The sequence below is a fragment of the Camelus ferus genome, chromosome 8, assembly GCF_009834535.1.
Source record: "Camelus ferus isolate YT-003-E chromosome 8, BCGSAC_Cfer_1.0, whole genome shotgun sequence".
NCBI classification, from domain to species: domain Eukaryota; kingdom Metazoa; phylum Chordata; class Mammalia; order Artiodactyla; family Camelidae; genus Camelus; species Camelus ferus.
Window position 1 is genome coordinate 54,119,271 of NC_045703.1, and position 144,179 is coordinate 54,263,449.

General features: G+C 35.1%; 3 protein-coding genes across 3 annotated transcripts in view; 2 read left to right on the forward strand and 1 right to left on the reverse strand.

Moving 5' to 3' along the window:
- Window positions 1–5,881, reverse strand: part of NMBR (neuromedin B receptor) — a 12,605-nt gene extending 6,724 nt beyond the window's left edge. Inside the window, exon 1 of the mRNA XM_006188502.2 lies at window positions 5,287–5,881. Within this exon, the coding sequence (XP_006188564.2) occupies window positions 5,287–5,744 (458 nt within the window). The 5' untranslated portion in view covers window positions 5,745–5,881. The remainder of the gene's footprint in view (window positions 1–5,286) is intronic.
- A 19,988-nt stretch (window positions 5,882–25,869) lies between these two features.
- Window positions 25,870–28,627, forward strand: GJE1 (gap junction protein epsilon 1). Its single transcript, XM_032485429.1, has 3 exons — window positions 25,870–26,199; window positions 26,865–27,047; window positions 27,619–28,627. Exons 1-3 carry the CDS (start codon window positions 26,161–26,163, stop codon window positions 28,012–28,014), a joined length of 618 nt encoding a protein of 205 aa, XP_032341320.1. The 5' UTR covers window positions 25,870–26,160; the 3' UTR covers window positions 28,015–28,627.
- A 5,901-nt stretch (window positions 28,628–34,528) lies between these two features.
- On the forward strand, window positions 34,529–101,334 carry VTA1 (vesicle trafficking 1). The gene is made up of 8 exons (XM_006188504.3): window positions 34,529–34,697; window positions 50,019–50,113; window positions 52,652–52,779; window positions 53,459–53,534; window positions 70,415–70,523; window positions 80,894–81,067; window positions 87,256–87,336; window positions 94,882–101,334. The coding sequence occupies exons 1-8, from the start codon at window positions 34,586–34,588 to the stop codon at window positions 95,025–95,027; spliced, it is 921 nt and encodes a 306-aa protein (XP_006188566.1). The 5' UTR covers window positions 34,529–34,585; the 3' UTR covers window positions 95,028–101,334.
- The last annotated feature ends 42,845 nt before the right edge of the window (window positions 101,335–144,179 follow it).

The window sequence follows — 144,179 nt, forward strand, 5'->3', positions numbered from 1 at the left end:
GAAATGTAATAAATAAACAAATAAAAACTAAGATCTTTTAAGTAAGAATTGGTTAAGAATGAGAAAATAAAAATGCAGTGAAGGTTATTAAAGACCTTAGAAATCCGTCAAACCCTCCTGAGCCATCAGCAATTGGAAGGACCAAGGTAAAATGTTACTTTGGGTTTTGAAACACACACATAAGGACCTGCACTGCTTGTGACAACTAACAATAAGGAAACTGTTGAACTTCACTGTCTGACCTCATGTCTCAGCCAGAACAGGTGGCCCCTCTTTAAATGCATCACTGCAGGCAGAAGACTGAAAGGTCTATCTTAGAGGGTTCTTGTATCCACTGTGATAGACAAATAGAATCAGCATAAATGATAAAATGAGAGGCTTGTCTGAGGTGTGGTAACAAGAACTAGTGAGACAGGCAGAGCAGTGGAGCAGTGCACTGAGCATCTGGTTGCCCCACCAATTACTAGTGTCCTTTCTCCTCCTTGGGTCTCTCTCTGCTCTATATTCTGAAAAGGAGGCAATAGGACCCTACCTTAGGTCCCTCACCTCTGGTTAAAGATACTAGTCTTATTTTGCAAATGAGGAAAATATTGCCTTATGGGTATGAGTTTTGTTCTTTCTTACCACTTTTTCTCAACTAGAATACCTGGATGTAACAGATGCAGGACTAGCACCCAGATGCCATAACCCGCAGTGTGGTGCATCCCTTCCTTACTTACAGTGTGTCCTAAAGGTTTCAGATCAAGGTGGATGAATATCTTCAAACACTATAAAGTACTCTATAAATTATGGCAACGGTAGTAATATTGTGAGAATTATACAGCACCTCTCTAATTCAATTTGTGAGATTCCTTCTAAGGAGAAGGGAAAGGGAAATAATCTAGAAGTATTAGAGATTAATGAAGAAAAGATATCTGATTCAGTGAAGATTTACTCTGTTAATTTTTAAATTAAAAACTAGCACATTAAGATTACGATTCATCTTGTTTCTATGGTTATGTAAAAATACCAGCTGAGCACTCGTTATGCAAAACAAAAATTTTCCCTTTTTGAATTGGCAGCGAGAAGGCGCTCATAAAAATGGATGACTCAGATTTCACCAAGGTATGGGTCACCTTATATTTTTCATCTTTTATTTTCCATATACTTGGTTGTCCCCCCTTTTTTATTCCTGTTGTATGTTATTTGTATCTTTATCTTTAAGCTGCCTTAAATTCCTTTGGAACAAATTAAAAAATAGATAAGTCATCACTCTGGTATTATGGATTATCGGTAGGGTGAGTGGGGACGATTCTCTGGGGTATGAATGACCAGCGTGAACTCTCCAAAATAGCTTAGAAAGCACACTCTGAGCACCAGTTTTAGCATTCCCTGAGAGACAAGGGCTTCTCAGTGTACTGCCCAGGGATGCGGACTAAAGAAAGCACCTCTAATCAGGGCCAGCTGGTTAATAAGACCTCAGCTTTAGTCAGGAGTTTTGGTGGCAAACCAACAAACAGATAAAGGCACTTCTTCTCACCACCAGACAAAGACTGATGAAAAAGCTTCAGAAGGTCTATGAAGTGTTAGACCTAAGGCCCCCATTGGATCTGTTTCAATACTCTAACAAATAATTACACCGATGAAAATATGTTTGCCTAAGTATAATAGCCAAATAATTTAATGATTCAAAGTTCAGCCTAAGAGAACTAGCTCAGTTATGGAATTAAATCAGATTTTCCTAACTAGCAAACAAAAGCTTGAAATTATTAATATATCAGCCCATCAGTCAGATCTGGTACAATTTTTTTTTTGCATTCAATCCAATATTGGCTGTTTAGTAAAACAACATAACCTAGTACATTAAATTAATATTAATTTCATTTTCATTATTTTATAGATTTTTAAAATTTAATTTATAAATGCATTTTAGTTAGCAGTTATATAAAAGACCAATGATGTGAAATTTTTTCCTATAAAGGAAAAAGAAGAACTCATTCTTAAAAGTACCTTGCATTTGAATGGTTTTTAGATGCCAAAAATGTCTTCAAGAATCAAAGAAATAATATTCTAAGTTTGGAAATGTAGCTACTATAATAGATAATGAAGGGGATATTAAAATGGCAACTATAAGTAAGTACAGTTTCTGGGGCTCCACCCACCCAATATCACATGTCACAACAGTAGGGGTGGGAATGTGGTGTGTCTGTGTGCACGTGTACGCGCGCGCGTGTGGGTTGTTCGATTCATGATACAACAGAGAATATGCAAATACTTTTAAGCAGCTATTTGATGTAAGCAAGAAAAAGAAGTACATTTTCAAAATAAAAACAAAATAAAAATTCATCAAGATGAAAGTAAAAATAAACTGAGAGCACGACTATCAGCATTTCAGATCACGCCTGTCTCTCCTCCTCCCATTCTCGTTCTCGTGTGCCACTGAGGCACAGCTACAGGGGACACACATGACTTTTCCTAAAGATGTATCAGCTGAAACTCCTCAAAAGAGTTTGGAATGTCAAGACTTAATAATCGCAAGTACCAAAACATGTCACCCATACCACCCTTTGGCCATATCAAGCAAGGTGATTAGGGCCTCAAGGTAGATTCATAAATATTGTATTTATTTCAGTGATGCTGTCATCAATAATATATAACATTTAAGCCTCCAGTTCACACTGGGATATGCTTTCCAAAATCTATCTTCCTGTTTCTTGTTCTACATGACTGTGATTCTATTTCTAAACTCCCTACCTTTGTTTTCTTAGGTAAGGACATTTAAGCCATCTCATGAAGATGGGATATTTGGTTTAACAAACTGAATTTATTGTTTAAAGGCTCTAATAGCAGGAATTTTTGTGTTTTTTTTTTTTTTTTACTTTCCCTATTGCTTCAACTACTTCTTAATTTTGAATTCAAGATGTTTCTTTTATTTTGCAGTTAAATTTTACAAATTTCTCTCATCATATTGAATCTAATGAATCAGCTTTTGCAACCATTTTTCTTGTTTTACTCTTGGGTGCTTTGTTTTAAACTTAACTTCTCAGACTGCCATTAAGTAATGAAAACTATTAGTAACTTCTTATCCTTGGGAAAGTGATAATGGGGCTTAAAGGTGAAAAGTCCAGGCTTTGAACTGGGTTCAGATATTGGCTCCATCACTGTGAGATCATGAAAATGTTGCTTAATTTCAACCCTTAGTTTTCTTCACTTTTAAATGGTAATAATAATAATGTTTATTTCATAGGGTAATGAGGATAACAAACTCACACCAAAAAAGTGAGCATAGGACTAAGTGCAATTAGTCTTATACTAGTTTCCAAATCCACAAGAAATCAAAATATTTAGTGAGAGAACATGTGGGGAGATCAGATACTAAGCAACACTTGATTACTATGTTCTGGAAGGAAAATAGAAGTCTAGACAATATACAACAAAACATTCCCAAACCATTTAAGTGAATATTGGAATATATTGTGTAATTTTATCATTAGTAATTTCAGTCTCTTAATTTCAATTTCCCAAACGCACACTGATAAACATGAGTAGACTCTGCACCAACTAGAAAAAGCAGTCCGGCTTTCTTTATCATTGTTTTTAAGGTAGCCATGCCGTGTTTACAAAGTACGTGCTACACATAAACTGGAAAAGTCAGTAAATATAAAGAACAGCATTTTCTCTGACCTTGGTTAGAGCCAATTTATCTACGTGCTCCCATGACAATAGACTGAGAAAAGTGCTATGAAATAAACTTTAACCCTAGGTCTTGCTACTAAGATCACCTTTAGAAATGAGTGCATAATGATAGTAATTTTAACTACTACAGTGATAGCTATTCATTAAGTTTTATTCTAATCATTAAATAGAAGTTTTTTAACTCTCTAATTAAAATGAGTCCCATAAAGAAGGGCAACTAAATTAAAAAGTCACATTTTAATTATGGAATTTTGAAAAGCCTTTTTAAAAGATAATAGGAATGCTGTCATATAACCCAAATGAGGTGCATAATTTACCCAATGTCACTCATCTTTACAGGAATGTCGTTTTAGAAAGAATATTATGCAAACTAAAAAGTCAATAGTATTTGACTTAAAAAGACAATGGCTCTCAGCTCTCCACAGAATATTGTCTTTCCTTCAATGAAGATTAACTCTTCAAAGCCAAAGTGATGTAAGGGTATTATTGCAAATACCAGGAAATTGAGGATTCATTGCTCATTAATAACTTAATATGCAAATTAAAACAGGAGGACAGTGAATACCACCTTAATCATCCAATTTAAATTGTTTACCTAAGTAGCCTAAGTCAACACCCCACCCCTAAGGGAATTAGACCAAGGCTCCTTGCAATGATGCTTAATTATACATTTTGCCCCAACCCCATCCAGACATCCCTCTTGCTTAAATTTGCCCAAAGTCATAATTATAAAAAGCCTGGGATGGTGGCACTTGACCTAGAGTCAGCAAGACTGGATTCTCCTCCCAGTTCTGCCAAGGGAACTTATGTTCCCTGGGCCTCTATATCCTCACCCTGAAAACTGACACAGTCGAACTAGTTGATCTACAAAGTAGAACAGTGGACACTTTCCACCCTTAACATATGTGGAAAGCAGATGTGACATTAAAGATGTATTTGTGCGGCACTGTTTTAAGATACTAAAATTTGGTACCTATCTCTTTGCGGGGGGGGGGGGCTATCACTTGACTTGAGGTATTAAAACAAGAAGAATGCGTAAAGCCATGTCTGAAGAACACCTACAATTCCCATTGTTTTTGCTTCAAATAAAACAGCAGAGTTAAGTTAGTAAGTATAAGTGATGTTCCTCCCTATTTCAAAAAAAAAAAAAAATCAAAATCAAACACGTCCCTAATATTAAGACAGATAGCCTTTACCTTTCAGGTTATTGAACTATTGAGTAAGGAAAGTGCACCTCTAAGTTTTTAAGGACACACAAAAAGCTTCTACAAGATAGTTGCACGGCTGCACATTTGTTCTATGACTTCTCTATGAAATGGATGATAAAGATTCCCAAAGTGTGTGGAGGGTGGAGGGCAGTGGGGACGCTAGGCTATGCACTTTTAAAACTACTTTTAAACTAGTGCAATTTTAATTATTTTTTAAATAAATTTTTCTTATACTTTTTTAAGCTTCACATCTCAGTCCATTTTCACTCATTTTACTCTAACTCCCAGAAACAGTCTCTCTTCCTCTTCCTCCCAGCCCTTCCTTCCTCCCTCCCCTCCCCAGGAACACTCCCCACCCCTCTCCGCTGCTTTTCTACGCCCCCGCCGCCACCTGTGCCCTTACCTGTCGGCGCTAAGGGCAGTGAGAGTGAACACGGATACCCCCACGGAGGTGAGCTGGATTAGCGGGATGAGTTTGCAGCCCACCTTCCCGAACATCCATTCATCGAAGAAGTAGCGCGAGGCATCTACCGGGACGCAGGTGAGCAGCAGCAACACGTCCCCAGCGGCCAGGTTGGAGATGAAGATGTTCGGGACGCTCCTCATGGCGCTGTTGGTGATGAAGATCTTCACCAGCATGATGTTGCCCAGCAAGCCCACTGTGATGATGAGCAGGTAGAGCGATGGGATCACACAGCGGATCACCAGCTCTGCCGTGGTTCCGTGCGGGGCCGGCAGGAAATCCCCCTCGGATACCCCAGGAACGAAATCGCTCTGATTCACTCCAGTGATCTGGGAGAGGTTGGAAAGAGACTCAGGGGGCATGGTATCCTTTCCAGGAGAGTCCGCTGGAATTTTCATACGATCAGAGTCCGCTGAGAATTTTCATACGATCAGTCCAGCAACGTATCTTGGGTTTAATGGCATTCCCTCTCGCCAGGACAAGTTTACCGCCCGCGGGGAACCCGTCACACTACCTTGTCCCGAGGAGGAAGGCGCCAGTGAGAACTGTCCACACGCTCCAGCGTTTCACTTTTAGAAGGGGCACATTGGCTCCTGCTGGCTCCGAATTTAAAAAAAAAAAAAAAAAAAAAAAAAGCAAAGCAGTTGAGCAGTTGTGTCTTTGTTTCAGTCATCAATGGTTTGTTCCCGTTTATAGCTAGGAGAATAGCCCTTTTGTGTGCAAAGAAGTACCTGCCAGACCCTTCTTGGGGAGGGGAGGAAGGCCTCCTGTCGCTGTCCAGCGAAACACAGCTGAAACGCTAGAACTAGCGTGGTGAGGTTGGCACTTTGCTGGTCCCACAGCTTTGCTCTTGTTTCTGCAGTTCCTGTTGCACTGTGTGGGACTGGAGGGGCTCTGAGACCTCTCTCTCACACTGCTTCTCTCTATAAATCCATCCTTACCCGCCTCCAAGCGGGAGGAGCCCCAGACAAGAAGTTTGTGAACCTCTGAAGATCTGGGGACTGAGCTGGCAAATCCCTGATGCCATAACATTGAATTTAGGAAAGAAAAAGAGTGACAAAAGAGGAATAGAATTCCCTCCTTACTTTTCTTCCTTGATCCACTTTTCTCTCTCCAAATATAGAAACTCTTTCCTATAGCTGGCATATTATTTTAACTGATATTTTATTGAAATATAGCACACATAGAGTACACAATTTTTAAATATACAGCTCAATTTAATCACTATTCAGAACTGACAGTCTAACCACTATCCCGTAATATAACCACTATTCATTCTACCTTTTATCATGTAAGGTTAGTTTGCCTGCTTTTGTGCATCATATAAGTGGAGTTATACATTATTTAATCATGTGTCCAGCTTCTTTCATTCAACAGTCTATCTGTGAGACCCACCCATATTTTTGTGGGTAGTATTTTTCATCACTGTATAGCATTCCAGTGTAAATACACCACAGTTTGAGTATCCTTCCCAATGTTGATTGACATTTGGATTCTTTATAGCTTTAGCTAATTTGAATAGTATTTCTGTAAATATTCTTGCATCTGTCTTCTGGTGCACATTTGAATCCCAGATGTGGGTTTGCTAGGTCGCAATGATTGAGTATGTTCAACTTCAGCAGAATTTACCAACTTTTCAAAATGAATTCCAAGTTTTCTCTTTTGGAAACTTACTTGAAAATATCTCTTAAGGCTGAACATACGCATATCTATGACTAAGCATTGCCACCCATGATTATATACCCAATATCTATCTGATACACTATTTTTAGTAGAATGTCCCTAAGAAAAAATAATTCTCCAAATTAACCCCATTTGAGTCTAATATAAACTTCTTAGAACTGGCACAGTTCTCAAGTTAGCTGAATAAAAATTTTTTCATGAGGGAAAAACACTTGGCTAGTTCTTGGTTATAAAGGGATAAAATTGAATGATAACAAGGCTAGCAGTCAAGAACTACCTGAAATGATCTAGCCATAAGCTGATGAAATATGCCAAGCCATTTATAAAATTTAAGCAATTTTTTCCAGATATTGCTGACCAAGAACAGCACTTAATTATCATAGTTTAATTAGACAAGGTAAACATTTGCATTGTAATCAATTTTATGTTTTTCTAACTCAATTTCAAGTCTTAATCACACTCTTCTTGGATTTCATTACTTAAAATAATCTGTTACTGAGGTTGGTTAAATAGAATGTTCATATAATATGATTGAATATATGTTAATGAACATTTTATTCATATTTATATATCATATATCAAGGCAATTAATATTAAATATAAGTTGAGAATGCCTTTAGGAATTTTATCTTCAAAGTTATTTAAGTTTTCACTTTTAACATCCAACCTCATTATGCAAAATAAATTAACAACAAAGCAATCTCTTAAATTATGAAATCTCTCAACCTTTCAAACTACAACTATCCATTTTAATCTATTTTGTATGAAAACATATTGTAGTCTAAACTGCTGTATGAATAGCTGTATTTTCTTCTGACTATGTCTAGATGATACTAAGGATTTAGATGATAAAAATATTTAGTCTAAAACTGGATTAATAAATATACAGTTGCCTAACATTGTAGAAATAAGGCATCTGAATTATTGATTTTTTTTTTCATTTCAAGTGAATCCATATGTATTTACTCAAAAGCTTGGGTTCATGAGAATGGAGACTATAATGAATGTTCTAGTAATAATGGCCCTACTGATGCTTTATTAAAATATGTTATAAAATTATTATAATTACATATATATTATTTAAATACATCACCAAGTTATATATAGGTACATGGGTATTGTTGCATTTGTGTAGAATCAATATACATCAGAGATAAACATCTACTAAAGGGACAAACTTTTTTATTGTAGTCAATGTACCATTTGCTACATTAGGTTTCTTAGAGTCATGTCTAATTTAATGTTTATAAATATTCTATGAAGTTGGTATTTGAGTCAGTTTTACATACGAGAATATCAAAACTCATAGAGGCAAGATAACTTACTTGATTTCATAAAGACATCAGTAAAATTGCATTTTGAAGCTTATTATATTTGACTTCGAAGTCTATTGTATCTCATTGTTCTCAGAGAATAAAACTGCCTTAAAAATGTAAATTATGGAAGGATATGTTTTTAATACTGAGATATTCAATGTTTATAAAATATACATTATGCATTTCACTGCCCAAAGCTGAACAAAATCTCTCCAGAACATATATATAAACATTTCTTGTTGTTTCAAATTTATGCAAATAAGCTGGAAACCACAATCAAAAATAAGGACAAAATCAGTCAATTGAAACTAAGCCAATAATGGTACAGATGATGTAATAAGTAGATAGGGACATTAGAAATGTTAGTAAAAACTTATTCCATGAGTTTGAGGAGGAAGAGGAAAACATTAGCATTAAAGAGAGACATGAAGAATATAAAATTATGTATATTGAATTTCTACAGAGGAAAAAACAATGTGTTGGAAAATAAACTTCATAAGATTAACAGCAGATCAAATACTGCAGAAGAAAAGATTAGAGAAATTGATAATACTGTAATAGAAACTGCCTAAAATGAAATACAAAGGGAAAAATAGTGAAAAAAAATTAACAGAGTATCAGTGCACTGTGGGAAACTTTCAGTGGCCTAATATAGCTGTAATTAGGTCCCTGAAGGACAGGAAAAAAAGAAAAAAAATTTTAAATATATGAAGAAGTAATAGCCCCCAATTTTCCAAATCTGATGAAAGCAAATCCCAGGCAAATTTGAATGAAGAAAATTCTACCAAGATTAAAAACTACTTTTCCCACTAAGGTCAGAAATAAGGAAAGGATGTCCTCCTTCACCATTTTTATTCAACATTGTACTCTAATTCCTACAGCTGCAATAAGATGAAGAAAGAAAGTGAAACATATACTGATTAGGAAGGAATAAATAAAATGGTTATTGTTAGAGAATGACATGATTGTCCATGTAGAAATTTTTTAAAACTCAACAATAAAAAATTACTTCCTATATTAGTAATAAGTGATTATAGCAAGGTTACAGGATACAAAGCTAACATGGAAAGTTGCTTTCTTACATACCAGCGATAAACAAGTGGAATTTGAAATGCTATAGAAGAATAACTCAGGATAAGGAAAAATGATGAAAGGATTTGATTTTAAATAAATTCCTTTGTAAAATGGAAGAGGAGAAAAAAACATGTCCCAATTCATTCTGTGAGGCCAGAATTACTCCAATACCAAAATCAGACATGGACATTATGAGGGGAAACAAACCTACAAACCAGTATATTTCAAGAACATAGATATGAAAATTCTTGACAGAATTTTAGCAAATAAACTCCAGAAATATTTCTTTAAGAAAAAGATACTGTATCATGACAAAGTAGAGTTTGTCCCAGGAATGAAACATTTGGTTTATCACTCAAAAATCAGTGGGATTCACTATACTAATGCACTAAAAAAAGAAAAACCATATTAACATCTCAATAGATGCAGAAAAAGCATTGGCTCAAATCCAACATCAATTTTATACTAAAAGATTTTAGCACGTGAAAAATAGAAGGGAACTTTGTCAGTATAATTTTTTAAAGTAGTCACAAGAAACCTGAGCACTATACTTAACAATGAAAGACTGAATGCTATTTTTCCTAAGCTCAGGAACCAGGCAAGGTGTCTGTTCTTATCACCTCTACTCATTGTTGTTCTAGAAGTTCTAGACAGTGCATCAAGGCAAGAAAATCAATGAAAAGACATATTTTTTTACTTCATATGATTGGAAATGGATTAAAGTTCGGTGCTAGAGAGACTGGTAGTTTAGTTGTCAAAGTAAACCTACTCGCCAAACTTGACCTATATTGGGAGGGAATGTTTGGGGAAATAAATGAATAAAAAATGAATTATAGAAGATGAAATAATATTTGGAAATAAAGGAGCTAACAAATTATTCAAAAGAGAAAAGTAAATACAAATTTGGTGATTTGCAAGATACTCTGAGCAAGTTAAAAATTTTGTCTCTTATCTTTGATTCATATACTCACAAGGGTAAATCACTTTGTTGGCCCAAGCCTTTGCCATTAGTGAAACAAAATGCTATGGAGTGTGAGGCACTATATCTGTGCAACATTGTTACTAGAATGACATATTTCATATTTATTTGATAAAGCACAGAAATATTCATGCTGGGTAAATGAAGGATCACTAATGTGGTTATCTCTTGGTCTCATTTTACCGATTATATGTGCTATCAGAGGACCTTTTTGAGACATCTTGGTAATATCTACCCAAGATCAATTCTTATGGATCCTATTCAATAATGGGGCTGAAAAACATTGTATAATTATAAATTTTGATGATGAACTGTTAAGAAAAAATACCAGGTTATCATAATAGAATGTTGTCTGCCACTTATCCAACATGTCAAACTGTTATATGTCAAAAGTTTCTTTTTTTTTCTTTTTTCAAGAATATAACATAGAGATTGTTGAAACAGATGAATTGATAGGAAACACAAGTGGGCTCACTGAAGACCACATCACCTGTAATCACAGTGGCCTGTAGGGGACCCCCAGACACACACAAATAAAAGTGTATAGAAAGGATCATGTGAGTTTATCTTGGGAAACACAGAAACCTTCTACGTGTGTTTTCTAATTTCACTCAAGCAGTTAGTATACAATGGATACAACATATACAGCAGATAAAATAAAATGGGACTAACATGTCAAAGAGACCACTAGAGGAAATGAGACTAAGAATAGATAAATTAGCATAAACATAATTTACCTTAATGCGAAGAGGCATTCAGAGGATAAAACCTTCTTGCAAGAATGTGGTACTCCATGGTATCCTATTCTAGGGAGAAGGAAATGATAGCAAGCTTCCTAGTCTGGTCAAGGAGCTTTAACTAAATTTCTATCAAATGGGAGAAATGTTAAGAAAATGTGAATGAACAAAACGGTAGGAAGGAGCCTGCACTCTGAATCAAACAGTGCTTTTAGATGTATTATTACAAATAGAAGCAGAATTAGCCCAGGATGGGATCAGTTCAGGTTGACCGAAGTTCCTCTCCCTGTGTGTTCAACCAGGAACACAGGATTCCCTCTCCCGCCAGCAGAGGAACAAATCATTAAGCACCATGAAGAATCACAAGAACATGGTATCACACACACAGAAAAAACAATTCTCCAGAAACCGAATTTAAAGTCATGGAACACTGTGATCTAACTGATAAAGAATTTGAGACGCTATCATGAAGAAACTCAATGAGCTACAAAACAAAACAAAACAAAACAAAACAAAAAAAACCTCAGGAAAGTAGTTCAATGAGCTCAGGAATAAAATTCATGAACAGAAGGAATACTTTACCAAAGACTGAAACTCTCAAAACAAATCAAACAAAAAATCTATAGTTAAAAACTTCAATAAGTGAGATGAAGAATGTATTAGAGACATTTGCAGTAAACTTTGTGGCCCTAGAGATTATCATACTAAGTGAAGTAAGTCAGAAAGAGAAAGACAAATATCGTATGGTATTACTTATATATAGAATCTAAAATATGGTACAAATGCACTTATTTACAAAACAGAAACAAGAGATTCTGAGAAAAACGACTGAAGCTGAAAGTATCACACTCTCTAATTTCAAACTACATTACAAAGCTATAGTAATCAAAATAGCATAGAATTGACAGAAAAACAGACACATTGATCAGTGGACAAAATTGAAAGCCCAGAAATAAACCCACACATACATGGACAATTGATTGTGACAAAGGGGCAAAGAACATACAATGGAGAAAAGATTGTCTCTTTAGTAGTGTTGGGAAAATTGGATACTACATGAAAAAGAATGAAAATAGACCACTATCTCACTCTATACACAAAAATCAATTCAAAATGTATTAAAGATTTGAATGTAAAACGTGAAACCATAAACTCCTAGAAGAAAACATAGGCAGTACATTCTCTGATATCACTCTTAGCACTATCTCTCTGGAGATGTCTCCTCAGGCAAAGGAAACAAAAGCAAAAATAAACAAATGGGACTAAATCAAACTAAAAAGAAGCTTCTGCGCAGCAAAATAAACCACTAACAAAACAAAAAGACAACCTACCAAATAGGAGAAGACATTTGCAAATCATATATCTGATAAGGAGTTAACCAAAATATATAAACAACTCATATAACTCAACAAAATCCAACCTGATTTTAAAATGAGAAGAGGACTTCAATAGATATTTTTTCAAAGAAAATATGCAGATAGACAATAAGTACATAAAAAGATGTCCAATATCAATAATTACTGGAAAAATGCAAATCAATACCACAATGACGTATCTCCTCATGCCCACTGGAATGGCTATTATCAAAAAGGCAAAAGGAGAAGATGTGCAGAAAAGGGAACACTCATATATTGTTGGTGGGAATGTACATTTGTACAGCCCCTATGGAAAATAGTATGAAGATTCCTCAAAAAATTAGTAATAGAACTGCCATATGATCTAGCTATTCCACTTCTGAGTATTTATCTGAAGGACATGAAAATACTAATTCAAAAAGATATAGGCACCTTTCTGTTCATCAAGAGCATTATTTATAATAGCCAAATTATGGAAACAGCCTAAGTGTCCATGGATGAATAAATGGATAAAGAAAATGTTATATATACACAATGGAATACTACTTAGTCATTAAAAAGATAAAGTCTTGCCATTTATGATAACACAGATGGACTTTGAGAGTATCATGCTAAGTGAAATAAGTCAGACAGAGAAAGATAAATACAGTATGATTTCACTCATATGTGGTATATTTTAAAATAATAAAATAAATGAACAAAATAAACCAAACAAAAACAAGCTCACAGATACAGAGAACAGAATATTAGTTACCAGAGGAGAAGGGGTTCAGGGGGAGGGCAAAATGGGTAAAGGGGTCACTGTATGGTGATAGATGGAAACTAAGCTTTTAGTGGTGACCATGCTGTAGTGTATACAAAAATCAAAATACAATGTTATATACATGAAACTTATATAATGCTACAAATCAATGTTACCTCAATTTTTAAAAAGTTTGTTCTTTGATGGGGTCAACAAAATTGAAAAAACTTTAGCTAGACAGACCAAGAAAAAAACTCAAATTACCAAAATACCAAAATCAGGTATGAAATAGGGGCATGACTTTGGTGCTTTACAGAACACTATCAAGAAAGTGGAGACATAATCCACCAAATGGAATTTATAAATCATATATCTGAAAAGGGACTTGTATCTTGAAAATATAAAGGACTCTTACAACTCAATAGTAAAAAGATAAATAACCCAATTTAGAAATGTACAAAGGCTCTGAATAGTATTTCTCTAAAGAAGACATATAATTGGCCAATCAACACATGAGAGTTGCTCAACAACACTAATCATCAGGGAAATGCAAATCAAAAACCACAATGAAATACCATGTCGAACTCACTAGGATGACTATAATCAAAAAGAAAGACAAAAACAAGTATTGGCAAGGATGTGGAGAAATTCAAACCCTTTTAGAAGTGAAAAAATGGTTCATTCACTGTGAAAAACAGCCCGGCTGTTCCTCAAAAGATTATATAAAATATCATACTACCCAGCAATTTCACCCCTAGGTGTATAACCAAGAGAATTGAAAATATTATGTTACACAAAACTATACACAAATAATCATAGTTTTATTCATAATAGCCAAAAAAGTAAGAACAACTCAAATGTCTATCAGCAGATGAATAGACAAAATGTGTTGTATCCATATAATACCCCTATATCGCATGAAGGAGTCCATTCCTGATGCCTGCCACAATGAGGACGAAGTCTGAAAACACCATGCTGTGTAAAGAAGCTAATCACAAAAGACCACAGATTGCATGATTCCATTTATATAAAATGGAATGCATGAAATTTATATGAAATGTTCAGAATGGGCACATCTATAGAGATGGAGACTACTTCAGTGGTTGTCTAGGACTGGGGAGTTGGGAGGAAATGGGAAGAAATGGGGAGGATTGCTAATGGATATGGGGTTTGTTTTGGGAGTGATGGAATACTTTCAAGTTGATTGTGGCAATGGTTACACAACTGTGAATATACAAGAAAACATTTAATTGTTCACTTTATTTTTTTAAATTTTTTATAGGTTTTGTTTTTTGCTTTTGTTTGTTTTTGTTTTCTTTCTTTCTTTCTTTCTTTCTTTCTTTCTTTCTCTCTTTCTTTCTCCCTCTCTTTCTCTTCCTTTCTTTTTTAATGAGGCCTTTTCTTGAATTATCTCTTTCAACTGGTAGTTGCTTGTATAAAGTTGCTTGTTACATATTAACTTTGCACCCAGCCACCTTACTGAATTCTCTAATCTATGTATTTTTCTGTTTGTTTGTTTTGTCTTCTTTGCGGGGAGGGGTAAGTAGGAGTGAGTGATTGATTGATTTTTAACGGAGGTACTGGGAATCGAATCCAGGACCTCATGCATGCTAAACACGCACTCTACCACTGAGCTATAACTTTCCCCGTAATTGTTCACTTTAAATGGATGAATGGTGTTATGTGAATGATACATCCATAAAGATTTTAAGAAAACAAAGAAAGGAGGAAAAGAAGGAGTAGGAGGCTCATGAGCTTATCCTATTTACTGCTTAATCCATTTATAGGAAATCTATGAACCCCCTGAATTATGGAAGCTTCTAAATGGGGAGTATAATTCATACCTGTCTCCTTGACAGCTTTGGGTTGACAGACAGATCAAAATAAATCATACTCAATTGTTGACCTTGGGAGCACTGGAAATATTTTACATTTCTCTCAGATAATTCCCACTGAGAAGTTGATTGGCTGTTTCAGAAGACCCTTCCCATTGGGACATCATTTCAACTCAATCTTGTAAAATGATAAAAGATCTGTGGCTACATCCATAAAATACTCGTACACTGAACTCATTGATGCATGTCCTTTGGTTTACACTTCTGTATACAACAAAATCTGGTACCTGAGAAGATGGCATTTCTGTTGGGAAGGGGGCAATGAATACAACCTTTGTAATTTCTGATTTGTTGATAAAACCAAAACAATTAAACAATTTTCTTAATGAGAAAAAGTTGCTTTGGTAATATAATAATGTGACTTCTATAAGTTTTCCAGGTGTTAATGTTACTTGTAAAATAATTAGACTGCCACTGACAGAGCAGTGTCTTAACCTCAGTCATTTAGAAGGAACTTCTTTGCAATAGTTTTACCTACCTGCTGGTTTCAAGTAGGATTCTCAAAAATGTAAATAAAAGAAAAAAAAAGAAACCCCAGAACATTCTATGCAAATTAGAGTATAGAATTGGGATGAAATTGGATATTAATGAAAGAAAATTGAAGATTGAAAAACTTAGGGTACCAGAAAGGTCAATGACCATTTAATCTGTGTAGAAACATGACCTCAAAGAATATGCATTAGTATATTCTTAGTAAACTCTACTGAATCCCCATTTAAGATAAAGCTCCTTCTCTCTTGGTTGGATATCTCTCAACTAACTTGCTCAGGAACCACCACGGTACCACCTTACACACAAGTCATGGTATTTGTGTACCTTAATTGTTAAACTGACAAAGTAAGCAAATACTTTAATTCTACCTAATTAAGTAATATTTTCTTATTTTTAAAAAGTCCATTTAATTACCATAATACATTAGATTTTTATTCTAAATGTTTAGTAGAGCCACAAAACAAAACCAAAAAAATTCCAAATTGGAACACTTGGCCTGAATGTGAAACTGGTACATAATCTGCTAGGTGTTTCTCAAAAATAAGCAGGATTATAACTTCTTGGGAGTTAGTAGCTACCAAGAGTTTCATCTGAATTTCATATTTTGTGCTTAAAGGAATCACAATGATGTGATTCAACATTTTCCGCTCTTGTAGCATACAGCTGGAAAGTGATTCACCTAGGCAAAGAATTTGGCTTAGTTTTCAGTGGAAGAAGATATTTTATTTGTTTCAAATATTATGAAGTAGACAAGAAAGAATAAAAATGATCTTCAAATTTAGTATAAATAAGGATTGAACAAATCTCTAAAATCATTTAACGTGGCATCAGCACTCCTCAAACAAGAGGACAACTAGCATGTCTTTACTCCCAAAATCCTTACTACTAAACTATAACTATAAACTATCCTTATTACTAAACTATGTCTTCACTGGTAATAGGCCTTATTTCAATATTTTATGTCTCATTAGTGCCACCTACTGAGTGCTAGTCACATTTCAGAAATCTCAGTTACAAGTTGACTGTTGTAAATGCAGAAGGAACAAAAGTTACAAAAGGATGACAGTAGAATGATTATACTCCCAGTGTTTCTTTGTCATCCATGCTATTTGAGTAGAGGTGCAGTAACCATGACAGTGAATGCCAGTTCAAAAAGAGAACTAGCTTTAAATTCCATTTATATAAGTATGATACTTACTTTGATTAAAAGATGCTTTACCTTGACAAAAGCAAATACTAAGCCATACCTGCCTTTTTCATCTCACAGAACTATAATAAAAATTATATAAAATAATGCATATGAAAAATCTTTGCAAACCACAAAACATTAAAAAAATTTAAAACATCCTATATAATTTAACCCATAATGGAATGCTGTTTTCAGTTTTAATTTTTTTTCAAAAAAGTTCAAAAATGCTACAATTGAATTTTTGCTCTAAGCTAGGTTGCTACTTGAGGTTTGATAGATCTAAGCATTTGGAAAAGCTGAAATGTTTCATTTCCCTGGAAAGAGATTTTCTACCTTTGATGGTTTAGAACTCTTTCCTTAGCATCTTCTCATTTCTAAAAGAAAAAGGAGGGGGGATATTTTTATAGCCCAAAGTCATGTTTTATTTTTCAGTTCTGAAAATGCATTGAATCATACCCACTGAGCATGGCATATAAAGACTCAATTGATGAAAACGGAGTGGTAATTCAAACCTCTGACTTTGCTGCAACTACTGAAAGAGTCAGGAAGCACGTGAAGACCTTGATGTGGTTAACTATCAAGGTCATTGATTTTCAAATTTTGGTACATTTTATAAAACAGAATGATGCTATTATTAAAAGTTTTCACCAACTTTAGCTCTTTCACCATCTTCCTGTAGATCTTGTTTGAAGTAATAAAATAACAGTTAAATAACAAAATAATAAGTAATGATAAAATTAAAATGAAATAATTCCATGTATCTGCAGATAGAACACTAGGACTGAGGAATCAGACAATGCTCACATTACATGTTTTCCCATCTACAATATCCACTTGTTTAATAAACAGCTTACAAAACTTGGAAGCATCTAAATATCTGTAAACATTTAAATATTTTCCATTTTTTCCCTGAACTTTAAGTTTTGCCTGAACACTTCTTATTTAAAAAGAGGCTTTGATGTTTTCGAAATATAAACATAGCCAAAATATTGAAGTCACTCAAATTCTCCAAATGCAAATATGTGAATGTTTAACAGAAATCTTCCTTTGGCTCAGTTCCTTCCCACATTCACATTTTCCTGGCTGTAAACCCTGGTGATGCCCCAGAGGGTTCTCAGCATGAAGAGCCCAATTATGAAATAAGGAAAGCTCCACTCAAAGCCAGTGTGTGCAGTTACAAAGTGCTCTGGAGAGGTTAAAAGACTGATATGAATTTGGTCCACCGAATATAACCTGCAGCGATATTGCCAGAGAAGACAAGAATTTGAATGAGCATAGGCTGGAAAAATAAATTACCTTGTCGCCTTGAAGGCAATCTCCTTGGGTCAAAGCTAGGGCCTTTTTCTTTAGTGTTGTGTGGAGAATCATCTCTGTCACTTTTTTTCCCAGATACCTGGGTGGTTTTGGGGTCAGTAATCTGCTATTTTTTCACAAATGGTCTTTCAGAAAATGGAAGTGTTCTCATTAGTTGAACGGGAATATTGGATGCTAACAAATGTCTTTCTCAAAATCTATCATAACTTTAAATCAAGGTCAGGGTATTAATAGGACTTCTACCTTCCTCATGTTAATTTTCTCCCTCTAGGTTTGTATGTCGGTATGTGTCTAGCTGTATGTGTCAAGGGCAGAAGAAAATAACTTCACAGTTCCAGAAATGCAGTCTTGTTAATATTTATTTAAGAGTTACTGACCTGATAATGATCATCAGTAAACATTTCAGTCAAGAAAAAAAAATGCACTTGTGTCTACGAATACATTTAATTTCCATAGCAGAAAGTTTAATCCAAGGAGTAACACAGACTAGCCCTTGAGAATAAGGATGGTGGCATAAAACCCAATAATAATTGTAAAGGGCCAGCACAACTTACTGATTAGGGTTTCTATGCCAAATATCCAGCTAGACAATTTATATTCATTCTCTCATGTCATATTCATACTGACACAATCAACTCCATATTATTATGCCTGTTTTAACAGGGGAGAAAACTGAATCCAGAGAGGTAAACAGATATATCCAAGGTCATCCAGCTAGGCAATGGCAGAAGAGAACTGAAGTCTAGTGAATCTCCATTCACTAGGAAGTACGTATCCTGGCATGTAGCTTCATGTGCTAGGATTAAGAGGTACTTTTTTCTAATTCACTTAGAGTCAGAGTCAGCTCACCAAACTGTGTGCCTGTGGGACTATCTGCCCAAATAGAGTGAGTTTTTCTCATTTATACAGAGATGTCAAGTGATCTAGTATTAGCCCTGTGTGTTGCCAAGTGTTCTAAAAAATCAGAGCGATAAGTTTGCTGTTAGCTCAGTTGATCAGGGATGGGATCATACACGTGACAAATTTAAATTCAGCCTGTAAAAAAAGGACAGGATTTAAGCGGGAAGATGAAGAGTATAGTGGGAGGGGAAGTAGGGCGTTTTTGGAAAATGCAAAGGATCTGCTTGTGGAAAAGAATAAGGCACGTTAGTGGTATGGGAAACAGTCTGGAGTGGCTGAAGCATAGTAGTAACATTGTTTTTCCAAAAAGATGGGAAATTAGACTGAAAAAGATTAACTTGTGGAATACTTAAAATGCTAAATTAAAGGGTGAGGTCTATGGCCATGAAGATTTGGGGAGCAATAGAGGATTTTGGAGGGAAACAGCAAAGCCATGCTTAGAATGATTATTCTAGCTTTGGGTGTAGAAGTTTGAGGGTAAATAATATGGCAACAAAAAGAAAATGGAGAAACTATTAATACCAGAACTGAACTACAACAGGGTAGAAGTGGAGAGGAGGAATAATCCATCACTAGAAATGCAATATTGTTCTTTCTTCCTATGAATGTTGGGTTTTTTTTTTTTTTAAATTCTTAGATCTAATATTTGTCCATGTGGGCAAGTTAAAACACTAAGATCTTTTGGAATTTGGCATAAGGATAACGATCATGATATATTATTCAAAGACCTTGAACTGTGATTTAATGGAAATACTAAATCGAAGAAAAAACTTCAATACTTGTTCTCTCTGCATTCTCTTAATCTCATGAAAAGATATAACTAGCCAAACGCATACACCCACACCTTTACAGAAATATATCTTCAGCCTACAATAAGAAGCTGTACATGGAATATTTGGCACTAGGGGAGTGTATAGAGTTATTAAAATTTTATTTGGACACAAATAAAGGTCTCCAAAGAGTTCTATTTTTAAAGAGTTTCATGAAGGACTCATATTCAAGCCATACTTCCACTAACAGTTGATGTTTTTGAGTTCTGACATGTCAGGAATCAGGGGAAGGGCTCTGTATTCTATCTGTGATACCATTGGATTCCAAATTGTTCTGTCTACCAACTTCAGGGTCTTGCTTTTTCACAAGATCTCCTTGTGTCACTTGACAATTGATAAGCAATTTTCAGCTAAATGTTGCTTAGATATTCTTATACTTTCTTATCCATTCAAGTTTCTATTCATATTAAGTGTTACATATTTTAACAGACCTATTGACAAAAAAATTCTTTCAGATTATATTACTGTAAATTTTACCCACTGTTAGCCAAATAACCCCATAATTATTATTTTTGCTGTTAGCATAATTGCTTTTAGCAAACTATTAACTTCTTACATCTTCCTGATCAAAAGTATTAGAAACCTGCCACCTCACCCCAAATAAGTTAAGCCCTATACAGATTTTATAGATAAGAAGTGGTATTAGAAACTTGCAGCACATGAACTCTTCTTGAACTGTTTGTATCTCAATAACATAAATGCTGGGATTGGTTTCCATTCATTGCAGTGTACAAGAACACTTGTGATGACAAGGTCACTGAAGGTCACTAGACATTCACAAAACCTTTCACTATATCTTGAAAAGTATATACCCAGAACATATAAAGCTGGAAAAATCACTTCTTCTAAAATTATCAGAGAATATGTGATGATTTTAATTCCCGTGACTCATAAAACTCAAATATAGTCAGTAGCATATTAATATAATCACCTCACATATGGTTTTATATTTTACAAGCTCCAGTACATTCCATCCTGAGATCTATATTAAAGTTTTAAAGATAAATTAGCATATCCTAATACTTAATAAGTAAAAATTCACAGAAAAATGGACATTAAATTTTACTTATAAGAGGGAGCAAAGGTGGTTTATATATTCAGTGTTCATAACAGGGGAAGGCATTAATCAGTTTTCAAAAGCTAAATTTGTCTCAAGCTCATTATTATTCAAAGCAATGAATTTTCCCTGGTAACATGTCACAAAGGGAATAAAGAACAGAAGTTCTAATGATAGCCCAGCAATTTAGTACAGGGTTTTAATTCAGTAATCTGGAGTTTATGCACATAAGACTGATTATATGCACAAAAGTTTGATTCTACAAGCATTTTATAAATTAAAGGAATGCTGTGTATTTCAATAATACAAAATATGAAGCTGCTGGAGTGTACTGCTTTGCCAAACATAAAACAATCATTAATTTTCTGAACACTTAAGCATGCCGCTAAAGCCCTTACAATTTCTCATAATGTCCAACATTGAAAAATTACAACAAATTGATGACTTATAGAGCCTACATTGATGAAAATTAGGATGAAATCAGGAATAAGCACTGACAAAGGACGATATGAAGATTAAGCTTCTGAGTTTGACTCTATAGCAAATAATTTCACAGAAACCATTGACTGTCAGATGCTTAGTTCCCTGCAGATAGTTGGTGCACAGAAAGTAATTAAATAAAACTGAGCATGCACAAAGTTTAAAGTTTAGTATTTTTCAGGAAGATGAGTATAATCCTCCAACCAATAAAGCTAAGGGTCCAGTTACAGTACCATATGCTCACTAACTCCTTTGGTTCTGAAGTAATTTGAAATAATATGAAAACTTGGGAATGTTAAACGTATGATGCTAATACACTCAGTTTGTAGTCATCACTAAGTTATCACTAAGAGTATGAATCGTGTACACATAGCAAATGCCGATACCTAAGTTTCTCATTTTGTAATGGCAATTTGTGGTAATGTCAAAGTATGACATTACATTGGGAGAATCTGTTAATTGAAGAATTATCCTAATGCACCTTTAGGTTTATCTAGAAATTACTCTTAAGAGAACTGTCCATGTTTGAAGAACTTTTGGAATATGTAGACTATTCAAAAAGGGTCAAGAAGCATAGACACTTTGGGGAAGTTGATTTGAATCTTAGAGTTAAGATATAGTTCATCTTCTGGCACGTGTGAAGATGAACACCTCAGCTACCTGGAGCTATATTTTAGGCTTATGGGCCACATGGTCTCTGTTGCAACTATTCAACTCTTACCTTGCAGCACAAAAGCAACCACACACAATAGAGAAGTGAATGAGCACAACTATTGCCACAGTAAAACCTCATCTTACAAAACGAGTGGCTGATCCACGGGCAATAAATAGTTCACTGACCGCTGTCCTAGGGATAAAAATATCAGAAATGAAACATGCCCTCAAGATTAACTTCAAATGAGATTCTGTAAAAGAAAAGATCTGTGAAATTAACATAGTGGCTATTTACAATGAAACACAGTGAGAAAAATGATTTATAGAGAGAACCGAGTATGTTTGGGAACGTATCAAGCAGTCTAATATAAATACATATATATTCTTATATGCATACATATGTGAGTGTGTGTATGTCCCAAACAAGAGTTCCAAAACAAGAGATGAAGGAAAAAAAAATTTGAAGAAATCAATAATGGCTGATTTTTTTCCCCAAGTATACTGAAAACAAATCTCCAGATCAGAGAGCTCAACAGATTCCAAGTGGCTGAGGAAACTAAGGTTTAGAGTTGTTAGGTAATTTTCCCAAGGCATTTTCATGACAAGCTATGATTCAAATCCATGTTTGCTGATTCAAGAACCCAAGTTTTCACCTGTTCAGCTTCCTCTCAAACTTAACAGAATGACTGCACCCTTCTATCATATCATCGTTTGTTATGGAGATACAACAAGAGTAAAAAAATCACAGTTGTTGAGAAACCAACTATGTATCAAGCACTGTGCTCCATGTTATCTCATATGGTCTCATTTAATGACAATATTTCTATTAGGTAAGAATCATTTTCCCCACTTTACAAATGGAAAAACTAAAACTCGAAGTTCATGTGGAATGTTTAAATAACAACCAGTAATGATAGCAAAAGACATGCTCAGTCAGGCCTTCTGGATTTACAGACTGTGTTCTCCAATAGAGCTTGGCTACACAGATGGAGTAGCTGAAAAAAAAACGTCATATGTATTATATAACTAGAAGCCATGTAGTGTTGTTTAGGAATATTTGAAACAAACTCATTGCTAAAGAAGGAAAATGAGGCCTTCAATTTAATCATTAGGTTAAGTAATTATTGGTATCATACAAATTGCTGATAATAAATCTCAGAGCTAACACAATAGCTCTAAGTATGGTTATAAGACTTAGAATCAGAAAAATGTATAAGTTGTGAAATTATTTAGAAATCATAGAATCCAGTTTATTCCTTTTGGAGAAACGGAAACGCAATCCAAAAGTTAAATAACTTGCCTAAAGTAACATCATTGGTTATTGACCTTTTCTTCTAAGCCATACCCAATTCCATTCCAGAAAATATAAATTATTCATACAGAAACACAAACCCAATTTTGGCAGGTCAGAAATTTCAATGAGATGCGAATTGGTTAAGGGTTGTGATTTATGAATTGAGGCAGCTATCCAGATTGCCTTATCTCAGCTGTCCTTCTGTGAAGCATACTGCTGTGAATACCTAAACTGACCTCTATTCCATCCCATCAACAGTGGCTATCTCATGTAGAGGAGGGTAAATTACTGTAACAGTGCAAAACTTACAGATCATTTCTTCTTGTTGGCCAGATATAAAATAAGCCAAGATAGTTTGTGACCCTACTCTGAAGGATAAAACATAAATCATGCCTCTTTTAAAGCAAATTCTCAGCGATATACACATGAACTATATACAGATATACATACATACATACATACACACACACATGCACACATGCTCTTATGTAAGCCCCATGAAGGCAGGGCCACATCATAGTCACACATTTATGACAACCTACACAGCAGTTGATACTGGAGATGCTCAGTATTTACTGAGTGAATGAAAAAAAAAATGGGTGAATAAGCACAAACACATAGAAAAGCATAGCTCTAGAGCAATATATACAATTCGATGTTAAAATATTAATTTAGAGCAGATTACTGAACAGTAACAATAAATAGCATGTATGGATTGATTTTCATATGTAAGCTGTCATGAGTAGGGCTTTTCTACCCTTTTATTTTATTCAATCCTGTCTTGGTTTCTGTACAAAACTAGAGGTTTATCCCCTTTCTTGCATAGACCACAAAGGTCTTTTTTTTTTTTTTAAAGGTCTTAAATGTTTTGAATTTCAGAAATTTTAGGACACCAAGAATATCTGTCAAAAGCTCATATGTGACTTCCAGGGTTTAGATTAGTACTGGAAGGCAGTAGTGACCAGTAAGAGTCAGCAATTTGTGTGTGTGTCTATGGTAGTAGCAGCAGGGGTAGTAGTAGTAATTCTGAGCTTGCCTCCACCCCACTATCTGAAGTTAGAAGCTTTAAGCAAGTTTGAGAAAGCAAACTGGTATGCTTGCCTCAAATTTTAGGCCATTTACTCGGGAAACTGATAGAGATGTCCTGGTCATTTTTAAAATCTTTGGGACTGCGAGAGCAGAGGTAGTTTTAAAGATTAGATGCACTCAGAGCCCATTACGGTTCTCACATGCATGTGTGGTCAGTCGGCAGATCAGCTGCCAGGGGGATTATCTAGGATGACTTCACTCACATGTCTGGTAGTTGGCAGGCTCTGCCTGGAATGATTAGGGTGACGAAGGCACATGTTTCTTGTCATTTTGGAGAACAGCCCAGGCTGCTTATTATGGTGGGGATTGCAGAGTTCCCAAAGTAGCAAGAATGGAAAAGCTCAAACATGCAAGAGCTTTTCAAGTCTCCACTTGATTCGTGGTTGCTAATGTCCCATTGGCCAAAGCGAGTCTCACAGCAAACTTGGGTTCCAACTCTAAATGGGAAGATCTGAACTCACATTCCAATGGCATGGATGTGGAGGGGTGAAGAATTTGCAGTGATTTTACAATCTACCACAGGACCAGGGGGCATTAATTGAATAAATCTAATAGTCAAGAATTTTTCCTGTTTCAAAATTAGAGAAAATCAGAATATACACCAATTTCTCTTACGTGGCAGTTCTGGGAGGTCATTACATTGCCTATTTTTATTTTTTCCTATCTAGTACAGCAGTCTCATTCAACAAGGCCACTGCCACTTGCTCATTGTTTATAATTACGTACGTTACGCAGTCACATCTCAGCTTGTTGAGGAGAGCAATGAAATTGTCTAGAGTACAACTTTCGCAGATCCAAACAAAATAAAGATGAGAAAGGCAGGTGAACTGAAAGCAGGTTTGATCCCCCAGTGGCTGTATGGCATCATAGGTGGCTGAAGACAGCAAGCAGAGTTATGAGTCAGAAGGCAGCTGCTTGTTTGTCTTGGCCCCAGCTCATCTCCAGCACGCGAAACGACCTCTAATGGATGATGTATCCACTGAAGAACAAAAGGAAGGGAAGATGGATTTGTCCACGTGATTTGCGCTAGATCCTGGTCTTATCTTGGTTAGATCTAACTGCAGATTTTTCCATGTGTGTGGTAAGCATTCAGCAAAAAAGACAGATACAGCAACACGTCAGTAATATTCAAGGATGTACTGGCTATCATAGTCAGCATAACAAGTTCTTGAACTTCCCAGAAATCAGTTTTACTCCACGGAAATAAACAAGAAAGAATCAGGAATACTTCCCAGGTACTTAGCTTTTCAGACATCCCTAAATGGAATCCAAATGTATATATATAACTTGAAATTTCAGAGAAAACTCTAAGCTGAAGGATCCACTGGTTCACATACAGGCGATTCTGAGGTAATTGAGAGGCACTGAGAGTCAGAGCCCTTGCCGGGCTGGCCTCCTGCTTTGCTGGCACTCCCGTCTGGCTGGCTGGCTATGCTGACAGTGTAAGTCAAGGGATTATTCCATTGACCACATGCCCAGGCTTTTGTTTCTTTGTTTTTGTTTTGTTTTGGGAGGGAGATAGGAAAGTTAACTGGGGCCCCAGAGATCTATGAAAAAAAAAAAAAAAAAAAAAAAAAAAAAGACCGAAAAGGAGGAGGGGAGAGAATTGTGCAATGATAAGTGCTTTCTGCTGTAGAAATCATGACAGAATATGAGTTTGATTCTGGCGGAAGCAAACTGGAAATGTGGGTCAAGAATTAACCCACAGGAATGCCAGGTAACTTCTCCTGAGACATGTCTCTAAATTACATCAAAAACTTCTATGAAGGATGTGTAAGTATTATACAAACAACAACAACAGCGATTGTATGAGTCTTATCTGTGTATTTTAACCTGATTTGCATGAGTGCTGATGAATAAGGTCTTATGTAAGGAAAACAATATAAATATGAACCGTATGCTTCAAAATATCCTAAATTTAAAACTATAACTAGAATAATTTAGGAAGTACTTGTAGCTGTTGGTGCTGTAAAGTAGCTCGCTCTCTCAATTAGATAATTGAGAAGTAGAATATAAGATGTAATGACAACTAAATAAACAGTATTTGGTTGTTAAGGTAATGTGCAGAGTTTAATATTAGATTTGTTATCTGATTTTGCCAAAAAGGCACTTAGATATTCTAAGATTCTCTTGATTTTATTGCAAAAGGATGAGAGGGGTAGGGGACATTAATTGAATTCAAGCCTTTTTACAAATTTCCAAAAGTTACACATTTGATTAGCAACAAGTTCTTGTTTGACTGTTTTACTTCATATTTTCATAGTAAAAAGGGTAAGAAATCTCATCATGCGGGATTTGAATTGGGTTTGATGATCTCTAAGTTTCTATCTTGCTTCAAAATTTCATGATCTTAAAATTTTTTAAATGTGGTAATGAAAGCATCCTTTAAAATGTCCTCCTTTAATGTTTGTTTTCTTTTTTCTCCTAAAACCTAACAGATGAAGCCTCCCACCGTGATCGGTCAATTCCACACTCTTTTCTTTGGTTCAGTCCGAATGTTCTTCCTTGGCGTGTTAGGCTTTGCAGTCTATGGGAATGAGGCTTTGCACTTCAGTTGTGATCCAGACAGGAGAGAAATAAACCTCTTCTGTTACAGTCAGTTCAGGCCAATCACTCCACAAGTAAGTTTTTCTGTGTGCACAAATATAAACCTTACTCAACAGAGGATAAAATTGTTTTCTTTTTAAATAGAGAATAATGTCATAATAAGATGAAGACTATTTTAACAGGTACTGTTTCTAGAATAATTAGGGTTTTTTTAAATTAGCTGTATATGTCAAGTAAATTAATTTGAGCTGGTTGAGAGTTTCTTCCAAGTTTAGCATTCTATTATCTATTGATGTTAGAGTTACACTCCAGGCCTTTAATTAGAAAATAGAAACTGGATAGCCACTAAAATAAAATACTCCATCATTGTTAGTAATTAGTAGGCAATGACACTAAAATATGACTACTTTTTCACAATTGCTAAAGTGTTTAAAGTTTAAAAAAAGTTTAAAGTCTTAAACTTTTTAGTAATTAAATGAGATATGTTCAGCATTACTACCTTCATTATATTATTTTTATCGTTTATACAACTTACAAAACTTAGAATTTTAAAATTAGTCCTCTCTTGAAGGTCAAGGAACTTTTTAGTGTATTTCTTCATTACGTGGTGATTGATTTGACTGAGATGTTTCTGACATACTTTAGGTGTTCTGGGCATTACAACTAGTGATTGTCCTGGTTCCTGGAGCTATTTTCCATCTTTATGCTGCATGTAAAAGCATCAATCAAGAATGCATTCTTCAAAAGCCCATCTACACTGTAATTTATATCCTCTCTGTTTTATTAAGAATTAGTCTAGAGGTGGTAGCATTTTGGCTTCAGATTCACCTATTCGGTTTCCAAGTAAAACCTCTCTACCTGTGTGATGCTGTGTCTCTCGGGAAAAAATTTACTATTATAAAATGCATGGTGCCAGAACACTTTGAAAAGACCATTTTTCTCATCGCAATGTATACATTTACTGTAATTACAATAGTATTATGTGTTGCTGAGATTTTTGAGATCATATTTAGAAGATTATGCCTTCTAATGATGCAATGACTGAAAAGTTGATTATCTACTGTCATGCCACAGTTATTTATCAACCATTTTTATTTAGTTTTATCTTATTCAGTGAGTATCTCAATTTCAAACACAAATATCTGTTCTTTCAACTGACTTCAGTATGGGTGAAATTTATGTCTAACAGAAATTATAATACTAAGTTCTAAGGCAGGGATTCTTGAATACACATTTCATTTCATTTTAATTTTGTCACACATTAGGAAATATACATGGAACTAATGTTAACTCATTTTTAAATAGCAGTTTTACAGAGTTCTTTCATATACAACATCTTAATCAATCACAGTGTTTTATGGCCAGAGAAACTTTTATTAACTCTTTTACACAAAATGGAAAAATGAGGCTTAGGGAGGTTAATACATGTGCCCAAAATCACACAATCAGACTAGAATTCAGCTTTCCTAACTATAAAGCCATTTCCTTTTTCACTGAACTATGCAGCATAAATTTTGAGGATGTAATTATTTTTTGCATTCATGTCAAATATAAATTAAGTACAAAAGTTGTAAATGAATTATTAAAAGAGTCATTCCATAGTTTGATAACCAACTTGAAGAAATGGAGCACTTGCATTTTTAATACTGTTTTATTGAAAATTTTAATATTAAATGATATGATAATATGGTAATATGGCCACCAAATAAATAAAAAATGCTATGGAAAGTATTTTACATGGTTTCCTTGTTTCTTGTTGGAGAAAAAAAAATCCTCTGTGCTCATAGTATCCTATAATCATAGTTTCTACACTTAAGATTATTGAAATAGAGAATTATATTTATATTAAGTTAGACTTCCTAAATAGCCATGAAATTATTTGAAAGACAATTAATTTATATTAATTCAGTGCATTTCTTTATATCTGCCTGTCTTACCAATAATCATCCATTTGATATCATTTAAAAACTTTATGCGTGACTGCCTTATACTGGTGCTTTATTAGGGAAATAAATATAGTCAGTTGAAAACTGAGGTTTTCAGTATTTTCTTAAGCATTATTCAGCTTATGGTTGGTATCATGAATTTCCACACTTAGGATTTTCAAGTCATGAAATGCACAGGAGAAAACCCAATTTACCTTCATTCAACAAATAGATGGTTGGTATCTATTACTCTACATGTACTGCATTAAGAATTCATATACAAAGATAACCAAGATTTAGCACCCTTAAGAGAGTCTATTCTAGTGAGTGATACAGTGATGTGACAAAAGGGTGCAGACCCTGGGAAATAGCTCACTCTGAAGGGGGGAATATTTTTTCACTGTCTTTGTTTAGAATCACTGGTCCTTAGTGTTAATAAACAGCAACAATGTTTAGTATGTTTTATTCTTATTTTTAAATTATTTAGAGATAAAACACGCTTTATTGCCTGTACCAGGGTGGACTGCTCTGACCCGTCCTCCCACAAACACATACACCTTCAATATGGGTCGTATTTTCCTGCATCTTTGGAAGGTTTGTGATTTTTTGTTGTTGTTGGATACCAGACATGTGTGTTTTATCTTGTTGGATGCTGAATATTTTTATATTCCCATAAATATTCTTAAATTTTATTCTGGGGAGCAGTTAAATTATTTGGAAATAGTTGCTTCTTTGTGCTTTCTATTCAGCTTTCTTAGATGGAACCATTTTAGCCCTCACTGAAGGGGTATTTTTGGCCCCATTACTAAGACAAAACTTTTCTGAGTGCTCTATGAGATGCCCCTTTGGTGCTTTGGAAACATTGTCTTTCCACCATTCTCAAAGTCTTGAACCCTTTCCTCAAGCTGGTTGACTCATTGTCTTAGTCTGTTTCAGCTGCTGTAACAAAATACCTAGACTGGGTAGTTTACATGCAAAAGAAATGTATTTCTCATAGTTCTGGAGGCTGGAAGTCTGAGATCAGGGTACTGATATGTTCACGTTCTGATGAGAGACCTCTTCTGAGTTACAGACTTGTCTTTGTATCCTCACATAGTGGAAGGAAAGCCAAAGAGCTTTCTAGGGTTCCTTTAATAAGGGCACTAATCCCATTCATGACGCTCCATCCCCATGACCTAATCATCACTTCCCACAGGTCCCATCTCCTACTACTATCACGTTGGAGGTTGGGATTTCCAAAACATGAATTGTTGGGGGCACAAACATTCAGTCCATTGCACTCATGGTTGCAACAGAAATTGCTGTAGCTACAGGAAGCAGGTCTTTGCTGTGCCCAAGGAAAGAAGGGAGACATTCTTCTGGTTTGCCTCTCAGGATTTTTCTAAGAGAAGATCACTAAAAAAAAAAAAAGAAGAAAAGAAAAAAAAGAAAAACAAACCAACAGACACCCCCCCCCCCTTTTAAAGATTTTTTAAAATTGAAGTATAGTTGGATACAATGTGTCGATTTCTGGTGTACCACATAATGTCCCAGTCATGTGTATGTGTGTATACACACACACACGTATTTGTTTTCATATTCTTTTTCATTAAAGGTTATTACAAGATATTGAATATAGTTTCCTGTGTCATATAGAAGAATTTTTTTATCTATTTTTATATACAGTGGTTAACATTTGCAAATCCCAAACTCCCAAATTTAATCTTTTCCTACCCCCTTTCCCCCCCGTAACCGTAGCAGATGAACACTTTTGTCTATTCTTGTTCTGATTCATCCTCTAGAACATTGTCAAAGTATGCCCTTTTTAAGAGACTTTCTACCCCGTCTGTTGGGAAAAGCAACTATTCTCAGTTCTGTATGAATCTTCTGTGTGAACCTTTCAAGTAGTTCCTTTCCTGTAAAGATGTGTAAAGATGTTACGCTAACCATGACTCAGTCAAAGACCCTTCATAGATCTCCGAGTGCTCTTGCTTTGCAGCTCTCCCTTCCAAGGTGTCTGACCTGTGAAATCTAGCCTCCTTGGTCAACCTGGACTCTCATTCCTCAACCGACAAGGAGGAAGGATGACATTTCTAAGCCACCAAAGAGCCTTGGTTACATATGCTTCTTTTAAGTAAACATTGCATATTGCTATGTGTAAAGATATAGATCTTGTGAGAGTTGGTTTGGACAGTCTTTTTAATTCCTTACTGATCTATACCATTCTACAATTTCATTTTGTTAGTAACTCTATCAGGATTGTTAGCATGCAGCTATATAAAAATATAGCATTTATAAACTATAAATATAAGGTATTTAAATATATATGACATACTTAAAAATATAAAAACTGATTTTTCTAACCAAGGTGCAAATACAGCAAAAATTAATAAGAATGTCAAAGCTAAACAAATAACTAACCAGTTGAAAATATATTTAAAGTCATTTCATAAAAAGTTCTTGGGTCAAATAAGGCAATTTAAGCTGAAGTTTTGCAAACTATTTATAAATGAACAACAGTCAGAATACTACCTATTAAAACCCATATTATATTACCAAATTTGTAGTACATGACAAATTGAATTGACAGCTGAAAATACATTTCTTATTTAAAAATAAATAATAGATGTACTTCAAATAGCAAACACAAGAACTTAAAAATAAAACTAATGAAAACAAAAATAATTTAATAAGGATAAAGGCAGAAAGCAATAAATTAGAAAATAAACAACATACAATAGATAAATCCAAAATTGTTCTTGAAAGTAACAAAGAGACCAATCTGGCAAATCATATCATGTATACTCTTATAAGATTTTATAATATATATGAAGTTATATATTATCACTTGAAGTACACTATGATAATTTAAAGATGTATACTACAAAATGTAAGACATCCAGAAAAATAGAAGAACAAAATTTTGGCTAATAAGCCAACAAAGGAAATTAAATGGGATCATAAAACATTCAGTTAATCCAAAAGATGGCCAAAAAGACAAAAAGTGAACAAAAACAGATGGGACAAAATCAAAAACAATAATGAGGTAGTAGACCTAAACCTCAAAACATCAACAGTTACAATAAATATAAAGATTTTAGCATTCCAAACTGAAACAGGGATTGTGGAACGCATTTTTTTTTTCAAAAACCCAGATCAAATTACTAACAAGAACCCCACTTTAAATATTTAAAGATTTAGTATTTAAAACATTTAAATATTTTTACAAATAGATAATAAAAAAAAAGTGGGAAAAGATACATCATTCAAACAGTAAGCATCAGAAAGCTGAATTAGGTGTATTAATATAAGAAAACTCAAGCAGATTTCAGGGCAAAGAGTAATGACAGGGATAAAAGACACATTTCATAATGATTAAAGTGTCATTTCATCAGGAAGCTTCACAGTTATAAATGCGTATGCCACCAGTTACAGAGCATCGAAATACATGAAGCAAATCCTGCTAGAAATGAAAGGAGAAACAAATCCAGTCATAATGAAAGGTTTTGACATTCCTCTCTCAGTAATCAATTGACAAGGCAGAACATCAGGAAGGAAACAGAAGACTTAAACATTACCCGTAAGCAACTTGAACTAACTGATATTTAGAGAACACTCTACCAGACTACTAGCCGCATACACACTTTTTTCAAGTGCATGTGTAGTTAGGTATTACTTCGTTGCAGCCTAGGGGAAGTGCAATAGTTCATATCTGGTGAACTTGATTTCAGTAGCAGAAAGTGCAGTTTCTGACCAAGTCATCTGGGCAGAGGGTCTGACTTGAAGATTGTGGGGAAGGCTTGAAACCTCAGCTGTGTCCTGGTGTTTCACAACAGTGGCTGTGTCATCAACATATCCCGAAGACCTTTTAAAAACACCCATACTTAAGATCCAATGTAGAACAATTAAATCTGAATGCCCAGGGGTGAGACCTAGATTTTTTTTTTTTTTTTTGAGCTTCTGGGGTGAACTTTAAGAATCACCACCACTGAGAATCGAGAAGTAATAGGAAAAGAATAAATGAGATGTCATAAGGACAGAGAGATGACATTTACAGTTATTCCACTCTATTTCTCTACCAATCTGATTGGATGGTGGGAATAGAGAAGGAGAGAGAAACCATGCCGGCTTTGCTTGTTGAGGTTGCTATAACAAAACACCACAGACTGGGCAGCTTATAAATGACAGAAATCTATTTCTCACAGTTCTGAAAGCTGGAAGTTCAGGTGCCAGTGTGGTCAGGTTCTGGTGAGAGCCCTCTTCCAGTCTGCAGACTGCTGATTTCTCACTGTATTCTCTCATGGTGGAAGAGCAAGCTGGTTCTCTGGGGTCTTTTTTTATAAGGGTATTAACCTCATTCATGGGGCTCTGCCTTCATGACCTAATCATCCGCCAAGGGCCCCACAGGCTAATATCATCACCTGGGGCATCAGGTTTCAACCTATGAATTTGGGGGAGACACAAATATTCAGTCTATAGCACATATGTTCTCAAGTGGTAATGAATGTTTTGCTGAAATTGGGGAGAATATAGAGCTGAGTTTCCTGTGGGGTAAGAAAGGCAGCCCCTTGAGTAAGGTGGTGTACTCTGCAAACAGGGATAGACAAAGGATGTGGAGTGGAGATAATACAAGAACACAGAAGGGGTTCTGCTGAGATTGGGGGTAAGGGTAAGGTGGATGGTTGATTAGGGAATAGGAGGCACAGGGACATTTCAGAGCTTGAGATCTTATTTCTTGGAGATGATGTGATTTCAGTGAAAACTAGTTTTAAGAAGAACTCTCAAACCTGGGGACTGAGATGAAATAAAGGAATAAAGATGAAGGTTATTGGAGGTAAAGTGTAAAGTCCTGAAAGATGATGGTATGGGATGGAGAGGAGAGAAAAAGAATAGATGTCACCGATGTTAGAAGAAAAAGTTGATGATGCCTACCTACAACAGTAGGAGTTGGTAGCACTGAGCAAGAAGCATTACCTGAACGCCTCCTTTGTGCATTGACAAGATAAGAACTGTCAAACACTTTGCAGATCGTTCATCACTCTCCAGAAACAAAGTATCTCCAAATCATTCATTCACTAGTGTATACATTACCCAGCTCAGAACAAAAGTTCAATTTTCTTTAAGCTTAACGTTCCTAGCATTTAAGTTGAAAAGGAGTCTGGTTATTTTATCCAATGTGTCAGCACAGAAGGGCGTGATTTAAAGTTTCTTAAAAGAAAAAAAGTTTCTAAAGTAAAGGAAAGGTTTCTATTATATATATATATATATATATTAGTATAATCTGAGGAACTGTAAGTGACAATTCCTGAAGGATGTCAAAGGCAATTCACGCCTTTACCCTTTCTCCCAATCAGCAAACATTATTTTCTTCTCGCTTTTCCCTTTCTACCCGTTCTTCAGCCGCAAAAGGGGAGTCGAGGTTGGAAACAAAGAGAAAGAAAGTCTCTCCTCCTGCCTGCCAGTAGCCAGCAGAGAGCGCTATTGCCACATGCAGCGTAATTTCGGAGCCGTTCAGCCTCCTCTGGGCTCTAAAGCCTACGAGCCGGACTCACTGAGGTTGTCCCTGCTGGGAACCCGTAGTTGTCGCTGTCTCTGAGCAACGGGAAAATGGGCGGGATTTGCCGTGCGCGTTCGTGCGCGCTCCCTCCCAGACGGAAGCGGAAGTGTCGGTGGCGCGCGAGTAGGAAGTGGTGATTCCTGGAGTGGAGATGGCCGCGCTTGCCTCGCTGCCCCCGCTACCCCCACAGTTTAAGAGCATACAGCATCATCTGAGGACAGCTCAGGAGCATGACAAGCGGGACCCTGTGGTGGCCTATTACTGTGAGTCTTTCCGGGTCGCCGCGGCCCTCCTTACCCTCCGGGGCCCACACACCGCCCGCTGGTTCTTAAGGCAGGCCCCGCCCCCCTGGCTTTAGACTTGAGCTTTGACCTCTGACCTGCCGTGGGAATCCCCTGGGGTCCCGCCTTCCTCGTGGATTTCCCCCCCACCCCACATTCTCTTCGCCCCTTTGCAGGCCCCGAAAAGGCAAAACTTCAAAAGGACCATAGGGTCCACTACCTCTCCAGTCTTGTGCTTAAATATTTTTAAACAGACTTCAAGGGCTGATGAACTCTGGAACACACTGTTCTAAGGTCTGAGGTTTTCTTTCTGTGTTTAGACAAAAGAGCCCTCTGTCTCTACTAGGGAATCCTGAAAATAACCTGGGTCGTTAAGTAATTTGAGTTGGGGCTAAAACGAACGTTAGTGTCCCAAAGGCAGTAGTGATGTGCACAAAAGGAAGACTGACTAGTTGAAAACATAGTAGTTAGTGCAGGTTAATTATGACAACAGGCAAGCCCATTCAGAAACTCATCAATGAAGAATATCTGCTACAAAACAAGCACTTGGATTTACCCATTCCCCCTTCTGCATCCACACAGCTCTCTCCCACCAGTGAGAATTTTTAGCCTTCTTTGGATAATACCTGGTGTTGAGACATTTCATAGGATGAACTCTGGGGTGAACTCTGACTTTGGTTGACTGTGGTACATGTAACCTACAGTTGATGAAAAACACAGATTAAATGTGTTTACACTTTTTCCTTTGCAGAAGAGAGTAGGTCCAGTAAACTTTATTTTATATTCTATACTTTAACTTTACTGCAGGTATAACAAGTGACCAAGCAACTATAAATCTTCTGAAAAGGATTTTTAGCCTTGAGAAGCTCAATATAATGTGTCCTCTGTTGTGGATGTTACGGTCTGCTGTCATCCTTATCCTGTATTCCAGGTGTCCCCCATTTTTGTTTCTCAAACGTGCAAGGCCCTTTCAGACCTCCACGTTCTTCACTTTCTTGCAATGTCTGCCTTTTTTTCTCCACTTGGCAAACTCCTCATGTTTCAGATTCTGGCTCAAATGTCACCTCTTCTGTGGGCAGTAAGTTGATTACTCTCAAGGTTTTACCCCATTTTGTTCAAATAGTAACAGCGTTTTTCCATTATACTTGTTTTTCAGGTTCCTCAAACAGGGGCCATTAATCATTCATTCAGCTTGTATTTATTGAGATTCTACCTGTATGAGCATTACCAGGCACTGTGGCTACAGTTCCTGCATTCATGGAACTTACTTACTATGGGGTGGGGAGATGAAATGATAATATGAATATATTATTAGAATATTAGAAGGTTATGAAGAAAAACAAAGCAGGGAAAAAATAGGCAGTATGAGAAATAGGGTGGTAGGAAGTGAGGAGGGGATTTCATTTTAAAAGTGGTCAGGGAATGCTTCTCTGGGTTCATCTCTGAGCAGGACTTGAAAGGAGTGAAAGGCAGGCTTTGCATCACCGGGGAAAGAGTATTCTCCATAGAGGGGGTAACAAGTGCAAAAGTCCTGAGGTAGGGGCTTGCTTGAAGGAGGGTCAAAGTGGCCATTGTAACTGGAGTGGATAGAACAAGGAGAAAAAGAATGTGATAAAGTCAAAGAGGTTATGTCTTATAACAATGAAATAGGATCCCTTGTTCCTGTCTAAAACTAATCCCTGTTTATGGGCTCGGTATTATGTACCTTTGTGACTAGCCAGGGACCTTTTATTTCTTGTGTCATTATCTGTCTTTTGCTATTTCTTTCTAAACTTGCCCCAGTTTCCTTTATTTAAAAAATAAGAGGAGCTCTCATTATGACATTCCCTTAAGGTTACAGTCCTGTCCGCCCAACCTCAAAGGTGGGCCTGAAATAGTAGTCTGTAGTTGTCTTTACATCCTTATCTCATGGAACCTTTCTCGCCCGCTGTAGTCTAGGTTTCATGCCCATTATTTTACCAAAACTGCTCTCAACAGGATCATGAGCAAAGATTTTTATTGCTAACTCCAGGTGGCACTTAAAAAATATTTTTGTTACAAAACATATGCATGTTAAAGAGTATACAGTTTAAAGAATAGTAAAATGAATGCAACTGTACTGACCATATTTGATGCTTGTTAGAATAGCTAATTTTTGCCAATCTGGTGAGTGTGAAATGGTGTCTCATTGGAGCGAAATTTGCAATTCACTGAATCTTAATAAGGTTGAGCATCTTTTCATATGTTAATTAACCATTTGTGATCTCCTTTTGAAATATCTATTTACTGCTTTTGACCATTTTTCTATTTCATTATTTTTTCTTAGTAATCTAGCTACTGATCCTTTGGTATATGCATTGCAAATATCTTCTCCAAGTTTATAGTTTGATTTTTCACTCTATTATGAAGGCCTTTGATGTTCAAAGTTTCTTAATTTTAAAATAGGGCCAAGTTATCAGTCTCTTCCTTACGGTTTATGTTCTGATTTTCTAGGCCTTGATTTCTGTTTGTGTACCTTACTTGGGACTTTGGCTTCCTGAATTTGTAGATGGGTGTCTTTCATCAAATCTAGAAAATTTTCTACTATCATCTGTTCATGTATTGCTTCTTTATTATCTCTATTCTCTACTGCAATTTTAATAAGACATGTGTTGCATTTTTCTCCTTTAACTTCTTGTCTGTTAATGCTTTCATAGTTTGTTTTCTTTCTATGCTTCATTTTGTTTAATTTCTTTAGGTCAGTGTTCATGTCCATCTATTCTATTGTCTAATCCATCTATTGAGTTTTTGTTTTCGTTTTTTACTTCTAGATGTTCTCTTTTTTTGTTTTTAAATCAGCCCAGCCATTTCTGATAGTCTTTTGTGAACTATATATTTTTAAACACTCATTTCTTTAAATGCTTTAAAAATATTTACATTTCTATTTGCTGTCTGATAATTCCTGTGCCTGCTGTATTTGTAGGTCTGATTCTGCTGTCTAACAGAAGATAACTCATGATGACTTTTTCCCTTATAATTTATGCTCTAGACATACTAAACCAGTGCTCTCCAAACTTCAGTATGCAGATATTCTACAGGAATCATTTTCACAATTCTCAACTTCTGTACGCTTCATTTACTTTTTTTACTCATTATGATTGCCTCTTATCAATTTATTGATAAGTTGTCAAGTTATCAATAGTTTGCTTCTTTCTTAATGCTCAGTGCAGTTCCATGATATATGTATATATCATGAGATAGATGTATAGATATCTTTAAATTTTAGTCATCTATATATCTGTCTCACAGTTTGAAATTTGAGCAATTGATGGACATAAGGGTTCTGCTATGGTCTGAATGTTTGTTTCTCCCAGCAAAATTCATATTGCAATCTTGACCCCTCAAAAGTGATGGTATTAGTAGATGGCGGTGGGGATGTGTGTGATGAAGTTATGAAGGTACAACCTTTATGAGTGAGATTAGTGCTTTTAGGAAAGAGATCACACAGAGGTCCGTGGCCTTGTTGGTACTGACTTCCAGCCTCTAAAACAGTGTGCAATACATTTCTGTTACTTATGAGCTACCCAGTTTGTGGTACTTTGTTTTACCAGATGGCATGGACTAAGACAGGTTGTTTCCAGCTTGTGACTATTAGGAATAAAGCTCATATGAACAGTCATGATGTATAGTATTTTTGTGTCAACATAAGTTTGCATTTCTCCGGGATAAATGCCCAAAAGTTCAATTGCTGGGACATATGGTAATTACACATTTGGTTTTATAAGAAACTGGCAAACTGTTTTCCGGACTAGCTATTCCATTTTACATTCCCATCAGCAACATACAAGTGTGAGTACAGTTTCTCTGCATCCTCACCAGCATTTGGTGTGGCACCACTTTTTAATTTTAGTCATGCTGATAGGTGTGGTGATACCTCATCGTGGTTTTAATCTTTGTTTCCTTGAGGGCTATGGAAATTAACATCATTTCTTGTGCTCATTAACGAGCTGTATATCACCTTCAGTGAGGTGTCTGCCCTTGTTTTTGCCACCCCAGCCCCTTTTAATTGAATTTTGAAAGTTCTTGATACTCTAGTTACTAGTCCTTTGTCAGATAATGTGTTTTGTGAATATTTTCTTCCAGTCTGTAGCTTCTCTTTTGTCTTCATAACAGGGTTTCACAGATGAAAAAATTTGGAGGTGCCCAATTTGTTAGTTTTTCCTTATTTCTATCATGCTTTTGATGTAAAGTCTATATATTTTATTGTGTATTTTGCTTCATGTCCTAGTCTACTTTATTTTCTCTATATTTTCCCCCCAAGAGTGTTCCTAAGTGAAATTGGTTCAGCCTTTTCTTTTTTAAAGTGTTATCATTGTCAGATTTTTGGTAACAAATGTTGCGCTGGTTTCCTAAATGTTGAGAAGATTGCTTTTTTTCTCATATCTGACTTGGGTTGAAAGGCAGGAGATTCATCTCTTCCTTTAGATTAAAAAAAGAGACCACTGGTAAAGTAGAACTTTACGCTTTAGGGAGGAAGTCCTTTTATGTATATGTCTATTTCTTCCATTTAAAAAATTTGACTTGAGCTAATATTGGTATGTTTTCTAGAATATCTTTCATATGTCAGATTTTCACATTTATTAGCTAGAAATTATAAGCTTGACCTTCCCTTCCTTTCCTCATATCTGTCACAATCAGCTAGTCATCAGATTTTTAAGATTTTGCTTATCTCCTTAGTTCCTCTGATATCACACCCTCACCTTACACCTAAGTTATTGACATACCTTCCTACTTTCTGCTATAAGCAGGTAGTTTTTGTTGCTACTAGAAAGTTTTACTTTAAATGCTTAGTGGAAAGAGCACAGAATAAAAGAATGATAAAGTTAACTAAATACTTAGAAATTCTATGTGACACAAACAGTACAATTAGTTTTAAAAAAAACATTGCATAGGAAGAAATATTTCCAATAGATGACAGACAAAGGGTTAATTCCCTGATGTATAAAACACTTACACAAATCCATTAAAAACAACAACAAAACTGAGATCTCCATAGATAAATGGACAAAGAATATATATGTGCAACCACTAAAAGAGAAGAATACTAATTAACAATCAGCTTAATTAGTAATAAGTGTAAATTAAAATGACATACCATTTTTTGACTAAACTCATTTGAGTACACATGAATATATGGTGAAATCTTCATTGACGTGGCTCTGTGCATTGGTTCAAAGTTTTAGAAAGCATTTTGTCAGAATGTGTGGAATGTAAAAGTATCGATAATTCAGTAATTCCCTCAGTTTTGAAAAGCTTGTACTTAGGAAATAATCACAGATGTATTAAAAGCTTTATGCAGAATTCTCTGAATGATTATACATTTATGGCAAGCTCAAAACAACCTAAATATATATCCTTATGGAAATAGTTAAGTAAATCTTGTTATTAGATAGAAAGGGGTGTGATTATTTAAAAATTAGAAAGCATCTTTTGTAACATGGGGAAAATTTTATATGAAAATGCAGGATATAAAGTTATATATATATACTGCAATATGGATTTATTTACATGTATACACATACGTGCATACACTTGGAGAAAAAGTTGTGTCCTTTAGGTTTATGGGTTTTTTTAAATTATCTTTTTTTTAATGTTTTCTATAAGTTGGCATGTTTCATACTGTAAAAAATTAAAAAACAAGAACATTATTAAAAGCAAATTAAAAAAAAAATACCTGTAGTAGCTCATCTGACTATCAGAAAAAATGTAAGTGCCTTTAGTGACCACTCATGGTTTGAACATGGAATCATCTTTTATAGTTTTAATCAAACTGAATTTCACTGTTTCTAGAACCCTACTCACTTTCTGTTGTCTTCAAACCTTCCAACAGTCTATTCTCTCTGTCTTGGCATCTCTTCCCATCCCTACCACCCCCTACTCTATTTTTAATCCTTAAAGTCCTAGCTTGAATGTCACTTTTTCTGGGAGGCTTTCTTTAAACTCTCTAGTTTTAAGGTGCTTCTACTCTGTGTCCTCAAGGGACCTTGTAAGGCTTTTATCTTAGTTGCTTTTCATTTGCTTGTTTCTTCTAGACTGTAAACTTAGGAAGGCTGGTGCGTTTACTGTACCAGGTAGTGCTAGGCCACTAATAGATGCTCAAAAAACTGTTTGTTAAATTGACTTGAATTTTAAGATAACAGGGGTCCCTAGAGGGAACTATGGCCTTATGGCTATCACTGAGTAAAGAGGCCAGTGACTAACATTCATGTAGCTCTTGGCATTGTAACACTGCTTGCCTTTAGAATATCTGATTGGAACCTCACAATCATCCTGATTCTTCTGTTAGGAGCCAGAACCAGAATGACAAATGCTAGATGAGAAATAGTTAGGTGGGAAAAATGTTGATAGTAAGTAGTAATTAGAGAATAGTTACAGAGTGAGTGAGGGAAAAGGGACAAGTTAACTTGGTGAAAAAAGAAAGGGGGAGCCAGTGCAGTAATCTGAGAGATTCCTAGTAAGTGGAGGATGGAAACGAAGGGCAGGCTGGATGCTGTTAACATATCTCTGAGCTCTCTTTCTCTCTCTTTTTCCTCAATGAAGGCAGAAAATATTTGAGTCCCTACTAAACATGGATACTATATGATAAATATTTTGATTCTGTGCGATTTGGTGTTATGGATAAAGCTAAAACTAGAAAGATTTCCTTCCTTTTAAATTTGCTCAAGTAACAGTAAACATTGTTTCAAGTTTTATTTTTTTAAAGTTTCCTCTAGGGGGTGGTATTGTACAATTAATAGACATTCAGTGAAAGTGCATGGATGTTCTTTGGGAGTCATTTATATGATCATAGGAAAATTAAAGGCAGTTGTTCGGGAAGTTGTAAATATATTTGGTGTATCTCATCTATAAGGTGTTATATCGTAATAACTTATAATGAAAAAGAATATGAAGAGGAATATATTTATGTATAACTGAATCACTGTGCTGTACACTAGAAACTAGCACAACATTGTAAGTCGACTATACTTAAATTTAAAAAAAAACAAAGATGTTATCAGGCACAAGTGTAAATTTACAAGTGTAAAATTTTAATTTAGTTTAAAGGCTAAATGATAATTGGATTTTTAAATTTATGGTGGCAAGCTACATGGATATTAAAATAAGTAATCAGTTGCCTTTTATTTGTTGTTGTTAAGTCACACAGAAATTGGATTTTTTAAGGACAGATAAGCTTAACTAAGCCAGTAAAGATAGGAAGTTTTTTTCTTTTTTAGCTGATTTCTGAATCTGTTCAGTTAATTTGAGCCCAAAGTTCCTCTTGTCTAAGTACTTGTCATTTTTTATTGTAAGCTAACTCAGGATACTTTACTGTAGCAGACAGGTTAATAATAAAAACACGCAGAAAGTTGGGCTATTGACTTACTCATTAGCATTCCATTCTTTTATGTTTGTTTTTGCAAACCTATATGCAGACATGAATTTTGTTTTACAAAAGAAGTCATTTGAATATTTACTCCTTTTTGAGTAAAGTAAATCATTTCATTTTTAGGCTCTTTCAAACTGTCCCTAAGGTTGAGGGGACAGGGTCAGTGGAGTCAAATAGCTCATTCTTAACTGTCATCGTCTTATGTTTGACACCCATGCAAGTTTAAATTATCTTTGATAAGATTCATTTTTTATGACAATTACATTTGATTATTCAAAGTGAAAGCTTCCATATTCGTGAGCAGCACAGGATTATATGTAATAGGTTTCAGTGCTTGATAAGTTCTCACTGTCATTCAATTCGTCATTTGTATTTCTGTGGCTTGTTAAGGTTTTTTTGTTTTCACATTTTTTTACACTTGGTTAATACTTCTTTTTGAAAGCACTTTGAAGTCCATTGTACCTCCACTATGGGCTTATTAGATATTCTTTGTTTTAATTTTTTTTAGTGGTTGCTCTAGCATTTACAAAAACTTATCACATTCTCCAGTCATATGATATAGCACCTCATATATGAGGTAAGAACTTCACTTTTTTTCCCCTTCTGTCCTTTGACTATAGTTGTCATACATTTTACTTACACATATGTCATAAACTCTAGAATACATTTTTTTAAACTGTCCTTTTTAAAAAGAAATTTATAAAGTGAGGAAATAAAAAATTTTACTATATTCCCACATAATTGCCTTCTTTAGCACTCTTCATTCCTCTGTGTAGATTGTTTTAAATCTGGTATCATTTTCTTTCCTGTTGAAGAGTTTGTCAATTCTTATGTAGGATTGCCATCAGTTTTTTCAGCATTTATTGTGTAAAACAAATTTTTATTTCATTCTTATTTTTGAAATATATTTTTGCTGGGTAAAGAGTTTTAATTTGTCAGTCCTTTTTGCCACACCTCGCCCACCTTTTTGGGGGGAAGAGGAGGGTATCCATGCATATGTTCGAACACTTGATATTTTCCCACACCTCCTTGAGATTCTGGTCTTTTTTTTCTTTTCAATCCTTTTTCTCCTTGCTTTGTTTTGAATAGTTTCTACTGCTGTGTTGTGAAGTTCACTAATTTTTTCTTTTATGATGTCTAAACTACTATTAATCCTATCCAGTATATTTTCCAGTTCAGATCTGTTTTTCATCTCTAAGAATCCTCTTGGGTTCCTTTGTGTAGATTCTGTTCTTTCTCCCCATTTTACTCATGGTTTCCATTAAATACTTCAGAATGGTTTCCCAGGATTTTAATGTAATTATCTGCCATTATCATTAATTTGTCATTGTTTTATTGTTTTATCTTATGTTTACATTCTCCTGCCTATTGCCATCTTTAGTAATTTTTGATAGGTTGCAGGACAGTGAATTTTAAGTTCTTGAATGTCTGGAGTTTAAATTCTTGAATGTCTGTTCTTACTTTGAAGAGATTTGATGTGGCCAACAATTAAGTTATTTGTTGTTCAATTCGATTCTTTTGTGCCTTATTTTATTTTTAGCTTTTGGGGGCAGGTCTACAGTAGCCTTTGCTTTAGGGACAGGTTAACCCTATTACTTAGAGCATATCCCTTTGGGGGGTCTCTACTGAATATCCTGGTAAGCCTCTAGAACTCACCACTGTGGTTGATTGGAACTTGAATGCATCCCAGCCCCGTATGTGCTTTGGGGACAGTCCAGCTCCCAGCTTCTGCGCCTTCTTTGGCCATGTGGAGTTTTCTCCTTCACATGCTTCTCATGCTCTTCAGAACTCTGCCCCTCAACTTATAGCTGCTGCAGTCTCCCTGAACTCTAGTCTGCTTTTGCAACTCAGCTAGAGGACTGTGCTCTGCTTATGACTCCTTCCTGCTCCTTAGTTTGGGATGTGCATCCAGGCAGAATGCTAGGCTGATGTTGATGTCACCTCATGTTTTGTTTCTTCAGATGTCTCTATCTTACCTTGTCTGTTTACATTGTCTGAAAACTTGTTTTGTGTATTTTGTCTAGTTTTTTTGATGTTTACAGTGGATGGCAGATCTCATTACTTCATGTGGTCAGAATCAGGATCTGTGGTCTCATTTTAGTAATGAGATCATCACTTAGTGTTTGCTAAGTCCCAGCACTATCTTTTAGTAAGAATTCACAAAGAGCTTTTTCTTAAAGCTGCAGAATTATGACAGAAACTCTAAAAATATTTGTTTGAGGAGGGAATGAATGAAGTAAATACCCTTTATTAATACATGTTTACTCATACTTTTTTTTTACTCTTCGACCTGGAAGTCCCTTCACAAAAGATAATACTAACCATATAGCAGATATTTATAATACAGTTTGAGAAGAGTAATGTATTCAGTTCTGTTTATTAGAATAAAATTTGCTTTTGTACATCAGTGTATATCATAATGATTCCTATTTGAGTGCTACATTTATTAACCTATTAAAGCACCACTCTTCACAGTTGCTTTAATATACCTTTTGTGTATTTATATCACACATTGCACATTTTTAGATTTCTCTTGTATAAACAAGGCTGTATTAGAATGTTAATGTTTAGATTTAATGGAACTTTGAATTACACATACCTTCAGGATTAGTAAATATTTGTCTCCTAAATGCTTCGCATTAAATTAAAGTTAGGTTGGAAAGTATTTAATCCTTTTGCAAATATGCCTCATTACTCATCTTCAAATAATATTTATTCATAAAAATAAACACGTTTTCTTAATGAAATAAATCAAGTATATTTTCTTATAGAGATTTTAGCTACATATTTATTCTGTTTTAGTAGGTAATGTTCCATGTACTGATGCTGCTACAATGAATTACTTGTCCTGAACAGAGTTCTATATGAAAGTGATCCTTTTTTCCACCCTTTGTGACTAAAAGATCTTTTAGTGTATTTATCAATTTTCATAAGTAGATTTTATTAATACTAGGAAAAGTATCTGTGGTACAACTTAAGAATTGTAAATCACATAAGATATTCAGAAATGTAAAAGCCAGGCCAGTTTTTATCATAAATCTTTCCCATTCTGAGATGATTCTTTCCATTTCTTCAATTAAAAGTGTACTTTATAATAACGTCTTTGTGATTGCGAAGATTAAATATGCATATTAACCAAGAAAAAAGACATGTCGGTGAAACCATTAAACTATATTGTCATTACACTATATTTCAAGTAACAGCCATGTTATTAAGGTTAACTTTTAAAGGGAAAAAGCTGATATTTGTTTATATTTGTGTTGTGAAGTAGGCTGATGGTGTTAGAGAATTAGGAATAATTTGATTTTGCTTCAAAGGAAATATCAATAATCTCTGAAGTGTGTTTCACTTTGATTGAATAAATAATACTGGGCTATTCAATATTAAAAATATTAAGCTCTTTGATGTTGATAATTATGATATTTATAATAATCTGTCAGTGGTCTCTGTTGCTTGTATGTGGGCATAGGGAAAGAGAATAGCTGGGTTTATATACAAGGGTGCTTTTGCCAGAGGAACATAATGAAAAGATTCAGCAATAAGAGATAGGACAATAAAATTCTAGAACAATATATCATAAAATTAAAGCTGATTGCAGAGGGAAGTTAAAGAAGAAAAGATTGTAATGAAGAAGTAGGGAGACGCCAAGGAACTGGAAGCCTGTTATAACAAGCAGAGTTTAAAGTTGGAAGAAAGGGAAATTATGTCTAGAGTGAGTGCTTAATATACTGATACTGGTGGTACAGCAGTTTGAGATGGTAATTTAATTATGGAATGACTGGCATGTAAAGGAGAGCACATACAATTATTGGAGATCAGTGTTGGTAAGAATTGAGAACATGGCACTGTGTATGCATTAGAAATAGATTTGCTTTCTTATTGCAGAAAATTCAAAATAACAGTGGCTGAGTAAAATAAAGATTTACTCCTTCATTTAAAAGACAGTCTGTTGTCGGCAGTACCCAGTGCCAGTGTGCCAATTCTGTGAAATCATCAGGGTCCCAAGCTCTCTCCTATTTCAAATCTACAAACCAGCACAAGATTACTAAGTTTTGTAGTCCAGAATATCTACTAGAATTTGTCATCCCACTTCTCTTCTAGGCAGCAGGGAGGAGAAGAGGGGAAGGGTAAGATCTTCCCCTGCTGTCATTCCCCCTTTTAAGGTGACTTCCAGAAATCTCCCTCAATACTGTTTGGTTAAATGATATTATTCTTAGTTACATGGCCATATTTCTCTTTGAGGAATACTGGGAAGTGCACTCCTCTGGCTAGTTACATTACAACTCCCTAGTCATGTAGGGGTCTTGTTAGTAAAGAAGATGGAAAGAAAGGATGCAGGTAGGCACTGAGCAGTCTGTGCCACAAGTATTAGAATTATTCATGTGAACAGTGAAATTTTCAAGATGATGAAAAGATCCTGAGATCCATGGGCACCTACAAGCATAACAAGATCAAATGGAGAGTGGCATGAGCCCTGGACCAGAGTATTTAGAAAACATTGAGACAATACTATAAGTAGCAGTGGGATGCAAAGAGAAAAGCAGTGGGGTGCAAAGATTGTCATACTTGACAGTACTCTTTTAGTTCTCTTGAAAAGACTGCAAATAAAGTGATTTCTTCAAGTGACATCCAGGCTTTAATAAGACAGAGGGAGAAGGTATCTGAGGAGAGGGAGGGGAGTTTTCTGTTTCTGAAACAGTAGTTCCAGGGAATATGGTAGAAGGAATAGGGCCATGAGGAGAGATGTGGGCTACATTGGAGCAGAAAAATACAGTTTATAAGGATTGAGGATGCAGTGAGCAGTGATTCCTAATCTTTTGCTCACCTGTCTGTGAGTTTAAAAAAAATTAAACACAAATCTTCAATATTATGTAAATTATTTATAAGTAATATTTCCTTATTGATGTGCTAATACTATGTGTGTATTATAAAAGATGTATAAAAATAGAAGCTTATAAAGAATGAAATAAACATATTAATAGAAATAGTAATACTTTCTTCCCCACAGTCCAGCCAATCTGGGATCATACGGGTCTCAAAGGCTGCAGCCTCAGTGTAGCTTAGGGTGGGGACTGTTGGGGAAATAGGAGCAGTCTGGCATGGCCTAGATTCTGCACTCTACCAGAAGCCTTCTGCTTAAAAAATAAGAACAGGAATATTTAAAATTCTTCAGAAAAAATTGGTAATACAGTAAGACATAGTAAGATTAAATTTGGAGGAAGAAAAAGCATATTATCAGTTATAGGTGTTATTATATGAGGAGATGACATTTGATCTGTGATCTCAGTGTAATCAAATAGCCAGGAAATACAAAAAGTAAAAAAAAAAAAAAAATTAAAGAACCACAAATCATTAGCAAAAGAAAAGAATATTTATTAATTGTAGTTGAGACAGGTGCCAGTAACTGGGTGGGGGCAGGGGGCGGGGAGGAATGCAAGTTATTAAAGAGCTAAATTTGAAAAATTAGACCATAGGAAAACCTAGAAAAATCTTGTAACTGAATATTAAGTTTCTTGGAGATAAAAGAACTTTTCAAGCTTAGAATTGATAGGGAAAAGTAATTGCATATAATAGCTTTGAGTACATAAATATTTTGAGCTGTGTTTTAAAACAACATTCAGAAATTGAAAGACGGCATAATATTTGGAGCCTGTATGTTTATTTTCCAAAAAGCTCATGTGATGTACTTTTAATAAAAGAAATGCAACAAAAATTCTGGAAGAAAAACTTGAACAACTCACAAAGAGGTGTTGGGGAGTTCAATCACAATTACGACAACAACAACAACAAAAGAGCTGACTAAAACAGGCACAGACCTTGAGCAACTCAAGGGATATGACTGTTTTAAAAAGAAGAGGGTGTTCAGCCTTGCTTTAAAAGGCATTGAGTGAGGAGAGGGGGTTAGAACGTGATACGCAAATGGGTAAATGACCTGACAGGTTGCTAAATGTGACTGGTTAAGAGAAAGAGGAAAAAGGTAGAAAATTTAGTCACATTTGTGATCCAAGAAATGGATATTTAAACAAGTGAGTTTTTGGCTTCTTAAATTAGAATCTGTCTTTGACTCAGATTGATACCAGGGCTCATTACCATGCAGTAAAAATCAAAAGCATCATGCTTTTTACACTTTGAGGCAGTATAAATCTGTACAGTACTTTTAACTCCAGTTTTTCTCTCATTAATACCCAGATGGATTAAAACCCTTAAATTTGGTATATGGAAATTTAAATGCGTTAATAAATTAAACTTAAAGCTCTGTCACATGAGATAGCCGTGAAAGTCTAAGCCTTCAAAAGTAGTTCCTTCAGACAAAGCGATTGAAATTAAAAATACACATAAAATACATAACTGTATCATTCGTATATAATACGTTTTTAAAGAAGGTATGTCGGGTAGACATAATTGAATTGGAAATCCTGAAAGTAGCTAACATACCAAGCCATGTTCTAAAGCTGTAGTAAATAAAGCAAAGGGCTAACAAGTAACAAAGCTAGACAATATACAGAATTGGGCCCTTTTATCCCATAAAAACTTAATATATGGTAATGAATGAAAAAAGTGACATTTAAATCAGTGGGGCAGAATGAGCTATTCTTTCATTCATGTATTTATCTATTCAGAAAATGTTTATCGAAGGCCAGGCACTCTCCCAGATGCCAGGGATACATCGGCAAACCAGATAGTCTAAAATTGCCATGGAGTTTCAGTTGGAGTTGTAGTAGGAACAGAAGTAGAAGCTGATTACCTGCTGAGGAGAAAATAAAGCAGGGATAATGTTCACAAGATTCCATTTTGGGGGAATAAACATGATATCCCTCCTTCATACTGTATAAAGAACTGCCACAAGGCAATTTGTTAAAAAAAAAAAAAACAGACAGCCCAACAGAAGATTAGGCAGATTTTTTTCTTTTATTTTGATAGCTAGTCCTGATCCATAAAGGAGGATGTAGAGCTATCCAGTAAATATCTAATACCTTTTTGTATAGTGAACATGTAAACTCAATGAGGTAACACATCCTGAGATTGATAGAAAGTTTGATATCAATTTTTAATTTAAAACCTTTTTTTTTTTGTGAGTTTGGGAGAAATGGGTGCTTGCATGTGTTGTGTATTTAACTGCATGTTGGTCATCTGTTTTGGAGGACAGTTTAAGAGTAGCTCTCAAAGCAACCCAGCAGTTCTATTTCCTGGTATCTACCTGAGGGAATTCTTGAATATATACACAAGAAGGTATGGTAGCTCCACATGACTTACAGTGATAAAAATCTGAGAACTACCTACATGTGTTTTAGTTAGAACGATGTGTCCGTGCTGTGGAGCACTGGCCTGCCACTCAGATCTCCAGAGCATGTTGAACGTAAGGGGTAAACTGTACACACCAGTCCACCAAACCATTCACAGCTCTTATCACTAGGTAAACTGTTTAGGATTGTGGTATCAGAGAGATTTTTAGCATTAGCCTTTATTTTTATTTCAATTCTTTTATTTTATTTTATCAATTCTCCGTGTTAGCCTCAGCTCAAGTCGCATTTCCCACTATCCCAGCGCCTATTGTGTATTATTTATCAGTATCACTTACCTGGCCCTTGGCAAGTGCTCCTGTACATGCTGTTGTTTTACTGAATGCCCTCGCTTACCAGTTAAACCGCAGGTCCCTTTACCAGCTTAGGACCTCGTCCTTTTATTTTTTAAATGTGATACCAAAAAAGAGATCTTCATAAATATGTGTTACCATCATCATGAATCTTGCATTCTTTGGATAATATTGTTGTGTTCTTTATATTTGTGAATAGTATCTATAGTAAGTCAGAGTTTTATTTTACTTATAAATTCACTTAAATTTTAAATTATTTATTAGACAAAACATTTTGAACATTCAGCCCTGGAAAATTTTCAAATCATCGTATTTTTCTTCATAGGTCGTTTGTACGCGATGCAAACTGGAATGAAGATTGATAGTAAAACTCCTGAATGTCGTAAATTTTTATCAAAGCTAATGGATCAGTTAGAAGCTGTAAGTTAAACACTTGAAAATTTATTTTCTGATTAATGTTTAAAATGCCCTTTGATTTGATTTGTGTGTTGTCATTTTAGTTCTTCCTCTTGGTAGCAATCAGTGTCATTATAGCTGAGGAAAATTTAGACAATTTTTTAAAAACTTACGTTATACTGCTTAGGGAGTTGTAATTATAAATTAGTCAGTTTCAGTATCTTTGCATATACCATTGTCTCTTGTCCCAGGTTACTGTGATGGCTTTTGAGTCCTCCTTTCTTAAGCGACAAACCCTTTCTAACCTTCCCTCCGGCAGTCACGTGAATTATTGATTTGGGAATTCTTGAATAGCTGTTACACTAATGAAATGGGCCACTAGTTAGTGACAGGGATGATGAAGAAAGTTGCCTATTGTCTTCCTCCCTCTCTTGGTCCCAGGATAAGATCCTCTCAATGCCCAGGCATTCTCTGCAGCAGGAGTGTGGTAGGTGACTAGTGAGTCATCTTGAACTGTGATACAACTTCACAGGTTATGTAGAAGCACCAATCCAGGGAAAATTGAATGGATTTGATTAGGTGTCAGTGCATCAGGAAGGCAGTGCTAAACCATAGTAATCTCACTTAGTAATCAGGGCTCCACCCTGTACTTCCCATGCCCAGCCATCCCAGTTTCGATTTTAACAGTGTCAAGGTCTACTCCCTGTTAATTCATCTCCTCCAAGGCAGTTGTATTAATGGCTGTGGCTTACTTTTTATTTGCTTATTTAGTTATGTGACCTGCTCAAGAGAATTAGAAACATAAATATTTGATCAGTTGCATTATTTTCTTTAGAGAAACAAAATTTAGACATACTAAAAAATCAAAACATTTATTACCATTTAGCCCAGAGCTCTTTTTTTAATACATGTTGGAAGTTATTCAGATCAAAGCCTAGTTGTATTAAGCAGCCATGGCAGTAGTGTTCTCTCTAACTTTGTATGGTTGTCTTGCCTTCTAACCCAGAACTCTGTCATCTGCTGTTAACCACCCAGGGCACCCCTGGTGGCACCACTGTTGACAACTCAGTTGCCTTTGAGCTTGTCTGATGTTTAATACTGCTAATATGGATGCAGGAAAAATGAGTACTCCTCTTTTGGAGGGTGGGATTTGGAAGTGGGAGGAAGAACGTGTCTGACACATAGCAGTACATTTGTAAAATACCATCTGTAACAGACATTTTATATAAAATATATCTTTATTAATTTTACAGCTTAACAGTAATAGTTAAAATAACAATAGCTTATAAGACAAAACTCAAACAGTTCTTTATAGTAAACAAAATGTAAAATTACATTTGTAAAGGGACTTACCAGGAATTTATTATTATCCACATTAAATAACAAGGAGACTGAGTTTATTCCATGGTGACATTTCTGCCTGTGCTGTAATATTTCTGTTTATAGTTGGAAAACTTTGAGTAATAGTATGTTTTTGCTGCCAGATATTTTATGTTGAAGTTGAGATGAAATGATATACTCCCACTAAATTTTCTGGAATTAAATTGCCTGTACAAGTAAATCATTTCACAGTTTGGATATAGTACACTAGTATTATATGTGGGGCCTTTTTGTTTTTGTTTAGGACAGGCATGTCCAAATGTCCTTAAATTCCAATATTCAGTCTCTTCTGGGCCTTAATTATGAAAATGTTTACTTTGCTGATTTTATGAAAAATCTTATGGCTTTTTCAAAACTTAATTTTTTACTGTATAACATTTTTTGAAAAAAAATCAATTTTTAAACAGTAGTGTGGTACTCAGATCTGATATTCCAGAAGATAATTTTATCCCAGTGTGACCGTCCGAGTAAAATATAGGAATTTAGTTTGTTGTTTGTAAAACACTTTAAAGCAGTCTATGTATAGGAAAGGGATTACTTACTGGAAATTTACATGGTTGTCAGTTGTGTTGATTTGAGGTATATATTTGTCTAAATTTTTTAAACTTTCATAATCCCATTCTAAGTTTGTCACCTTACTTAGATCACTTTTTTCATAGTGTGCTCAGAGAGGTCCTTTTTTAGGATATAATGATCCTTCTCATTGTATTTTTCTGTATTTGATAGAAGAAATTGGAATAGAAATAAATTAAAATTTTAAATTATATCGTTAGGGAAGAATTTCTTAATTCCATTTTTAGGATAGCTGGATAATACACTAATTTGAAATATTTGATGCTTTACATAGATAGTTGGATGTATTATCTTTTTTATTCTTGATTTTTTTTTCAATTTTTTGGGAGGAGGGTAATTAAATGTATGTATGTATGTATGTATGTATGTATGGAGGTACTGGGTTTTGAACCCAGGATGCTAAATTTAGCATGCGCTCTACCACTGACCTATAACTTCCCCTCTGTTCTTGATTATTTTGATATTTAGAGCTAAATTATACTTTAAGATTATCCTGAGTGTCTTTATTCAAAATTTTATACACTGGATTTCATTATTAGGATTATTTGTACTTAAGCATACACTTCTGTGAGTCCAGAATTGCAAGTTCTATGTTTCATTTTATTTTAGCTTAAGAAACAGTTGGGTGATAATGAAGCTATTACTCAAGAAATAGTTGGTTCTGCCCATTTGGAGAATTATGCTTTGAAAATGTTTTTGTATGCAGATAATGAAGATCGTGCTGGGAGATTTCACAAGTAAGTAAAGAAAGATAAAATAAAAATTGTAAGTTTGTTTACTATATAACTAGAATTATACACTTTTCTGTTGATCATTTTCAGACTTCTGATTAATGAATTCTATTTTTTAAAAATTACTTTTGTAATCTCAGAATGATTTTGGGTTACAAGAGTGATCCTGTCTTTTAAGAGAAAATAGCTGAAAGAAGGAATACTAAGGGCAGGTTTGTTTTCTCAGTAAATATGCCCTAACAAGCCATTCTTTAACATTTAGCAAAATCTGAGTCGATTTTAGCCAAAAACAGCCTAGTTCAATGATACTGATCTTAAAAATTCCCACCCCCATCAATTCAAATGATTGTTCACTGTTACAATAATATTTAAATACAAAGAAATAACACATGGCTTGATATGGATTCAGATAGTACTGTCACTACATTTTCTAAAACCAAAAATATACTATGAAACATTGATGTAGTGTATTTATTTGTAATATGTGTTGTTACTTCCTCCTAATAACAGTGTAGGAGGGAGATTACAAAAGGGGAACCACTGTGTTCTTGAAATCTGATTTTATATAAAACATTAATTTCAGAGTGTTTTTATAAACATTGGAAGTTTTTGTCTTGTAGCTGCAAGACTAATTCTCCATCTTTAATTTTTATTTAAACTAGACGAACTCTCTTTTCTCTTCCAGAAACATGATCAAGTCCTTCTATACTGCAAGTCTTTTAATAGATGTCATAACAGTGTTTGGAGAACTTACTGATGAAGTGAGTGTACATTCTTTACTGTCTTATTAGCTGACAATCAGTATTGTTGCTTTTTATTAATTTTGTTACTGCATTGTTTATTTAGAGCAGCAAGTCCATCAGAAATACAGTATAAGCAAAACATGTGAGTTTAAAATTTCTACTAGCCACATTTAAAAAGTAAAAACAAAAGATGAAGTCATTTTTAACCATAAATGTTTTTATAGTGAGTTCTTTCAGTCCAGTGTGTATTTTACACTCAGCAAGTGCATGGCTACTGTGTTGGTCAGCCTAGGATCAGAGTTTGATTTTATTAAGTGCTTAAATATTACTAATCCTGGATGCTGTTAAATTTCTACACTGTTACTTGGTAAACATACTGGAGGCAGAGACCTTTTTAGGACTGCTTTTTTCCTATTTTGTTTCTATTCAGAACTATGTCATGTTAGTGACTTGAAATCTATGAAGAACATTGCTTTCTCTGAAACGACTTTTCTCAAAATGGTGAGCAGTTCATTGTAAAGTGCCAAACAAAACAAAGCACAATCTATGAGATAAACTTTGTGCTTTCATGAAATAGTATATCAGAACTGTGCAAAAAAAAATCTTTATGTTTTTGTGTAAAATAAAGTTAAGCTCCAGGCTTGATGATCATAAGCTGGGGTTTTGAGTTGGGAGAGATGTGCAGAACATTTCAAAAAATTGTGCCAAATGAGGGACACTTTTTTATTGTGTGACTGTGCCTTTTACATCAAAATATCGAGCATCCCTGGCCCTTGCCCAAACAGCAGTCCTCAGTCAGTCAAATGACCAGGCACCACCAACACATATTTCCAAAACACCCTCTAGGGTGTGGGCAGTGTCTGTTGAGAACCTCTCCTGTCAGGTTTTCTTGAGACTGCATGGTATATGAGAAAACTGAGACCTGGAGTATGAAAACCAGAAACGCTTCTCCGTTTTTTGTATTCAGGAGGCCCTGTGGATCTATTCTGTTTAGCTCCTTTTTTTACTCCCATTTCATGTTATTACTGATCTGGACTTTTTCTTCTCTGTTTTACTAGTATGGGGCTCTGTGCTAGGCAGAGGGCCCAGAGGTGATTTAAACATGACCTTATGGAGAGCTGTGGATAGTTCAGTAGGATTTTGGAGAGTAAGAGGTGGGTGAAGGGAAATAATGAGTCTTCAGATTAGAAAAGTCAGACGTTGTCTGAAGGAAACTAAGGCTTGTATTTATTTATTTATGATTTAAGCACTATTTGCCTAAAACAGGATACAAACTATTGAAACATTTCTTATTTCAAAATAACTTAAAAATATGAGATGTTTTTAAAACTGTGTATAAGTGGTTACTCAAAGCATTTAGCAGTTTTAGTTTTATTCTGAACTTTGAAAACACTAACTAGCAAAGACAGACAGGAAACAGGTGGGAAAAGAATGAGTTTAATGATTTCAGGTTGGTAAGGTAGGTAGATTTTTTTTAAATATATAATTGTGTAGGTATATTTCAGGACTTGCTATATCTTACTTGTTCATTTAGAAAGGAAATGTTGTGGTCTTTATTAACTGTATAATATCCCATAGCTTTTTAACAAAGCTAAAACTTTCTTCAAAAATAGTTGTTTCCCTTGCTTCTCAAAGAATGCTGTTTGAGAAACACTAAAATCTCCAGTAACAGAAAATGGGGAGGAAAGAGGCATTATAATTATCTTATGATTTTTAGCTACATTTTAAATTATTTTTTAATTTTATCTTTGTAATCAAGATGATGTTTTTAATTATATTTTTTTAAAGTTTAAAAAATGTAATTTTTTTCCTGTCAGCTCTGAAAATTTATTTAAAAGAAAAGAGAGAGTTTGCCAGAGCCCAGCCGTACCGAACTCCAAACCAAGAGGTAGTTTTACCTCTCTGGACTTGATTTATCTTCTGTAAAATGAGAAGCCTGGTTGAGCAGATCTCTGAGGTCCCTTGCAGCTCTACCAGTCTATGATTATATGCTCCAAGACTGCAAAGTGATGGAAAGAGGATGGTAAAAAACAAAGATGAAAATGCACACCAAAGAAAAAAAAAGGAGGAGAGAAGCAAAAATAGTTTTAGATTAGAAGCTCCAGAAAGAGGGATGAAAAATTACCCATAAAAGTTTTATAGATGATAGGGAAAAGTAGACCCACTGGAAATCATGACAGCAAACAACAGATTAGTAGTAGAAAGAAGGGAGAAGAAAGGTAGCATGGCAACATGGAGGTTGTCAGTGTAGGAGGGAGCAAGTCGGACATCTGGGGTCTCCTGGATGGCATTTGTACATAAAGATTTTGAGTCTTCTAGTTAGGTTCCTTTTATTTAACATTCGAAGCCACTAGTTCCTGAGCTACATTACTGCAATTTACCTAATTAATTAATTTTCCTATTTTAGGCTCTTTTTTTTTCCTGCAACCTATTCTCCTCTTTCATTGTTTTATTGAAGAACTTACCAAAGACTTTTCATTTCCTGGCATTGCAAGTCCCGGCTCCTTCTTGTGCTGCTTCTTACCAGTCCCATCTTACGTTTGTCAGACCAGTCTCCTTACCGCCCTCTCAGCTTAAGTATTACATATTATATTTTGGAAAAAGTTATACTGCAAGTTCTCAAAGTGGGGACTTCATCTCATTCTACTCTTACATCTTCTTTGGCATCGAGTGTAAATTTGCACACTGAGGAAAATCTCAAAGTAAAAAACAGTACGTATTTAGGTGGCATTTCAAAAATTGATATAGTTTAGCTTTTCATTTTTCTATCTGTACATGGAGATAATATTCAGAGTTGTTTACGTGGCAGTTCTTTCATAACCCTTCTAAAATGTAGTATGTCTCATTTTTCTTGGTCTATTTCCTGACCTTTTTTCCCTTTTAATTTCATGTCATTTTTCATAGTTGCACCAAAATTTTTAGTCTATATTTTCTTTAGTCTTCAACATAAAAAAAAAGTTCACCTGTTGCTATTCTGTTCCTGAGCTCTTACCTGTTTTAGTTGTACATATTTAGCTCTTTTAACTGTGCTTTATAGAATTCCATCTCAGAATTTGATTAAATTTGTTATCATGTAAACTTCCAGCATTCCTCTAGCTGTCTTAGGACTCCGTGTACCAGTTTTAAGCATAGAAGTCACCACAATATATATTGAAATTTTTAATTTGTATTTTACAACAAGCAATGTTCAAAACAAACAAGTTATTTTCCTGCCATATTTTGTGTAAACTGCTTATGGCCAATATCATTGGCAGGCTTCCTTCTATTGTATTTTAGATTTATTTCACTTGTAGCAATGTTTGATGAGCTTTGCCATTTTTCCTTGATAATCTAGTTTAGGTTTAATATTTCTAACTTAGGAAAAATATGAAAATTGCAGGTAAAAGATAATAATACTGTTCTTATCTGTTATGTTTCTGCTAATTTGAGGGAATCAAATGAGTTCAGTATGTTTTCTTGCCCTCACAGTGTTTGTGTTCTAACTCGGAAGGAGAGGCAAAATAACTGAGTATAATGATATATGATATAGTAATGATGGGATACAGTGAAGGAATCTACTCCTGCCATTTGCCTGGCACTGTGCTTACACACTTTGAATACATCTTATTTCACTTTCACAGCCCTGAATTACCATGGGAAAACAGAGGCAGAAAAATACAATGAGTTCCTTGTCCCCAGATGCTATGGCCCAGAACAATATTCACAAACTGTGATAAAGGTCCCGCGTTTTTGCCCTTCTTAATTTCCATTCTGTTGCAGACTGTTTTGTAAAATACAAGAATAATTAACTAGAAAAATGAAATTTTTAAAAGACATATCGAATACAAGCCTAATTTGCTTTAAGCTTCCTAAATGCTCTCAATTTCTGTACTATCTTGTCACAAAACTGATGAACAGTTTGCAGTCCAGCACCAGTTCTGGGACCACATTTTGATTAGCATCTCTCTGTGGGAGCTCCCAGAGAATCCTGTTTATATCCCAATCTGGGGCTGACTCTCTCTGCTTGAAAAACAGAGCTGTAACAGTACTGGAACAATTGTGTACATGAATAGCTGGCTGCAAAGGAGGTAGTCTGTTTAAGGTATCCATTTGCCTTAGAACATTCAGAGTTAAGCAGCATCTTATTGTTAGCCTGAAAAACCATGCATGGTAGATCAGGAGAAATTCATCTAATTACAAAATCATGTGTACTGTACATATACCATACCTTATAGACTTTCATGCTCTCACTATACATTGACTGTCTCATTCTTTGTAGTAATTTATAATAATTAGGAAAATATAAGGGTAGTAATGCCTCTCTTACTAGAATAAGAATTTCATGTATCTTGTATTCACTTCTTGTAATAATTGCCGAGAACAATGTCTTGTACCTAATACGCAGTTAATTGTAAATGAATGGAATATTTTTGTATGCAGTGTTAGTATAATGTGGTTACGAATACTGCAGGCATTGGCTTCAAAATTCTACATGCCACTTCATAACTGTGTGACTTTGGGTAGGTTATTTGACTTACGTAAGCCTACTCCCACATGTGTAAGATGACGAAAGTTGTAATACCTACTTCATCAAGATGTCCTGGATTTTAAATGAGAAAATGCACGTAAAGCCTTTAACAAAGTACCTAGCATATAGTAAATGCTTAAAAAAAATAGTTTTTGCTTTTATTAGTTGATGGGTAATGTTCTAGCATCCTACATTTAAAGAAGACATCCACAAATACAGAAAATTTAAATGGAAACTGTTCTAATCTACTCAATCTTATATATTAAGATAAATTTATTCAGAAACAAGCATATTATGCATTATTACTAATATGTGTTTAGAGGTGCAATATGTGCAACTGGAGTCCCAAAAAAGAGTTAGATAATGACCATAGATTTTCTGAAACTGTCTAAAAAAATAGACAAGAAGCTCAGTGTACCCCAACTAAAAAAATACAAAGAAACCAAACCTGAGAACATCATAGTCAATCCAGTGAAGTTCGGTGATGGAAGAGAATGTCTTAAAGGAGCAGTCCTGGGAAATGACATGTTAGGCACAAGGTAACAATACTTTGAAGGTTAGTCAACTTCCCATTTTTTAAAGAGTTGTGGGAAAAAGGTAGTGAAATTCACACGTATTTAAAGTACTGGGTGGGGGGCAGAAGCAAACAAGCAAAAACAAAAACAAAACCTCACAACTCAGAATTCTATATAGAGCAAAGTTACCCTTCAAATAATGAAGATAAGATAAAAGACATTTTCAGGTAAATTAATTCATTACTAGCAGGTCTGCACTAAAGATCTAAAGAACTAAAGAACAGCAGAAAGGAAGTTTTTCAGGCTGAATGAAAATGAATACCAGAGGGCAACTTGGATTTACAGGAAAGAATGAAGTACTCTGCATATGGTATGTAGATAAATATATATTTTCTCTTTTCTTCACTTCTTTAAAAAATGTATGTCTATTTAAGTAAAATTATAACTATACATATAAAACAAATAGCAAATTTTAGGCCTAAATAGAGCTGTATCAATACATACTATAAATGTAGGTGGAGTAACAATCCAATTTAAAAGTGGAGATTTTCAACCGTAAAGGCTCTACACTAGAGCTGATAAAGGAATTTGGCAAGGTAGCAGGATACAAGATTAACATACAGAAATCAGTTGCATTTCTTTACACTAAAAATAAGCACAACAGAATAGGAAAGTAAAGAAATAATCTCTTTTAAAATTGCATCCAAAAAAATTAAATACTTTAGGATAAATCTGACCAAAGAAGTGAAAGAATTATACATGGAGAACTATAAAACATTAATTAAGGAAATTAAAGATGACTTAAAGAAATGGAAAGATATCCCGTGCTCTTGGAATGGAAGAATTAATATTGTTAAAATGACCATAGTACCCAAAGCAATCTACAGATTTAATGCTATCCCTATCAGATTACCCAGGACATTTTTCACAGAGCTAGAACAAATCATTCTTAAATTTATATGGAATCACAAAATACAGAATTGCCAAAGCAATACTGAAGAAAAAGAACTAAGCTGGTGGAAGATTTCACACAATACTGCAGAGCTACACTAATCAAAACAGCATGATATTGGCACAAAAACAGACATGTGAATCAGTGGAACAGAATAGAGAGCCCAGAAATAAACCCACAGACTTATATGGTCAGTTAATCTTTGACAAAGGAGGTAAGAATATACAATGGAGAAAAGACAGTCTCTTCAGCAGATGGTGTTGGGAAAGCCATATGTAAATCAATGAATTTAGAATACTTCTTCACATCATACACAAAAATAAACTCAAAATAGCTTAAAGACTTAAACATAAAATAGTACACTATAAACCTCTTAGAAGAAAACAGGCAAAACATTTTCTGATGTAAATCTTAGCAATGTTCACCTAGGGCAGTCTACCCAGGAAATAGAAATAAAAGCAGAAATAAACAAATGTGACCTAATTAAACTTACAAGCTTTTACACAGCAAAGGAAACCATAAGCAAATCAGAACCACAACATACAGAGTGGGAGAAAATATTTGCAAATGATGCAACTGACAAGGGCTTAACTTCCAGAATATATAAACTGCTCTACAACTTAATAACAAAAGAACAAACAACACAATCCAAAAATGGGCAGAAGACCTAAAAAAGCAGTTTTCCAATGAAGACATACAAATGGCCAATAACCACATGAAAAAATGTTCAATATTGCTAATTATCAGAGAAATGCAAATCAAAACTACAATGAGGTATCACTTCACACCTGTCAGAATGGCCATCATTAAGAAGTTGACAAACAAATGCTGGAGACAATGTGGAGAAAATGAAACCCTTCTTACACTGTTGGTGGGAATATAGTTTGGTGCGGCCATTATGGAAAACAGTATGGAGATTCCTCAAAAAATTAAAAATAGACTTACCGTATAATCCAGCAGTCCCACTCCTGGGCATATATCCAGAGGAAACTCTAATTTGAAAAGATACATGCACCCCAATATTCATAGCAGCACAACAGCCAAGACATGGAAACAACCTAAATGTCCATCAACAGATGACTAGATAAAGAAGCTGTGTATGTGTGTGTGTGTGCATACATGTGCACGTGCGCGCACACACACACACACACAATGGAATACTACTCCGTGATAAAAAAAGAATAAAATGCCATTTTCAGCAACATGGATGGACCTGGAGATCATCATTCTAAGTGAAGTAAGCCAGAAAGAGAAAGAAAAATACCATATGATATCACTTATATGTGGAATCTAAAAAAGAAACAAATGAACTTATTTACAAAACAGTAACAGACTCACAGACAGAAAACAAACTCATGGTTACCAGTGGGGAAAGGGAGTGGGAAGGGATAAATTGGGAGTTTTGAGATTTGCAGATGCTAATTACTATATAAACAAGTTTCTTCTGTATAGCACAGGCAACTATATTCAATATCTTGTAGTAACTTATAATGAAAAAGAACATGAAAAGGAATAGTTGTAAGTATATGTATGACTGAAACATTATGCTGTACACCAGAGATTGACACAACATGTAAACTGCCATACTTCAGTAAAAAAAAAAGTGGAGATTTTCAGACTAGATAAAAAAAAAAGCCCTAACTTTATGCTGTTTATAAGAGACATCCTTTAAATACAAAGACAAATATTTTGAAAATGAAAGGATGAAAAAAATTCAGTGTAAATACTAAGTAAACAAAATCCCAAGTGGCCATATTAATATTAGATAAAGTTTACAAAGATGTTTTACTAGAGGTAAAATGGGACATTTTTGTTCATCAAGATTATATTGCAGTTCATTAAGAAGATATCACAGTTATAAATGTCTGTGTACCTAGTAGCAGCTTTAAACTTTATGAAACAAAAAATGATAGAAGTAAAAGAAAATATAGAAAAAAATCATAGTAATAGTTGGAGATTTTGATACATCCCTCTCAGTCATTGGTAGGATAAGTAGTTTAAAAACAGTAAAATTAACTAAAAGTAATAAAGATTGGGTTAAATATTGGCTGGAATGTGTGAAAACAAGAGCTTTCATACATTGCTTGGTGAAAACATTAGCTGTCATAACCACTTTGGGAAAAGATTTGGCAGATTTTTATAAAGTTAAACATAAACCTACCCTTTACTCAGCAATTCCTGAGTATTTATCCAAGAGAAATGAAAACAAATGTCCAGAAAGAGACTTGTTTAGGAGTGTTCATAGCAACTTTATTCATAATAGTCCAAATCTGGAAACAACCCAGATGTCCACCAACAGAGGAACTGATAAATAAAATGTGCTGTTACTAAGGTATAAAACGGGGCTACTGATACATCCTATAACATGGATGAATCTTGTAGACATTATGCTAAGCAAAAGAAGACCCAAAATAATACAAGCTGTGATTCCCTTCATATAAAGTACTACCATGGAGAGATTTATTCTAGTGAAAAAAAATTAGATTTTTTTTTTTTTTTTTTTTTTTTTGTATGTGGCAAGGGAAAATTGATCTGGAAAAGGATATAAAGGGACTTTCTGGGGAACTAGAAATGTTGTATTTTAATAGGAGTATGATTTACACAGATAAATCTATTTGACAAAACTCATCAAATTACACACTTACAGTTTATACATCTTGAGGTGTATCAGTTTTACCACAAAAAAAAGTTAAATATTAAACTAGTATTTGTGAGTTTGGCTTTTCTTGATGGTATTGGGTTGGCAATTCTAAAACTGCTTACTCTGTATTCAAGGATTGCACAAATATATTGAGAAAGCCAAGTTTCTCACTTCTGAGGAAAGAAGTTACAATATGGGATGGGAGAAGACTAGACAGTATTATAGTGTTGAATTAGAACTGGAGATGTCTATATTAACTCATGTTTTTAAGTATATAAATAGGGCAGCATGGATATATGTATATAAGATAGTATTTATACTATAAATGTGTGTATATTACAAAACATGCATGTATTTGTATACATACAGGATATATACATAGATGTGTATATTGTACATAAAACATATTTCCCTGTATCTGTGTACAGAAAGGACCTAGAAGCAATGAAGCACCGATAGCAATGAGCACCTCCAGTGCCTGAGTTTGGTTTCTAAATACCATTCATCTATAAAATGAGCCAGGACTCATAAAAAGGACTGAATCTAGGGCTGGGTCCGGGAAAGTATTAAATGAAGCTGGGCTTTTCTTATTGTGCCGGAAGGAAGAAGTGGTTCACAATCACAGGGACATGTCAGGACAATCCAGAAGCCAACTTAAAAGGGTTCCCACTATTTACAACAGGGACAGTTTGACTGTCAAAATAAGAATGGTAATAATAGATAACCCAGTGAATAAAATAAGAAACCATAGGTCCCTACTGAAACATGCAATGAAATAAATGAATGAATAAATAATGGAAGGGCAGAGAAGGCTCTTTACAGTAGAGTTCTTACTAATAAATACAGAAATAGCGATGAAGTTAGAAATCATTAGGTTTAGAACTAGTGGGTGAAAAGTATGATGAAGAGCAGGATATTTACATTAGTCTCTAAATATCCTCCCTCAAGTTGCTTATTAATTTTAAACGGGAAAATAGCTTATAATGGAGGAATCTGTCTATGACACCATTTTAACCAAGTCATCAAACCTAACACAACCAATTGGACCAGACGATACCATGTGCCTCTGAATAAGATGAGCTGAGAAAGGCCAGCATCACTTCAGTGCAAATCCTGTGGAATACATATAACCTGAACCTAATCATGAGCAAACATTGGACAAATCCAAATTGATAAACATTTTACAACTAAGCTGGTATTTTTTTAAATGTCAAGGTCAAGAAATGCTAACAAAGGCTATTCCAGATTAAAGACTAAAAAGACATGACAGCTAAATAATGCATGTTTTTTAAGTTAAATAGACCCAGGGGAGGAACTACCAAGGACGTGATTGGGACAGTTGACAGACTTTATTGGGACCGTGGATCAAACAGTTTTCTTGTATAAGTATTAAATTTCTTGATTTTAATAACTGGTGTGTGAGATAGTCCTTGATCTTAGGACTTGCATAATGAAAGAGTAAGGAGACACAGTGACTTCCAACTTACTTTTCAATGGTTCAGGAAAAAAATGCAGTAAACGTTTTGTACGTTAATATATGCATAATATATATGCATATATAAATAGATTGATAAACAAAAATGTAAACAATTAGGAAATCTGAGTGAAAATATCTTACTAGTATTCTTAAGCTTGGTAAAATTATATAAAATAAAAAGTGATTTCACAAAACTATACGTATTTTTTACCAAAAGATAACATTCATTGTTTTCGTTTCTTACCCAGTGGATTAAGTATTAAACAGATGCTCATACCTTCTTTGGATATCTTATGGCTATCTAGAATAATATATGGAGTGTACATTCCAAGTATTATAAAAATAGATTAGTTAAATTTAAGTGTTTAAGTGTATAATAGTTAAGATTTTTTTGGTACAGGTTTACTCTAATTTTTAAAACTTGTTTTATAAACGTCTAGTTGCTTTGAAAAATATAAAAGTATAAAAATGTTGAAGCTCCAGGAAAACATGTAACTTGTGATTATAATACTTCAGTATTTGAGTCATTGTGATAGTAAATTTGTTGAATATGTGCTTTTCAAGCATTTGTCATTGTATTATATCCAGTGTTCCCAGGAGTTATATAGAGCTTTGGTTGTGTGATGTACTTAGGAGAACTGATGGCCTAAGAGTATAAATGTGTTATCTGTGGTGTTACCACCAAGTTAGAGATGATTAATCTCTTTTGTATTACTAACTACTTTGAAAGGTTATGAAAGCTGTGGATCCTTTCCCACGCATATGTATATTGGATTTTTTGCATGTAGTTCAGGGAGTTTCAAGGGCACCCTTCACCCTATCTGCTGACCCTTCCCTGCAAGCCTAAGTAAACTGTGTACTCAAGCTGAATATTCACATTTGTTCATTAGCAAAAAGTGTTTCACTCCAGTTCAGTGTCTTTCATAGTGTGGTTCTGGGACAGCCAGCTTCAGAATCCTTTGAGGTACTTGATTTGAAAAAAAAAAAAAAAAAAAAAGATGGATTCCGGAAGCTACTATCCATACATTTATTCACCAAATATTTGTTAATCTCTACAATATACCAAGCACAATTGTAGGCACTAGTATTATAGCAGTGGACGAAATTCCTGCTCTCATGGGACTCACATTCCTCTGGTGAAAACAGACAATAAACAAATTAATAAATAAAATGTATAGTATGTCAGATGTGTCATGCTAGGGATCCCAAGTTAAGGAAGGGGGTAGCAAGGTCAATTTACATAAGGTGTTTGGGGAAGGCCTCACTAAGAAGGGAACATTTTAGCAAAGCCTTGAGGAAGATAAGGGAATGAGTCATACAAATGTTCTAGGGAGAGGCGAGAGAAAGTGCAGATATTTGTGCATAGCAGAGGATACTTGTTCAAGTTCAAGACATAGCAAGGAATACAAGGTAGCTAAATCTAGAATAAGGAGAGTGATAGGAGGTGAGGATGGGGAGGCACAGACAAACTTGTTAGGATTAGACTGCTATATTTAAAGTATTAATACTTGCATTATAATGGACAAGGGTGGAAATAGGGAGACCCAGTAATATGTTAAATAATCAAAGTGAGGGCAATGGCAATCAGACCAGAATTTGCAGTAGAAGACATGACAAGAAGTGGTTGAACTCAGGATATATTCTGAATGTAGAGCTGAAAGAATTTAAATGATTCATTGATAGACTCTGAGAGAAATGGAGGGTTCAAAGATGACTTCAAAGGTTTGGGCTTGAATAGCTGTAAGACATTTACTGACATGTGGAGGAATAGATTTAGTGGGAGAAGATCAGAAATCGGTTTTGAGCTTTGAATGTTTTGAGCTCTCAGACATACACGTGAAATGCTGAGTTGAATGTATACGTGATGAAGTTCAGAGGAGAGGTCTGAGCAGAGGTTATGAATTTGGGAGTTGGCCCCATGAGGTGGTATTTAAAGCCATTAGATTGGATGAGATTGTCAAGATAAAGTGTTGAAAGAGAAGACAAGAAGTCCAAGAACAGAAGTCTGTCTCTCTACACCCTGAAGATAAGGAGTCAGTATGAAGGACTGAAAAGGAACACCCAGTGAGACAAGGAAAACCAGAAGACCTTGATAAGCAGGAAACCAAGTGAAAAGGGGATTTCAAGGAAGAGGAAGTACTCAACTTTTCACGCTGATGGGGTTGAGTAAGATGACCTCTAAGCTTTGGATTTAGCCACCAGTTCTAAGCTAAGGTGCCACCTCTTGGTGAAGACACCAACCATGTTAGTAAGAGAGAAGTAATCCTGAACCTTGACAAAGATAGTTGTAGTGCATGCTAAAGATAAAAACTTGACTAGGATGGGTTCAAGAGAAAATCCAAGAGGAAGAATTGGAGACAGCTAAAATAAAGCATTCTCTTTCAGGTAGCTTTTTGGTATGCTAATGGAGAATGATTTATATCAGATTTTCTATATTTGGGGCCAGGAATTAATTTTTTTTATTATACCCTAATACAATTCTTATTTGCACCAGGTTTGAGAACCCCCATTTTAACTTACGGTTGGTGTTTGCTGGCTATTCTTCAGTGTAGCAGGTGCAAATGGTTTAAAAATTAAGTGAAAATTCTTACTTAACCTTTGGTGACTCTAGTGGCCAAAATTTGCAGGTTGTCAGTGATTCTCATCAATCCAGTTACAAAACAGGAACTTAGAGGCCAGGGACAAAAGTAAAAAGTTCTTTTTGCAATTCCTGTTTCCCAGAGAGGATGTCTAATCAGCCAGAAGAAGCTAAAAGATTTTTAAAATATCGACGTTTTGAAATTTTCCTCTTCAAATGTTGTTTAATATTTAGAATCCTTTATTTTAAAGAAAATAATCAAAAAGTGAATTAGTTTTGAGTTACAACTGCCAAAATCTTCTGCTCAAAATATAAGTGCCAGTTTCTAGGAAATAGTGCTCAAAATATAAGTGCCAGTTTCTAGGAAATAGTGTGAAATAAAAACCAAACTATTGTGTTGATTTATCTGCTTTGGGATATTCTTAAAAATGTATTTACTAAAATGAACCTATTTCAGGTTAGAGCAATGTTTTTGAAACTTCACATACTAGTGAAAGAACCCATGGTGGTTTAAACACCTCTACACTATTCATATTATGAAATTAGGAATGAAGGAACTTATTAAAGTCATTACAGTGTGACTTATCCAACTAAGTCTTTAGACAGTATTAGAATATTTCAGTCCAAAGAAAATCTGTCTCATTTTTAAAAGATTCCAAAAGAAGGTAACCTAAACTTTCCTAAGCAGTTTATTCATTTACTTTCAAAATAATTCTCTTTATATTTACCAGAGTATACTCTGTACTAATATGCATTAAGTAGCTGACCTTTTAAAAGCCCATTTTCCCTTATTTTATATATTCCCATCTAAATTGCAAACTGCAGTATGCTAATTTTAGCTTCCCAAAGGCAACCTGAAATTGAGTGGCTGGGTAAGTCATTTTACTTTTGCAATTCCACTTCCTCACCTCTATGATGATGGGATGATAGAATCCTAAGGGGAAAAGATAAAGAAATTATTATCGACTTCAGATAATACAGATGTCACATTAAGTGATGGAAGTTATTGTCTGGCTTTCTCATCAGACTCTAAAGCTCATGCCTAACTTTGTCCATCCACTACCCTAGCACTTAGCATAGTGCCTAACTTGAGAATGTGATAAATAGCTGTTGGAAATCAGAGCAGCTCATACAAGAATAAATGTTTGAACCGAGCCTAAGAGAAGACTGGCAGAAGAGGAAGCCATCTGAAATAGGAAGAGCAGCATGAGAAAAGACTACAGGTTGAGACAGTCCCAGCTGGACTGAGGGAAATAGTGGGAAATGAAACCGAAGCTGTGTCTGCGGTGTGGAGGGCCTTGAATGAAAGTGTGGGAGACTTTATAAACATACATATAAATATATGATTGTAAATTATAGTAAATATTATTAAAGAAAAGATGTGAGAGGATTTCTGGGAAGTCCTACTTTATATTGGGAAAGTCAGGAAAACATTTCTGAGGAAGTGATGTTCAGTCTGATCTATGAGGAATTAAGTAGGAGTTATGTTGAGAAAAAGGCAAAAAGGCAGATGGGACACATTTTGTGGGCCTTGTAGTGATTAGGAACAGAAAAGATGCCAGCATACTTAGTTGGTGAGTGAACAGATAAGGGCAAGAGAGGCGACTGGCCAGTCAAGAACCAGCTAGAGTAGAATCTGTGGCCAGAGTTAGAATTTGTTTTATATTTCAGGTCTATTGGAAGCCTTTGAAAAGAGTGATGAATGAATTTATGTTTTAGAAAGATCATTCTACTCTGAGTACTGGATGAGAGAGCTGTGGTGGGCGTAAGGTAAGAAAGGAGGCAGATTAGGGGGCTATTGCAGGGAAACTGGGGAGATGAGATGAATTCAAGAAATGTATCAAAAGCATAGTCAACTAGATTCCTGGTGAACTAGATGCAGGAGTCAGGGGAGAGGCAGGAAATAAGAGAATGGTGCAAAAAATGGATTCCCATACATTTCTGCCTTGGAAGAATGAAATTCCCTGGAGGAAGGAGTGGTGGCGGACATCAAGAGAACAGTTAGGGACAATTTAATTTGAGTTGTACGTGAGACATCCAAGTGGAGGTGTCACATAGTCATTTGGATATTTGTCTATTTGTCAGAAGCAAATCCTGGCTGGATAGGTAAATTTAAGAATAAAGATACAGATAATATTTAAAGCCATGAGAATGAATATAGAGAGAAAAGAAAATAAACCATAAGACAGGAGTCCTAATGCTTGTGGAGTTCTGTAGGAAGTGCACTGTATGAAGACAGCCCACTGTGAGATAATAAATGACAACTGATATAGTGTGTGAACTAGAGAGCGAGGGTGGGAGAAGGGGCAGAGAAGATGGATGGGTGTGAGCATGTGTACACCATCTGGAAGGGGCTGCTTCTACTTAGCTCAGATAATTATTACCAAATAAACCAGTTTATTTGGACCCAGTGTTTTCAGATCTTCCAGTTTTTAAACAAGAAGTTAAGAATTTGAATTTTCTGTGACCTTCCTATTATTTCATTATGTGGAAAACATAATTCATATTTAAAATTCTATATTAATCAGCATTGATTGATCAGTCTCTGCTAGGACAGGGTATTTAGGGTTATTTGGCGGTCAGATAGAGGATTAGTAGCCAGAGGAGATGGGAGGGAAACCAGAATATAGTGTCATAAAAACCAAGAGTAGAGAATGTTTCACAAAGCTCGGAGGGTTCCAGTGTTTAATTATGCTACTGAGAGGTTTGGTAAGATGATACCTGAAAATGTCCATTGGATTCGCCAGTGTGTGGAATAGGCTGTTGGTGACTTTAGCAAGAGCAGTTCCTCAATTGATCTCACTGCTTAGGCAAGGTAGAGGCTGCCATATGTAGGCTTCCTGACATTAAAAGACTTTGGCACATTCAAGTACTTTGACCAAAAGAGTGACAAGAATGAGAACTAAACAGGAAAGAAGTAAAGAGAAACGTTTTCTCCCCTAGGGTGAATTGAATGATAAAGAACTAAGGACACTAAATGTAGGTATTTCATTTGAAAAGCTTCTCTATGAAGTGGAATAAAATATAATTGTACCTGAAAGAAAATGAGAATCAATGTATGGAAATCTTTTAAAAAATGGAATATATGCAAGAATTGATAAGAAAGGAAAATTAAATATACAAACTTCAGTTATTTGTATGTATTTTTTATGTATTTTTTAAATGTTTCTGTATACTGCTTATCTATAGTAGTTTGTGGAGAATCTCACATCACAAAATACTCAAGTATCTGGACAGTATGCTGTATTTGTAGTTATTGATGACTTAGTGGATCTTTACAAAAGGTAAATTACAGTTGTTTTCAGCATAATAAAATCATATGTTCTCTGCAACTCTAATATGCATACAGATCACCTGGGAATCGTGCTACAGTGCAGATTCTGGTTCGGTAGGTCTGATACGGGCTTGAAGATTCTGCATTTCTAACAAGCTCCCAGGTGATACCAGTGCCATGGGTCCACGAGTAGTGTAAAGGTCAAATGAAAATATGAACTAAAAATCACTAACCCATCCAAAGATTCTAACAGATTTTACTCTTGAATTTTTTAAGGCAAATTTTTGTCTTTAATTTTATAGCATATGGCATACATTTTAAGTCAGAAAAGAAGAGGCAACTAGCAGGTTCTTCACTGATTTTCCAGTTCTCTTTACAGCAACTCAATGACATACTACTTTTTCCTTTTTAGACCTCAGGAAACTGAGATTTAGAGCTGGTAAATAACATCCTATAAGTTAGAAGTCAAGTTTGCCTAGCTGTCAGTCTAGTGTTCATGTGTTTACTTTAACCATTATAACATCTTAGTTTTTTGTTTGCTTTTATAGATTTGTACAGATCATTTTTTTTCTTCAGTGAAGATGGTTCTATATATTGTTATTTTCTTTTATGTTTAATTTTAGAATTCCATGTAGCCTGTTTCTCTCCTATGCATTAAAGTAGCAAGTTTTGTTTGAAGGACACCCCCATAATTCTATTGCAGACCTTTGCTGAAACACAGAACCATGAAAGAACTAATTGTGTGTCTTGAGGAAGGTTGGCTTTTTGTGAAGTCTTTCAAGCCCTAGGCAGTTGGTAGAATCCAGTGATAAGAGAAGATTGTTAGAATATTCCAGACCTGTACCATGCAGAAGTAGATTTTACCTCAGAAATATGATATAGATTATCATAATGTATATTTTTATTTGACTTCTTTGCTGCAGTCTAATATTGATATAAAAATATTTCTTTTAGAATGTGAAACACAGAAAGTATGCAAGGTGGAAGGCAACATATATTCATAATTGTTTAAAGAATGGAGAGACTCCTCAAGCAGGGCCTGTTGGGATTGAAGAAGATAATGGTATGTATTTATCTCCGTAAAATGATTTAGCAGAATCATAATTGTTCAGTATATTATGATTCAGAACTTTGGGAAGGAATGATGCAATTCTGCTTCCCTCATTAAGTCCAAAATCAGGTGTAAAATTATAAACTTGGGACAAATGAGAGATTAAGGCCAAACTGTCCTAGTATACATGTTAACAAAACGGCTTGGCTGTTTCCTACCTCTAATCAGATTTCATCCCTCCACGGCACAGGCAATCCTTTTGTAATCTGTAAAATGTTTCGGAACCACAAGGAACACTGAATTTATTTTTTATATACCTGAGGTGGGTTTTTTGGTGGGATGGGTGCAGACGTGGTACCATCACATGATTCAGAATTTATAGAGTAGATGTAAAGATTTTGTGTGTATTTTCCAGGGATTATTTTTTTCCCAGGGATTATGAGTTACAAGTAAATAGGAATCTATACCCTCACTTTTTCACATAATTGGTAATATACACACTGTTCTGCATCTGGTTGGTTGATTTATGTATTCATTCACTTGGAAGACTGTTTAGAATTTTATAATACTACTCAGTGAAAAAAAGCAACACTGCAGTTTAACATAAAAATATGATGTGTGAATTATGTATCTCATCCCCTAGAGATGCAAGCTTTCATGTAGCATTTCAAGTTAATTTTTTGCTATCCATTCCTGAAGGACACTTCATGCTATGTCCTTCTTTAATCTTTTTTTTTTTCTTGGTAGGGAGAGATAATTAGATTTATTTATTCTCAGCGGATGTTCTGAGGACTGAACCCAGAACTCTATGCATGCTAAGCGTGCACTCTTCCACTTGAGCTATACCCTCCACCCTACTTGTTTGATCTTTAGTCTTTTTCACATAGAATGCTTTTTACGGTCATTTTATATGCTAAATACCTTGCATTCATATAGTGCCTTAAAGCTTGCAAATAATTTCTATGTATCTCATACCCTCAAAAGTCTCTGAGAGACAGTGGTTATTATTTCTGTTTTACAGAAGAGATTCTGAGTTTTGGCTTGCCTAATGACATAGAACCACAGAGAAGGAGAACCAGAACTTGAGTTCTTACTCTAAGTCTTATGTTCTTTTTACTAATGCTGCAGTATGAATGATGTAATATTATTAAGTGTTTAAAGTTGGCTATTCTAAAACATGGTTAAATTTTTGGGTCATTTACATCATGACAGTGAAATTGGGTTTTTGTTTTTTTTTTTAAGTATATTGCCACAACTTTATTTCTCACTTTTCCATTTAATATTTTGGAATATTTTACATAATTATATACTGACCACAATCCTGCCTTAATCCTGACCACAGTCAGGAATGTTTTATGTCAGTCCTACTGTTTATAAAACCATTAGTCACTTCCAGTTGTCTACAGGAAAAGATCCAAGATCTTTAGCCTACCAAGCCCAACTCACCATGAGCTGGCAGGACCTACTTTACCAGTTTTATTTCCTACTCGTGTCTCCTGCTGTGTCAGTGTGCTGGGGTGCTGTAACAGAATACCGTAGACTGGACGGCTCAAACAAAAGGCATTTATTTTCTCACAGTTCTGGATGAAAAGTGCAAGACCAAGGTCCAGCAGGGTTCAGTTTCTGGTTAGGACCAAGTTTCTGGCTCTCAGAAAACCACCTTCTCTCTTTCCTCTTGTTGGAGGGAGAGATTTCCTCCTCTTCTTGTAAGGCCACAGTCCTATTGGATTAGAGCTCCACCTGATGACCTCATTGAACCTTTAGGTACCTCTCAAGACCCTATCCCCAGATACAGTTACACTGGTGGTTAGGGCTTCATCATATGAACTTTGAGGGGACAATTCAGTTCATAGAACCTTTATAAACACTTTATTACAGCCATAGTAATTGACAGCTGCAAAGTACCTATGTCTCCTTCTTTAGTTAAAACCATTTCTTCCTCTTAAAATGTTCATCTTTCTTTACCTATCTGAATCCTGCCTGTTTGTAATAATCTTCCTTCATCTGAGTTTCTGCAGAGCTATTTTACATATGTATGTATGTATAAAGTCTTATAAAACATATATTATTTAATAAACTGAGTATCTTTATAACTTATGGTAATATTTATAATTTACAGAGCACTTGCTAGGTGTTAGGCACTGTGCTAAACATTTTACATGTATAATCTAATTTAGTCCTTTTGACGGTAGCTGGGCATCCCTGTCTAAGCTCTAATAACTAGTTAATGGAACCTAGGATGAACCCAAATCTTTCTAAAGTCTGTGTTCTTGTTCTACATTTAAGTAGATGCATTCTTTCCTTGACCAAATAACAAGACTTAATACATATATGTCTTCCCTGTTGAGCCTTACAAGAAAATGTCTCAACCAATCAACATAACTGTTAATTCAATCTTCCCTTGAGAAGGTGGTACCAGCATTATGAGAGACACTTCTGTGCTTCAGACATGATGGAGAGCCTTAAATTTATAATGACCCCCTCTGCCAGGACATAGCTTGTGCTTGCATTTTTTAAAATCTTACACATTTTTTCATTCATTTTTTTAAGAAACTTTTTTTTTTCTTTTAATGTCATTTTGTTGACATTAGCTGATTACCGAGGATGGATAAAACATAGTCCTATACTATAAGAGCTTACATTCTCATGGGAAGCTATAGATTAATAAACAGTTACAGTACATGTTGGCAAGAGAGTTTTCCTGAGCTGAGTCTTTATGGTAAATTGAACTAAGACAGATAAAGAAAAGGGGGAGAATGCTACAAAAAGAAAAGCATCTTCAAAAGCAGAAAGGCAGATTGAGAAATGGCCACACTGTAAGAACTGAAAGAAAGAAAAAAAGAAGAAAAGAAACTTTTTTGAGAGTGACTTGGAGAAAGATAAATTCTGCAGGTTGTAAGGTGAATCCAGGAGCTTTTAGTAACCTGAATTATAGCTAATGAAAACCTAGATAGGATGCTGGCCAGTTGGATAAAGAAAAAGAAATACAGTTAAGGAAGTGTGATAAGTAGGACTTACAGACAGTTTAATATGAGAGAAGAGGGGAGGAACAGAAAATGATCACTGTTCCCAGCTTTTGTGATCAGAGACATGCTGATTCTGTTCAAAGAAATGGCCAATACAAGATGAACAGGTTTGGAGGAAGAAGTCAAGGGAAGACATTGAGATGCTCATGTGACAACTACTTGATGAAGTCGAATGGCAATTAGATATTCTACCCAAGATTTCAGAAGAAAGGTCTAAGCTAAAAGTAGAATTTTTGAGCTGTCAGTTTGAAAGCAAGAGGTGAAGCCAAAGTAGAATGTTGAATCACCCAAAGAGAATGGGTACCTTAAGAAATAAAGCCAAAGAAAGGTGGAACCTTTCTTCACATTTAGTAATTACATTAAATTAGAAAGTGAAGCAGAGACACTTCTGTTATCTGACTATGTATAAGAGACATACGCATATTTATAGTAAATGTAAAAATATATGTGTTTATAATTACTTTCAAAATTTTGATTTGGAAGATACTTAACCACTTGTATATGGTTATGTCTGTATTCTTAAATATACCACAAAAATATCTTTGTTGTTTTAAATATATTATTTTACTTTTCAGTAGTGTTTGAGAGACGTCATTATAAGTGCACTGAAATCCCTAACAAATGGTCAGTTTTGTTTTTCAGGTACTCTTTCAGTATCAGTGACTTCTAATCTTAAAATTTTTAACCTTTTTTCCCTCAAAAGTAGGAAGTGTTACATTTTTATTATTATCATGATCTCTTTTGTTCTGAAATGGTTGTTATAGACCCTCTATAATACTAAGTTAATTGATTATTAAATCTATGTAATTTTTGTTTTGTTTTCAAAAAATTGGCTTAAATTAAGCTTACAATTTCTGTTTATTATTTTTATTCAGTTTTTATAGAGCTTCTGGATAGTAGAAAATAATCAGCTGTGGAATACTAATAATCTTTTAAAATATAAAGGATAATCTTTTCACTGTATACTTTTTAAATTGTTAACTTAAAACACAGCCTGGTGTCATAATTAAGTGTTAATGTTTTAACATCTAACAGTATCTGCTCAGAAATGGGTTATGGTTCTAAAAGAGATGTCATTAAATCTGTATACGTATGAGAAAATGCTTCTTTAAAGCTGGTTTTTCATTTTCTCAGTGTAACATATTTTCTTATGTTTTTAAATTAACTCTTGTAAGACCTTCTAGGTGTAAGTGGGTATTATGTTTAATAGAATTCTATTTTTACTATTATTCTGAAATTGAACTCTAGTGAAGCCAGTAAAAAACAATAGATACTATACCTTAGTTAATTTAGAGTAAGAAAAAACAAATATATTTAACTTTTGAAAATAGTACTATATCAGCATATTGTCAAAAAGCACATAAGGAAGCCATATGATTAGTACAAAAAACTGTTCTAGAAAAAAATTTAGGCTCAACTGAAGGGAAATCTGTTAGCATTCAGACTTTAGGTTTCTACATCCACTTGGTTTCAGTATCTGCAAAATGGTATTGTTGTCACATCTTCAATATTAACCTATACTCCAGCGATAAAAACTAATGAAGGTAATTATTTATTTCAAATTTCTGTAATTTAAAGTTTCCTTCTTTGGGAGAATCCTCAGGTACAGTTAACTTCAACATTTTTTAGGCTCAATATTTGTTATTAAGATTGTCAGATAATGTGGGAGATACATAAAATAAGTCAATACATAATCTAAAACTTAATCTTAAAGTGTCATAATCTAGTGTTAATGTCATGGCTTTTAACAATATCTCCTCAAAAGTGGCTTATTGTTCTACAAAACTTGTCATTTTACATATATACATTTTTGAAGTATTTGAAAATAGATTGGAGATATGCTCTTTTACTCCTAAATACTTCCCACATTCAGATTTGATCAGTTGATTCAATAATGTCCTCTGTAGCTTTGTTTTTTCCTCCTCCGATATCCAGTCCAGGATCACACATTGCATTTAGCTCTCATGTCTCTTTAGTTCCTTATTAATCTGGAGTGTTTCCTTAGCCCTTCTAGAAGGTGTTTCTTGGCCTTGACATTTTTAAAGAGTACAGGCTAGTTCATTGTAGACTGTCCATTTCTCAGTTTGGGTTTGACTGATGTTTTTTCATAACTAGATTAAGGTTAGGCATTTTTAGCAGAAATGCACCAGAATGAGATGGTTTTCTCTCTACCCCGCATTGGAAGTATGATGCTGTTGGAATATTGGTGATATTAACTGATCACTTAGATAATGTGGTATCTTCTAGATCACTCCACTTTAAAATTATTTTTCTTTTGTTATTAAGTAGTTTGTGGAAGATACTTTGAGACCATGTAAATATTCTATTTTTATGATACTTTATCCACTATGTTTAGCATCTACTGATGATTTTTCAAATAGCATCATTCCTTCTATATTAATTAATTGGCATTATACTATAAGGAAGAGCTTTTCCTGTCTCCTCCATTTACATATTTATTCCTTTAATTATGTTAGGGTGCAGTCGTGAATTTATATGCAGTGATTATACCCCATGACTATCAGTCTTTATTATAATGGTCAAATTGTCCCAGATTCATACAGTGGGAGTTTTTCAAACTAGCTCCTGTGTCCTTTTTATATATTCGTGTCATTCTTAGAGATTGGCACTTCTGTGCTTTCTAACACGTCAAAATGTTCCAAGTACATCTAGTTCTTTCTTTGATCCAGCCCTGGAATCAGCCTTTATTTTTCTTTTCTTTTCTTTTCTTTCTTTTTTTTTTTTTTTTAATGAACTCTTAAGTCTTTTTTAGTGAAGAATGGTATTTAGAAGCCAAGACCTAGGCACTAGGTGTACTTACTGCTACTGGTATATCTTTGCTTCTGGTCCCTCTCAAAAGACAGAACAAGAAAGTATTCATTCATTAAAGTATATATATTCATTCTTCAGCACTGCAAATCCTGGCTTCCATTATCTTTAATTTATTTACTCATTTATTCATGTCTAGAAAACAAATGATAGAGTAAGAATTGTTAATCCATGCCACTGTGAAAAGCAAATGTATAAATTAGTTTCCTGTTTGCCTAGTTATTTTTTAATATAAAACCTCATACATCTTAAATGTGTAATGCAATGACTTGACACACAGCCCTCTAAATATAGAACATTTCCGTTACCCCAGGATACACCTCACACTCCTTCCCAGTCCATTCCCACCTTGAGAAGCAAATGATATTTTTTTTGTTTAACCAGAAATTAGTTTTGCCTGTTCTAGAGCTTTGTATAAGTGGAGTCATACAATATTCGTTTGTTCCCAGCAATTTTCTCTCAGTGTTACATCTGTGAGATTCACCCAGGTCTTATATATGGGTAGTATTTATGTTCTTTCTTCTTACTGCTGAGTAGTATTTCATTGTATGGACATCATAATTTATCAGTTTATCTGCTGGTTGACTTCATGGCTGTTTGAGGTTATGGTGACTTAAGCTTCTTGACATTGAAATACATATTTTTTTAGACATACTTCACATGCTGTATGTGAACACATGGCATATGTTCCATTGCCCTGGATAAGTAACTGCAGCAGAATTGCTGTCTAATTTTTAAGAAACTCCCAAACCATTTTCTAAAGGCAGTGTACCATTTATACTTTCATCAGCAGTGTATTCGTTTCTGTTGCTCTGTATCCTTGCTAACACTTGGTATTGTCAATAGTATGTTTAAGTATAGTCATCTGACCCATGTGTAGTGGTTCCTCGTTGTAATTTAAGTTGCATTTTCCCAATGACTAAATGATACTGAGCTCTGCTATGTATGTTTATTGGCTTTTCATTATCTTTATTTGTGAAATATCTGTTTAAATCTTTTATCCACTTTTTATTATGATAAAATATATGTAACATAAAATTTACCATTTTAACCATTTAAATGTACAATTGAGTGACATTAAGTACATTTAGATTGTTTAGCCTATCACCACCATCCATCTCAAGAGTGATCTTCATGTTCTCAAACTGAAACTCTGTGCCTATTAAACAGTAACTTCCCTTTACTCACTACCACCCCACCCCACCCACCCCTTGCCCCTAGTAATCACCATTCTCTTTTCTGTCTCTCTGAATTTGACTGCTCCAAGTATCTCATCTAAGTGGAATCATATAGTATCTGTTCTTTTGTGACTGGCTTATTTCATTTAGCATAATGTCTTCCAGGTTCATCCATGTTAAGACATGTTCGAATTTTATTTCAAAGACGGAATAATATTTCATTGTATGTATATACCACATTTTGTTTATTATTCATCCATTGATGGATCATTTTGCTGTTGTGAATAACACAATCATGTTGCTTTGAACATTGATGTACTTGCCCATTTTTAATGGGTTGTCTTTTTATTATTGAGTTGTTTATAAATTATGAACATAAGTCCTTTGTCAAATACATGTTTTATAGATATTTACTCCCAGTCTATTGCTTGCCTACTTATTTTCCCTGTCTTTTGATTACTAAAAGTCTTTAATCCAGATGAAGTGTAATTTGTAATTTTTAAAATTTTACGGCTATTTCTTGTTCCTAAGAAATCTTTACCTACCTCTACATCAAAAATTTGCTTATATTTTTAATCTAGATTTTAGTTTGAGCTTTTATTTTTAGGCCTTGATTAGATCTTGAGTTTTTTGTGCGTGTGATGTGAGGTAGGAAATCAGAATTCTTTACCCCATAAGGATATCCTGTTATTCCAGCACCATTTGTTATGCACTTTCCTTTCCTTCTTGAATTTCTTTGGTTCCTTGTCAAAAATTTATTAACCATGTAAGTGTGATTTTATGTCTAAACTCTTTTCAGTGACATTAATGTACTTTTCTGGCCTATACAATACCGCACTGCCTTCCACCTTGTTATAGTAAATCTTGGGATCAGATGGCTTAAGTCCTCCAGCTCTTCTATTTCAGGATTTTCTTAGTTACTCTATGTCCTTTGAGTTTCCACATAAATTTTAGAATAGGTTTTCCAATTTCTATTTAAAAAAAAATCTACTGTAATTAGAATTGATATTGCATTGAATTTATAGATCAATTTAGGGAGAATTCTTAGCTCAACAAAATTGAGACTTTCAATACATGGACATAGTATATCTTTCCATTTATTAAGCCTTTGTTCATTTCTATGAGTGGTATTTTGTATTTTTCAGAGTAGAGATTTTGTACTTCTTGTTAAATTTATTTTGAGGCATTTTATGTCTTTTCATTCTCTTGTAAATGAATTATTTTAGTTTAGTTTTCAAATTGTTTGATTTTAGTATATGAAAAATTTTTGTATCATCATGTATCTTGCAACCTGGCTAAATTTACATACTAGTCCTGATGACTGTTTTATAGATTCCTTGGGAGTTTCTCTATAGATAATCATCTCATCTGCAAGGAGAGACAGTTTCTTTCTTTAACATTTTTTTACTGAGTTATAATCATTTTACAATGTTGTCTCAAGTTCCAGTGTAGAGCACAACTTTTTATTTATGCATGAACATACATATATTCATTGTCACACTTTTTTTTCACTGTGAGCTACCACAAGATCTTGTCTATATTTCCCTGTGCTGTACAGTATAGTCTTGCTTATCTTTTCTGCATATGCTTGTCAGTATCTACAAATTTTGAACTCCTAGTCTGTCCCTTCCCACCTCCCTTCCCTTTGGCAACCACAAGTTTGTATTCTATATCTGTGAGTCTGTTTCTGTTTTGTATTTATGTTCATTATTTTTTTTAGATTCCACATATGAGCAATCTCATATGGTATTTTTCTTTGTTTCTGGCTTACTTCACTTAAAACGACATTCTCCAGGGACATCCATGTTGCATTGTGTTGTCATTTTTATTGTTGACTAGTATTCCATCGTATAAATTTACCACATCTTCTTTATCCAGTCATCTATTGATGGACATTTAGGCTGTTTCCATGTCTTGGCTATTGTAAATAGTGCTGCTATGAACACTGGGGTGCAGGTGTCCCAGTAATCCCACTCCTGGGCATATATCCAGAAGGAACCCTACTTCAAAAAGGAGACAGTTTTGCATCTTCTTTTCCAATCTTTATACCTTTCTTTCTTCTTGTCTGTTTCACCAGCAGTGATAAATATGTACATTATTTTGTTTTGGTTTTTTGCCCTGTCTGATACTGAAGAATTTTCTTTGTTTTCCTAGGGTGCTGAGAACTTTTGTCATAAATGGATGTTAAATTTTGTCAAATACTTTTTATGCATTTATTGAAATTATCCTGTTTTTCCTCCTGTGTTGTATTAATATGAGTTATATTGATTGATTTTCAAATGCTAAATCGACCCTACTCCTTGGTAAACTCTACTTGGTCATGATGTATAGTATCCTTATAATATATGGCTAGATTTGATTTTGATATTAAGGATTTTTGTGTTTATGTTCAAATCTTTGTGAGCTTTTGCTACTCAGGGTTACACTGGCCTCAGAAAACAAGTTGACAGTGATCTTTTTACTTTGTTTTCTGAAAGTGTTTGCATAAGATTGGAATTATTTCTTACATAAATGTTTGATAGTATTCACCACTTTATTGAGGCTAGGCGTTTTCTTTGTAGGAAGGTTTTTAGCTCTGAATTCAATTTTTTCAGTAGGTATAGGACTATTCAGATGGTCTTTTTCTTGGGCGAGTTTCAGTAGTTTCTGTCTGTTTCATGTTGATAATGATTCTGCTGACATTAAGAAGATAATGACATTTCCCTTAGGTTTTCCAATTTATTGGCTTAATACTTCCTTACTGTCCTCATTATCCCTTTAATATCTGTAGGGTGTGTATTACTATAACCTCTTTAATTCCTAATATTTGTAGTATCTGTTTTCTCTTTTTTTCTAATCTGTCTTGTTTATATTCAACATTTTTAATTATTTCAACAAATGCTTTCCTAAATTTTTTTCCTTTTTGCTTTCTATTTCCTTTGCATATGCTCTTATCCTTACTATTTTTCCTTCTCTGTTCTTGAAATTTGATTTGTTTGGGCTTTTTGTTTTGTTTGGGCTTTTTTTTTTTTTTTTTTAGCTTCTTAAGGAGAGAATGTATTTTATTCTAAGCCTTTCTTCTTTTCTAATATAAGCATTTAAAGCTATCAGTTTCCCTCGGGACTGATTTAACAGCATCCCACAGATTTTGATATCATTTCAATTAAAAACATTTCTTATTTTCTTTGTGATTTCTTTTGTGAGGAATGGATTATCATATTGTGTCACTAGCCTGGGAAAAGATCACAATTCAAAATTCAAAGTATGGCTTCTACTGAGTTTGTATCACTTTTGTACCATTGCAAAATAAACATCATAAATCAGGGTCTGTCTGTACCTCCTTTAACATTGCATATATGTTATATAACAGATGTTGAAGGAAATGAAGACGCTGGAGCAACCTCTCTGCCCACTCAGCCTCCTCAGCCATCATCTTCAGGTTATGACCCAAGCAACATGCCCTCAAGTGGCTTTACCGGAATACAGATTCCTCCCGGTGCCCACGCTCCGGCTAATACCCCGGCAGAAGTGCCTCATAGCACAGGTAGGAAATTGAAGCTTAACAAGTTGTAAACTCTCCTTTCACAAATAACAACTCCACTTCTTACCGTATTTGTGCCTCACAATGACGGTCCTAAAGCATGATAAGATCTTTAAATTCCACTTGAACCCCTCAAAACAACATTAAATCCTTTTCATTGAGGTTTTAATAATAGTTGTAGTTTAATTTTTTGAGAAATGACAAAACATTTATGTGTAATCTATTACTATTAACCTTATATTTTACTAATAAGAGTAGTTTCTGTACTTTCTGTGTTTGTTGTTGTTTTGTTCTTTCTCTCCCTTTTTTTTTTTCCCTTCACTGTTGTTTGGGAAGAGCCCTGAGGAAGTGGGGTTTATTATAGGGTGTGCCAGTCAGGCTCCCACTGTAATGGCAAGATGCATTTTTTCTTGATTCATTCCCTGAGGACCTTGCCTCTGCCCTCAACATGGGTGTTACTGATGAAGGAGCAGGCTTTGAGACACAGAATCTCAGTAGCAGCGGATTCACAGACAAGTGAAAAGAGAGGGTTCTGTTTTTTGTTTGTTTGTTTTTTCCCCTCAATATTACAAACGTGTCTAAATATAAACCAGAGAAGTGGTATCTACTATCTTTGAATAAATCAGTACCATACATCTATGTTTTCATAGAAAAAAGATCTGACAAAACTAGTCTCTAGTTAAGTCAGCGTCAGTAGATAAATTTGTTAAAATTGCAAACAGGTACTTTTCCATTTACTTGTATTGTTGACAAAGCATTACCCTTACTTCCAAGTGGAAGGGTATTTAAAACCATAATTTAAATCTTAAGTTTATTTTAAGTTTTTTCCAAAAATTGTTTTTAAAATTTTACTTTTATCTTAGCATAAGGGTGATCATGGTACTCAAGTGTGTATTTCAAAATATTTAATTGACAGAATGAAAGTTGCTTTTGAGCCTTGATTTCTACTTTCTATTATTTGCCATTAGTTCATTGACTTTCAGATTTTCAGCCTCGGTTTACCCATACCATTTAGGTTATTTTGCATGACTTGAACAATATTTAAGTTTTCTGTTTTGATCCTTGTAGCAATTATGATTAGTTTCTTTCCTCCTATTTTAAAACTTTTAACTTCATTGTATCTACAAATACTGCAGATATTTTAAGCATATTGATGAACATGATAGTTTTAACATTGATCTCTTTTAAACATGATTCTGTATGTTTTACCCTGCCTGACTTTACATTGGCTTATGATCTATGTGATGACGTTAATAGGCCAATTTGCATTAGTTTTATAAGTAAAATTTCGACAGAACACTGTTTCAAAATTTTTATTATCTCTTGGGAATATTCAGTACTTCCAGTATAGAATGATATAAGCAAAACCAGCTACATACTGAGATGTGTTTGCCTTAGGTAACTACTGCTCACATTATACTAGTAAGTTTGAACACTAATCAAGAGCCTCCAACACAGGCATCCTTACTGAAGGGCAAAGTGAGAATAAAATGCACTTGGGAGTCAGGTAGTTACTGGTTTCTGCCCTTGCTAAACCCAAAACTCCACTGTTACTCAACTTTTCTTGACCTAGGTTTTTCTTCTTTCAAAATGAAATTAATCATACTTCTCATGGTTTTTATAATTATTAAAGGAGAAATAGTATGAAAATTGACTACTACGCCTAACACAAAATCCGTGTTCAGCAAATTAGCTTCCTTTTCCTTTTTTTTTTTTTAAATCTTCCTTCCTATTTCTGTGCCAAAGAAAGGCAGTGTAATTAATAGCAAGTTAACACTTAAAATCATTTTGTGAATCAGGAGAAGTGTCATGGTTGGGGGTAGGGCGTTGATTGACCTTACAAAAAGATTGCCTGTGGGATATTGCTCAGACAAGGTATCTTAGGGCAGAGTTGTGGTATAGGCATATATACATGTGTTTAATATATAGGCATACTATAGACAGATATACATAACACTTTACATATGAGAAGGAAAGCATACTTCTAGTAAAAGGGTTGAAATAGGTTAAACCATATGAAGCATCTGTTTTTGTATGACAAAAGTGATAAAATAGTAGTAGTTTCATATGTTCAAACAGACTCCTGCTTAGAATATCCAGATAAGAAGATAGATATCAAGAGTTAGTCTTGTATTTTCTATTAGGAAGTTTTCTGGCATGAACAAACAGTTCATTTTGATCAAGTCTGGATGACCTTTTTTTTGTTTGTTTCACTCTCTTGAGTGGGGCAGAAAACTAAAAACCTTGGAACTATTTCAGAATATCAGGGATACGTTCTTATAGACTTAACATTTAAATAATTATCAGAGCTATTTTATAAGCTTACTCTTACAGAACTGTATTAGATATTGCTGTCCCCAAACTAAAGAAATTAAGTGATTATCCCAATAAAATAAACATACAAACATACCTAGTAAGTGACAGTGCTAGAATTTGAACCCAAGTCTTCCAGATTTCTTGTTTTTGGCCCCTCCCTTCTATTTCCCTTCTTCCAAGTAACTAAAGTCCTATCAAATCAAAAACCTACATTTCTCATAATATTTTTCCCCATAAGATTGGCTTGAGATATGGGAATCTCCCCTTTGCTGGCAGATTTTTTTTCTATTATCTTTAAAACAGTAAAAAAAAAAAAAAAAATCAGTTCATAGTTGCCTAATAGAAAATGAAATAACAGTTTTAGTTTATAAATATAGCAGATGTTTCCCCTCTTACTCACTTTAAGAATGATTTACTTTCTCTCATATAAAGGTCCAGGATGCACTTTTATCAAAGGGAAATCCTTAAGATAGCTGGAAAGAATAGTATGTACTAATATACAGTTTTTAGTTCTTCCACAGAAAAGCAAAGGGAGTGCAAGGAGGGCGGGGGTGGCAATTGAACAGCCAAGTGTTCGCCTCTTGGGCTTGAACCGCTGTATAGCATCGGATGTAGGTGATACAGCGTCCAGTTTTGTGCCTTCTCTTAAAACATGCTTTTTATAGCCTGTAAATATTGAAGAAGAAGATCTCAGCAATACATCTAAATAGATGAAGTAATAGAATTATTTTTGAATTAATGCTGGCCTTTTAAGTATAAATGCAGCTTACGTCATACGTAGATCAAAAACTTAGCTGTTTTATTGTTCTTTTAAGTGGCAGAAGTAACTGCAGTTGAGTTCTTTACAGCTTTCAGTTGTTTACATGATGGACTAACCATGTGTCTCTTTCCATGATTACACTGCGGTTTACTCAACGCAGTCCTACATTTGCTGATAGTGTTCCTGCTCGTTAGCATGTCTTTCTCCCTTCTTTCTCTGCCTCTTCAAATGCTACTACCCTTCAGCGTTCTGTTTACTTACGCATTTTGCATCATCGTGTCAACACCCATTTCATCCTTTTCAGAATCCTCACACCACATGTAGTCAGTAGAACAGTTTAGTTCTTAATTAGAAGGTTATGTAACCATCTACTGAAAAATTAACTAGAAGTTACTTCCTTAACATCTCTTTTTTGTTAAATCATGGAAAGAAAGAAATTTCCCACGCAGTTCTGCTTTTCCCCAGGTGCGTTTTGATGGTTACATCACTCCAAAATACTGTAGGCTAGGGGGCTGCAACCCTCAAATTGACCAATGAAATCTTTCCAAATTGAGAAAGAAGGAGAAATACCTAGATTTGGGCATCCCCAAAAATAACTAACATAAACTACAAACCATTGTTACTGACTTAACAGGTATTTATGAGCTGGGGTTGACCCTGTATGCTAGGCCCCCATGGGAACATGGCATGACGGCTGCCGGGAGCACAGGCCTCAGCTCCTGTGCGTGGAGACAGGAGAAGCGGCGTCTGACTGCTGCGTGAGACACATTGAGCAGCCCATGTTGTCAGTTCCAGTCTTAGTTGAATGACTTTGATTAGAGGTTCTTAGTAAAATTCAGGCTACCTGGTTGTTTTTACTATCACTCAAAATTTTGCTACATAACTAGATGATTATCTCTCTGTATCTCTCTGTAAATTCTGTTTTGTTCTTGTTAAGTAATATTGCCAACTTAATTAATCATCTGGGGAAATACAAATAAGCATTTAAAAATTAATGCAGGATGCTGACCCAAAAAAGTATTCCTTCTCTGTAGAGAAATGCATTTTTGTTTGGAGAATTTTAATTTAGGGAGAAACAGAAATCACTTAGTGAGGAATGGCTTTGATATCTACATTACCTGTCAGAGGGTTATAAACTTATCCTTTTTTTTTAAAGATCTATGTAAAGAATATATATAATTATAAACCTATGTTTTTATGCTTAGCCACTTCAAATCACTGGGCTTGACTAGGTAGTCTATGAAGACCCCTCTCAAATCTTGCATTCTAACTTTAAAAAAAAAAATTATGTGATTAGATGCCTTTGAAAGTTCAGCAGGTTTTACGGGGAGAATTATGTCCTTTTTTTTAGTTTAATATATTTTGTTAGCATTTATCAGAGTCAAGCAAAAGATAGTTACTGAATTAGTCAATTTAAAATTTGTATGTCTCCTGAGTTTGCAGTTATACATCTGTGAACTTTTCCTATAAATATATTCATACATACATATATGTACACAATGTGTAAGAATATTCACTGTAGTTGTAGTAGTCTGTAGCAGCAAAAGTTTGAAAACAACCTAAATGTCTATCAGTAATAGATAACATTAGAAATTGTGATTCATGTGTGAAATGGAACACTATGTAGCCACTAAAAAGAACAAGGCAGATTTCTATATATTAATCTGGGATTATTACTAGAGCATATTAAGTGGAAAATGCACAGACTACTGTAGTTTGCAGACATATTATCATTGACAAAACATACACATATACCAAAGTATGCCTTCTCCATACAGAAAGGAGTTCGTCTGGAGGATCTCGATTTAGGCAAGAACATAGATTTCTTAGCAAAGAGTATTTATTTATTTATATACAAACACACACACAGAGAACTTAAGCACACACGTTTGTATGTACATAGAACGTGCCCTAGAAACTAGTGGTAGCCCTAAAATGACCTGGTATAAGAATGAGAGGCAGGCTTTTTACCCTTTTTTTTTCCTTGGTACTATTTAAAATTTGTACTTGACTTTTCATCCGTATCCCTTTATACTTTTAAAAATTTTGTTCAGTTTTTGGTTAAAAAGTAAGATTTTCATGACTTAGTAGCCAAAGCTGTAAAATGAAACTAGTCTGCCCTAAAGCAAAGCTAACTGAGATAAAATGGTGTATGTTTAAACCATTTTTCTCCTTTGGATAGGGAATGAGAAGTTCCTTCAAAGTCAAGATGTTATAGCTGTGGAACATATTTTAGCACTTTAGTCAACGTCTGTGAAGCCATGGCTGTAGAACCCTCATTGGCTATGTATCTGTGCCCCTAAAAATGTTGCAATTTGTTTTCTCCCTTTCTTCTGTTTCCTTATCTCCATGTCTTTCCCACTTTACCCTTACTACAGTTTGCCTATTCAGATTTAGCTTGGGGTAAAATGAATCCTGCTTTTTATTTGAGTTCAACGGTTTAGACTCATCAACTTTTCCTCTTCATTTGCTTTCTTGCTGATTGAATCATCAATGTCTTTTGTTTTGTTTTAGATGATTAATAATCTTTAACTCTAGTATATTACTTAGCATTAATCAAGAATGCTAGTTATCCACTGAATATGACAGTCATGACAATTTCTAATAGGAAGTCAAAACTGATTGCTTACTGTATATATAAAAATATCTTAAAAATGTATAAGCAGAATATTTGGATTGTATAATTTGTAATTTCATTCAGAGTAATGGAGTGAGACTTCATCCCAAAAGTTAAACTAAATCATAATTATATCCTACTTTGTCCCCTAAATTAATTATTTATTTAAGAAATTAAAAAGTAGGAAGGGAGTCTCTTACTTCTACAGTTATTTGGTAAGCTTTAATTGAGAAGCAACCTGAAGCATTAGATATGATAGGGAATACAAAATACATAATTAGAAATACATGTATGTAAACACTCAAAATGTATTTTTCTGCATATTTTCTATACCAGCCTCCAACATAAAATAAGTATATCAAATTATAGTTTATTAAAGTTTCAGGAAAGTAATTAAGTGAACTAATGAAATTCCTCCATGATCTCTTAAGTGCTTTCCTAGTATATAATGAAGAGGTGTAACACTTTCATACTCATTTGTGGTTTTCTGATTTGCAGGTGTAACAAGTAACACTATCCAGCCCACTCCACAGACTATTTCGGCCATTGATCCCGCTCTTTTCAATATAGTTTCCCAGGGTAAGTCAGCTGACTGTTTTATGAGATATACTGTATCTCCTATTTTGGGGCATTCTTCTGTAATTTTTTATCATAGGAGTGCCTTGTATTTGAACATCTAGGTAATCTGAAACCCACTTCTTTGAATGCGTACATTCACTACGTACACCAGCAAACGAGATTTTTTTTTTTTATCAAAAATACCTAATTCCAAAGGCATTCCTTTTTTTATGTAACTTCTTTTTTTTTTAATATATTGCTGGATATATTGGCGCAAATATGTTATCAAATGCTATCATGGAAGCTTCTACTAGATATGTTTAGTCCAGGATTACCTTATGTTGTGATTATGATCTTCCTAATCTGCACTGAGTTCTTAGATTATCTAAGAACAGAGGAACTGACTATAATTGAAGACAAAAATCTCTGAGGATAATTATTTTTGATTGGTTCATAGACTAGGTGATTGGTTTGTTGATTTTAATCTTTCCAACTTTTCTGACTTCCCCCTCCCCCCAGTAGATTGTTGTGTTTGTTAAATTTGGTCTCTTTTATTCAGAGTTTTCTTCCTGTGTCTGATGAGATTAGTGCTTTAATGTTTAGAATGGAGACCTTGATTGATTATTTTCAGTAGCTTTTATTGGATTTCTCCTGATACTATGTCTGCAAGTCTGTTTTTCCCACTTAATTTTTCTGTTCTCTCCTAAGAGTGGGAACAGGCCATTCATCTTCCTCCTGCATCTCAGCCATGGATGAGGAGAGCTCTTCCCAGAGGGGGATGGCAAGGGATGTACCACACATAGCTTGTCAGTCTGACCCCGTCCAGAAAGTGAATTCCACAGTTTTAGAGAGACATTCTCTGTCTTTCTTGCGTGGGTTCTCATGTGAAAGATGGGAAGCCATTAGGGCTGAGGGTGAACAGGTATGCAGAGGTTGATGGAGTTGGGAAGGATATGAAATTAATACACATATTTTTTTAGACCAGCTCAGTAAAGACCCCCTACTCCCACATCTCATATGGCTCAACCCTCTCAGAAATTTCTCTGGGTGGGAATTTTCTTCCACCCTGTTTTATCTAACAGCATACCTGCCTTCAGTTTCTTCTTTCGTAGAAATTTATTTAAATCTCTTGTCAATTCTCCTTTTTCAGCTTTTACACTCTATTTCATCTTCTCTGCTTTTCCTTTTCAGTTTTAGAATTTATTTCCTTTTGTTTTACTTTATTATTTTAATATGGTTTCAGAAGGAAGAATAATCAATTATGTGTGCTTAGTCTACCATCTAGAACCAGAACCCTGGAATTCTTTACCCAACTAAACTGTCAGTTGTGAGGGCAAGTTAAATATTGTTAAATAGGAAAGGATTCTGAAGTTTTGTGTACTGTATACCGTTTCTAAGGAAGTTAGCAGGAGATATACTCCATCAAGAAAAGAATGATAACCAAGAAAAGAAATATGAGATACAAGAAATGGTGAAATTAACCTTAGGTCACTTAAAGAAGAAAAATTCCATTGACAGCTTTTCCATAGGCTTGAAAAGCAGTTGCTCTGATTGGAAAATCAGGATGGGGGTGGGTGGGTGGGTAGAGGCATAAATTGGGAGTTCAGGGATTTGCAGATACTAACTACTATATATAAAATAGATAAACAGCAAGATCCTACTGTATAGCACAGGGGATTATATTCAGTACTTTGTAATAGCCTATAATGAAAAAGAAAATGAGAAGGAATATATATATATAAACGTGTATATATATATAACTGAATCACTATACTGTACACCAGAAATAAACACAGCATTGTAAACTGACTATACTTGAATTTAAAAAAAAAGAAAAAAAATCAAAGAGCTCCCCTCCTTTAAGAAAAATCAAATGAATTTCATGCAGTATATAGAATAAGAAACTGTAGACTATGAAAGACATGGTTAAGAAGCCATAGAATTCCTCTCCCAGGAAGATCGAAAAGATCCAAGAAAACGTTTTAAATTATACAAGAAATTTCAAGTAAGAAACAAACTAAAATATGCCATGATTTTTGAACAATAATAGAATTATGAAATACAAGAAAAGGGATTTTGTTTGACTTGGACACAAAGCACATTCTCCTTGGCATAGGCTTATCACAAACAGAGTAATTTATTCAGGACAGAATATAAATCAACACTGACAAGTGAAGGTAGAGAGAGTTTTCTGAAAGTTGAAAGGTGGAATAAAAGAAAGAAAGCTGTTAGGAGGAGTGTCCAAAAGTGAGTTGCTGCGATTTTTTCTCTAAAGTTGACAGAATGAGAAATAGAAGATAAAAATAAACAACAAAGGAATTTAAAAGAACTAATAAGTTGAGGAGGAGATAGGGCAAGGGGGCAGGAAAGGGTAGTTTAAGTGAGCTAAATCCTTTCATAGCAGAGTGTTGGTGGTTAAAGTCTAAAAACAGATAAAGCAAGCAACAGTAGTAGAAGCTTATCAATTGGCACTAGAGAAATAAAAAAATTAGAAATAATTTTAAAGTGGGGTGGGGAGGGGCAAGATAGATGACTTTATTTATTTAAGTATATGAATTATATCAAGTTTGTGCTCTTTTCCTGGTTTTATTAAAAGCAGATGAGTTATAAAACCTAAAATTGAGAGCTACAATGGCCTTTGAATCCTGAAAGGCCTAGTTTAAGAGTATTTGTATGTTTCACTGGGGGAACATGGTGCTAAGGTAGGAAGAGCAGGTAAGGAACCTGTAATAAACTGGCAAATTACCCAGGAACATAGTGGAAAATATCTATTAGTAGACAGATAACCTGTCCAGCAAATACTCTGTTCCTCTGTTAAACTTGTTTTCCAGATTCCTCTCTGTAGTCCCATGCATCTGAAAAAGCTCTGCCTAAAATCTGATATGAAAATCTGAAAGAGAATAGACAGAGAGAACAGTGAAACAGAAAAAGGAATCCAGAAATCAGGCCACACAGCATGGGAATTAAAATAATGACAAAGGTGGCATTTGGATCAATGTGGCAAGAATATATATTCAAAAGTGATGTTAGAAAAAAAAATATTAGGTACTATCCCCCAGTTCTTGCATCTCATTTGGTTGTGTCTTAACAGGTTTGACAATGAAAAGTAATAAGCTGCATACAGTGAAAGATTCTCTCTCCCTCATTATACTGTTAAAATACAAGTAATAGATCTGGAAGAAATTGATACTTAAAAAATAAAAAATTAATGTTCAGAGCATATATAAAGAGTTCCTACAAATGAATATGTAAAACTTAATTCAATAGAAAAAGAACAGGCAGGGAATGTAAATACTGTTAGAATGACTCATGCTGCTGGTGGGAATGTAAATTGGTAAAGCATCTTTCAGTAGCATTATGTCATTATCAGAATTGCAAATATTTTTTTGACTCAGCTATTCCACTTTTGGGACTCTATTTTAAAGAAATACTAAACGTGGGCACACAATGTATTTACAAGGATATTTTATTTCAGCATCACCTCTATTAGTAGAAAATAATTTTAAGTGCCTGTTAATGAGAAATTATGGTCCATCTGTCTTACGGAATACTGTACACATATTAAAAAAGAATATGGTAACTCTCACGTGAAAAGATCCCCAAGACATACATAGTAAGTCAGAAATCAAGTTGCGGAACACTTTGTGTGTATATATATGTGTCTGTGTGTGTGTGTACGCGCGTGCACCTGTGTTGTGTATATATATATGTCATATGACCCTTTTTGGGGGGAAAAAATTAAAGCAAAACTTTATCTTCCAATGTGTACATATGTATGAGTGCATAGGGAAGTCTAAAGTCCACACAAAACTAAAAATAGTGGTTTCATAACCACTGCCACCACCATTACCACCATCTCTAGTACTTCCTGTACCCATTCTTGCTACATTTTTCTCCTTAGTGCTTAGCACTTACCACCTTTTAATACACATGTTGCATATGTCTCTGTATTAGTATTAGTATATATTAAATATTTTTGTAATGAGTTTGAGCTGACTGTTGTTGCCATGTGTCCTGCCAATGTCTGGATATAAGGGTTCAGTCCTAGGCTTTATATATACCTCCAAGATTTGCTGCAGGTCAGATGCTTCCCGTAGGATTCTGCCTATGCCTTCCATTCAAATCAGAGGATAACAGAGGACACTAGGATCAGATTATCTAAGGTCTTTCACGTGAATTTATAGAACTTCCTTGTTAAGTAGGAAAGAGTCTCTAAAGACCCCTTTTGGAAATATTTTCAATTACTTGTTCGGTCCTTTGTCATGAGGTGGATAAATCAACCTTGAAAATGGATGCTTCTGTCAGCCGAGCATGCAGGGATTTCTCTTTACACCAAGTCATGTTGTCTTTGATCCAGTGCTGACCGAGGCCCTTCACGCTGGAATAGAGGACTTGGCTGACAGCTCTAGCTGCCCTGTTCCTGTCCTGCTCTGTGATAAAGACAGTCTTCTCTGAAGCCATCTGGAACTTACATAAAGCACAGATTTCAGAAAAAAGATAGTATTAGATTAGATTAGACAGCCTCTATCATTTTTTAAATCCACAGTGTGCTCTCTCTGGTTCTGATTATGGCTTCCAGTAAATTTTAGTGATAGAAAAAACAGCCTTCATTTGGGTGCATCAAGGAATATTTACTGGTCTTGAATATAAAATCAGATGAACTGAACAGTTATTTTCTTTCTGAAATCTGTTTTCCATTCTTATATCTTTGTTTGTCACTTTCTCTAGTTTTTAAATGCTAATTTAAAAGAATCCTAATTAGGAAGCAGATTTTATTTTTATTAAATATTAATTTATATGTTTTATTATTAATGACAGATAATTTTTAAATGAAAGAAAACTTGAAGTGTTACAAAACAGCAAAAGTAAATTATTTGACATGGTTTTTTAAGTTCTTTATATTTTGAATTGTTAAAAAAACTAACATATATAAATCTGTAAATTGTAATTTGCATCTAAATCTTTAAGTTGTTTATTAGCATCTTTTTATTATATTTTACATGACAGTTATATAATTTGTCATGTGTCTGTAAACTATATATTACATATCTGTAATTATAGTTTTTTGTTAAAATATTTTCATTCATATTTATAAATACTGAAATTATTTCATAAAGATGCAATATTTATGTTTTTGTATTGCAATATTTGTGTTTTAAAGTTGTTTTATCATTAGTAGATAAATTTAGTTTTTTTAATTTTTATTTATTTTTATTTTTAATGGAGATGCTGGGTATTGAACCCCAGGACCTCATGCATGCTAAGCATGTGCTCTACCACTGAGCTATACCCACCCCCCTGAAAAGTTTAGTTTAAAAAAACTAAAATAGTAAGAGTTCTTGCCACTATACACATTTTATCTTATTAGTAAATAAGTGATATGTCAGCAAAACAGTGCTAAAGCTGATGCTGTAAAAATAAGATTAGTCCTTAGCATTAAGACTTTTTTCTAGTAAGTCCAGTAGATTCTGGATGGATGCCTTATGTATTTAAAGACTGCCTGGAGATAGGAGGGTCAAGTGTTAAAGCACAAAATGAGTAGTGTTAAAGTAAACTCAATTTTCAAAGATGCCACATTCACCTAGATAGTGTGTGTAGATCTGGGTGACTAGAGCCTCTTACTATACTTTGACAAACCACTGAAGAATCTTTCAAGAAAAAAAAGTACAAGTGGAAGCGTGCCTGCCTAAATTGTCAATAGAATTTCAGGACAGTTGTTTTTTAGGTTTAACAGGTAACAAATGCCAAATCACTAAAATACTGAAAACAGAATTGCAGAGAAACTGTTTTTGATTTTTAAATATATAATTAAATTTTACTAGTTTATTCATTTGTATTTCTTGCTTTTTAAGCAAGACCAGAATTCAAGGAAATTACACATTCCAATTTTAGAAGAACTTACTTTAATCTCTGATTCACAACAGTAAGGATTAGCTGTTAATGTAATCTTTAATAATACTAATTCAACAAATATTTGAGACTTTGTAATATACTGGGCTAATTACTTATGTAAATATATAAGTACATTATCTTAAAATCTGAAATTTAATTAATGTTTAAGTCTGTATGAACTTAATTCATTTTTAAATGTGGGAAATAATTTAAAGTACTGATAGCTTTTTTATGTTCATTTGTTATTCAGCATTTATAGGTGCCTGACACTGGGCTAGAAACTTTAAGATACATTGTTTCAGTGCTAGGTTTTGAAAATTTTAAAAATAATAATTTGGATAAGAAGTTATCATCAGAGTACCTGGAATTGCTATGTGCTTTGAAGTCCTTACCGAGGGAATGGCAGAGTTTTCATTTTATGCTGTAATATATGGCAAATTTAAAAGCAACCTAGAGTCATTCTGTTTATACCTATAGGCTTGTAAACAGAATCAAAAATATTATCTGTTTGTTGTAGTCTGTGCGCCCAGCCTTCTGATCAGTTCTCCTTAGATTCCTCATAAAAGTTTCTAAAGGATTTATTTCAAAAGATAAAACATAATGTAAGTTTCTAATTTCATCTTTAGAAATAGATGTTCAAGTATATTCAAATCTTAGATTAAATGAAATGTTTTCAGTGTGGTTTTTTACCCGAATTATTTAGTTGGGCTCTACCCCATATTAATCATATGTGTCACTAGAAAACTTGCTTAGAATAAATTTTGGACAAATAATTGGTAAGGGATGTTTACATGTTTAATTATTTAGTTTAATGATATATCTTAGTTAAACCTTAGAGTTTTATATATGGATGGCATAGAAATGTAAACTATTTTCAGTTGCTTAGGGAAAAAAGATGACATGTAATTTTTTTTTGCGTAAAGTTTGTTACTTAATTTTTTTTGAAGATTATATTTATATTCCAGTTCAAGTGAGGGTTGAATGGTTTAGTCTGCATGTATTGTCCCATGGAAAGAGAGGCTCTGATTCTGACATAAATACCAAAGCTACTCTCCTTGTTTTATACAGAACATATTTGCAATTTTTTGCAATTTGCCAAAATGTAAAGGCTTCTAGTTTATTACTTCTGGAGGAAAAGTTACTATGTATTGGCATATATATGGTTTATATTAGTAATTTAAAATTTTAAAAGCATGAAGAAAATTAAATACAACTGGGGATTAGGGAAAAAATCTTCGTGTTTTTATATAACCTTAAATATTTTCTGTAATCATGAATGTGAGTATTTACCTAACTTAAAACAACACCTTAAAAAAACAAACAAAACAAAATACAAAACAGAAACAGACTCATAGACATAGAATACAAACTTGTGGTTGCTAATGAGGCTGGGGGTGGGAAGGGTTAGACTGGAACTTCAAAATGTAGAATAGATAAACAAGATTATACTGTATAGCACAGGGAAATATACACAAGATCTTATGGTAGCTCACAGAGAAAAAAATGTGACAGTGAATAGATATATATGTTCATGTATAACTGAAAAATTAACTCTACACTGGAATTTGACACAACGTTATAAAATTACTATAAATCAATAAAAAATGTTAAAAAAAAAAAAGAACACCCTTTATTTTCTTTATAAATATCTTAATCACTCTGTTTTCCTTCTAGGAGATATCCGACTAACACCAGAGGACTTTGCTAGAGCTCAGAAATACTGCAAATATGCTGGCAGTGCTTTGCAGTATGAAGATGTCAGCACTGCAGTGCAGAATCTGCAGAAGGCCCTCAAGTTACTGACTACAGGCAGAGAATGAAACCTTTGTGCGACAGATCCATGCATTTTTGGCTTAAAGAACTAACAGTACATTACTCTATCTTCAGCCTATCAGGAGCACAGTTTTAAGGAAGATTTCAGTTCCATTGACTATAACAATGAAATCTGTGTCTGTGTATCAGATTCCTGTTGAAGCATTCAGCAGCAGCCTCAGCCAGTTTTCATTGTCCTTTTAGTGGATCCAGTAATCTCTGGGTACATAGGGCTGGCGTGGGCAGGATCCTGAAAAATGGCCATTAAACCCTGCTTGTTCAAAAAATGAAAACACACTTCTATAAAATGTATTGGGAATGAGCTTTGTATATTAATTTACATAAATTAAGAAATTTCTTTAAATCTGTAATTTGGATAAACAGACCATATTACTTTGCTATAAAATTCTAAATTTAACTTTTAGTTAAGATTGCCAGAATATTCTAGATTAGAAATCATGTTTTTGTTTTCCTCGGGACTTATAAAACAGATATGAACATCCTAAACTCTTAGATGAATCTCAGAGAGATTATGTTCAAATTTCAGTTTATATTCATACTAAATATAGCTACATTAAAAGTTAAAATGTTCATGGAAGGAAATAAGGTAAAAGAGGTAGAATCAGTTTTAGACTTAAGAATAATATTGGTTTCCCAGCTGTTTTCCCTTATCCATTGAAGCTTAGGGTAAATTGATATTTGCTTCATAGGCAGTTTGACTGCATGTATTAGAGAATGAAGACAAGACATTTATAGTAATGCCTGGAAACTTGGTGCTTTGAGTTAAGGTTCTCCTCTGCTGCTATGGGATGGATTCCATAGAGTATATAGCTACAGATGATGCAGAAGATTATGAGAATGTAGAATCTCAGTTGTTAAGTTGATAAGTTTTGTGGGGATTTAGGGACTTACTGTGTCACCTGCATTTGTGCTGTGTAAACAATAAATACAAGGTTTCTTTTAACTAGTTCAGTTTGTTACAGAGCCAAATGTCTGTTTTGCATGCTAAAATTGTCACTTTTTTTAAGTCATTATTTTTAGTTTCAAGAATGTGGACATTTCTATAGTAAGAAACAATTTTTAAAAAGAGAGAAGTTTGGCAGATTTACCTGAAATTTATCTGATCCATAGTATTCATTCCACTAATTGGAATCCTTTAACAAAGGAGTCAGCAAACTTTGGTCCATGGGCTGGCAACTTGTGTAAATAAAGCTTTATTGAAAAAAATCATATCCATTTATGTATGCTTTCCATACTGCAGAATTATATGGACTGCAAGTCTAAAATATGTATTATTTGGCCCTTTTAGAAAAAGTCTGCTGACTCCTAACAGTCTGTTTCAAAGAAAATGCATCATTAACTCATAATCTCTTATGTCTATTTTTCTGTGCATAAATATAATGCTGTTGTATAAGGTTTGATAGAAGAAATATCCCAACAGATTACATTGTCCTAAATTATTGCAAAAACAAGCCCCCAAAGACATGCCTCCCGAAAAACATTCTCGTATCTTTCACAACTAAAATTCTTAGAATATTTGTAGGGTGTGACATTTGCATCAAATTCCAGGGCTCTGACAATAGTTTTCTAGGACTTTATTGAACTAGAAGATTGACTATCTTTCATGTTATAAAAGGTAAATATAAAATATAGTTCAGCAAATTTTAATTCAGATCTTAACATGTCTGGACGCTAGAAAGAAAACTGTCACCCCCCATTTCACACCCTACCTGTTGCTCCAGTTGGGAGAGCACGCGGAGAGAGGACAATGGGGAAGCCGTGGGGTCTGCTGAGAAGCGGGCTGTGGCGGAGCAGCACTTACCTGTCACGTGCAAGTGACGCCACTGGCCTCCTCAGCTGGTTATCAGAACTAAGTGAGACAGTGCATGTGAAGTTTCCAGCAAGTAGTAGCATTCCATAAGTGTTTATCATTATTAACATTAATATTACAAGAATACTGTAAGCTGTCAGTAATAGTTTATTTCCCAAATATCAGGAAATCCCAGTTGTCTGTGGGGCCAGTTACTTAAAGATGCTTTCTTGGGGTGTGGGGATAGATCAAGTGGTAGAGCGCATGCCTAGCATGCATGAGGTCCGGGGGTCAATCCCCAGAACCTCCATTAAAATAAATAAGTAAATAGAAAACCTAATTACCTCCCCTCCAAAAAAATTCTTTCTAAATAATTTTAAAACTTGCTTTCTTGTATGAGGGGTTTGAACTCTAAAGATTTTTAAACTTTGTACTTCTGCATATAGTCTGACAAGAGGAAGTTAGAAATTTTCTGTGTCAGAAATTTTCTGTTATAACATCTAGGATCGACCATTTTCATTTGGTCATTCAGCATGCATTTATTGAGCAGCTACTGTGTGCCTGGTATTGTCCATTGCATGAGGAAACAGCAGAACACAAGAGAAAAAAAAAAAAATCCCTGCCTCATAGTTTTATTCTAATGGGGAGGAAACAGACAAACTTAATAAGTATATCGTGTATTGTTTTCAACGGGTAACTGGTAGAAATGTACATCTCAAGCTTTACCCCAGTCCTACCATATCAGAAACGCCAAGGATGGGGCCCAGCATTCTTGAGTTTTAAGAAACACATTAGGTAATCTGGGGGGCCCTCAAATTGGAGTGGATTAGCCTACTCAGATCAAAAGGATCGAGAGTCTGGGAGGAAGGTCCCCCTCAAGTGTAGTCCCTTGACCCCTAGCATCAGATCACCTAGGAACTGGAAGTTTGGGACCCCACTTAAGGACCTTCTGTACTAGACCGCAATAAATGTTCTGGAGAAAACCAGGATGTGGGAAAGGAAGTGCTTAGGAGTGTGTGGGCGTGGGCACACTTAAATGGGATAGGACAGGCCTAGGGAGTGAAGAAGGAAAGGGAAGAGGAGCATTCCTGGCAGAAGGGGATCAGCAGAGAAGAGGTCAGAGGGTGTAAGTGAGGAAGGCTGGTGAAGGAGCTGAAGGCACAGGATTACGTAGGCTTTTTGTAAGAGACTTGGCTTTTCCTCTGAGCAAGATGGGGAGCCACTTAAAGCTTTTGAGCAGAAGAGGAGCTTGACGCAACTTAATTTTTGAAAGGATTGTATTGGCTACTATGTGGAGGTAAGACTGTAGGTGGACAAAAATGGAAGCTGGGAGACCAGTTAAAAAGAATATTATAGTAATTAAGGTGAGATGTTCCGATGGCGTAGATTGGGGTAGAAGTGGAGGTGATAGGATGTAATGGGTTCCTGGCTATTTTTTTAAGCAGAGCCACAGTCTTGCTGATAAACGGGAGCTGAGGAATGAGCAGAGGAGGAGTGAAGGTTGATTCCCTGGTTTTGAACATGAACTCTTGGAAGGAGTGAGTAGTCTTTCATTGCAGTGGGGGGAGTTGCCGAGTTCTCCTGACATTTAGGCTGAAGTACAATGTTCACAAGTTCTTGTGACCATCCCAAGTAAAACTATTTGATAACATTGTTTTGTCAATACAGACAGAGGGGAAGAAAAAATAAGATTAAGTTCTGTCTACAGTGGTTTCCACAGACATCTCACCAAATCACTGCTGAGCTGGAGCTAGAAGCCAAGAACGGTCCCCAAGGGTAGCCTGGTCAGGGAAGTTTGCAGGCTTCAAGATTGCACCGAGAAAAAGACCTCACTTACAGGTCTTGAAAATTAATCTCCTATGGTTCACAGAACTTATTTACATGTGACTTGTATGTATGTCCAGAAATCTGACATTACTGATTATGGGTTAAGAAAAGATTATATACTATCTATCCTTTCTAAAGAAACTTAAGTCCTAATAGCATTGTTATAAAAATATCTTCAACTCTAAAAGAACAATTACTGACGCGGGGTTGAAAGGTGTTGGGTATCTGCACAGCTTTCTCTCTACACATCTGCGTGTTTTTGTTTTTGTTTTTGTTTTTGTTTTTGTTTTTAACTTTACTCATTTTATGTTCCAAAGCATTTGGATCAGGTCATCTAGTTTGGACCATACATAAACCTCCAGCAGTAGAAAAGTTCTGTTCTTAAAGGAGATATAGAATTTTAAAACATCCCTCATAGACGTCTGCTTACCTGGCTGGTTGTAATCTTTGATGTCTTTGTGGAATTCTGAGACTAAAAGCTCATTTAATGGAGTATACTTGAGTAGGACTAACTCCAACCAAGTGATATTTTAATAATAGCAAATACGATAGCTAACATTTGAGTGTTTACCAAATGCTGGGCACTAGTCTAAGTATTTTACATGTATTCGTATAACCTTGCCAGTGATCCTGAGAGGTAGATCCTATCACTGGTCATTGTTTTACAGATGGGAAAACAACCACAGGGTAGTAAATTTGCCTGAGACTACACAGCTAATATGAAATTTTCTGAGCTCAGACTGCCTATTTCAGACAATCATATTGTCATCCATGTAGATAAATCATCACTTAAATTATTAGGAGAAAAGAGAGACGTTACCAAGTTCACTGAACAATTCTATTACTAGTGGGAGGTGTAGCAGTTGGATTTTTCTATTATCTGGACAGTGTTTCAGTTAACTGGCTGCTTGGCTGTAAATTCAGGGCGTGCTTATACACACTGGAGCCCATGGGCCTTCTGATAGCAAATGGACTTTGAGTCCAGGGAGAAAATAAGCAGGATTTGAATGACTGTCCAATGGATTAGTGTGACATCCTGGTGAACATGACCCCCATCGGTAGGGAATCTTGCATTTCCCAGACACTCCTGTTTTTTTCCTCTTTATTTTAAGCAACATTACCGTTTTCCCTAATTAGATAGCTGTCATAGAAATATGGACTTCAAAATAAAATTAACAATAATGTTAATAATTAGCTATTTCTTTAAGTTAAATTTCTGCCTTCAAGTGTGAAGCAAGAACACCTGCCCCTTACTTTGGATATTCCTTAAAATTGAGGGGAAAGAGAATGATTGCATAACAATAATCCAAGAATATAGCTTCTTGGAGAACTATTTTCCTAGTGCAGAAATATTGGGAGATTTTGCAAAAATGTTAGTGTCATTCATTTGTTCAAAAGTATGTATTGAGCATCTATCATCAGTTAAAAGTTTAATGTGCTAATGCTGTATTGGAGGTTATGTGTGAGACATAGTAATTCCTCCTGCAGAAAGTCAGGAAAGGCCTGGGATAAGAGACTGACCTGCAGGTTTGCCAGACAGAAGCAGGGAGAACTTAGTGAAAATAAAATCATGAGCAACAGCATGGCGAAAAAAAATATCAGAAATTCAGGAATTTGAGTAATTTAACATGCTATGGCAGATGGCCTATTGGGACCAAGATTTGTAAACGTGAGATTGCACAGGTGGGAGGATGTTATGGACTGAAGAGTTTCCCCCCAAAACTTAGTAGGTTGAAGCCCTACCTCCCAATGTGACTATATTTGAAGACAGGGCCTTTGGGGAGGTAAATAAGGTTAAATGAGGTCATAAGGGTGGGGCCCTAATTCCATAGGACTGGTGTTCTTATAAGAAAAAGAGACACCAGAGTTCTCTCTCTCCATGTGCACGCAGAGAAGAGGCCATGGGAGGGCACACTAAGCCAACAACAAGCCAGAAAAGGAGAGCTCCCCAGAACCCAACCCTGATGGTACCTTGATCTTGGACTTCCAGCCCCCAGTTTAAGCCACCAGTCTGGTATTTTGTTACGGTAGCCCAAGCACACCAAGACAGGAAGGAAGAGGACGAAGGCACTGACTGTTCTGCTAAATAGTGGACGTTTTTCACTCTGAAAGTGATGGGAAGTGTCAAAGAATTTTAATCCTAAATTTCCTCTCACGTCTATGGCTCAGTTTGCACTGTTAAGAATGATCTTTATCTGTGTATCTCTGTGAAGGCTTTGGTCCCCTCAGATGTGCACTTAACATATTGGTTGCTTGATTTATCGGTAACCAATCGAGTTAGTTTTCTCTTTTTGATCCCTCAGCTAAGTTGTTTGTGTTGTGGTACAGATGACATTCAAAGTCCCTTAAGAAAGAAGAAGGATGTTTTAGATTTGTCTATTGTGCTATGCTTTTATATTTTATATATAAAACTAATAGCGCTCCTTCAATAACTTGGGAAAATTACTATTTACCTCTTCGCTTTATATATCGCGTAAGTTAAAATACAGATGTATATAAATATTATGTCTATGTATATTCCCTTTGTTAGATCGTTAGATGCTACGTAACTTGATGGTAAGAGCTATTTACACATCCATGAATCCCTAGTGCTTCATTGATGTCTGTTGCTTACTAAGTACCCCTAAGTGGTGAAATTAATAGATGAATGGGTGAAAGAATAAAGAAATTATGCCGAACTCATCAAATAAATGTTCATTTTGTTCAGAAACATCAGTTCTCTAATATTGTAGCATGAGATAAATTTATAAAGGATAATTGCATCCAAAAGTTCTGAAATCATTTGTTAATCATTGTTATCTGAGAAAACCTCATTCCACAATGTTAGAATATTGGAATATTGGTAGAATCCATCCATGCCACCAGCAATCTTGATTCCTAATTCAAATGCATGGTTCTTTATCTGTTGAAAACATGAAGGATAACAGTGACTTAGATGTTCTCAGAACATTGTTATAAAATACACTTAATAACATCCCTGTAATGAAATACACGCTCCCTGCTGGCAGCTTCTGTGTGCTCGGTCTATCTATACGCCAGCAGAAATTAACATGTCCAAGCCCGTTGGAGTTGTTTGACAGGAAAACCTCTATGTTTTAAAAACAGGAAAAAATACTCCCATGTGAAAGTTGGAAATAATTATGGTATCTGAGGAAACTGTAACTGAAAAATTATTTTCACAAATAAATAGGCAAATGGAGGTTTAAAATTACAGAAACTGCCACTGAGACCTGAACATTTTGAGGAAATTTAGAACTCATTTGAATTTTTTTTTTTTTTTTGCAGTATATACTATTTCCTTCTACCCACTTCTCCAAGGACAAGCAACTGAAGAAAAGCTGTAAAGATTATAAATCCACGGGCAGAGGGTGATACAACGCAGAGTGTTCTATTCTGAGTCAGGAAACTGTGGTTCTGGCTCCCTTGTTATCATCTTTTCTGTCCGTCAACTAAAGAAAATTTACCCTCCCTGAACTTTCTCTGAGCCTTAGTTTTCCCACATATAAAATGAACAGTCAGGGCTAGATATCTGATGTCGTTTAAAGATCTAAGATTCCTCAAGCCTCTGAATACTCCTTAGACTTCTGCAGGCAAAGTTTGAGGTTAAGTCTGTGGTCCTCGAATCATCCCTCATTTAAACTAGACACATTCATTGTACCATGTTTTCAAAACTTAAATCTTCATGTGCATCCTATTTAATGAGTAAATATCCCCTGAATGTCTTATATTAATATGCCAAGAATTCAGTAAATAAGTACCTTTGAACATAGTTGAAACCAAGGACCAGGACAGCAAAATAATTGCTGTTCCTTTGGGCAGGGAATTTTCTGCTGCCAATGTAAAGACCACCAGTGAGCAAACATCTGACAAAGAATTTATCAGGGACAAAGAGAATCATTTCATAATGATAAAACGGTTGGTTGAAGACATAACAATGCTAAAGATTTATGTGGCCACTAACAGATCTCCCAAATACATGAAGTAAAAACTAATACAATTTCAAGGAGAAATATACAAATTCATAATTATAATTGGAGATTTTAATACCCATCTTAATAAATGATGAAACAATTAGAAAATATGACCTTTAAAATTGATCCTTATGACCCTGAATAAAACCAATGTATGCTTTTTCTTTTTACAGTGGTTTTGTTTCCTTTTCTTCTTTTGGAGTGACTTCTATATAGGATGATATGAGAATGATCTACTGACCTTCTTCTCATGATCAGAGATTTTAGTTCTACACTCGTGAAGATTGCAGGCAATATGTGTGCATTTTTTGATGCTGAATTTAAAGGGAAATTCATGGATGTGTTTAGTTATTTACAAATGAGTATACACTTACTGATTCTTTTTTAAATATTGTCTTGAGATACTGTTTATAAACATCCCCTGACTTTCCAAGTATTTCCAAAAGTCTGACAACCAAGTGGCTTGGAAAAAAAATGTATTCCCAGTCACTTTGACAAAAACTCTCAGTCTAATTCATTATTTATTGGTAACTTTTATGAGAAAGTCCCAGCATTACAGATAGAATAACATAAAAGATCCTGTTAAATGTGTGTGTGTATATGTAATTTATGTAGTATATTAATATAAATTATATAAATTTTATATATATATATAATATATATGTATATTATATATATATAATTAGAGCTTTACTACAGTGACTTCAAATAAATTTTTTTCCAAGCTGCTTGGTTGGCAGACTTTTGAAAATACTTAGAAAATCAGGGGATGTTTATAAGCAGTATCTCAAGACAATATTGGAGAAAGAATGAAACTTCTTCATGAATGACAGTAATCCTTCTGAAAATTGTCTTCAGAATTATGTGGAGAAAAAGCAAAGAAAATCAGAAAATAACTCATTTTCCATTTTCTCCTCATCCGCTAAGACTGAAGGGGTTATTTTTGTTCCTACCATACTGGATAGTTATTTCTCCTCAAAATGGACTGCAAAAGGAAATCTGAACATTTCTAATGACTGATCTTTGAGCTGAACAGATACTGTAGGTATTCAATCCACTTCAGTTCAACATGATTTGGCCAAGAAGTTGCAAAGTGTAGAGTCCTGAGTTGTGTAACCTGAATGCACAAAGTTTCCTTAGAAGCTCTGCCACCCAGGAGCTCAGAATCTACTTGGAGATGCACATGTGCACCAATCAACAGAATTGGAAACATACTTTAAAGTATCAGAAGGAAAACATTCATGAATTGCTATTGAACCTAATAATTTTTTTCCCTCCAAACCAGGGAAGCTGGAGCAGACATTTCATTGGGATGGAGACGTTTGAATTGTACATTATTCCAATAGAGAAGATAAGGGGTGGGGAAGAGAAGGAAGCACAAGAGGGAAAATCAAATGGTAGGAAAGCACATAATCACTTTTTTCAGTTACAGCAAAATAGCCGTGTTAGTCCTAAGGAGAGACTGCCTAAAAGTTGAGCATAGTTACATTGTCCCAGTGAAAGGGACAGCACTCTCTTAAAGATGGAATAATAGATAGGTTGGTTCGAAATCTTTGTATTTTTATTCTTTCCAAAGCTGAATGTGTATCTGCTTGTAGATCCCAACATTGTATCACCTCTAGCTCTCTTCATGATCTTCACTCACCCTGTCCTAAACCAAACGCTATGTCTTACATCTCTCAGACACCTGAAGATCAAAGGGAGAGAAGGGTTCACATTGTGGAGCAGACAGGGCTGGACAGCGCTGGGAGGAGAATGAAGTGGAGGAGGGAAATGGGAAGCAGGTTAAGGGGTGGAATATTCTACCCAGAGCTTTAAAAGGCAATAATAAGGGTGTAACTCTTGTAAGCCCAACAATTGACACGAAATGTCACTAAAGTCCTGCTTGGAGAAACCCTGATTATATATATGCTGGTCTGTTCAGTAAACTCTTAGGTGAGTCATCAGGATGCTACAGTTTTTGTAAGAAAATTGTTGAAATAAGGTTCACAAAACTACTTCAATAAAAAAGTTTCCAAGGACTTCACCAACAAATTCCTCTTTCATCTAAGTGTGAAAGGTTTTGACGAGAATTGGAGATAGCATGTCACTCCAAATGAGTCTTGAAAAGAAGGAATGAATTAACAGGAATGTGTTTGAGAGAGTTATAATTCACCTTCTCAGGAGAGTCTTGGTGGTAGGCATTTCAATTCTTAAACTACTTCAGGGAGCTGAATAATCCTGTAAATTTGAATTCAGTCCTAACGAAGTGTTAAAACTTTTAGTAATGCTGATGAAGGTGACTTAAACTCATTGACTCATGAACTTGATTTAGATCCCTAGAGAGGATCTAATCCAATCCTTCCATTTTACAAAGGGTGGAATAGAGATCCAGGAGAAAGGCATTAACTTGCTCAGGATCCCAAAGCTGGCTGGTGAAAGAGGAAGAAAAGAAAAAACCTCAGACTCTCAGACCAAGAATCTTTGCATGTATCTTGTTCTGAAGACTAGTTCAAAAAGACTCTCAGCTAATCAAGCACATTCTTGAAATTTGTCATTTTCACCAAAATGTGTATGTAAATCCAGTGTGAATCATTAATTGATTAATTGGTCAATCTTTTCATAAATATTCACTCACTATTACTCTTAAAAGCCCTCGAAGCTCCACTGAAGAACAAAGATATATATTACTTCTACTTAGAGATTCCAAGCTCATCAGGATGGTAAGAAACATACACATAAAAGATATCTAGCATTTCAAGGCAATATAGAATAAAATGCCAAATTACTGAGAGAGAAAAGAGTCTTTTGGATGAGGAAAAAGAGCCATCTTTACTGTTTTAACCTTTAGCTGAAATTTATCATTTCTTATAATTATAAACGGCAAACCACAGTAGTATGAACAATTCCAGGGATTCTGTTACCAGTAAAAATTACAGATATTTTCATACCTCATCACAGTCATTCATTGCAGTTGTTACTGAATCATCAAAAGACCATTTATGCTCATCACTGTTTTGAATTTATGGACATTATTAGATCTTTGCTAGGTCTTGTTATTAATGTGTTCATAAAGACAAATATACATTATTATATCACAAATTCATTTTTTAATATATTTTTAGTACTAATTTCCACATGATTACTTTATCCATAATCCTAATTAGGTAGAATTATGGTCCCCAAAGATGCTCAAGTCCTAAATCCCAAGAACCTAGGAATATGTTACCTTCCATGGCAAAAGGGACTTTGCAGATGTGATTAAGTTTAAGGACCTTGAAGTGGGGAGAGGATCCTGTGTTATCCAGTTGGGCTCAATCTAGCTCAATGTAATCACATGCATTATTTAAAAACAGAGAACCTTTCCCAGCTGTGGTGAGAAATGCAGATGTGAAAAGAACTTGATTTGCTTTTGCAGGTTTTGAAGATGAAGAAAGGGAGCCAGGAGCCAAGGAACGTATGTGGCCCCTAGACACTGGAAAAGACAAGGAAACAGATTCTTCCCTCAGTCCTCTGAATTGGAAAGCAGCCCTGTCAACACCTTCATTTTATTTAGCCCAGTGAGACTTCTATCACCCTTCTGATCGTCAGAACTATTAGATAATAAATTTGTGCTGTTTAAGCTACTAAGTTTGTAGTAATTTGTTACGGCAGCAATAGAATACTTCTTATATTACCTATTTTATGCATTAAAAATATTATTTTGAGAACTCCACCAAAGGTGTTCATGCACAAATATAGGTTAAAAACCTTGCCTAGCAGTAGTGCCTGTTGCTACAGTTAAAAGGTAAACCTTAGGTAATTTGATATCGACACCAGTCAATGTGTACTGGGGCCCCAAAGGTAATTCTATATACACAATTTTTTTTTTTTTTACAATTGTCCAAATGTCCCAGGAAAAATTTTTGTAACAAAGTCACAAGTACAATTCTCCTTCAAACTTGGCTTTTTCTCACCATTTTTCTTTCTCCGTGGTTATTTTTTTTTTTGGCTTCTGCCATTTCCATATCTGGTTTACGTTCATATACAAAACTCATTCCTGCAGGAATGAGAGCCAAGGGAAGAGTGATTTTAATCCTTTTAATCGACATTAATACATTATGAGCTTCCAGATGAAACCAGCAGCTACTAAAATATCATGCTAGGAAATTGTTGTAAAAAATGAAAACCCAATAAAGAAGACATGTGCCAAAGGAGATGTGTTTCCCACTCCCAGCGGTGGTAGGGTCTCTGGTGATTTCTTTGTTGGAATTCTTGGAATTCGTTTCTAATCTTGTTGTAACACGTTAAAGCAAAAATGACTTTTAAAAGAGTTTCCATTTTCCTACTTGCTAAGTGTAAATAAATAAGCACCTTTTGAAGAATTTGGCTAACTAAAATTGATAATGGTATTTGTGTTCTGTAAAATACTAGGGAAATGCCTAAGACAATTTTACCAGTGTGCTCTTAAATGTTGATTTGTAGTCCATTAGGGGAAAAAAATCCTTTATAATTCCAAAAGAAATGTTTTTTCCCTTACAGAAAACAACAACCATGAAAGAAGCTGTTTCTAAATTATACTTTGGTCAACAGCAGCATGGCTTGTCTGCTTGTAGGCAAAACTTACAACACACTTATCAGCACAACCTTCACATGCTCTTGTAACAAGTAGTCTTGTTAAATGTGTGCATTTGGATATTAAGGGGAAAAAAATTAAAACTGCCAATGCCAACATTATAAAATTAAAAATCATTGATCAATTTGCCTCTGAAAATATACGTAAAACAATCTAATCATTATTTCCCAGGACTAGCAACTTTGAGTAATGAAAGACAGGCATGCTAGTTTTGCTGAGGTCAGGAACATACAATATATAATAAAGTATGAAATCTGGACCTTGGACAAAATGGATTGCCAAAACTAGAATGTTTCCAACTTTCCACTGCTCAAGGTCTAAGTTAAGTGATGCATCTGTTTTCCATACTTTATGAACCTCAATGCATTTTCAGGAATATAAAGCTAATATTTCTTGTTACTAGAGATGCATAGTCATCCTGCCTCAGGTACAGAAAGTTGTGTTCAATGACAAATATTTTCACGTGGGAGACTTTTGGAATGCCTTGCATGGGGTTTTCCAAAATGGCGAAAAAGTAAAATGATGTTAAAATGCAGCTGAAAAATCAATAAATATTTAAGTTGTGCTTCCTAGAGTTTTCAGTTACTTTTTCACTAAAGTAATTGCATACTCTCACACCTGAAAAATATCTTATATCTTTCATAGAAACCCTTTACGGAGACCAGCATTTTATTGGTATTTTCGTATACCTAAAAACTTCCTAAAAGCTGTGCATCATATAGTAAATGGTGACAAAAAGCAGAAAAATACATATTGGAGTTGCAAACAGTTTGCACTTGACAGCCCTGATTTTTTAAAATTATTTTTAAAATAATAAAAAATAGCATACTACCAAAATCAGACAAGGGTGCCACATGAAAAGAAAATTACAGGCCCATATCACTGATGAACATAGGTGCAAAAATCCTCAACAAAATATTTACAAACTAAATTCAGTTAAAAAGATCAAACACCATGATCAAGTGAGATTTATTCTAGGGATGCAAGAAATGGTTCAACATTCACAAATCAGTCAATGTGATAAACTACATTAACAAAACAAAAGACAAAAATCATATGATTATCTCCATAGATGCAGAAAAAGCATTTGACAAAATTCAAATTCAGTTATGAAAAAACTCTCAGCAAAGCAGATACACAGACAATGTACCTCAAAAAAAATGTTTAAGTAAAAAATAAAATAAATAAACAAAAATAAAAGAGACATTGCATCTCAATATAATAAAGGCCATGTTTAACAAGCCCAGAGCTAACATCACAATCAGAGGTGAAAAGTTGAAGCTGTTCTAAGACCAGGAACAAGACAAGGATGCCTACTTTTGCCACTTTTATTCAATATTGTATTTATTGAAAGTCCTAGCCAGAGCAATTAGGCAAGGAAAGGAAATAAAAGATTTCCAAATTGGAAACAAAGAAGTAAACTTGTCACGATTTATACATGACATGATATTTTATATAGAAAGCCATAAATACTAAATCAAAAAAGTGTTATGATTAAAAACAAATTTAGTAAAGTTGCAAGATACACAAAAATCTGTTGCATTTTGTATACTAATAATTAATTATCAGAGAAATTAAGAAAGCAACCCCCCCAAAAAAAGAAAAGAAAAGAAAAGAAAAGAAAACAATCCCATTTACAATTGTATCAAAAAGAATAAAATATCTAGGAATAAATTTAACCAAAGAGGTGAAAGACCTGTATATTGAAAACTATAAGACACTAGGGAAAGAAACTGAAGAAGACACAAATAAATGGAAATATATTCCATGCTCATGGATTAGAAGAATTAATATTGTTAAAATGTCCATACTGTACAAAGCAATCTACAGATTCAATGCAATCTCTATCAAAATTCCAATGGCATTTTTCACAGAAATAAAACAACAAAAAAACCCTAAAATTTATATGAAACCATAAAAAGCCCCAAATAACCAAATCAATCTTGAGAAAAAAGAACACAGCAGGAGGCATCATGTGCCTCAATTTCAAACTATATTACAAAGCTATAGTAACTAAAACAGTATAGTATTAGCATAAAAAGAGACACATAAATCAATAGAACAGAATGTAGAGTCCAGAAATAAACCCACACATACATGGACAATTAATTTATAACAAATAAGCCAAGCATATACAGTGGAGAAAAGTAGTCTCTTCAACAAATGGTGCTGGGAAGTCTGGACAGCCAAATGCAAAATTATGAAACTGAACCACTAACTTACACCATACACAGAAACTAACCCAAATGTAAGAGCTGAAACTGTAAAACTCCTAGACGAAAACATAGACAGTAAGCTGTTTGGCATAGGTCTTGACAACGGTTTTTTGAATCTGACACCAAAAACAAAAGCAAGAAAATCAAAAATAAACAAGTGGGACTACATCAAACTAAAAAACTTCAGTATAACAAAGGAAACTATCTACAAAATGAAAAGGCAACCTATTGAATAGGATAAGATATTTGCAAAATCAGATCATATATCTGATAAAGAGCTAATATACAAAATACATAAAGAACTCAAAGACTTAAACATAAGACAAGACACTATAAACCTCTTAGAAGAAAACATAGGCAAAACATTATCTGACATAAATCTCAGCAATGTTCTCCTAGGGCAGTCTACCCAGGCAATAGACATAAAAGCAAAAATAAACAAATGGGACCTAATTAAACTTATAAGTTTTTGCACAGCTAAGGAAACCATAAACAAAACAAAACAACAACATATGGAATGGGAGAAGATATTTGCAAATGATGTGACTGACAAGGGCTTAACTTCCAGAATATATAAATAGCTCATACAACATAATAGCAAAAAAACAAACAACTCAATTCAAAAATGGGCAGAAGACCTAAACAAACAATTATCCAATGAGCACATGCAAATGGCCAATAGGTGCATGAAAAAATGCTCAATATCACTAATTATCAGAGAAATGCAAATCAAAACTACAATGAGGTATCACCTCACACCAGTCAGAATGGCCATCATTAAAAAGTCCACAAATGATAAATGCTGGAGAGGGTGTGGAGAAAAGGGAACCCTCCTACACTGCTGGTGGGAATGTAGTTTGGTGCAGCCATTATGGAAAACAGTATGGAGATTCCTCAAAAAAACTAAAAATAGACTTACCATATGATCCAGCAATCCCACTTCTGGGTATATATCCAGAGGGAACTCTAATTTGAAAAAATGCATGCAACCCAGTGTTCATAGCAGCACTATAGGAAATAGTCCAGGCATGGAAGCAACCTAAATGTCCATCAACAGATGACTGGGTAAAGAAGTTGTAGTACACACACACACACACACACACACACACACACACACACACACACACACACAGAGGAATATTACTCAGCCATAAAAAAGAATAAAATAATGCCATTTGCAGTGACATGAATGGATCTGGAGATCATCATACTAAGTGAAGTAAGTCAGAAACAGATGGATGGATACCTGCCAAGTGTTCTGGAGTAGACTAGAAGCACATGACATGGTTCTGAAATCATGAGGTGTAATTTAGGATTCACTGAAATATTGTATTCTATGTATGTCTTATTTTTTATATTTGTTTTTAAAATTTTTTCTTTAAATCTCAGTAAGAAGCACAGGTTAAACAGAGATTTGTTTGTGGCCAGTAGACCTGTTGACGGAGTTATCTCTAAGGAATGAATTAATTTAGGAGGGAAAAGAACCTATCATTTCGAACAGCATTCAAACAGTTAGTTATAATGTTATTTTCACCCCTCAAATTCTATGAAGTTAAAGTGATATTGGAGAATCACTATTTAAATAATTTTTGGGTGGTAACTGTTTTGCAGCAGAAGCGTATCAAATCAATATTTTGTATACCTTAAACTCACACAGTGTTACTTGACAATTATGTCTCAGTATAGCTGGGGAATGATCATGAGCACAGGCGTGAAGGCAGGAAGGCACAGAGCAGTAAATAAGCAACCAGGTGGGTGCAGATTGTGTGAGGGAAGCAGGGAGAGAAAGGTTGGGGAGGTGAGTTACCGAAAACTTAGGGACAACCTTAAGTTCTAAGGCTAGGAATTTGTGTTTCATTTCACAGGGACTGAATATGTTTTTGCTTTAGACTAACAGCAAAGTTGTGCATGTAGTATGAGTGTGCAGGTAAGTGTGTGAATTCTAAAAATAAACAAAGACAGAAAGTTCAAAAGAAAGCAGAAACTAATGGATTTGCCTATTGAAATGAACATGCTTATATTTTCTGAATATTTGCTTTAGATTTTTTAAAGAAGTAAATTCTTATAGATCAAGTTTAAGTGTTATAATCTTCCCTACCCATTCTTTTTTTTTTTAATTGAAGTATAGTTGATTATACTGGTTTATATTTTACTAGTTCAGGTATAAAACATAGCAATTCAATATTTTTATAGCTTATACTTCATTTAAAGTTATTACAAAAAATGGCTATATTCCCCTGTGCTGTACAATATATTCCTGTTGTTTATTTTATACATAGTAGTTTGTATACCTTAACCCTATACCCTGTTCTTCCCCTCCCACCTTCCCACTGGTCACCACTAGTTTGTACTCTATATCTGTCAGCCTTTTCCCCTACCCATGCTATTAGCCAAATGCATTACTGGCTTGTATGTAGTGTCTGTTAAAATTTTTATTTAAGCCTTAGTTTTAGCTTTGCAGTAAGATCTTTCTGCTTTCTGCCTTCTGTTCACTCTTAACAAAAAGAAAGGGAGAAAGAAACATGTCAGGGCCAGAGAGAAAGAGAGAAGGAAATATACATATGACTTGGAAAAACCTAGGGATAAAATATTATGGATGATGTCCTGAAGCTCATGGAAAGCAAAATTGCATAAGCAAATTGGCAAGAAATTAATTCATATACTCAGAATAAACATTCAGTTAGCCATACCCCCCAATAAAACCTACAATTAGGCAGGTGAGAAATCCAATCTGTTTTATCTTCAGAAGTAAACGGCTCCAAGTAAACCCTGCTGCACTGACAGTCAGTTGGGAAGAACTTGTGGCTTCTCAGGAAACCAATCACCAAGCTCTTAGCAGGAAGAAACCATGCCTTGTTTACTGTACCAACTCCTGTCACTAACACACCACTGGCCTTTGGTAAATTTGTTGAACTGAACTAAAGTGAATAATACCCAATGTTTGGAAAATATAAACTCTGGCCATGGAGTTGGGTTGACTATTCCCATCCCTCACGAGGAGCTCTGTATTCGCCTCCCTTGGGTGATAACCTGTTTTATAGAACTGATTGAGTCAACTCTTGTTTAATTTTGCATTCTGACTGAGTAAAGTTATATAGGATTTTTTCCCTCCTCTTATTGGCCCTTTAGTGTAAAGAGATTTATTTATTATGATTTTACGAAACTTGAGGATCCAATTGTTTCTTTCTTCCTAGATTCTCAGACGCTGCACAAAACGAGCCAGTACTTGAACCAATCCTTTTCCAAGAAGAATGATATTCTAAGTATGATCCTTATTAACTCCATTATCCTTCCATTAGGACCTTCTTAAAAGACCATGGGATGCTCTGTGCGCACCTCCGAATTACTACTGATAACTGTGGGAAAGAAGAAAGGTTAAGAACGCTAGGATCAGTGGATTCATAAAAAATAAAAACTTGGAATAATATTCTGTATCCTTTACCCCATGTCCTTCAGGGTCTTAATTACCCTCTTCAGTGTACAGGAAAAAGAGGACCTTAACTCCCGGTGGATAAGTGTTCTTTGAACCTTTATGCTACACTTGAAGTACAGCTATTAATAATGAGATCATGGAAGGATGAGTAAAACATTCCTGCTTGTTAAAGTTCTCCCAGCTAATACATTCAAAATGTCAAGTCCCTTAAGTAGCTGTAACTTTCTGTTAATAATGAAGAAAATTTTCTTGTTTTAAAATTTCTAGGCAATGGGGCCTTGAAATATATCCACCTTAAAAAGCTCAATTCATTTGTTATGAAGTATCTAGTGTATTTTTTTTTCTTCCCTTTTTTTCTCTCTTTCCTATTAGTGGGGTGCAAAGAGTATGCCTAGAATCCTATACTTTACTTCTAGGCTGCTCCAAAAGGTTCCATGTGGATCAGTAAAGATTACTGATTAAGGATTCCAAAACTCTGAAGGTGTAATTAATGCAAATACTCTGATTATCAGCATTTTTATTATTGCTATGACTCTGCTAACTTCTATTTCACCTGTTAACTTTCCAATCTCAGTCAGTGGTTTTATGCTACTCAAAAAGTCTTAATTTTTATCAGGGCTTATTTCTTAAAAGTCAGGTAAACAACAAAATTGCCATTTAATTTTAGATGGGAACAAATAAAATAGTGAAAAAAAAAAAAGTGGAGGGGAGATCTGCTCCTTGAAGAGTTGCCAAACACAGATTTGGGACATTTGTGTCACAGGACAACTTGTTATTACCTAGATATTTCACAAACCAAATTTTCCTCCTTCCTTCCTCCCTTCCTTCCTTCCTTCCTTCCTTCCATCCTTCCTTCCTTCCATCCTTCCTTCCTTCCCTCCCTCCTTTCTTTCCCTTTCTTTCTTTCTTTTCTTTCTTTCTTTCTGTCTTATGTTGAAAACTTTTAAAATCTACCGTCTTAGCAGCTTGCAAATACACACTACAGTCACCACACTGTGCATTACCTCCTCATGACTTACTATTTTATAACTGGAAGTTTGTACTTTTGATCACCTTCAGTCATTTCACCAATCCTCCACCCCCAGCCTCTGGCAATCACCAGTCTGTTCTCTGTACAGTCATCCCTCTTTATTTGCAGGAAATTGGTGCCAGGATCCACCCCAAATAGCAAAATCTGTGGATGCTCAAGTTCCTTATATAAAATGGTGTGGTATTTATATCTAACCTTTGCACATCCTCCTGTGTATTTTTAATCATTTCCAGATTACTTATAATACCTAATACAATGTAAATACTATACCAATAGTTGTAAATACAATGTAAATGCTATTTAAATAGTTGTAAATACAAAGGAAATGCTATGTAAGTAGTTGAAAACACAAACAATTCAAGTTTTGCTTTTTGGAACATTCTAGAATTCTTTTTTAATATTTTAAGTCTGTGGTTGGTTGAATTAGCTGATGCACGATCCACAAATACAGAAGGCCAATAGTATCTATGAGTTTGGGTTTTTTGTTTGGTTGGTCTGGGCTTTTTTAAAAATACATTATCTTTTTTTTTTTTTTAATTAAAGTATAGTCAGTTTATAGTGTTGTGTTAATTTCTGGTATACAGCATAGTAATTCAGTGATACATACATAAATATATTCCTTTTCATATTCTTTTTCATTATAGGCTATTACAAGGTATGGAATATAGTTCCGTGTGGTATACAGTAGGATCTTACCGTTTAAGATCTTGGCTTTTTTCTCGGATTCCATATATAAGTAAAATACGTATTTGTCTTTCTCTGACTTATTTCACTTAGCATAATGCCGTCCAGGTCCCTCCATGTTGTCACAAGTTTTCTTAGTTTGAAAAGCAGTTGCGTGTTTTTATTATCATTATAAAAAGTATTAAATAGAGTCAGGAGACCACAAGGAGGAGCTCTCACGCTCTGAGAGGACAGCATTGCCCAACGGGAAGAGGAAAGACTCCTTCTTTCCTGGCAACGACTCAGCCAATGAAAAGCCATGGACTCTTTGTTTAGTGTCACCCTCCCAACTTCCTTTTCTCCCCTATAAAAGCGTTCTCCCTCCCTTGTCTGCGGCTCGCCATGGTTGCAGACCCTGAAGTGCAATTCTCTGCTGATCCAGAATAAACCCCCCCTTTTTTTTGCTGGCAAAATAACTGGCAGTGTATTTGTTTTATGGCATCATTATTCAACTTGAAAATCTGCAAGTATTTTCTCAAAAGGATGAAAATGTATATTTTTTAAGACAAAGAAAATCCTCATTTTAAAAAATTTCTAATCTGCTTAGGTCTTAAAAGAGCCCCAGTTCAATCTGCTTTTTCCCACACAGCTGAGATGCTTCAAAGTTGCAATGGGAATAAGGTTGCAATGAACTGGGAATAATGCTGATGGTAAAAAGAGAACTTTCCAGTTTTACTTTCGTTCAAATTCCTGATGGATGAGGCTGCAGCACAGCATGGAGGGGGAGGGGCTGGGGCTGGCCACTGTGCAGGCTGAAAGGTCGCTGCAGGGGAGCAGAGGGAAAAATCAGAGATCAGGCCAAATCCACGTGTCTCCTATATGCTATTTCCCAGGAGGCTTCCAAATATGAAACACGTGAAACAAGTAATTGAGTAGCTATAAATTCATCATGAAATTTTCCCAGTGGGACTAGGCAATAAGTCTATTAAAAATAAGCCACAACAGGCATTCTCAATGGTGGAAAACATTACAAATAACTCACAAGCTGGCAAGAAAGTACAACCAAGAATAGTAGTCTGGAGGAGGGAAACTACCTAACATAAGTGATTTCCAAAGGAAATTCCAATTATTAGGAAAAGGCCAACAAAAGAGGTGGAGATGGCCCAAGTTCTAGCATGCAGGCCTCTGTCTCTCTCCACTGGCTTCAGTTAAAAGGAAGTTTTGTTTTTTTTTTTTTTTCTTCTCATTACAAGTAGTTCCCATGCTTCAATATAGTTAGAAGATTTGTTTTTCCCACAATGTAAAAGGGAGCCTCTTTCTTTAAGAAAATAATGAGAATTGCCAACAATTCTCGCCACGACTCTGTCTAGAGAGGTTTGTATTTCTTTTTTTTTTTTTTTTTTTGAAGGGGGGTAGTAATTAGGTTTATTTACTTTTATTTATTTACATTTTTATTTTTTAACTGAAGATTGAACCCAGGACCTCATCATGCTAAGCACGCAATCTACCACTGAGGTATACCTTCCCCCTAGAAAGGTTGTATTTCTATGTCCTGAAGAACCATCTATCAGAGTTTACAAATGAAGCTAGATGGTGGCCATAAAGTCTAGTCCTTTAAGACAGGCATGCATATGGAGAGCACACGTATCATTGCCCTCTAAGAGTCAGGCACAAGGGATCTGGAGTCAAACGAGACCTTGGCCTTTCCATCCATGATTATGCTCAAGTGGAGGAGACAGACAAATAATAGGTTACAGTAAAAATTGTGCAATAAAAGAGGTATGCAGAGAAGGCCCAAGGAAAGACATTCCAAACATCCCAGGAGGCAAAGTACTTAAACTCCTAGGACCTGGATTTTCTCACCTGAAAGACAGAAACAAGGATAACTGTACCACATGGGTATTGAACAGATTAGATGAATTATTTATAATGAAGGTTGAAAAAAGTTAAAATGCCATACAGATGTACTCTGTGATTAATTTACTTCTAAACTGAAACAGCTTTACTATGTGCTAAGCCATGTTATTATCCATTTAGATGTAGAAACAGATCCTCTCCACAGCCCTGTGAGGTAGGTACTATTTTTATTCCTACGTCACAAATGAGGAAACTGAGGCCCAGATAGATTAGGTAACTTGTGATGGTCACACAGCTAGGATTCAAACCCAGGCATCTGGATCCAAGCAGAGGATTGACCATGAAGCTAATGGAACTTAAACTTTGTGCAAATGGGACTTCCCATTTGCACAGACCACTCCAAGGTTCTGGGTGGTACCCCAGTAATAGCTTCACACAGTCGTATGCTCTTGTTAATTTTGCAAAAGTAAGATATTTTAGCTGATTGGTTAAGAATACTCTCCCTTTCCACTCCACCTGATACCTTGTACCCCATGGACAAGTAGAGCTGGAGTAACCACATCACTTTTTAAATCCAGCTAACAGGGAGTTGAGCTGATACAGTTCATTTAGTTGTAGTCAGATTCACTTATATAGTTTGCAGTTACTCCTGTGTCTGGCTTAGTTATCATTCAGGAGTTTCACAGGCTAGTGGAGGCAGGATTTAGTGGTTCATCTGACTCTTGATAATGTTCCTGACTCTATGTTGCCTTCCCTGTGTTTAATGATCCACAAGCCGATCTTTTATTCCTTACCTTAAAGGCATGATAATCTATCTTCAGCTACCAAACAGCATCTGACACTACTTTCCACGTTCTATGTGACTGTCACACGTCTTTCTAGTTTGTCTCTCTTCAGCAATCTCTATATACCATACTCCATCCAAACCGCCCTCCTTCCTTTGCTGGGCCATGCTGCTTGCTCATGCCCAGGCTCTTGCTTATTAATTTCTTAATGCCTAGACACAAAACTTGACATTAACAAAGATAACAAAAACTCTTAATATACCACTAACAGACATCGATGACAAACTGGGTAATGTGTGTTCACAGTTCAATGAACATTTAAGTAAGTCAACAGACAAGAAAACTTTATTTTGGGAGGGAAAGAGGTAATTAGGTTCACTTCTTTATTATTATTATTTTTTTGACGGAGGTACTGGGGATTGAACCCAGGACCTCATGCGTGCTAAGCGCGTGCTTTACCACTGAGCTAAACCCTACACCCTAAGAAAATTCTAAATGTTACAAATCCTACAGCTTGTATGTGTAAAAAGAAACAATAAAGTTTCCCCAGATTTGATAAGAACCCTAAAAACTTTTATGACATTATCATTTCAGTTTTGAAGTTGAAAGTTATCTAAAATATCAATAACTGTAATTACTAACAATTTTAGTCTCTCATGATGATGGAAAGACTGAATTTTCTTTCCGTTCTTGCTAAAAGAGTAATTAACAGTTGTTATATACAGCAAAAAATATACATTACAAAATTGTTATAATGTATATCAGCAGTTAGTTAAGAAAAAAATTTTCTGGTTTGTGGTATCAATTTTTGGAAATTATAGTTATGATTTCATTTTAATAGTACTTTAATAACTAGCAATACAAATAATGATCATTTTTAATATTTGTTTTAATACATAATGCATGCTTCTCGCTAAAGAGAGTGCCAAAAATTATGTAAGATTAGGGACCCACAAAACTTAGATTTGTTCCCATTCCCAGCCTACATTTTTTTTAAAAGTTATTCTCCTTTGGATGAAGACATTGCCCTTGTTGTTTGGATTTCAAGTTGTTTGATACTGCTATATAGTTGCTTACACTTTAATGCAGTCCTGTCAAATAATTGGAACTTTCTGCGATGATGGAAATGTTCTGTATATATTGTGCTGTCTGACTCATAGCCCACTAGCCACATGTAGCTGTGGAACACTTGAAATGGGACTAGAAAAACTGAACAACCGAATTTTTAACTTAATGTTGTTTTAACGAATTTAAATTTTAGTAGCAACATGTGGCCAATGGCTCTGCTGTTATCGGTCAGTGTGATTCTAGTGTGAATGGCTGATGAGTAGAAGGTGAAAGGATAAAGGTACGGAAGACCTAAGGAAAGGAAGAGAGGAAACCCTGAGGATGGAAAGACAGGATGGAACGTGGTTCGGGCTCATTGTGAAAACTCATTTCCTGGGAAGAGTAGGAGGCGAGGTCATACCAAACTGCAGCTCTGCACATGCCTGCCATTCTCTGTGTCACTGACAGACAATGCTGAAAGGAATTCCTCAGGAGGTGACTCTGGCTATCATATGTCCTGCTTCTCCTCTACAGTCCAGTGCCCACACAAATAGATAAAGCTCTTAGAAGTTCTTGTACCTCTGAGTAGGAAGGCAGCAAAATGTAGTGGTACAGCAGCTGGAATCAGGGGACCCGACTTCGCATCTTGGCTCTGCACCTAAAGCTTAAAGAAAAGGTCACTGGCTCTCTCTGGGTGGCTGTTTTTTTCATTTGTAAAGTGTAAGTGGTGATACATGAGGTAATACAATCTACTTGGCATCATTTAATATATCTGATAGAGTAAGAACAAATACACCACTGTAAATAGAAGTCCCTTTGATCCTAAGAGAACCATATAATTAATGAGTGTTACCTAACAGACATGTGGTGAAATCCGTACCCAGCAATTGAGAATAGACATTCTTTACAAACACACATGGAATATAAATATTGAACATATAATATTTCACAAAGAATGTTTTAACAAATAATGAAAGTATGTATGTATACTTCAATACTTTGAGAAGTTTAAAAACCGCTTCTAGATAATTTTGTCTTTGATATTATAATGTAAATTAGAAACTATTTAGAACAGGACAACAATGATGATACCATATGGGAAACATGTAAGATGCAGATACAGAAGTATTCATACTAGACTGAAACACTAACATGGAAAGAAAGGTCGAAAACAATGAGTAATCAACAAATAGTTTAAAAAAATAAAACTCAAAAGTAGAAGAAAGAAAATATTGACAAGAGTGAAAGATAATATAATTGAAAACATAATATTTATGATCAACAAAACTGAAAGTTTCTACTAAAATCAACAAACCTCTAGTAAGAGTGATCAAGAATAAACAACATAAAAAAGGGGGCACTATATGTAATAGTTTTTTTAATCAGAGAAAACTACATGAATAATTTGATGTTTGGTAAATTTGAACACTTAGATAAAATGAACAATTTCTTGGAAAAATACAACATTGATATTAAAAAAAATTGAATTTGTATTTAAAGGTGAAAAAGAAAAAAGATTTCCTGAAGAAACATCAAATCATAATGTTTTATTTGGCAAATTATATGTAATCATCAAGCAGAGTATTATACTTTTCTGAAAAAAAATTGTTCCAGAGGATAAAAGTATGACAAAACTCCCCAAGGAATTAGGAGTGCAATGGGAAACGGGTGAGAAGTAAAACATTCCAGAGTTCTCATGGGAGTAGGAAGGAAAATTAAATGGAAAAGGATAGTGAAAAATTTCTAATATTTTTACAATATTCAGGTGGCAGAGAAACTGGGGAAAAATAGAGCATCTTGAAGGGGAAACTGAAATTCAGTGGGCACATGTATGTGACTCATTGTGTGGACAGAGAAAGGAAATCTGACCATTGACGAAACGTAAAACTACGGTGGAAATTCCACAACAAGGGACTGAACAATGAAATGAATAAAAAATTTGATCAGCTTATAAAAATAATGCAAGAAAGAGGCTAAAAAAGAATCTAAAGTAAATAATACATTAAAGTAAGTTGGAAGGAATAAATTAAAAACAACTGTCATCACACTAAACGTAGATGGACTGCATTCTATTCTCCTTAAAAGAGAGAATGTCAGGTCAAGTTCTACAAGGTGTTCAAAGAGTTGGGAAACAGGATAAACTTCTTGCTAAGCAGTATGTTCATTATAATTTAAAAATTATCTTCAATATTCCTTAAAACAAAAACCCTTCAGACACATTTTCAAGTGAGGTTCCTCTAGATTCACAGCAATGATTTAATTTTGAATACTGCATGGACTGTCCAAAGAGTGTGGAAGCACAAAAAAGTTGTGGGCTTATTGTACTTTTTCCAGATGAACAATTGAGACACGAGGCAAAATGTAAAATGATAATAGCTCTGTAGAAAAATCTAGAAGAGTCCACGTAAAACATAGGAGTAGAGAAAACCTTCTTAATCAGTATTGAAAATTCCAAATTGTATAACGATTTCCAAATTAAAAGTTCTAGACAGTAAAAAATATTACAAATAAAATTAGGAGGTAATGAACAACAATGGGAAAATATTTGTAACGTAGAGGGTAATATATATGCTATAAAAGAGCAATTAAAAACTTAAAAGACAAGGACAGACAACCAAATAGAATATCCAATGGCATAGCCTAAGAGTAAATAAATTACAGAGGAGTTAATCTAAATGCACAAGAAAAGCTTATGACAAATGGTTATTTGAAAAAAAAAAGTCAAAAAACCAGAAAGATACCACTCTGTACCCACCAGACTTGTAAAATTTAACAATATTCATAAGACTTATTGTTGGCAGAATGAGGGGAAATATTACTTTCATGTATTTTCAGTGCAAATATGATGTGTTACAGCCATTTGAAAGGCAATCTGGCAAAATCACATTAAAATTAAAAATAAACGCATCCTTTGATGTAGCCATCTCTCTTCCGGGGCTCTACCCCAATGAAGTATAAGTACCAACATGTAGGTACATATATATAAAGCTATCTGTTGCAACCATGTTTTAGTGGCAAGAAAACAAGCAAAATGTGAACACCTATTAATAAAGGAGTAGATGAAGAAATTACAGAACAGTTTTTCAGTTTTTTGTGAACCCTTTTTCTTATTCATGGACACTTGTTCATAAAATATTATTCAGCCATAAAAAATTATTGCTATACTAGGCTACTTGGAGATATTCCCATGAGATAATGTTTAACAGAAAGAACAAGATACATAAAATATATTTAATATGATCTCATTTTTGTAAAACAATGATTTTTTTCAATTCTTCTGCATGTATGTGCATAGAGGGAAAGAAAGGTCAGTTTCTCAGCTAACTCTTCTAGTCTAATATTCTAGCATAAATGGGAACGTGATGAATTACAGATCGGATGGGCATTACAGTAGGCATTACAGATCAGTAAGGAAACAATGAATATTTAATAAATGGTTCTGGGACAATTCGTTATAGGAGAAACAGATGACATTAGATCTGTAATGTACGTCAAATACTAATAAAAGTCCTGGGAAAAACTAAGAATAAAAAAATTTTTAAAGAAAAGTTTTTGGCATGAACATAAGAAAATTGTTATGATATTGGGGAAAGGATTTCTTTTTTTAAAAAAACAACAAGAAAGCATAATCTATAAAAGAAAAAATATTAACAAAAATGGCTATTTTTAATTTGGCACTTCTACACATCAAGAGATAATTAAGAGTGGAGAAAAACAAGCCACAGACTAGGAGAAGACATTTGAAACTTTGGACAAATATAAGAAAGCTACTGAGTACTAATACAAAAAGACAACCCAACAGAAAAACAAGTAAAGGATTTGTATTAGTTAAGGCAATGCTGCCAGCTTCTCTAAAAATAAACCTCTATATTTCATTGGATTAACACAAAAGTTCATTTTCCATTCATGTAACAGTCCAAAGCAAGTATTCCTGGTTAATGGCCAGCTTCCCTCCACATGGTCTCTCCAGCACTCAGATTCCTTCCACCTCAGAGAATTCTGTCTCCTGGATCTTCAGAGGTCTCTGCATACAGATAAAAGAGAAAAAGTAGAGAAGTCCCACTCCCTTTGTATCCACCTTGGTCCAGGTATAACATCCTTTCTTCTCCTAGTCCATTGGTAAGAGCAAGTCCTATGGTCCAATAGAGACGCCAGGGGTGCCTGGAAATATTTTCTGTGGTCCAAAAGATACGGTCTAATATTTTCTGCGTTCCATAGAGATGGCCCAATGGAGATGCCAGGGGTGCCTGGAAATGATTTCTGGATGATATCATTTAACAGCAGCAGGTCCACCAAATCACAGGGGAGCACAAATTTTTGGCAGTGCTCTCTTTCACAGGTTATGAACTGACTAGTAACAGAAGAAGCTGGAAAGGTCTAAAAACAAATGAAAGAAGTTTAGCCTCAGCATTCATTAAGAAATTACCAATTAAACAACAATGAGATACCCAGTATTTTACATTAAATATGGCTTTAAAAAAATAAAAAGACTTTAGAATGTAGAGTTAGCAAGGCTGTGGGTAACTATTTTTAAAAATATGTGGCTGACAGCTTAAACTGACAGAACCACTTTGGAAAGTAATTTAACTATCAAGTAAAAAATGAAGATTCCATTCCCCATGGCACAGTAATTTTTCATATAAGTGATCACTCTCACATTTGCAAAACGGGAAGTTACAGGATGTTCATTTGAAGCAGAGTTTGTGATGTCCAAAATGTGGGAAAATTTAGTGGGAAAATGGCTATATATAGATGGTGTTTGCTTCATTCAATATAATTTATGCTGCATTAAATTAAACAACATCTACAGAGATCAACATGGAGAAACTAAAAAATATAAAGTTGAGAAACAGATCAAGTTGCAAAAGAGTATGTTTGGCAAGCCACCACTTAGTCAATGTTTTGAAATATGAAAAACAATAGTACATACTGCTCGTGGAGACATAAAAATGCGCTACCTGTATAAAAACAAACATAGGCAAAAAAAAAAAAAAAAAAAAAAAAAAAGCCCAAACCCAAAACAAAACAAAAAAAAACCAAACATAGGCATAAAACTCCCAAATTTAAGATAGTGCTTACCTGAGGCAAGTGCGCTGGGAAAAGGTATGGGGGTGAGGGAAATTTCAGTTTAATGAATCAAATTTGGCAAAATATTCATGTTTAATGCCCATGTTGGGTATATGTATATTATATTATTTTCTGTGCTCTTCCTTGTGTTTCAAATTAAAATTATACCATTTTCAAAATTGAAAATTTACTTATTGCTAGTGAAATAAAAGGTTGGTCATCGATCTGGAGCAGACTTCTGGAAATAGTTGGTGGGCAATATTCTTGCTGTCCAAAATCAGATTAGAAAATGCCAGATATCTTTAGACACTTTTACAGGCAACTGAAGAAATTCAACATGATTTTGGAATGAAAAGTATTCCATATTTATTCTTCTTAAATAGAATATTCATCTGCTCTATATTATACCACACTGTAGTACAAATTACACTGATCTACCAAAACATGCCTGTAATTAAAAGTTTATGATCATTGCCATAGAAAATACTGAGGAAAAAACTTGTTCTTTTAACATTCAGGACTATAAATAAAAATGAGTGAAGTAGCTATTGCCATATATTAATAAAATAGTTCATATCTACATTTACATTTTCATCTCCAAATATATTTGACAAAATCTCTATAGTTGAAGCAAAAATATAAGGTAGCAAATTTTATTCTTACAACTAAATATATACATAACCAACTAGAGGAATTAAGCAACAACTAATAAATGGTAAAACTGATATCAGAATCCAGGTTTATCTTGTTTCTAATTCTTACTAATAAACACTAAGATACACTCTCTTACTTTCCTTATTTCTAATGTAGAAAAGGATTAAATGAGATAGTCATTGAAAAGACATATTAGAGTTTTTGAAGGTGGGTGATTGTCTTTGTTCTCCTTTACCAATTTATAGTCACATTTTTGCCCATAGTCTTGACATGGGCTCACTTTGATCAGACTTTGTACCGTGAACCAGGAAAGATGTGTACATTCAAAGACATCATTCTGTTGTTAAATGTTCGTGCTCAAGCTATTTTGTGTGCGTGTGAGGTACCCAGATCAGCCTCCCTCTTGACTACTAATGGAAGTATAATTTTTTTTTTAAAAAAGAAACACTATAAAATGCTAGATAAAAACACTTCCACATATGACTTTAAATGATACAGCTGTATTCTCTCCTGTTCAGTTGACTGAGAAAACCCCTTCTCATTGACAGTCTTCATATATAAGAATGTACAAGAAGAATGTGTGAGAGTATTTGATCTTGCAAATACTGTCCTCTTCTTCCATGAAGCACATCTGTCAAGGAGAATAGTTAACAAAGAAAATTTTCAATTTAGAAAAAAATTATCAATAAAATGTGACAGAACAGTCAGAGGATTGTCATGAAAAAGCTGAAGATATCAATATCTGAAAATTTTCATACCTGAAAATTGCTATATCTAAAAAAGACCACCTTCACTCCCTCTTAATAAATTTATAGTTCTAGCTAAATACTAGTATGGTAAACTTTACAAAATTACAGATTAAGCAAAGTTAAATGTTGCTTTATTACAGGACTTCTCAGAGCCTTTATTTTATCTGATTAATTATTATTCAAGTCATACGACACATGACTATGTGATCTTCCATTTTATTCAGACTCTTACTCAATAAATATTTCTTGGAACACACATTGAGGACTGTTGCCCCTGAAACCTATGTCTTTTAATGTTCTGTCTTGCCTTTTATTCAGTACACATTTGTTTATTGGATCCCTGCTATGTACTTTGTACTGTGGTAGAGGAGAGAGACCTCATGAAGTTCAAAGGTTAGTTGGGAAAGCAGATATGCAAACAAATTGTTATAGATAGACTAATTCAAGGTTAGCTCTGGGTTAGAAAGATACCATAAGATAAGGTTAGAAAGATACCATAAGATAAGGAAGAACATTACGATTTTGCATTAACAGTGCCATGGAGAATAAAGATCCCAACTGCTCGAAGTCAAAGAAGGAAAATTTAGGACTGATCCCACACCAGACTGAGAGGTAGTGAGTTCATCTTTAGTATCCACCCCGACACTGCAACTCCACTGAGAAGGAATATTGATTTTTTTTCTTTTCAGTCATATATTAAAAAGACCTAGTGTAGACTAGACACATATTTGTTGAATTAATTATTGACTGACTGTATGTCCCCCACCTGAAGCCCACACCCTCACCAGGAACTCACCTAGAATACCCCTCCCTGGAGCTTGTGAGTCTAATTATGTGAGGCTAATTATTTGTTTTCAAACTTACTTCTTGATTTCTGGAATAGATATCTCCTAAAGCTCTGTTCTCTTGATCCATAGTTGAAGATTTCTTTGCTGAACCAATTGAAAGATGACTTCCTTTAGTTTCTCCAGAAATTTACTTGTTTTCTAATCCCACCTCTCAAAGCCATACTGTTTCTATCTTCCAAGGAAACAGTTACTATATCTGATGTACTGATCCTTACTGACATGCTAATGGGAGGGTGTTCATTTTAGACCTTCAAGAGGTCAATGGGATTAGGAGTGTAAGAGAATTACAGTGGAAACTGCTTATGACAGTGAAAGAGTAGGGAACAGGAGAGGACGTGAGAACCTTCAGTCTGCAACGCAGTTCTGACATCTGTGAAGGAGACGGTGAAGGCAGTAAGACTGAGGAGAAAGTCTTAGACTACAGCACAGTTCTGAGAAGGTTTCTGCCAGGTCAATAAAGAGTCCTTGAGACAAAGTTACTCATTACAGGAGACTCAAGTCAAGTAGGAATGGCTGGCTCTCCACCCCATGGAGTGCTCAGCCATTGGCTGGGAGGGGGAGAGTGGCCTTGAGGGGAAAGGGTCGGGATAGGGGGGTGCATGCAGTGGGGGAGCAGCAGCTGGAGCTGTCAGTCACATAGGCTCCCCATAGAGGATCAGAGTGGTGCGTTTTATGCTCACAACCACCACAGGCAAGGAATTTAGAAGCGCTCCTTTAGTGTTTCTCTCCCTGCCCTGATAACAGTTGGGCATTTTCTAGTGCTCTCTGGAAACAGGGCTCTGCTCTTATTCAACCTCATGCTCCCCAGCCTTTTTCTTGTCTAGGCACACATAGAAAATGCTACTGTATGGGCAGTACATTGCAGTAAGTATACAGAGTGTCAGGGCTCCAGCAATCCAGAGGACTGATGGAGTCAATCTCCTAAACTTTCTTAACCCATTTGAAGCACAGTGTAGGGAAGTCATGATCTAACCCATTAGTTATTTTAGAGGAGGTCGTGGGGTGGGGGGAAGAGTACAGCTGAGTGGTAGAGTGTGCGCATAGCATGCACGAGGTCCTGGGTTCAACCCCTAGTACATCCATTAAATAGATAAATAGATAAATAAACTTGATTGCCTCCCCACCCCCAAACAAAACAAACAAAAAAACAGTAGAGAAGGTTTTCCAATGAAGCTTTTCAACTTGGGCGGTACATCTACAAAGAGAAACTTCCCTTACCTATAAGGTGGGCACATAGTGATATAGATTCTGTAGGAAAACCAGGACACATGCTTGATTCTTTTCCTTTATTTACCAGTTCTCAATCAGTCAGCTCCACAGCATCCTCTACCTTTTCTTCTTCAGCAAGGCCACCAAAACAAAAAAGCTCTGAGCTTTATGTGTTGGTCAAATGTGTGTCAGACATCTCTAAAAAGCATATTTTTCTAAAAAATATGGCTCCCTCCTAAATGCCAGGCATGGGAATTCCTCAATTCTTCATCAGAAAAGTATTTTTGGTGATATTTTTAACCAGCTGCATCTTTGTTTTCTAAGTATTTTGCTAAGCTTGAATGGATTTGTATGCAATTTCCCCTATTAAGAGATTTTTTAATATATCAATTGCAAAGTTCAGCCCCAAAGATGCCATTCTTGGGTGGGAACTGAGACCCAGACAGCAGTATTTCCATGTGATATACAGAGATTTGGGTAAGTGAGAACGTGGCTGCCAAATGTGAAGAGAGTCGGCTTGATGTGGGAGGAAAACAGATCAAAGGTCTGCCTGCAACTCTTAGGCCTGAAAAGCCAGAGGAGTCTCCTTTAAAAGGTTCCTGAGTCATGCGTGTTGAATTTAATGGTCATAGCCAGTCCTCAAAGTCTTTAGTTGGCAGGACAAAGCCCATAACAAACACACTGAACAGCTATTTTATTGGCTGCCCTTGTGTTCCCAGCAGGCAACTAGGGGCCACAAAAAAGGAGAAGAGAAAGGTGTGGGTCCAGCTTTAGGGGTTTACACTGTAGCTGAGTAGAACTGAAATGACTCTTCCCTATGGCAGGCTTGCAAGTCTCCTTGCTCAAGAACAAAGAGCTGATAGCACTCGATATAAAGTCCAATGCAGGTAAACCCTTGGATGATGAAGTGTGGTTGGGAGATAGAAGGAAGAGGAAACTTGAATATAAAGTTGAGATACTTGGACTTTTGGTCTCAGTTTGTCTCTACTTTTCTAGGTCACCTAAGCCAATCACTGTATTTATCCTAGCCTTTGGTTTCTTTCTTAATAAAGCTTGAATTAAATAATCTTTAATTCTCTCAGAAATATGTTTCTAAAATCCTAAGTGAAGGTTATATAATCCAAGGTAACAAAACTGTATGCAGGAGCCTCTGTGCCCTGTGTCCACTGGTACAAAAGACTGAGGGATGAGTGAGTCATAGATCCTGCAGTCAAGGACCACCTTCTCATGGAAGAACTACCCAATTCTGTTGTGCATCCAAGGTGGAGCTGCAGCGATACAATAACACGGGCTACATGCTCCAGCAGAGGTCCAAGAAGGGTAAGTTAGGAGTGTCTAGATGCATTCATTGATTCTAAATACTTTACTTTCTAAGGCACTGGAAAAAAGTCAAAAGACCTCTCAGACGAGATTGATTATTTCTTCTCCCTGTTTTAAAATGTTCCATAAAATGCAGGTACCATCATTTTTTTCCTGTTCTTTTTAGAATTTGCCATGCTTTGACAGGTACACTTCATAATTCTTACTTATTTCTGCTGCTTCTTAATGATAGTGCCTCCACCTATGAACATACCTGTCCTTCCTCTTTTATTACACTGATCCCATTCCTACCTTCCTTTTGTCCCCAGTTCATCTTCCGTCTTCTCCAGGATGCTTTCCTCAGCCTTACATATGGATTTCCTTAGAACTCCTGCATCTGCTATCACTTATTTTGTTACCTATTTGTCCTTTACTTTGTAATGTCACTGTGACTATTGCTTTATGAGTCTGGCACTTGTTTCCTCCATGAGGCAATAAAATTTAACCAATATTTAGGAAGTGCCTACTATGCACAGGACACAGTGCCAGTGACTTCAGACTTCAGGATAGAGTAAGACAGCTCCAACCTTCATGAAATTTATGGTGGAATTGGAAGATAGGAATCAGCCCAGTATAAAGGAGAGGAGACTGGGAAGAAGTTAACCCCTGATAATACCCTTCCACATCAGAAAACAATGGGGAAAACTGGACCAGGTAACTGGAAGGGATTTTAGGTCAGAAGGATGAGCAAAGGTAAAAGCACAGATGTGAATCACATCTTTCACTTCTTTTCAGCTTTCTGCAGAAGCTGGTCAAAGTGCTAAGTACATTCATGGGAACTCAGTCACTGAGCATTGAGTTTCACAGAAAGGAAGAGAGAAAGAGAGAAAGAGAGAAAGAAAGAAAAGAAAGAAAGAGAGAAAGAGAGAAGGAGAGAAGGAGAGAAAGAGAGAAGGAGAGAAAGAGAGAAAGAAAAAAGAAAGAAAGAGAGAAAAGAAAGAAAGAGAGAAAGAAAAGAAAGAAAGAAAGAAAGAAAGAAAGAAAGAAAGAAAGAAAGAAAGAAAGAAAGAAAGAAAGAAAGAGAAGAATTCTATTTGAGGAGTCTGAGAACTCAGTATCGTTCTAGGATTTTTTCTTTTTCTTTTTTTAAAGCAAATCAAGCTTGAATATGTATCCAACTATTTGAGTTCAGAATGTTCATGGAACAGAGAGCATGGTGGTCACAGAGTTGGTCACTACTTGTCACTTAGGTCCTGCTCAGAAACCTGGGTGCCTCCGTGAGCTCCTTATGTAACTTCCCAATGCACCATCAGCATCTCTGATGAGAGGCTGTATCTTCAGTGCCTCTGGGATAATTCATACGTACGTTTGTTTTAGTTAGGAGCTTCAAAGTAGAGGAGTCAGAACTCTGACTCCTTACTTTAACTCATCAGTGAACACAAGATAATCAATCACAGCAAAACAAAACTGTTAATAGTGAGACAGGAGGGAAGGGGGCAGAGCACAATTATTAAAGGAATGACACAGCAATTAGCACTGAGATGGTGGAAGATTCAGCTCCCAGTAGAACCTGAGCTTCAATATACACTCATTGTAATACAATAGCTGCTAAATGGTACTCCCGCAGGTGTCATGACAGTTTAAAGGCTGACCAGAAAAGGTCAAAATGTGGGCGGTGGCCCAATTCCTAGCAATCCCAGCCCCTTTGCCTAAGTAGTTGAAATAATCCTCCCACTTGCTAGGGTATGAAATTACGGAGCCCATAAAAGCTTACCCTGCACCTCGTGACCACTCTCCCTTCTGAGGAAGGTGGCCTGCACTCTGTCTGTGGTACGTGTAGCTCCTAGGCTGGCCTTTCCCTTGCCTTTTGAGGAGGCCTGCATTCCATCTGTGGAGTGTGTTTCTACTTTTACTTTAAACTAAACACACACCCCCATGCCTTGTGGCCTCTCTGGCCTTCTGGGAGGGCCAGCACTCTGTCTATGGAGTATGTACCTCTCTGAATAAATCTACTTTTACTCAATGATGGCTTGCTCTTGAATTCTTTCCTGCATGAAACCAAGGACCTTTACATGATGGGACGTCCCAGGGACTCGACAAAGACCTGGGACCTGGCCATCCTCTCGTGTCCCATTTGTCCTGTATCAATAGGGGGTCGTGGGTTTCACATCTTTGTATCCAAGTAGAACTCTACTTGGATGATGCTATACTAAGATCATCATTCTTATTTTTAAAAGCAAGTACATTATTCTACTTTCACCAGTAATTCATTCACTTCACTGATAAATAAATTTAGCTGAATGACATTTTATGCTTTCTTCTGTCACCTTTTGTTGTTGTTTACATTTAAACTCAACCCCTGAAACACTCTCTCTGAGGTGACATTAACTTTACTTCTGCTATAGAAGCTCACTGCTCAACAGTGTTTGCATGTTTTTAACTTTTAAACGTACACTTAATGTTTTCCACAAGGAGTTTTTCAGTTTGTTCCAGTTTCTATTGTGACCACCTCATTATGCTGACCACCCACCAGTTCCTTGTTTTTCGTGCATAATAAATTTTAAAACCAAGTTTCAGCCAACATTTCGGGTAGAAACTCTTACCTCAAGGGAGGGAAATTAGGTGTCCTTTTGATTTATTAATTAACCACTAAGCATTGGCATTTAAATGCCTGCAGAGAAACAAGTGCTGGAATGAAGTCCAGGTGGCCCAAAAATAAAGTTTCCTGTAAACAAAATAAGATGCCACTCAAAGATACCCCAGAGAAACCATATTTAGGGAAGTTTCAGAGGGCACATTTTTATTAGCCTCAAGTACAGAGGCAGTATACCAATTTTTAGTGGAATTCTGGGCACTTACCCGAATAATCCCCTCACTCAACCAATGTGATATTTTAAGGAGGAATTTAATAATGACTTGGCAAGGACAATGGCAGCCAGTTTAATATTCAGATTTCTCAATAATTCAAATATCAAGTGTCCATGACTTTCTATACACCTGGGAGGTTCATAGAGAATATTTTTTCTTTGACCAAATGTTTTCACCAGGTACAATCCAAGGAAAACCCTTTCTAGTCATATTTTTCATATCTTCTTATAAATTATTTGGGTTCTTGGTATTGAAACAGAGCAGGACCCCATGGGGTCATCCCTGGTACAAATCATTTCTGTCCCCCATTTCTCTTTTGTAGGAAATAGGCTTCATTCAGCCTCCTTAACATTTCCTGAGTTCCAAAGGGTAGGTTCAAACAGTTGCTAATCAGGGAAGGGAGGGGACGCAGAGACTTCTAGTAGATCTTGAACTTCATTGTAATATTAACATGGTAATGACACTCACACAGGCACCATGACAACTTCGAGGCTGATCATAAAAGGTCAAAGAGTAAGTGGTGGCCCAATTCCTGGGAATCCCAGCCCTTTCCCCAGGGTAGTTGGAATGGTCCTCCCACTTGTTAGCATGTGAAGCTACCAAGCCCATAAAAAATGTCAACACTGAGCCTCATGGGCTCTATCACTCCCGTCGTCTTCCAAGATGGCCGGCACTCTATGGAGTGTGTATATACTTTTACTTTAACCTGAGCACCCAACCCCCACACCTTGTGGCCTTTCTCTCACCTTCTGAAACAGCCTACACTCTATGTAGTATGTATCTCTCTAAATAAATCTATCTTGACTCAACTGTGGCTCACTCTTAAATTCTTTCCTGCATGAAGTTAAGGACCCATGCTCGGCAGAGCACGTCCCAGGGACTCAACCAAGACCTGGGACATGGCCTTCCTCTCACCCCGCATTTGTTTTTCCTGTATCAAAATCTCAGATCCCTACCTCCTTCTACTTAGACCAGAATGTCACATATACCTCATCTCACTTTGTTGTCTTTGGAATTCTTCCTGCTGATGTGAATTTCCCAAGTACTTGATAAACTTGATTTTCCTTCTGTTAATCTGCCTTCTGTCATTTTAATTGTTTGACCAGTCAGAAGAACTAGGAGGGGAAGTTGGGGAGGGATATTCCCCTCCTCCACGTAGAGAACATGCTTGTATGCATCCAATCCTTCAAGTTTATTGAGAATTGTTTGTGGTACATACTACAAGTTTGCTTGAAAAAATTGTGTATCATGTTTTTGCCGTGTGGTGTTTTCTATGCATGTCAATGTGTTTTTTGATAGTTGTTGAAGTCTTCCACATTCTTTGTGATTTTCCATCCTCTTTTTCCATCAGATACTGAGAGAGGGGTATTGAAATTGTTGGGGAGGAAAAAATTTTCCTTTGCCCTCCCAGTTCTTATGACTGGTTTAAGAATTAAGTTGGCTTGAGACAGCTTAACAGGAAATCTCAAACAAAAGTTTAATAATGTGTACACATGGGAGAGATCAAGGAAAACTGAATAACTCACTATAATGGCTGAAGCCCCCACCTTAAATAGCATCTTCAGCTTAACATGAAAGAAAGCTGGGAAGGCAAGGTAGAGGAACAAAGTGAAGTGAAACAAATGAAATAACAGCAAAATGGCAGACTTAAAATTCACAGTATAAATATTTTATTAATATAAATCTTATATTGACTTTTTAACATCATGTCCTCACAATTTATTTCACTGGGGGTTACTCTGGGAATTATAACATGCAACCTTAGCTTGTCAAATTCTACCTAATTAGTATTTAATGACTTCCAGTTGAATATAGGAAATTTTGACATTATAATTGTTTACCTCTATCTTCTTTGCATTGTTTCCATCTCTATATATTATAATTCCCACAATATAGTAGTATAAATTTGGCTTTAAATGTGCATATATATTTTTAAAGCCAACAAAAAAAGAAAAAATATACGTATTTATAGTAACACACTTATATGTTTATCTTTTCCAGTGCTCTTTATTCCTTTAGGTATATCTGAATTACCATCTGGTGCAATTTTCCTTCAGTCTAAAGGACTTTCCATTGCATTTTAAATAGTGCAGTTCTGCTAGCATTAATTTCACTCAATTAATTCAATCTAAAAATGTCTTTAACTTCAGTTTCAGAAGATAATTTCTCTGACTGTAGTTACCATGAATAATATCTTTTTCAGCAATTTGAATACATCATCCCAATATTTTCTAGCCTTCGTTGTTACTGATGAAAGGTTGAATGTTAATCATATTACTGTCTCTCTCTAGGTAATATTTCATTTTTCTCTTGCTGTTTTCAAACTTTCTATTTATTTTTGGCTCTCATTAGTTTGAATCTGAAGTGCCTGAGTATGATTTTCTCTGTCTAAGATTTCATAAAGCTTCTAAGATTTGTTAAGTTTATATTTTCCAATGAATTTAGAAAAGTATAAGCCATTATATCTTTCAATGTTTTTCACTACCCATTTCATCAGTCTTTTCCTTCTGGAACTCTAATTTCATGTGTGCTACACCACTTGATATTGTCATAGAATGTTTTCATTTTCTTCAACCTTTCCTTCTTTTTTATTTGTCAGATGGGATAATTTTTATTGGCCTATCTTCAAGTATACAATTTTTTTTCTTGTGTTATCTAAAATCTACAATTAAGCTTATTGCCAGTATTTTTTTTATTTTGGTTGTTATACTTTTTAGATCTAGAATTTTTAGTTTTTTTAAGAAATAGTTTCTATTTTTATATTCTTATCCCCAAATTTTTACCCATTAATATATTTTTCTTTAATTATTTGATACATGTCCTTTCACTATTTGAATATACTTATAATAATCTTTTGAAGTTCATAACTTAAATTCAACCTCTGGGCCCACTTTAAATTAGTGTCTATCAACAGCTCTGTTCCCTGGTTTTTATTTTTGTATAACTTTTTTCATAACTAATAAATTTTGGTTGAAAATTAGGCACTGAAGCAACTGTGAAATATGCTTTGCTCTTTTGAGGAGTGCCAGTTTTTCTGTCTAGTAGCCTGGAACTTGCCTGGACTCCGATTATGAAACCTGTCTCCATGTGGTGTATGGTAACTGATGTCTCTGCTCAGTTTTTTTTGGCTTTAAACTGCTGTGGGGTTTTTTCTGTTTATTTGTTTGTCTTATTTTGTTTTTAGCTGGCATCTGGAAGTTGCCATAGCTCAAGAGAAAAAATTCACATAACAAAAAGTATGTGTGTGTGTGTGTGTGTGTCTGTGTGTGTTTGTGATTCATCTTGATGTTGCCTGATGAAAATGGACAGTTGGAGGGCTGTTATGCACTGGGAGTTTCTCCACCACACTGGCATACCAATAGAGTGTTTCTTGCCAAGGTGCCAAGTTTTTATATTTTCTCATTTTCCTGCCTCCTTCTCCAGAACATGATGCCACTGGGATTCAATGGTGCTTGAGAGATCATCCAGTCTACTCCAGTCTAGTCCCAAACAAACAATAGGTCATTGGTTTTGACTTCGGAAGTTTCTACTCACTTTGAAGAACTCTGACCTCTGTCAGCTCTCCTTGAGGTCTTGTCTTTGAGTTCTCTCTTATAGTGGCCAGGATTCTATCACATTGAAAATCCTTTTTATTTATTATGGTTCAATATCATAATATTGTGTTTCCTACCATCATTGAAGATGGAGTTATTGGATTTTTTCCCCCTGACGCTCTAAAACCAGTATTCTGAAAACAATTAAAATCACATGTAAAAGACTCGAATAATTACACACTTTTACTCGAGATTTTGCAATTTTTAAGGCATTACTTCATCTATTATCTAATGTAAGCCACACAATATGTGGAATAGGCATTGCTAAATGTGGAATAAGCATTGCTATAGTTTCAATTTTACCAAAATTAAGGTAAATGTTCAAACTTTCTTAGACAGCAGTTATGACACATAGCATTTATGGTGCATTGTCACTGGATGCATGAGACAATCCCACTTTAATGTCCCCATGGACCATGCCATGCTCTGTTCAGCTTCGCTTCTCTGGAACTTTGGCAAGGGTCCATATTCATTTTCACCCCAAAGAGAATGCCTCTTTCATTTATACTGTGCTTCCGTAGCTATAATATTGTAGGACTAATACAAATTATATCTAAAATGTTAATTTTAGAACTCTTATTAACAATTCAATCTTAAAGTCAAATAATCAAAAAATATTCTTATACTTTAAACTTAGATTAAATTCACACCATATATATTTACATATAATTACAGAGCTCATAACTCACATTTATATTCATGTAATATATAGTTCATCAGCTTAAGCCAAAATACTAATTTTAGCATATCATTATTTGGCATATGAACAGTATGGAAAATATATAATGTAGATAGTTGTAAGTTTCACAATATAGACAAGGTGAAATGTGACCAAACAGGAAAAAAATATGGCATGAATATATTAATGAATTACTTACAATGTTAGACAGAAATTTAGGGATAAGTTGAAGAAAAGAAGTTTAACTTTTTAGGAAGAAATTTAGATGCATAAAAAGAATGAATAAGAAATTTATGAAAACATTGTAATCAATTCTTTATTTTAATGACAGGCACTGGAAACTGTTTTGATGACAAAAGAATACTACAAAAAGAAAATGTAATACTTTTATTAACAATAATAATGACTGCAACTTATTGAATACCTCCTCTGTGCCAGGCTGCATAATCGGTAAGTGGTTTATATTTATTACCCCTTTCAGTTAGAGCCAAAAAAGGAAACTTTATTACATTGTTCAAAATCAAATTAAGGTATTTGAATATTGGTTGCAAACATGAACAAACATGTAAAAAAAACTAGTCTTTCAGTCTCGGATTATCACTCCACTTTCTATGAAATATCAAATAATACCCCTCATTGCATTTCATACACATGAAACTCAGCAAATGTTGATTTGTTAATATTTAAATGAAAGAAATTCCTGATTTCTTCATTAACCTAGTTCTGAGAGTTAAAAACAAAGGATTGCAGAAAATAATTTTATATTATCTTGCTTGCTTTTGTAATGATTCACTAAAAGGGCAATGTCTCCTTTATGAGACAATGGCCATTTCCACTATGTTTGAAGAGTAAATCTAGCCATTCTAGAATATGACTTTATACTGTGTACTCTGGGTTAGTATGATGAAGAAGGCTGAAGACCAAGCAATGTCCAGCAGGAATAGATTAATAGATCTTTTGAGCGCCATTGGAGTCAGTACCTACCACCAATGGACTTGCTTTGATTATAAGAGTAAAGGTTTGTTGAGTCCAGCTGAGCTGGGAAAACACGATCTACAACTCAGCTTCACTCAGGAAAACTGTACAAATTATCATGGGCTCATAGCCATGACTGTTACTAATTTTGGCAAAGATTTCCACTTAAATCAATGGCCACATACGAAAACAAATATATAAGTTAACAGTGCATACTTAATAGATCAAAAGTGACATTTCACATTTAAACAGGAACTATATTAAATTTAACATACTCCTTTGTGGATGCTGATAAAGTAAAACAAACAAACAAAACTGATCTGTGGTAGGAATGATGACTTCTTTGATAACAACCATCATTTTTTAAATGGCTGAGAAGAAACTGATTATAAGTGTATTAATATGGTACAGAAATGACTAAGAAAATAATCATTATGGGTAATACTGTTGAATATACTGATTAAAAATGTTTTTTAATAAAATTCATTTAAAAAAATATTTTATTGGTTGAATCAGTTTGGATTCTAGACATAGTTACCCATGCCTAAATGCACTAGCATTTTCCACGTCAAAATATTTTTTTTCCTGAAACTACCTAACTATTAGCAGCTGTCTATGTGAGAATAGAGGGAGGATTGTTTTCGCTTCACTCAAAGATTAATGATACTTTACAGCTTCAAACGGAGTTTTCAATTCTGGCTTTCACAGCAGACACCTCCTTCTTGTCTCCTTTAATTTTATTGCCACTTTTTAAACATAATTATTCATTCTGTGGCATATTAAAAGAGTCTACAAAGCAAAAGCTTTTATTGGAAATAAGATTTTTGCTTGCTGTTAACTCAGCAGAAGTACACTTCTCTCTTTCTCTCATTTACCAGGTAGCGTTCCAATCATTTTTTTGTTTGTTTTTGTTTTTGTTCAAATATTTAATGCTGGCTATGAGACATGGAAAAGAGGTGAGAGAGGTGAGCTGAATTTGTTCTATTTTAATCCTGGTTGAATTCCTTTTTGGTTCCCCCAAAAAGATAGAGCAAAATTTCAATGCTATAAATTAAGTTCTGAAATAGTGAAATTTTTATCCACATCCGTAATTCTCTGATCTGTTATCAGAGCTAAGACTAGTGTATACGAGGGTCATAAACCTATCTGGGAAGCCAGTATGGCCTCTGACAGGGTGCCCTGTTTCTGATCACCTGCTTTCACTCTACTTCAAAAGCCCTGGAGTCACTGGCCACTTTTTAAACTTGTGTGCGATTCCAGCAGGACAGCCTCCAAACTCTAAGAATTAAACTTCTAAAAATATATGTAACACTCAATCAAAATCCCAGCAGATTATTTTACTGGAATATTGACAAATCATTCAGCAGTTTTTATGGAGAGACTGAAGACTCAGACTACCCAACACAGTACTGAAGGAAAAGTTAGAGTCAGAAGACTGACACTAGTTGACATCAAGACTTCCTATAAAGCTACAGTAATCAGGTCAGTGTGGTATTTGTTAAAGAAAAGACAAATAGATAAAGAGACAGTATAGAGAGCCAAGAAACAGACCCGTGTAAATATAGTAACTGATAATTTGACAAAGAAGCAAAGGCAATACAATGGGAAAAAGATATCCTTCAATGAATGGTGCTGGAACAACTGGATATCCACATGAAAAAAAAAATCTAGACACACACAACACAGCCTTCACAAAAATTAACTCAAAATGGATCACGGACCTAGATGTAAAACACAACACATTAAACTAGAAGAAAACATAGAACATACATGACCTTGGATATGGTGATGGTCTTTTAGATACAACACCAGAGGCACAATGTAGAAAGTAAATAATTGATGAGCTAGACTTCATTAAAATTAGAAAATTTTACTCTGCAAAAGACACTGTCAAGAAAATGAGAAGACAAGCCATAGACTGGAAGAAAATATTTGCAAAAGACACATCTGATAAAGGACTGTTAGCCAAAATAAACAAAGAACTCTTAAAAGTCAACAGTAAGAAAACAGCTCAATTTAAAAAATGAGCCAAAGACCTCAACAGTCACCTCACCAAAGAAGATACACAGATGACAGATAAGCATATGAGAAGATGCTCCGTATCATGTCATTAGGAAATTGCAAATTAAAATAACAATGAGATACCACTACACACTTACTAGAATGGCCAAAATACAGAACACCGACAACACCAAATGTTGGCCAGGGTGTGGGAAAATGAGAACTCTTGTTCACGGTTGGTGAAAATGCAAAAAGTACAGCCACTTTGAAAGACAGTTTGGCAATTTTCTTACAAAACCAAACATACTCTTACCATACAATTCAGGAATCCTGCCCTTTTGTATTTACCCAAAGGAGTTGAAAACTTATGTCCAGGTAAAAACCTGCACATGGATTTTTACAGCAGCTTTATTTATAATTCTAAAAGTTGGAATGAACCGAGATGCCCTTCAGGAGATGAATGGATAAATAAACTGTGATATATCCAGGCAATGGAATATTATTCAGTGCTAGAAAGAAATGAGCTATTAAGCCACAAAGACATGGAAGAAACTTAAATGCATATTCCAAAGTGAAAGAAGCCAATGTAAAAAGGCTGTATACTGTATGATTTGAACTATATGACATTCTGGAAGAGTTAAAACTGTGGGGACAGTTAAAAAAAAAATCAGTACCTTCCAGGGGTTGTAGGGAGGGAGGGATGGAAGGAGAAATGAAAAGGCAGAGAACGGAGGAGTTTTAGGGCAGCAAAAATATTCTGCATGATACCATAATGTTGGATACGTGTCATTATGCATTCGTCCAAACCCATGGAATGTACACCATTGAGAGTGAACCCTAATGTAAACCATGGGCTTTGGGTGATTATTATGTGTCAGTGTTGGTTCATCAATTGTAACAAATGTACCATTCTGGTGGGGTGGTGTTGGTAAAGGGGGAGACTATGCATCTATGGGGACAGGGAGTGTAATCTCTGTACCTTCCTCTCAATTTTGCTGTGAACCTAAAATTGCTCTAAAAAGTAGAGTCTATTTTAAAAAGTTAATGAATAAATTATGCCTTTGGAAGTTAAAAAAAGGTAACACAACTATAAAAAGAAATGAAATTCTGATACATGCAAAAATATAGATGAATCTTGAAGACGTTATACTAAGTAAAATAAATTAGACACAAAGGAAAAAATATATAAGGTACCTAGAATAGTCAAATTCACAGAGACAGAAGTAGAATACAGGTTACCAGAGGCTGGATGGCGGGAAGAGTGGGGAGTTACTGTTAATGGGTACACAGTTTCAGTTTGAGAAGATGAAAAATTCTAGAGACGGAGAGTGGTAATGGTTGATGACAATTGTGAATGTACTTAATGCTAGTGAACTGTACTCTCAAAAATGGCTAAAATGGTAAATTTATGTAATGTATATTATTTAAAAAGTTGATATAGCTCAACATACCATTTTAGCTGTAATTTGAAAAGCATTATGAAATGTTTCAATAAAATAAATAAGAAATTATAAAAAAGTTGTATGTAATGCAGATGGCAAATGCACAAATGGAACTTTAGAGAAATGAGAACAAGAGTCTTGTAATTTTCTTGTCAACCCACAGCAGGGCTCGTTTACAGAGAACTCAGAAAAAGTAGTTTTTAATGATGGCATTGCTCACAAAATTATTGTTGTTTTAAGGGTTTCAGTTCAGGTGGGCTCAACCCCCAGTTTACCTGGTTTGTACATCTGCACTGTAAATACAGAAATACCAGACAATCTTCACTGATCATGTCACACCTCCAGAGTCTTTACTCCATAGCAGGTCAGCCAGACCATGACATTTGAGATGGCAAAATCTATTACACCCCAATTCAGGGAAGGCTGCCTGGGAGCAGTCAGACACTAAACAGAGTCACAAAGTCCAGTATAAATTAACTATTTATTCTGTTAGGAAATCTTGCCTTTTTCACTGAGGGGATTTTTTTTTTCCATTGAAAAATCAGATTCCACTTCGAAATGATTATTAATAACAATAGCTCCTATCATCTTTAAGCTGTCAGACATTTTACAAATATGATTTCTAAGCATAATAATAGTTAATGAGGCTGAACATCATTTACTTCCACATACAGACATGGAATCGGGCTCAGAGAGCCCAATTCTTGCCAAGGCTGCCAAATAAGTGAGTGGTAGAGACTGGGTTTATATTCCTGCTTCTGTATTCCCAACTGTGTGATTTTCCCACCATGCTCTGCTTTCTACTGGGGCCCCAAGTTCATTGCTTATGCTGCTGGTTGCAGGGCCCATAACCTCTTGACTTCTTACTCTCTGAGACCTCTATTCCAAGGTTAAATTCCATGTGCATCATTTTAAACAAATCAGACTCCTCTTCTATAGTCTAATGGCACGTCTTATTTATCAGTCATATTTCTTGTCCTGGGATTATGCTTTTGTTTCCAATCATTCTGACTCTCCAGACAGTTCTAACTAACAATAAAAGTAGCTTCTCCAAGAGGAGCAGAGAGAAGGTGTGATTAAAAGCACTATTAAAGAGAGTAAAAAGTCCAAACCCTGGCAGTATTTCATACCACTTGGCAGAGCAAATATCAGATGAATCACCAATGATCTCGTTGGAACTTAAGCACGCATAAACTTGTAGACAAAGTACGTTCAAAAGTTTACATGTGAATAGACATCTTTGACTGAAAAATAATTTGTATAAATTTGTATGATGTTAAGCCTACTTTTTCAAACGGTCAAAATTTTAAACTAGTCATCATTTGGCCTGGGAAAACATGGATTTAAAAATCTAAGTCGACTTTTTCCTTCCTAAAAAGTGAACAAAGTTCACTTGCTCTTTCCTGAGGATGGGGGTGGGGGTGTGGTGGGGGAGGGGATGAAGAATTTGAGGAGATATTGAGGGTGGAGATTGTGGCTAAACTGACTTAGTGAGATTCTTGCTAAAACAAGACTTTTGAGGAATGCCTGAGGATGGGGCTTAGTCAAGCTGGAAGAAGCCTGTCTATAGTTTGGTCACGGAGAGAGTTTCTGACAGTTCCAATATATCTAAAAGGGAAGCTGGTTGTTTGTTCAGTTTTGTAAGTGTGTTGGCTGCATAGTTCTAAATAAAATGCTATGATGCCCTTTGTGTTAAGTAGTGTGTTTATTCTTTTTAATTAATCAGCTTTTAAAATTAGTCAACTTTTTCTCCAATTGTAGCAACGTTTCCAGATATTAAATTCTGTACCAATAAAAGATATAAGTGTTGGTTTCACAATGTTTACCTCTACTTCAGTTTTGTCATTCTTCCATCAGGAATATGATTTTCCCCTCTCTTGTGGGTGTGCACACACAGAGACATGCAGACACATACATACACTCATACCTTCCATCTTCTGCCAATTCCTTGGAAAGCTAATTTACTTTGATTTTTTTAAAACACAGGTCACAGAATACTTACATAGAATCAACTCAGTAGAGCAGTACGTGATAAAAACTCTTACTTCCTGTTTATGCTTGTCTCTTTTTGGCCAGACTTATGAATATCATTACACTTCAAGTATAATGATAAGTTGTTGCTTAATACTTTTGAAATGGCAAGGTAAGATTTCCCATGTAAAATAGGCCCCTTTTAAATATTTAAACATCTTTGACCTTTGACTGTATATTGCCTTGTTGATTCTTTAGCCAACAGTTATTTTATCAGTCAGAATCAGCTAGATTTTTACCTGAGTAACAAATAACCCCAAATCTTAATGGCTTATGGAACAAAAGCTTATCTGTCACTCATCCTATATTTCCCCTGCAGGTTGGCTGAAGGAGCTGTTCCACATCATCAAACCTGGATTGGTTGATCAAGAGTAGAAGTATTACCGTCAGAAAAAAGTGAGTTTAAGTCTTAGTGGCCTAGACTCTTTTAGGCCAACTCTCTGTATCTGTAGGATTGGCATGAAGATTAAAGGAGATACTACATGTAATTATCTTAATAAAGTGTCATGTAGAGAGGAAGCACTAAAAATGGTGATGATTGTTGTCAATGTTAATATTTTTATTATCCATGGATGACTACAGAGCTTCCAGTACATGAAAGAACTTTCAGCACATGAAGTTCATAGCAACCTACATTTATCACCAGCCTATAAGAATCAAGCTTAGAGTGTACACCATGTCAGCTTTAAAATTGTACATAATTTGTCCTGATTTTCTAATAGGAAAGGAGGATTTGTGGGAAGTAGAAACTAGTGATCTTGCTGTTTCTCCTGGATATTGTCAAGAAGGGAAAACACAAAAGATGGCTTCCCAGCCCTTGAAAAGAATGAGGTATTTCTAAGAACTAGCAACATCAGGAACAAGTCACACAGTCAAGTTCATGTTCAGGATTCATGACGAGAACATCTGGATTAGGAGATCGGGAGAGTATAAAAGTTACGTGAATTTCCTGATGTACTTACTCTCCTGCGATAAACCAGGGCTCCAGCTGGAGAGAGTGTATGGGATGAGAATAAAGCAACCTAGATCAGCCACTGGTTCAAAATGTGAGCCTTCCCGTGTTGATTATCAGAAGAGCAGTCTCACAAGGGAGCAGGTCCCTCATGGAATTCCATAGGGGCTTTGCATTGGTCAACATAAACATTTATATATTCCAACTAAGGAAAGAAAATTATTAACTTTGCATGTAGTGAAAACTTAGGAAAGATTATTAACAAGATTAATGAAGAAATCAAATTTCAAAATGATTTCTTCAAACTGATACAGTAGGTTGAATGCAACAGAATAAGAGGTACTCAGCTCCCTGACCATAGATTCAGATCACTGCATTTGGCAGGATGGGCTTTCTGATTTGGTGATGGCTCCTGTGAATAGACTTGGGCTAACACTGCAGAGAGACCATGAGAGCAAAGTGGTTACTCAGCCTTTGATGTGGGCTCAGCCTCCACTTGCTTGTTGCATGACCTTGGGTAAGTTGGTTAGCTATTTTGAACTTCAACTTCCTGTCTTTAAATAGGAATAATCTTTTGAAAAAAACTGAATGGAGGAGGCATGATAGTTTTTTGAGATTAACTGTTTGTTTTCCTTTTTCCCCTCTATTTATTTCCCCTTCTCCTGCGCCCTAGTCAAACTTCTAGCTGGCATATGCTTGTAGCTTCTGGAAATGATGGGGCAGAGGAGAAAACAGAAAGCATTCAGGGTGTTGGCATTTGTTTTTCATAACCTTAAGAGCTAAGAGAACTGAGGATTGCTGAGGTACAGATAAAATGCTAAGACAGCAGAGAAAGAGGAGCTATATCTCCCCCTCACTCAGGCTGGAAGGGGAGGAAGAGAAATGGGGTGGCACTGAGAGCAGGGAGTTCAGTGGTTTCCTGCGCCCTGCCTCCCAAGTAGAGACCCAGAGAGTAGTCAAGGCCCGAGAGAGAGAAGGACTCCCTGGAGGGACTAGGCTGGTGGACAGTGATGGCCCATCAGGGAGCCAAGAAAGAACCATGAACCTGGAAGAGCTCGCTGACAAGATTGACAACCTGTGTGAACTGATAACCAGACAGCTTAAAACCTGCTGACCCAGATAAATAAATTAAGGACCACTTTTCTCCTACCCTCCCTGCTGAAGAAAGCAACAAGCATGGTGAAGGGGGAGGAATCAGGTTGATTAAGACAGAATTAGAAAGAATATGAAAACGAATATATGTATGTATATGCATGACTAGGACATTGTTCTGTACACCAGAGATTGACACATTGCAACTGACTGTACTTCAATTAAAAAAATAAATAAAGTCAATTGCTAAGGAAAAAAAGACAAAATGTGAAGTTAAAACAGAAATTGGGTTGAATTATTTTTAAATTAAGATATCTTGAATAACTTGATTTGTTAGGATAAAATTCATACCCTCCTTGGCATATAGTAGTGGATCAATGTAATAAAAGCTACTCCTATCTCAAATAATATTTTATTTATAATTATTAAAATACTATAAATATTTTATGTGGTTGTTCAAAAGGTCAC

Excerpts from the sequence above, each read along its gene's own strand:
- GJE1 (XM_032485429.1), top strand. The coding sequence starts at position 26,161 with ATGTCTCTAAATTACATCAAAAACTTCTATGAAGGATGT. Across the intron at positions 26,200-26,864 it reads AAAACTTCTATGAAGGATGT|ATGAAGCCTCCCACCGTGAT; the intron begins GTAAGTATTATA and ends AAAACCTAACAG. Across the intron at positions 27,048-27,618 it reads TCAGGCCAATCACTCCACAA|GTGTTCTGGGCATTACAACT; the intron begins GTAAGTTTTTCT and ends GACATACTTTAG.
- VTA1 (XM_006188504.3), top strand. The coding sequence starts at position 34,586 with ATGGCCGCGCTTGCCTCGCTGCCCCCGCTACCCCCACAGTTTAAGAGC. Across the intron at positions 34,698-50,018 it reads CCCTGTGGTGGCCTATTACT|GTCGTTTGTACGCGATGCAA; the intron begins GTGAGTCTTTCC and ends TTTTCTTCATAG. Across the intron at positions 50,114-52,651 it reads TAATGGATCAGTTAGAAGCT|CTTAAGAAACAGTTGGGTGA; the intron begins GTAAGTTAAACA and ends ATTTTATTTTAG.